The sequence below is a fragment of the Musca domestica genome, unplaced genomic scaffold (genome assembly GCF_030504385.1).
Source record: "Musca domestica strain aabys unplaced genomic scaffold, Musca_domestica.polishedcontigs.V.1.1 5, whole genome shotgun sequence".
Taxonomy (NCBI): domain Eukaryota; kingdom Metazoa; phylum Arthropoda; class Insecta; order Diptera; family Muscidae; genus Musca; species Musca domestica.
The window spans coordinates 26,458,816-26,599,072 of NW_026712346.1; the positions used below are offsets into that span (position 1 = coordinate 26,458,816).

At 37.3% G+C, this 140,257-nt stretch overlaps 1 non-coding gene and 8 pseudogenes across 1 annotated transcript; 7 read left to right on the plus strand and 2 right to left on the minus strand.

Annotated features, from left to right (window-relative positions):
- Nucleotides 1-18,665: 18,665 nt before the first annotated feature.
- Nucleotides 18,666-18,784, plus strand: LOC131805234 (5S ribosomal RNA; annotated as a pseudogene).
- Nucleotides 18,785-34,323: 15,539 nt separating this feature from the next.
- Nucleotides 34,324-34,442, plus strand: LOC131805216 (5S ribosomal RNA; annotated as a pseudogene).
- Nucleotides 34,443-56,022: 21,580 nt separating this feature from the next.
- On the plus strand, nucleotides 56,023-56,139 carry LOC131805248 (5S ribosomal RNA; annotated as a pseudogene).
- Nucleotides 56,140-64,894: 8,755 nt separating this feature from the next.
- On the plus strand, nucleotides 64,895-65,013 carry LOC131805245 (5S ribosomal RNA; annotated as a pseudogene).
- A 3,784-nt stretch (nucleotides 65,014-68,797) lies between these two features.
- Nucleotides 68,798-68,916, plus strand: LOC131805214 (5S ribosomal RNA; annotated as a pseudogene).
- A 2,890-nt stretch (nucleotides 68,917-71,806) lies between these two features.
- Nucleotides 71,807-71,925, plus strand: LOC131805256 (5S ribosomal RNA; annotated as a pseudogene).
- A 526-nt stretch (nucleotides 71,926-72,451) lies between these two features.
- On the plus strand, nucleotides 72,452-72,570 carry LOC131805192 (5S ribosomal RNA). Its single transcript, XR_009343588.1, has one exon. It is a non-coding gene; the product is annotated as a 5S ribosomal RNA (ribosomal RNA).
- A 23,412-nt stretch (nucleotides 72,571-95,982) lies between these two features.
- Nucleotides 95,983-96,101, minus strand: LOC131805227 (5S ribosomal RNA; annotated as a pseudogene).
- Nucleotides 96,102-98,612: 2,511 nt separating this feature from the next.
- On the minus strand, nucleotides 98,613-98,731 carry LOC131805225 (5S ribosomal RNA; annotated as a pseudogene).
- Between the last annotated feature and the right edge of the window lie 41,526 nt (nucleotides 98,732-140,257).

Consider the following 140,257-nt stretch of genomic DNA (forward strand, 5'->3'; position numbering starts at 1 on the left):
ACTGTGAAAGATGTGGGGATAAATGTGGGGAACAAATGTATCATTGTCTCTAATGACAATGAAAATAACATTGAAAGTGAACATATGATTGGACCACAGCGATTAACAATTAAATACATTAATTGCAGCACCGAAGGACATATGGCATATTCCCCAGATTGTCCAATCAGAATAGGATTCCTTCGCAAAAAAACAAGAAGAAAAACAAAAGAGAGTAGACATTGATAAACAAAGATCAGAACGTCTAAAAGAGATTCGTACGGGGGCAACCTTTGCCTCTGTCCTCAGGAAAAATTACCCATTGAGTAAAAATCCAATAAACCCAATTCCAAAAGAGTCCTCCAATGGCCCTTCATCAGCGTAAAATTCTAAGTCGATTTAGCGATGTCCGTCTGTCTGTCTGTCTGTCCGTCTGTCTGTTGTAATCAGGCTATCTTTCGAACGAATTGAGATACAAGGCTAAAATTTTGCACACATGTTTATTTTTACAGTAGGCAGGTTAAGTTCGTAAATGGGCCATATAGGTCCACGTTTTCATATAGCCCCCATATAACGGTACCTCCCGATATTCGGTATTTTGATGATTTTAGCGACGTTATTAATCGGAATTGTTCAAAATTTTGTATTTATTCACCAAAATTGTTTAAAATTACGCATTTAGAGTTCGTAATGGAAACTCCAGTCTGTGACAGAAAATTGTCTATGCAGGTCCGGGTCTTCGTATAGGCCCCATATACCAGTACCTCCCTATATTCGGTATTTTGACGAGTTTAGGCACAATACTCACCGAAGTTGTTTGAAATGTCGTATTTGAAGTTCGTAATGGATGCTACAGAATATGACAAAAATTGTCTACGCAGGTTCAGGTCTTCGCACAGCTCCGATATAACGATACTTCCTATATTCTATACTTTGATGATTTTAGCTACATTATTCGCGTTTATTTCAAGTTCCGAATTTGAATTTGGTAATGACTCATGACAAATAATGCCTGTGTGGGTCCACGTCGTATAGGCACCAATATAACGGCAATATTCAGTATTTTTAAAATTTTACAAACTTTTTTTCAGGATTTTATTTCCAAATTCGTTTCAAATGTTGGAGGGTATTCAAAGTTCGGCTCGGCCGAACTTACTGCTTTTTAACTTGTTATTTCATACTTGTGTAACGTGCTGATTTCATCACGTACATTTATACGGACAAACAACTGCACCTATTACACAATGAGAACAAACAACAGCAGCCACTGTAAGTGCGACGCTGACAGCACCAACCAACCACCACCACCATGCACACACGACTCGGTCATACGCAGTCAACAAGGACACAACAGCACTAGCCAACAAACGCAGCATTCATTGGGCGCGTGGTGAACAAAGTAGTTTTCGGTGGTGTGCTGCTCACAGCGTAAGGCTAAAAATTCGCAATGACTTGGTAGAACCGGTGACATATAGTGTTCGGTTTGAAGTGCGATAAAGGAAGGCTCGCTACTGCTTGCCAAAGGATAGCTAGTGATTTTCTAAAGATCATCGGCCGTCCTCCGACTAATAAAAGCGTTAGTTTGGAATACGTTTTCAAGACTGGCTGTCATTAATTTGAGTAGCTGGTAATTCATTTACAGAGGAGTTTCGGCTCGCTGTTCCACAGGAGCTTCGGCTCGCTGTTCCACAGGTGTTTCGGCTCGCTGTTCCACAGGAGTTTCGGCTCGCTCTTCCACAGGAGTTTCGGCTCGCTGTTCCACAGGAGTTTCGGCTCGCTGTTCCACAGGAGCTTCTTCTCGCTGTTCCACAGGACTTTTGGCTCGCTGTTCTACAGGAGCTTCGGCTCGCTGTTCCACAGGAGTTTCGGCTCGCTGTTCCACAGGAGCTTCGGCTCGCTGTTCCACAGGAGTTTCGGCTCGCTGTTACACAGGAGCTTCGGCTCGCTGCTCCACAGGAGTTTCGGCTCGCTGTTCCACAGGAGTTTCGGCTCGCTGTTCCACAGGAACTTCGGTTCGCTGTTCCGTATTATAGTCAAACGTTGGTAGTGGAGTATACGTAGTTAGAGAATCGTAGCTGGGCTAGTCACCTCGCCCTGTTGCCGACCCGAATAACAAAAATCCGAGCTGCCGAACGAGCCACGATCCATCTGCACAGCGCAACGCATCGGTTGCTGAATCTACCCTCAACGAGCTGCCGAACACGAACGAGCCCCGATCCATCTACACGAGCGAGCCCCGTCCAACGCATCGGTTGCCGAATCTACCCCAAACGAGCTGCCGAACCAGTACTAATGTCAATCCGCTCACGAAGACCTGGACAGCTGTTCCCGATTACCGTCAAATCGTCAACAGAACGCATCACCCGAACACAATCATCGTAATACCTGATCGTCGACAACCGACGACCACAAGTTCCCGATTACCGTCAAATCGTCAACAGAACGCATCACCCGAACACAATCATCGTAATACCTGATCGTCGACAACCGACGAACACAAGTTCCCGATTTCCTTCAAATCGTCAACGTAAGCGTCACCCGAACGCAACCCCGTAATTCCCGATCTTCCCCACATTCAACCTCCTACGGTCATCCCCGTGTATTCGATCGCCTTCAAGTCGTCGACTAATCACACCTAACATCAACCACCCGAGTATTCATTGTGTGCACCCGACATCATCGTTCTCGATTGTCAACGAGTCGTACACCCTCCTGCATACGATACGAGTTAACATCGAATTCCCGATCATCAACTAAGCATCAGTACCTTGAAATCACGAACATCTCCGAAGTCCACTTGCCATCCTATATTCCATATTTATCTTATCGTATTTCAACCCGAGTAGATTGTAATTTAGAATTAAAGATCAATAAAACATCCGATTTTTACCCCCAGGAAAGGGAGAAATCTACTCTTATTATTTCATAAGATTTAGTGGGTTCTTATGGAGACCCTGGATACAGCTGAGCTTACATCAGCCGACGAGAAAACCACGTTACAAATGGCGCCCGAGCAGGGACCTGATTCCAAATCGCACTGCGGCAAAACCGAAACATCCGTCAACGAGGAAGAGTCAAGGCGGAAATACGATAAGAAATTGAGACCCCAATCCTTAGAATGGATTTTTCTTCTGAGAAGGGAACAACTTGTCGAACAGTGCCAGGCGGCAGCTATACCGACTGAAGGATATACTGTCGAGAACCTAAGGAGGCAACTGGCGGCCTTCGTGAAGATAAAGCGACTGAGGAGCTCGACCGAAAATATATTACGCGACTTGGAAAACGAGCTCAAGGCAGAAGAGAAAACAGTCATCACCCAAGAATGTCTGCATGTTCCCGAGCGACTTCCCCGCCGAGAGGTGTGTGATTCCGAAACCATGAGTATAGTACAACGATGGAATTTAACATTTATCGGAGAAGGGGATCCCCTGGAATTTTTGGAACGACTGGAAGAATTGTCCGAGTGTTTCCGAATACCCCAGGACCGACTCGTATTCGCCCTGCCATGTATCCTGGAAGGTAAAGCCCTCCAATGGTACAGAGTTAAGAAAGGGGCTATTACAAACTGGAGTTCCTTTCGGGAGGAGATCGAGACATTTTTCTTATCAAACCGACATTTAACCCAACTAGAACAATCGTTTTATAACAGGCGACGATATAATTGCTGACTACAGCAAAACAACACCCCACCCTTCGACAGATGGACCATCTTGACCGCATTTATGACGGCCTCCGACCGGAATACCGCCATTATGTTCGTCACAAAGATTTCCAGACCTTGGACGAATTATTATCTTTGGTGGACGACTTCGAGCTTTTAAAGAGGCTCGTGTCAAACGGGCACATACCTCCCACATGGTATCCCAGACCTCGGAAGGATATAAAAGGTCAACGCATTGTTGACGATGCAGAAAGAAGGGTCATATACGCTATCAGTGCCAGGAAAGGAGAACATTGTTTTGCTCCCATTGTGGGAAGGATGGTATACTATCCCGAAACCGCGAGTGCCGAGTGAACCCGACCGCCGATACCGACCATCATGGGAGATACTCCATAGAGGCGACAGTACTACCGACGCTTGCCGAACCTGCTGAAGAGAGGTCTTGATATCGTCTTAGACGGGAAGGTCGTTCCCAAGGCAGCGATTAGTGATCGCTCCGGTCTGCATTACTTACACAGCATGTCGGACAGTGCGCTGTCGCCCCGAAAGGAGAAGAATCTACCCGAGAATAATGCACTTCCTCACCGTCAATCCTACGAGAAATACAACGGTTCCCGCACCAGAGCTCAAAGATCCGTCCGATTTCATACTAAATTAGTCAACCACACCGATTTTATGAAGGCTAAGCTTTTGGAAGTTCCCGTCCAATCGCCCCCTAAAACTTGCAAACCCCCGAATTCAAGACACCGAATTACCATAAAAGCGAAATCGGTGTCCCCGCCGACAAGTTTATCGAAGAGACAGAGGGATCCACCAACTAAATCACTTTTTCAGAACTATTCACAACGAAACACGACCGAGGCTGGCCAGCCCGAAGCACCAGCACATTATCATATAACCCGACAAAACCAGCACGACTATCTCCGTAAAGCATCACTTTCCCAAGCAGGGGGGGATGTAACGTGCTGATTTCATCACGTACATTTATACGAACAAACAACCGCATCTATTACACAATGAGAACAACAACAGCGGCCACTGCAAGTGCGACGCTAACAGCACCAACCAACCACCACCACCATGCACACACGACTGGGTCATACGCAGTATTCATTGGGCGCGTGGTGAACAAAGTAGTTTTCGGTGGTGTGCTGCTCACAGCGTAAGGCTAAAAATTCGCAATGACTTGGTAGAACCGGTCAAATATAGTGCTCGGTTTGAAGTGCGATAAAGGAAGGCTCCCTACTGCAGGAGCTTACCAAAGGGTAGCTAGTGATTTTCTAAAGATCATCGGCCGTCCTCCGACTAATAAAAGCGTTAGTCGGGAATACTTTTCAAAGACTGGCTGTCATTAATTTGAGTAGCTGGTAATTCATTTACAGAGGAGTTTCGGCTCGCTGTTCCACAGGAGCTTCGGCTCGCTGTTCCACAGGAGTTTCGGCTCGCTATTCCACAGGAGCTTCGGCTCGCTGTTCCGTATTATAGTCAAACGTTGGTAGTGGAGTAGACGTAGTTAGAGAATCGTAGCTAGGCTAGTCACCTCGCCCCTGTTGCCGACCCGAATAACAAAAACCCGAGCTGCCGAACGAGCCACGATCCATCTACACAGCGTAACGCATCGGTTGCCGAATCTACCCTAAACGAGCTGCCGAACACGAAACAAGCAGCGATCCATCTACACGAACGAGCCCCGATCCATCTACACTAGCGAGCCCCGTCCAACGCATCGGTTGCCGAATCTACCCTCAACGAGCTGTACGAATGTCAATCTGCTCACGAAGACCTGGACAGCTGTTCCCGATTACCGTCAAATCGTCAACAGAACGCATCACCCGAACACAATCATCGCAATTCCTGATCGTCGACAACCGACGACCACAAGTTCCCTATTACCTTCAAATCGTCAACAACAGTCATCACCCGAACACAGTCATCATAATTCCTGATCGTCGACAACCGACGACCATAAGTTCCCGATTATCTTTAAATCGTCAACGACCACAAGTTCCCGATTACCGTCAAATCGTCAACAAAACGCATCACCCGAACACTATCATAGTAATTCCTGGTCGTCGACAACCGACGAACACAAGTTCCCGATTACCTTCAAATCGTCAACGTAAGCGTCATACGAGTTAACATACGATACGAGTTAACATCGAATTCCCGATCATCAACTAAGCATCAGTACCTTGAAGTGACGAACAACTCCGAAGTCCACTTGCCATCCTATATTCCATATTTATCTTATCGTATTTCAACCCGAGTAGATTGTAATTTAGAATTAAAGATCAATAAAACATCCGATTTTTACCCCCAGGAAAGGGAGAAATCTACTTTTATTATTTTATAAGGTTTAGTGGGTCCTTATGGAGACCCTGGATACAGCTGAGCTTAACTCAGATCGAAACGAGCATAAAATCCCTTATTCGTTCGTGTGTATGTTCAACACTCAAAAGACGTTTGTCTTAATATAGCATTCACTGTTAGGCATATGAAGTAAAATAAACTATGCTTCTTTGCCAACGACCATACAACGCTGAGTACATCGGTCCTCGTCCAATCACCGAATTTACATAGCGGTTAGTACTGGATACAGGCCGTAATCCAGTAAAGGCAGGCAAGACGCCGAAGCTGCCTGGGGGGAGAAAAATCATCATTCATTAATGGACCCTCAATAAGCCAATATATTAGATCTAAGTATAGGAAAAAATAATTTTTCCTTTAAGATTATAAGAAACACGGCATTTTCTGTTAGAAAACAGGGTCTTGATAATTTTGAAAATTTAAAATCCCTCCTGCGAGGGAGAAAATATCAATTTAAGACACACACTCCTAAAGAGTTATTACCTTATTCTGTTGTAGTTGAAGGACTCTCAGAAGAGTAAGGAATTTCTCTTGAATTTAGAATTTCCCATTGACATTCTATATATTAAAAATATTTCTCCCAACAAGTGGATAATTAGATTTAGTAGATCAACAGATATCCAGAAATTATATAAAATTAGAAAAATCATAAATTGTGATGTGGTATACAAAAAATATCAGGCGAAAGATATTCCTCAATGTCGTAACTGTCAGGGCTAATTGTGGCATGCCATATCACTGTGAAAGATGTAGGGAATGACAATGAAAATAACATTGAAAGTGAACATATGATTGGACCACAGCGATTACCAATTAAATGCATTAATTGCAAAACCGAAGGACATATGGCAAATTCCCTAGATTGTCCAATCAGAATAGGATTCTTTCGCAAAAAACAAGAAGAAAAACAAAAGAGAGTAGACATTGATAAACAAAGATCAGAACGTCTAAAAGAGATTCGTACGGGGGCAACCTTTGCCTCTGTCCTCAGGAAAAATACCCCATTGAGTAAAAATCCAATAAACCCAACTTCAAAAGAGTCCTCCAATGGCCCTTCTAGTATGGCAAGTACAATTACCAAAGAATGTTTTAATTCATTTGGGAAAAAATTACCAAATATCTTAAAAGATATGGAACAATTTCAAACACAATATCAGGAGATTAATATGGCTGAAGGTAAACCTACTGCCATGCTTAGCCTTTTCTCAATGTAAATTTTATAGTGTCTATCGAGAGAAGACACTAATCAATAGTAGACGTGGTCTTGAACTATATGACTACATACTTAATAGCCCAATTTTAACAGTATGTCCGACTGAGGGTCCCACATGGCCCAATTTAATAAATGATTCATACATTGATTATTTTATTGCAAACCTGGTATTATCTCTGAAAACCAAAATTTGCTTCCTACCTATGATTTTGAGTCTGACCATAAAGCTGTAGAATTTAATATACCCCTTCACAACATACAAGCTTCTGAGAGAAAGATATATTATAACTATAACAAGTAAAAAAGCAGTAACTTCGGCCGGGCCGAACTTTGAATACCCTCCACCATGTGGAACGTATTAGCAAATTTCCAAAAAAAAAAAAATTAAATCCTACAGGGGACTCCTTGTGTGGAATTTCAGACAATTCCATTGAAAAATGTGGATAAAATCATCAAAATACCAAGTATCGGGGGTACAGTTATATGGGGGCTATACGATATATTGGACCTATATAGATAATTCTCTGCCGAGGTATAAAGTACCCACAAGGAACTCCTTGTGTGGATTTTCAGACAATTCCGTTGAAAAATGTGGGTAAAATCAAAATACCGAATATCGGGGGTACCGTTGTATGGGGGATATACGATATCGTGGTCCTGTATAGACAATTCTCTCTCAGTGTGTAAAGTACTCACAAGGAATTATTTGTGTGGATTTTAAGACAATTCCATTGAAAAATGTGGCTAACATCATCAAAATACCGAATATGGGGGGGGGGGGGGGTACAGTTATATGGGGGATATACGATATCGTGGACCTATATACACAATTCCTTTTGGGGATAAAATGCCCACAAGGGACTCCTTTTGTGGAATTTCAGACAATTCCATTGAAAAATGTGGCTAACATCATCAAAATACCGAATATCGGGGGGTACCGTTATATGGAGGCTATACGATATTGTGGACCTATATAGATAATTCTCTGCCGAGGTATAAAGTACCCACAAGGAACTACTTGTGTGGATTTTCAGACAATTGCATTGAAAAATGTGGCTAACATCATTAAAATACCGAATATCGGGGGTACCGTTATATGGGGGCCATGGACCGATATAGCCTATCTTCCAACTTGACCTGCCTGCAGACAAAAGAGGGATCTGTACAAAATGTTAGCTTCCTATTTTAATTCGTTTAGACTGTAGCGTGATTACAACAGACGAACAAAGGAACGGACATGGCTAAATCGTCTTAGAATTTTACGCTGACCACGAATATATATACTTTGTTGGGTGTAAAATGATTATTTCGATGAGTTACAAACGGAATGACGAACTTAATATACCCTCCATACTTTTTTGGTGGAGGGTATAATAAAATGAATATAAATAGATTACAAAGAAAATTGGAATATGGTCTAAGGGAACATGAATTACCTACAGATAGAAATGCTTCTAAGGAGGAAATAGATTCAATCATTAAAGGACTCAATATAGTTTGCAAAGATGCTATAGAGTAATGTGTCAATTAATGTGAATATAGAAATCGTATATTGGGAGAATTGCCAAATAACATACGAAATTTCATTAAAGAAAGAAAAGGGCTTCGTAGAATACTACATAGAACAAGTGACCCAGAGCGATACAATATCCTTAGAGCTCGTAAATTAGAATAGAGTCCAATCTCCCTCTTCGATTGTCAACTCTATCCCTTTTTCTGTGAGAAAAGAAACACGACCGCTTCGTTAGGGTGCTATTTCAATTCTGATTTTATTTAAAAAATATGTTGCTTACGTACTACTGAAACTAATCTAACTTAACCTAGTCGCAGCCACACAATTGTTCTTATCTATTCTAATATTGAATGGAGAACATTGCAGGGCTGCTTGACATATCATTCAAGTGGTCTTGTGCATCTACTGAGCGCATCAATATATGTGCGTGTGGGTCATAACCTTTATTATCTCTCACATTATCGTATGCGTCAGCGCACAAGATCGCCGAATTCTTCACATGTGATATTTTATGGCGGCTGGGAAATATTTAACTTTAGAACATTTATTTTTTATTGCTTCATTTTCCCAGCGCCTCAATCGCACTCAAAAGTATTTACAATGTATTTTGTACATTCTCCCGGGCGGCTTAAATGTGTATGTTAATAGTGGACCGTATTTTTATAAAGTTGAATAAATGTATACTCTAAAATATTTAAATATAAAAATATGAAAAGAAAACTAGCTATATATTCTCAAACGATATAAATATTCAATTAAGTAACTGCTTCCAGGAAACGACTCCATTTCTTGGTCCAGTCCTTCTTGCCAATGCCACCACCTTTATCTGCCGGCTTCATTCTCCATACCGCATTCATAGCCCATCGATGCAGACCGCCATCATTCACGTCGGAAAGGATTACCATTCTTAAGGTTAATGTTGGTTTGTAATTGAGTTCTCTCTGGTAATATACTTCCGGAACCAGAAAAAATTCTTTTACTTTTTCTACTTCATCGATGCATTCTTTTCCTGCTAATTTTCCACATTCGTCGACAATTTTTGGACCTTCTGTGCGTGGCGGCTTTTCTTATTGTTCCTCTTCTGCAATAAGACTATTTATTACTTTTCTTACAGAACGGTCGTCCTCATTGCCATTGCATCGATTGTTTTTTAATAAATTGAAAGATTCCTCCCGAAATGGTTTTCTGTATGTCAGCGCTGACACGACACCAGAATGTTCTTCTTCTTCCCGTTCCTCTAAATGAGGACTTGCCGCGCGGGAATTTATTTAATAATTGATGTGAGGATCTGCATTTCCCAAAATGTTCATCCAAGCATCGAATGGGTTTGAGTTTCACTGAATTATTTTCCTCTTTTACATTTGCCAGTTGTTTTGAGAGGTCATTTGTCTCAGCTTCCAAGACTTGCCGCGTTCTTTCCGAGCTAGCCAATTTTTCCTTTACTTTCTCTAACTTCGTTTTCAGATGTCGCAGGTTTTCTTCAGATTTGGCGAGCAGATATTTTTCGTGGGCCTTCGCATTTCTCAATATCATTTCACTTTTTTCCACCTCGATTATTAGTTGCGAACGCAATTCGATTGCTTGTCCCTGCAGCCATTGTAAATTATGTTCATAGGCTTGCATTTGTTCGTGCAAACCATCTTCTAATTCTCTGTCGTAATCTTCCTTTGTTTCGACATAGCTAAGTTGTCTGTTTTCTTCCACTTGCTCTTCCCAAGATAAATGGTCATATTTCAGCGAGAGTATCCATCGTGATGGAGGTTTCATCGAATCTTCGATTTCTTCATCGATGTCCAAGTCTGTGTAATTGCGACTCCGGGTTGCTAAAAGCTTCATTGCCGATAACATACACATATCCACATCACAGGGTAATGTCTTCATATGGGTTGGAAGATATTTGTGGTGTACCCTCAAGTACCGTCGTAACTGGTAATATGTATGTTATACCAGTACCATCCATGCTGCGACGTGTTTCACCTTTTCAAAGGCTGACGTCGACGTTAACAACCGGAAATAGTCTGCCAAAGTGGTGATATCTTCTTCCATTACTTTTTTCATTTTTAATTTAAATGTTTTAGATGGGACTTTTTGTCCTCTTTTCAAAACTTTTTTATATTGCCTTCTTGGCTTTTTTCGATTTTTTGATTTTTTCAGTTGGGACTTTGATGTCCTCTTTTCCAAAATTGATTTTTATTGGTAGCTATTCTCCTCTTTTTTGAAGAATAGCTACTTCTGCTTGTAGTGAGTCTCTTACCACTGGTGGGGGAAAACTCCTACTATTTTCGTTTTGTGGTCGCTAATTCGTTTCACTTTGACAAAAGTGAAGGCTCGATTGACCAATGTAAATTAGAATAGAGTCCAATCTCTCTCTTCGATTTGCAGTCATAGGCAGTAGTATTCATTACGAACTTCAAATACTAAATTTGAAATAGTTCCGGCAATAGTACCGCATATCGGGGGGTACCGTTATATGGGGGCTATACGAAGACGTGGAACTACATGCCCCATTTTCAATACCAAAAGTCCAACAGACATAATTCACATTTGAGTAAAATTTTATCAATCTACTTCATTTCGTTCGGATGCTAGAGTGATATCTTTAGTATATTTTGAGGAGTTACAAACGGAACTACAAATGTAATATACCCTGCATACTATGGTGTAACCATATAATAGTGTGACTTTACCCTCTTATTTCTACCACAGTTGAAACCTTTAATTTTCCTTTGTCCTTGTTAACATTAATTTATTTAAAAAAAAAATAATTTATTTTACACAATAATTGTCAATTACAATAGAAGCACCCGCACCCGCAGCTGCCAGCTGCCAAACCAAGACATGACTTAAAATAAAACTCCGAAACTAGTGGGAAATTAATCGCTAAAGTTAACTATGTTTAGTCATATAACGAATACTTTATTTTATTTTTTTGACTTGGTTCGCTTTAGCTATGAAACCTTGACATTTTATTCAGAGTAATGATGAACCAAAGTAGATTTTTTTATTTTTGAATATTTTTTTAGTTACATATTTAAATTATTTTTATTTTAAATTAATATCATTAGTTAATTTTGAATATAGACTTTTAGATTTTCTTTTGGTAGACTAAAATATTCCTTCTAGAAATTAATGGCAGTGCATTTACTTTACCTCTAAATATCTTCGAATAATGTTTTTATGACTTAGTTCGGTATAGCTGTGAGCCCTTCATATGTGCGTGTTGGTCATAACCTTTGTTGTCTCTCACATTGTCGTATGCGTCAGCGCACAAGATCGCGTTAACGAATTCTTCACATGTGATATTTAACTTAGGAATCATAATAAAAGAATTAGTGATAAATGTGGATAAAATCATCAAAATACCAAGTATCGGGGGTACCGTTATATGAGGGCTATACGATATCGTGGACCTATATAGATAATTCTCTGCCGAGGTATAAAGTACCCACAAGGAACTCCTAGTGTGGATTTTCAGACAATTCCTTTAAAAAATGTGGGTAAAATCATCAAAATACCGAATATCGGGGGGTACCGCTTTCTGGGGGTTATACGATATTGTGGACCTATATAGACAATTCCGTTTCAGGGGTAAAGTGCTCACAAAGAACTCCGTGTGTGGATTTTCAGACAATACGTCTGGAAAATGTGGCTTAAATCATCAAAATACCGAATATCGGGGGTACCGTTATATGAGGGCTATACGATGTCATGGACCTGTATAGACAATTCTCTCCCAGGGGGTAAAGTACCCACAAGGAACTCCTTGTGTGGATTTTCAGACAATTCCGATGAAAAATGTGGGTAAAATCATAAAAAAACCGAATATCGGGGGTACCGTTATATGGGGGATATACGATATTGTGGACCTGTATAGACAATTCTCTCTCAGGGGGTGAAGTACTTACATGGAACTACTTGTGTGGGTTTTAAGACAATTCCATTGAAAAGTGTGGCTAACATCATCAAAATACCGAATATCGGGGGGACAGTTATATGGGGGATATAGGATATAGTGGACCTATATAGACAATTCTTTTTGAGGGGGTAAAATGCTCACAAGGGACTCCTTTTGTGGAATTTCAGACAATGTCATTGAAAAATGTGGATAAAATCATCAAAATACCAAGTATCGGGGGTACCGTTATATGGGGGCTATACGATATCGTGGACCTATATAGATAACTAGCTGAACCCGGTGCGCTTCGCTACTCCTTTTGATTTTATATGCATTCAAAATTTTATTTACGAATATATGTTGGAAAAAAAAACAAATTTAAAAATTAAAAAAAAAATATTGCACTAATTTAATGCGTTAATAAACAATATCATTACAAAAGCAGTAACATGACATGCATACACGAAGGGTTTGTCCTTTGGATTTATTTATTTCATAGCAAATACCAAGCGTGCAGGAAACTGCAATTTTTTTAAGTAGAGTGGTTTTTCTATTGCAATTAGTGAATTCGAGATAGCAACATACTTCGCCGTAATAAGCGTATTTCAAATAAATTGTTGTGTTGCTTTTTAGTGTTAGCCTAAGGCGTTGTGGGTCAATGGTTCTTATTAAAATCATATCCCAATCTGATACGATTTAAATATAATTTTAAAAAAAATTACTTTTACACCAAACCCCGCCACACCTTTCATAATTCATTGAAATTGGTGCGTCAAATATGTGAAATCGGCCGAGAATATATATAGGAGCTATATCCAAATCTTAACTAATTTCCAATTAATTTATCACATTTATTATTATAACCAAATTCCACCACACATTCTGAATTTCATTGGAATCGGTCATATATATCGTGTTTGGTGCATAATATGTATGAAATCGGCCGAAATATATATGTTAGCTATATCCAAACCTCAACTGATTTCAATACAATTTGGCAATTTTTGCGGGTGCCAGATTTTGGCTCTCTCGCTTTGGGTGCATCAAATATGTGAAATCGGCTGAGTATATATTTGGGAGCTATAATCACATCTGAGCGTATTTGAATATAATTTGTCAAATTTATTTTTTGTACCAAATTTAGCCACTCATGCCGAATTTCGTTGGAATCGGAAATACGTATCGTGTTTTGTGCATCAAATATGTGAAATCGGCGGAAAAAATATATGGGAGCTATATCCAAATCTGAACCGATTTTAATATAATTTGACTAATTTATTTTCTAATCAAAATCTCGTTACATATTCCAAATTTCTTTGCAATCGAACATACATATCGTGTATGGTGCATAAAATACATGAAATCGGTCGAAAATATATATGTTTTATGTGTTTTAATTTCCGCTACACATTCCAAATTTCATTGAAATTAGAGATACATAGCGTGTTTGGTGCATCAAATACATGAAATCGGTCGAAAATATATATGGGAGCTATATCCAAATCTGAACCGATTTCAATTTAATTTGACAAATTCATTTTGGCTCCCAATTCCGTTACTTATTTTAAATTTCACTACAATTGGAAATACATGTCGTGTTTGGTCCACCAAATACATGGAATCGGCCGAAAATGTATATGGGAGCTATATCCAAATCTGAACCGATTTCAATATAATTTGGGAAATCAATTTTTTAGATAAAATCTATCACACGTTTCAAATTTCATTGAAATTGGAGATACATAGCGTCTTTGGTGCATCAAATGCTTGAAATCGGCCGAAAATATATATGGGAGCTATATCCAAATCTGAACCGATTTCAATATAATTTCCAAATTTCATTGGAATCGAACATTCATATTGTGTTTGAGGCATCAAATGAACGAAATCGGTCGAAAATATATATGGGAGCTATATCCAAATCTGAACCGATTACAATATAATTTGGCAAACTTATTTTTGTTCCAAATTCCGTTACGTATTCCAAATTTGGAGACTGTATTTTCATCCAGTTCCAAGTGGAAATTCAAAAATGTATATAGCCTATGTTACTTTCAGGCGATGTTGCAGTATATATGGAAATTTTCAGGAAAATCTATTCAGCGGTTTTCGAGTCCATAAATTACAAACAAACAAACAAACAAACATACAAACATTTTCCTCTTTTATAGATATAGATTCTCTACCGAGGTATAAAGTACCCACAAGGAACTCCTTGTGTAGATTTTCGGACACTTCCGTTGAAAAATGTGAGTAAAATCATCAAAATACCGAATATCGGGGGGTACCGTTGTATGGGGGTAAAGTACTCTCTCAGGGGGTAAAGTACTCACAAGGAACTATTTGTGTGGATTTTAAGACAATTTCATTGAAAATTGTGACTAACATCATCAAAATACCGAATATCGGGGGGTACAGTTATGTGGGGGATATACGATATCGTGGACCTATATAGACAATTCCTTTTGAGGGGGTAAAATGCCCACAAGGGACTCCTTTCGTGGATTTTCAGACAATTCCGTTGAAAAATGTGGGTAAAATCATCAAATTAGCGAATATCGGGGGGTACCGTTATATGAGGGATGTACGATATCGTGGACCTGTATAGACAATTCTCTCCCAGGGGGTAAAGTACTCGCAAGGAACAACTTGTGTGGATTTTCAGACAATTCCATTGGAAAATGTGGCTAACATCATCAAAATAGGGAATATCGGGGGTACCGTTATATGGGGGCTATACGATATCGTGGACCGATATAGCCTATCTTCGAACTAGACATGCCTGCAGACAAAAGAGAGATCTGTGCAAAATTTTAGCTTCCTATCTTAATTCGTTTAGACTGTAGCGTGATTACAACAACCGGACAGACGGACGGACAGGGATAAATCGTCTTAGAATTTTACGCTGATCAAGAATATATATACTTTGTTATACCCTCCACCAAAAAAGTATGGATGGTATATTAAGTTCGTCCTTCCGTTTGTAACTCATCGAAACAATCATTTTAGACCCAACAAAGTATATATATTCTTGATCAGCGTAAAATTCTAAGACGATTTAGCCCTGTCCGTCCGTCTGTCCGCCTGTTGTAATCACTCTACAGTCTAAACGAATTAAGATAGGAAGCCAAAAATTTTGCACATATCTCTCTTTTGTCTGCAGGCATGTCAAGTTCGAAGATAGGCTATATCGGTCCACGATATCGTATAGCCCTCATATAACGGTACCCCCGATATTCGGTATTTTGATGATGTTAGCCACATTTTTCAATGGAATTGTCTGAAAATCCACACAAGTAGTTCCTTGTGGGTACTTTACACCTCGGCAGAGAATTATCTATATAGGTCCACAATATCGTATAGCCCCCATATAACGGTACCCCCCGGTATTCGGCATTTTGATGATTTTAGCCATATTTTCAATGGAATTGTCTGAAATTCCACAAAAGGAGTCCCTTGTGAGCATTTTACCACCTCAAAAAGAATTGTTTATATAGGTCTACGATATCGTATATCCCCCATATAACTGTACCCCCCGATATTCGGTATTTTGATTATGTTAGCCACATTTTTCAATGGAATTGTCTTAAAATCCACACAAGTAGTTCCTTGCGAGTACTTTACCCCCTGGGAGAGAATTGTCTATACAGGTCCACGATATCGTATATCCCCCATATAACGGTACCCCCGATATTCGGTATTTTTATGATTTTACCCACATTTTTCATCGGAATTGTCTGAAAGTCCACACAAGGAGTTCCTTGTGGGTACTTTATACTTCGGCAGAGAATTATCTATATAGGTCCACAATATCGTATAGCCCCCATTTAACGGTACTCCCCTATATTCGTTATTTTGATGATTTTAGCCACTTTTTCCAATGAAATTATCTGAAAATCCATACAAGGAGTTCCTTGTGAGTACTTTACACGCAGACATAGATTTGTATTTTTAGGTCCACAATATCGTATATCCCCCCATATATCGGCACCTTCCTATATTAGATATTTTAAAGATTTTAAAAGAATTTTTAATGGATTTTATTTTTTTGAAAATTTTCTAATACGTTCCAAATGGTGGAGGGTATTCAAAGTTCGGCCCGGCCGAGCTTACTGCTTTTTTACTTGTTGGGTATAAAATGATTATTTCGATGAGTTACAAACGGAATGACGAACTTAATATACCCTCCATACTTTTTTGGTGGAGGGTATAAAAATACGTTAGAAAATATAAGGGTAAATTCGGCCACATATGGTAAGGTTAAAAGGGCTGCTGGTATTGCTGTTAGGGAACCAATAGAGGCTCTTATTGATGCCAGTGGTGAGCAGATAACGAATGATACTGTTAAAGCCGAATTAATTGCGCATCATCTGCAAAATACACACCATATTGAAGATGATACATCTCCTGACTCCTTTTCCAGTCTCATAAATGAGGTAGTTGAAGGGGTTGAAGATAAAGACAGCGGTTAGCAATGCAGCCTGCTGGCATGAAGGTGGTTTTGTTGATCCCTCAAAAGTCGGGACAGCAATAATGAAAAAACCCTCAAAAAAGTCTTGTGGAATCTATGAGATTCCAGATGTGGCACTGAAAAGAGCGGGAAATGCCATGCAAGTATTCATCACAATCTTATTTAACCACAGCCAAAAGCGTGGAAAAATGATTTGGTTATTCCGATTCAGAAACCAAATTCAGACAAAAAACTGTGCGGTATTTATAGACCCATTTCTCTCCTGTCTCCATTTAGTAAATTGTTTGAATATTTTCTTTGGAAAAAATTAAAACTATAATTGAAGACAGAAATATCTTAAACAATTTCCAATTTGGCTTCAGACCAAATCATTCTACTACACATGCTTTAGCAGTACAGGAGAAAAATGGTCACAATGGCTATAGGTCTCAATTTTGCCAAGGCTTTTGACACCGTGTGGCAGAATGGTGTAATATGTAAATATGTAGAATGATTGCGGGTTTTCTGAGGGAAAGGACGTATAGGGTTAAAGTTGGTAACTGTATGTCTGTACAACGATTGGTTCAAGCAGGTGTTCCACAAGGATCACTGCTTGGACCGGTCCTGTACAACATCTTCATCAGTGACATCCCTTCGCCACCTGGAGGAGCTCTGCCTTTGACCTACGCTGATGATGTGTTATTGGTATTGCGAGGGCGTTTTGGACACACGTTAGAGCGAAAATTAAATATTTACATGAACAAATTATGTTCCTATTTTAACAAAAAGTTGTTAAAGTTGGTGACTGTATGTCTGTACAACGATTGGTTCAAGCAGGTGTTCCACAAGGATCACTGCTTGGACCGGTCCTGAACAACATTTTCATCAGTGACATCCCTTCGCCACCTGAAGGAGCTCTGCTATTGACCTACGCTGATGATGTGTTATTGGCATTGCGAGGGCGTTTTGGACACACGTTAGAGCGAATATTAAATATTTACATGAACAAATTATGTTCCTATTTTAACAAATGGGGACTTAAATTAAATGTTCAAAAATGTTTATCCATCGTGTTACATGGAAAACATAGGGCAAGCTATCCTGGACTAAGAAGGTATATACCAGCAATAAAAGTAGGTAACGCAACGAAAATATAGATGTTTTGCTAAGACGAAAACACTTACCACCAGTGGCTCTATTGAAGTTACAAGAGGAAGGCCTTTTATTAGCCAATAATAAACTTATTTATTACCACAGAAAGTATAATCAATATGACCCTGCACTAAATCCAGTATATATAATGGATCAGTAATTATGTAAATATTGTATATAGTTAGTTTTAAGTTTAGATATTAAGTATTTTAGTTGTAAGATAATATAAATTTATAAACACTAGCCCCTTTTTTAATTTATTTGGGCAAAACAAAAACAGATTATTAACTTATACTATACTTAGAGTAAATGGAATATATTACTATCACATACTTTAGCCATTAAGTATTTATGTAAACCAAGGAAATGAATTAAATAAATGGTTATATTAAAACTACTGTTAGGCATGTGAAGCAAAATAAACTATGCTTCTTTGCCAACGACCATACCACGCTGAGCACATCGGTTCTCGTCCGATCAACAAAATTAAGCAGCGTCGGGCGCGGTTAGTGCTTAGATGGGGGACCGCTTGGGAACACCGCGTGTTGTTGGCAATGTCCAACTTCTTTATATTTTTACTTTGAATAGTTAATGAATATAATGTATTGATTTTCATTTAAATAGTATTGAAGATGAACCAAATAAAGAGCTGGATACAGGCCGTAATCCAATCAAGGCAGGCAAGACGCCAAAGCTGCCTGGGGGAGAAAAATCATCATTCATGAATGGACCCTCAAAAAAAACAACAAGCTACAGCAGTAACAACATCTCGTCCGATCACCGAAATTAAGCAGCGTCTGGCGCAGTTAGTACTTAGCGGTTAGTACTGGATACAGGTCGTAATCCAGTAAAGGCAGGGAAGACGCCGAAGCTGCCTGGGGGGAGAAAAATCATCGTTCATGAATGGACCCTCAAAAAACAACAAGCTACAGCTACAGCAGTTACAACATCAACAACATTAGCAGCAACAACATCGCCAGCAAAAACAACAGCAGCTACAACATCAGCAACTGAAACATCAACAGCAGCAATATCATCATAAACAAGAAAGCCAAGGACAGAAACACTCAATAAAAGAAGCCCGATTAAGGGTAAGAAACTCCCGGCTATAATGGTTTATAATACAGGTTTCAGGGAATAAGCCAATATATTAGATCTAAGTATAGAAAAAAATAATTTTTCTATTAAGATTATAAGTAAAACGACATTTTCTGTTAGAATACAGGGTCTTGATAATTTTGAAAATGTAAAATCCCTCCTGCGAGGGAGAAAATATCAATATAAGACACACACTCCTAAGGAGTTATTACCTTATTCTGTTGTAGTTAAAGGACTCTCAGAAGAGTAAAGAATTTCTCTTGAATTTAGAATTTCCCATTGACATTCTATATATTAAATATATTTCTCCCAACAAATGGATAATTAGATTTAGTAGATCAACAGATATCCAGAAATTATATAAAATAAGAAAAATCATAAATTGTGATGTGGTATACAAAAAATATCAGGCGAAAGATATTCCTCAATGTCGTAACTGCCAGGGCTATTGGCATGTTGCAAGTAATTGTGGCATGCCATATCACTGTGAAAGATGTGGGGATAAATGTGGGGAACAAATGTATCATTGTCTCTAATGACAATGAAAATAACATTGAAAGTGAACATATGATTGGACCACAGCGATTACCAATTAAATGCATTAATTGCAAAACCGAAGGACATATGGCAAATTCCCAAATTGTCCAATCAAAATAGGATTCCTTCGCAAAAAAAGACATTGATAAACAAAGATCAGAACGTCTAAAAGAGATGCGTACGGGGGCAACCTTTGCCTCTGTCCTCAGGAAAAATACCCCATTGAGTAAAAATCCTATAAACCCAATTCCAAAAGAGTCCTCCAATGGCCCTTCTAGTATGGCAAGTACAATTACCAAAGAAAAAATTAGAAAAATTTACCAAATCTCTTAAGAGATCTGGAGCAGTTTCAAACACAATATCAGGAGATTAGTATGGCTGAAGGTAAACCTACTGCCATGCTTAGCCTTTTCTCAATGTCAATTTTATAGTGTCTATAGAGAGAAGACACTAATCAATAGTAGACGTGGTCTTGTGTCATGTAGTTGACTACATACTTAATAGCCCAATTTTAACAGTATGTCCGACTGAGGGTCCCACATGGCCGAATTTAATAAATGATTCATACATTGATTATTTTATTGCAACACCTGGTATTATCTCTGAAAACCAAAATTTGCTTCCTACCTATGATTTTGAGTCTGACCATAAAGCTGTAGAATTTAATAAGCCCCTTCACAACCTACAAGCTGCTGAGAGAAAGATATATTATAACTATAACAATTAAAAAGCAGTAAGTTATATGGGGGATATACGATACCGTGGACCTATATAGACAATTCCTTTTAAAGGGGTAAAAGGCCCTTTTGTGGAATTTCAGACAATTCCATTGAAAAATGTTGCTGAAATCATCAAAATACCGAATACCGTGGGGGTACCGTTATATGGGGGCTATACGATATTGTGGACCTACATAGATAATTCTCTGCCGAGGTATAAAGTACCCACAAGGAACTCCTTGTGTGGATTTTCAGATAATTCCGTTGAAAAATGTGGGTAAATTCATCAAAATACCGAATATCGGGGGTACAGTTATATGGGGGATATACAATACGGGGAATACTCAGGGGGTAAAGTACTCGCAAGGAACTACTTGTGTGGATTTTAAGACAATTCCGTTGAAAAATGTGGCTAACATCATCAAAATACCGAATAACGGGGGGTACAGTTATATGGGGTATGTACGATATCGTGGACCTATATTAACAATTCTTTTTGAGGGGGTAAAATGCTCACAAGGGACTCCTTTTGTTGAAGTTCAGACAATTCCATTGAAAAATGTGGCTAAAATCATCAAAATGCCGAATACTAGGGGGTACCGTTATATGAAGGCTATACGATATTGTGGACCTATATAGATAACTAGCTGAACCCGGTGCGCTTCGCTACCCCTTTTGATTTTATATGCATTCAAAATTTTATTTACGAATATATGTTGGATAAAGAAAAAACAATTTAAAAAAAAAATATTGCACTAATTTAATGCGTTAATAAACAAAATCATTACAAAAGCATGACATGCATACACGAAGAGTTTGTCCTTTGGATTTATTTATTTCATAGCAAATACCAAGCGTGCAGGAAACTGCAATTTTTTTAAGTAGAGTGGTTTTTCTATTGCAATTAGTGAATTCGAGATAGCAACATACTTCGCCGTAATAAGCGTATTTCAAATAAATTGTTGTGTTGTTTTTTAGTGTTAGCCTAAGGCGTTGTGGGTCAATGGTTCTTATTAAAATCATATCCCAATCTGATCCGATTTAAATATAATTTTAAATAAATTACTTTTACACCAAACTCCGCCACACCTTTCATAATTCATTGAAATTGGTGCGTCAAATACATGAAATCGGCCGAGAATATATATATGGGAGCTATATCCAAATCTTAACTAATTTCCAAATAATTTATCACATTTATTATTATCACCAAATTCCACCACACATTCTGAATTTCATTGGAATCGGTCATATATATCGTGTTTGGTGCATAATATGTATGAAATCGGCCGAAATATATATGTTAGCTATATCCAAACCTCAACTGATTTCAATATAATTTGGCAATTTTTGCTGGTGCCAGATTTTGTCTCTCTCGCTTTGGGTGCATCAAATATGTGAAATCGGCTGAGTATATATATGGGAGCTATAATCACATCTGAGCGTATTTGAATATAATTTGTCAAATTTATTTTTGTACCACATTTAGCCACTCATGCCGAATTTCGTTGGAATCGGAAATACGTATCGTGTTTTGTGCATCAAATATGTGAAATCGGCGGAAAATATATATGGGAGCTATATCCAAATCTGAACCGATTTTAATATAATTTGACTAATTTATTTTCTAATCAAAATCCCGTTACATATTCTACATTTCTTTGGAATCGAACATACATATCGTGTATGGTGCATAAAATACAAAAATTCGGTCGAAAATATATATGAGAGCTATATCCAAATCTGAACCGATTTTAATATAATTTGACAAATGTATATATGTTTTAATTTCCGCTACACATTCCAAATTTCATTGAAATTTGAGATACATGGCGTGTTTGGTGCATCAAATACATGAAATCGGTCGAAAATATATATGGGAGCTATATCCAAATCTGAACCGATTTCAATATAATTTGACTCATTTATTTTTGGATTAAATCCCGTCACACATTCCAAATTTCATTGGAATTGAACATTCATATTGTGTTTGAGGCATCAAATAACCGAAATCGGTCGAAAATATATATGGGAGCTATATCCAAATCTGAACCGATTACAATATAATTTGGCAAACTTATTTTTGTTCCAAATTCCGTTACGTATTCCAAATTTGGAGACTGTATCTTCAACCAATCAATAGATATGTGCATATAAAATCTAAATTTTTGGGAGGTACCTCCGCTTCTGATGCTATATCTCCAGTTCCAAGTGGAAGTTCAAAAATGTATATAGCCTATGTTACTTTCAGGCGATGTTGCAGTATATATGGAAATTTTCAGGAAAATCTATTCAGCGGTTTTCGAGTCCATAAATTACAAACAAACAAACATTTTCCTCTTTTATAGATATAGATTCTCTGCCGAGGTATAAAGTACTCACAAGGAACTCCTTGTGTGGATTTTCAGACAATTCCATTGAAAAATGTGGCTAACATCATCAAAATACCGAATATCGGGGGTACCATTATTTGGGGGCTATACGATATCGTGGACCGATATAGCCTATCTTCGAACTTGACCTGCCGGCAGACAAAAGAGAGATCTGTGCAAAATGTTAGCTTCCTATCTTAATTTGTTTAGACTGTAGCGTGATTACAACAGACGGACCGACAGGGCTAAATCGTCTTAGAATTTTACGCTGATCAAGAATATATATACTTTCATCAAAATACCGAATATCGGGGGTACCGTTATATGAGGGCTATACGATATCGTGGACCTATATAGATAACTAGCTGAACCCGGTGCGCTTCGCTACCCCTTTTGATTTTATATGCATTCAAAATGTTATTTACGAATATATGTTGGATAAAGAAAAACAAATTTAACAAGTAACAAGTAAAAAAGCTGTAAGTTCGGCCGGGCCGAACTTTTAATACCCTCCACCATTTGGTACAAATTTGGCAATTTCCTAAAAAAATAAAATAAATAAATAAAATAAAAAAAAATCCTTTAAAAATTCTGTTAATATCTTAAAAATACCGAATGTCTATACGACGACGTATACCTGCATAGGCAACTTTTGTCATAAGTTATTACAACATTTAAATGCGAAACATGAAGAAAAATTTGTTTATAATATAGCTAAAATCATCAAAATACCGAATATAGGGGGTACCGTTATATGGGGGCTATACCAAGACGTGGACCTGCACAGACAATTTTCTGGCATGGGCTGAAGTATCCATTACGAACTTCAAATGCGAAATTTAAAACAATCCCGGTAAATAATGTCGCTAAAATCATCAAAATACCGAATATCGGGGGGTACGGTATATAGGGCCTATACGAAGACGTGGACCTACATGGTCCATTTTTTGTTTTCTGCTGCAGTATCTATTACGAACTTCAAATACCAAATTTGGAACGGTTCCGTTAAATAATGTCGCTAAAATCATCAAAATACCGAATATCGGGGGGTACGGTATATGGGGGCTATACGAAGACGTGGACCTACATGGCCCATTTTCTGTTTTCTGCTGCAGTATCTATTACGAACTTCAAATACCAAATTTGGAACGGTTCCGGTGAATAATGTCGCTAAAATCATCAAAATACCGAATATCGAGAGGTACCGTTATATGGGGGCTATATGAAAACTTGGACCTACATGACCCATTTACGAACTTAACCTGCCTACTGGCAAAATATACATGTGTGCAAAATTTTAGCCTTCTATCTCAATTTGTTCGAAAGATAGCGTGATTACAACAGACAGACAGACAGACAGACGGACAGACAGACAGACAGACAGACACACAGACAGACAGACGGACATGGCTAAATCGTCTTAGAATTTTACGCTGATCAAGAATATATATACTTTGTTGGGTCTGACGTGAGTATTTCGAGGAGTTACAAACGGAATGACAAAATTAATATACCCTCCATAGTATGGTGGAGGGTATAACAAGTAAAAAAGCTGTAAGTTCGGCCGGGCCGAACTTTTAATACCTTCCACCATTTGGTACAAATTTGGCAATTTCCAAAAAATAAAACCCGTTAAAAATTCTGTTAAAATCTTAAAAATACCGAATGCTTATACGACGACGTGGGCCTGCATAGGCAACTTCTGTCATAAATTATTACAATATTTAAATGCGAAACTTGAAGAAAAATCTGTTTATAATGTAGCTAAAATCGTCAAAATACCGAATATGGGGGGTACCGTTATATGGGGGCTATACGAAGACGTGGACCTGCACAGACAATTTTCTGGCATGGGCTGAAGTATCCATTACGAACTTCATATACAAAATTTGAAACAATCCCTGTAAATAATGTCGCTAAAATCATTAAAATACCGAATATCGGGGGGTACCGTTATATGGGGGCTATATGAAGACGTGGACCTACATGGCTCATTCTTTGACTTTGGATGAAGTATCCATTACGAACTTCAAATACCAAATTTGAAACGATTCCGGTAAACAATGTCGCTAAAATCATCAAAAAACCGAATATCGGGGGGTACTGTTATATGGGGGCTATATGATAACTTGGACCTACATGGCCCATTTACGAACTTAACCTGCCTACTGGGAAAAAATACATGTGTGCAAAATTTTAGCCTTCTATCACAATTTGTTCGAAAGATAGCGTGATTACAACAGACAGACAGACAGACGGACAGACAGACAGACAGACAGACACACAGACAGACAGACGGACATGGCTGAATCGTCTTAGAATTTTACGCTGATCAAGAATATATATACTTTGTTGGGTCTGACATGAATATTTCGAGGAGTTACAAACGGAATGACAAAATTAATATACCCTCCATAGTATGGTGGAGGGTATAAAAAAGCAATAAGTTCGGCCGGGCCGAACTTTAAATGCCCTCCACCATTTGGAACGAATTAGAAAATTTTCAAAAAAATTAAATCCAATAAAAATTCTTTTAAAATCTTTAAAATATATAATATAGGAAGGTGCCGGTATATGGGGGATATACGATATTGTGGACATATAAAGACAAATCTATGTCTGCTTGTAAAGTAGTCACAACAAACTCCTTGTTTTGGATTTTCCTTGGATTTTCAGATATTTTCATTGGAAAAAGTGGCTAAAATCATCAAAATACCGAATATAGGGGAGTACCGTTATATGGGGGCTATACGATATTGTGGACCTAAATAGATGATTCTTTGCCGAGGTATAGAGTACCCACAAGGAACTCCTTGTGTGGATTGTTAGACAATTCCGTTGAAAAATGTGGGTAAAATCATCAAATACCGAATATCGGGGGGTACCGTTATATGGGGGATATACGATATCGTGGACCTATATAGACAATTCTTTTTGAGGAGGTAAAATGCCCACAAGGGACTCCTTTTGTGGAATTTCAGACAATTCCATAGAAAAATGTGGGTAAAATCATCAAAATGCCGAATACCGGGGGTACCGTTATATGGAGGCTATACGATATTGTGGACCTATATAGATAATTCTCTGCCGAGGTATAAAGTACCCACAAGGAACTACTTGTGTGGATTTTCAGACAATTCCATTGAAAAATGTGGTTAACATCATCAAAATACCGAATATCGGGGGTACCGTTACATGGGGGCTATACGATATCGTGGACCTGTATGAACAATTCTCTGCCGAGGTATAAAGTACCCACAAGGAACTACTTGTGTGGATTTTCAGACAATTCCATAGAAAAATGTGGGTAAAATCATCAAAATGCCGAATACCGTGGGGTACCGTTATATGGAGGCTATACGATATTGTGGACCTATATAGATAATTCTCTGCCGAGGTATAAAGTACCCACAAGGAACTACTTGTGTGGATTTTCAGACAATTCCATTGAAAAATGTGGGTAAAATCATCAAAATACCGAATATCGGGGGGTACCGTTATATGGGGGCTATACGATATTGTGGACCTATATAGCTAATTTGCTGCCGACGTATAAAGTACCCACAAGGTACACCTTGTGTGGATTTTCAGACAATTCCGTTGAAAAATGTGGGTAAAATCATCAAAATACCGAATATCGGGGGGTACCGTTATATGGTTGATGTACGATATCGTGGACCTGTATAGAAAATTCTCTCTCAGGGGGTAAATTACTCGCAAGGAACTACTTGTGTGGATTTTAAGACAATTCCATTGAGAAATATGGCTAAAATCATCAAAATGCCGAATACCGGGGGGTACCGTTGTATGGAGGCTATACGATATTGTGGACCTATATAGATAATTCTCTGCCGAGGTATAAAGTACCCACAAGGAACTACTTGTGTGGATTTTCAGACAATTCCATTGAAAAATGTGGCTAACATCATCAAAATACCGAATATCGGGGATACCGTTATATGGGTCTATACGATATCGTGGACCGATATAGCCCATCTTCGAACTTGACCTGCCTGCAGACAAAAGAGAGATCTGTGCAAAGATTTAGCTTCCTATCGTAATTCGTTTAGACTGTAGCGTGATTACAACAGACGGACAGACGGACGGACAGGGCTAAATCGTCTTAGAATTTTACGCTGATCAAGAATATATATACTTTGTTGGGTCTAAAATTATTATTTCGATGAGTTACAAACGGAATGACGAACTTAATATACCCTCCATACCTTTTTTGGTGGAGGGTATAAAAATTAAAAAAAAAAAAAATATTGCACTAATTTAATTCGTTAATAAACAAAATCATTTCAAAAGCATGACATGCATACACGAAGAGTTTGTCCTTTGGATTTATTTATTTCATAGCAAATACCAAGCGTGCAGGAAACTGCAATTTTTTTAAGTAGAGTGGCATTTCTATTGCTATTAGTGAATTCGAGATAGCAACATATTTCGCCGTAATAAGCGTATTTCAAATAAATTGTTGTGTTGTTTTGTAGTGTTAGCCTAAGGCGTTGTGGGTCAATGGTTCTTATTAAAATCATATCCCAATCTGATCCGATTTAAACATAATTTTAAAAAAATTACTTTCACACCAAACTCCGCCACACCTTTCATATTTCATTGAAATTGGTGCGTCAAATATATGAAATCGGCCGAGAATATATATATATGGGAGCTATATCCAAATCTTAACTAATTTCCAATTAATTTATCACATTTATTATTATAACCAAATTCCGCCACACATTCTGAATTTCATTGGAATCGGTCATATATATCGTGTTTGGTGCATAATATGTATGAAATCGGCCGAAATATATATGTTAGCTATATCCAAACCTCAACTGATTTCAATATAATTTGGCAATTTTTGCTGGTGCCAGATTTTGTCTCTCTCGCTTTGGGTGCATCAAATATGTGAAATCGGCTGAGTATATATATGGGAGCTATAATCACATCTGAGCGTATTTGAATATAATTTGTCAAATTTATTTTTGTACCAAATTTAGCCACTCATGCCGAATTTCGTTGGAATCGGAAATACGTATCGTGTTTTGTGCATCAAATATGTGAAATCGGCGGAAAAAATATATGGGAGCTATATCCAAATCTGAACCGATTTTAATATAATTTGACTAATTTATTTTCTAATCAAAATCCCGTTACATATTCCAAATTTCTTTGGAATCGAACATACATATCGTGTATGGTGCATAAAATACATGAAATCGGTCGAAAATATATATGAGAGCTATATCCAAATCTGAACCGATTTTAATATAATTTGACAAATGTATATTTGTTTTAATTTCCGCTACACATTCCAAATTTCATTGAAATTAGAGATACATGGCGTGTTTGGTGCATCAAATACATGAAATCGGTCGAAAATATATATGGGAGCTATATCCAAATCTGAACCGATTTCAATTTAATTTGACAAATTCATTTTGGCTCCCAATTCCGTTACTTATTTTAAATTTTATTACAATTGGAAATACATGTCGTGTTTGGTCCACCAAATACATGAAATCGGACGAAAATGTATGTGGGAGCTATATCCAAATCTGAACCGATTTCAATATAATTTGGGAAATCAATTTTTTAGATAAAATCTATCACACGTTTCAAATTTCATTGAAATTGGGGATACATAGCGTGTTTGGTGCATCAAATGCTTGAAATCGGCCGAAAATATATATGGGAGCTATATCCAAATCTGAACCGATTTCAATATAATTTGACAAATTTATCTTCGGATTAAATCCCGTCACACATTCCAAATTTCATTGGAATCGAACATTCATATTGTGTTTGAGGCATCAAATGAACGAAATCGGTCGTAAATATATATGGGAGCTATATCCAAATCTGAACCGATTACAATATAATTTGGCAAACTTATTTTTGTTCCAAATTCCGTTACGTATTCCAAATTTTGAGACTGTATCTTCAACCAATCAATAGATATGTGCATATAAATTCTAAATTTTTGGGAGCTACCTCCGCTTCTGATGCTGTATCTCCAGTTCCAAGTGGAAATTCAAACAAGTAAAAAAGCTGTAAGTTCGGCCGGGCCGAACTTTTAATACCCTCCACCATTTGGTACAAATTTGGCAATTTCCTAAAAAAATAAAATAAATAAATAAAATAAAAAAAAATCCTTTAAAAATTCTGTTAATATCTTAAAAATACCGAATGTCTATACGACGACGTATACCTGCATAGGCAACTTTTGTCATAAGTTATTACAACATTTAAATGCGAAACATGAAGAAAAATTTGTTTATAATATAGCTAAAATCATCAAAATACCGAATATAGGGGGTACCGTTATATGGGGGCTATACCAAGACGTGGACCTGCACAGACAATTTTCTGGCATGGGCTGAAGTATCCATTACGAACTTCAAATGCGAAATTTAAAACAATCCCGGTAAATAATGTCGCTAAAATCATCAAAATACCGAATATCGGGGGGTACGGTATATAGGGCCTATACGAAGACGTGGACCTACACGGTCCATTTTTGTTTTCTGCTGCAGTATCTATTACGAACTTCAAATACCAAATTTGGAACGGTTCCGTTAAATAATGTCGCTAAAATCATCAAAATACCGAATATCGGGGGGTACGGTATATGGGGGCTATACGAAGACGTGGACCTACATGGCCCATTTTCTGTTTTCTGCTGCAGTATCTATTACGAACTTCAAATACCAAATTTGGAACGGTTCCGGTGAATAATGTCGCTAAAATCATCAAAATACCGAATATCGAGAGGTACCGTTATATGGGGGCTATATGAAAACTTGGACCTACATGACCCATTTACGAACTTAACCTGCCTACTGGCAAAATATACATGTGTGCAAAATTTTAGCCTTCTATCTCAATTTGTTCGAAAGATAGCGTGATTACAACAGACAGACAGACAGACAGACAGACGGACAGACAGACAGACAGACAGACACACAGACAGACAGACGGACATGGCTAAATCGTCTTAGAATTTTACGCTGATCAAGAATATATATACTTTGTTGGGTCTGACGTGAGTATTTCGAGGAGTTACAAACGGAATGACAAAATTAATATACCCTCCATAGTATGGTGGAGGGTATAAAATGTATATAGCCTATGTTACTTTCAGGCGATGTTGCAGTATATATTGAAATTTTCAGGAAAATCTATTCAGCGGTTTTCGAGTCCATAAATTACAAACAAACATACAAACATTTTCCTCTTTTATAGATATAGATTCTCTGGCGAAGTATAAAGTACCCACAAGGAACTCCTTGTGTGGATTTTTAGACAATTCCGATGAAAAATGTGGGTAAAATCATAAAAATACCGAATATCGGGGGTACCGTTATATGGGGGATATACGATATCGTGGACCTGTATAAACAATTCTCTCCCAGGGGGCGAAGTACTCTCAAGGAACTACTTGTGTGAATTTTAAGACAATTCCATTGAAAAGTGTGGCTAACATCATCAAAATACCGAATATCTGGGGTACCGTTATATGGGGGCTATACGATATCGTGGACCGATATAGCCTATCTTCGTACTTGACCTGCCTGCAGACAAAAGAGAGATCTGTGCAAAATTTTAGCTTCCTATCTTAATTCGTTTAGACTGTAGCGTGATTACAACAGACGGACGGACAGGGATAAATCGTCTTAGAATTTTACGCTGATCAAGAATATATATGCTTTGTTATACCCTCCACCAAAAAAGTATGGAGGGTATATTAAGTTCGTCATTCCGTTTGTAACTTATCGAAATAATCATTTTAGACCCAACAAAGTATATATATTCTTGATCATCGTAAAATTCTAAGACGATTTAGCTCTCTCCGTCCGTCTGTCCGGCTGTTGTAATCACGCCACAGTCTAAACGAATTAAGACAGGAAGCCAAAATTTTGCACAGATCTATCTTTTGTCTGCGGGCAGGTCAAGTTCGAAGATAGGCTATATCGGTCCACGATATCGTATAGCCCCCATATAACGGTACCCCCGATATTCGGAATTTTGATGATGTTAGCCACATTTTTCAATTGAATTGTCTGAAAATCCACACAAGTAGTTCCTTGTGGGTACTTTACACCTCGGCAGAGAATTATCTATATAGGTCCACAATATCGTATAGCCTCCATATAACGGTACCCCCCAGTATTCGGCATTTTGATGATTTTAGCCACATTTTTCAATGGAATTGTCTGAAATTCCACAAAAGGAGTCCCTTGTGGGTACTTTACACCTCGGCAGAGAATTATCTATATAGGTCCACAATATCGTATAGCCTCCATATAACGGTACCCCCCAGTATTCGGCATTTTGATGATTTTAGCCACATTTTTCAATGGAATTGTCTGAAATTCCACAAAAGGAGTCCCTTGTGAGAACTTTACCCCTCAAAAAGAATTATTTATATAGGTCTACGATATCCCCCATATAACTTTACCCCCCGATATTCGGTATTTTGATGATGTTAGCCACATTTTTCAATGGAATTGTCTTAAAATCCACACAAGTAGTTCCTTGCGAGTACTTTACCCCCTGGTAGAGAATTGTCTAGATAGGTCTACGATATCGTACATCCCCCATATAACGGTACCCCCGATATTCGGTATTTTGATGATTTTACCCACATTTTTCAACGGAATTGTCTGAAAATCCACACAAGGAGTTCCTTGTGGGTACTTTACCCCCTCAAAAGGAATTGTCTATATAGGTCCACGATATCGTATATTCGGTATTTTGATGATGTTAGCCACAGTTTTCAATGTAATTGTCTTAAAATCCACACAAATAGTTCCTTGTGAGTGCCTTACCCCCTGAGAGAGAATTGTCTATACAGGTCCACGATATCGTATATCCCCCATATAACGATACCACCGATATTCGGTATTTTGATGATTTTACCCACATTTTTCATCGGAATTGTCTGAAAATCCACACAAGGAGTTCCTAGTTGGTACTTTATACTTCGCCAGAGAATTATCTATATAGGTCCACGATATCGTATAGCCCTCATATAACGGTACCCCCGATATTCGGTATTTTGATGATTTAAGCCACATTTTCCAATCGTATTGTCTGAAAATCCACACACGGAGTTCTTTGTGAGCACTTTACCCCTGAAACGGAATTGTCTATATAGGTCCACAATATCGTATATCCCTCATATAGCGGTACTCCCCTATATTCGGAATTTGATGATTTTAGCCACTTTTTCCAATGGAATTATTTGAAAATCCACACAAAGAGTTCCTTGTGAGTACTTTACGCGCAGACATAGATTTGTCTTTATAGGTCCACAATATCGTATATCCCCCCATATATCGGCACCTTCCTATATTACATATTTTAAAGATTTTAAAAGAATTTTTAATGGATTTTATTTTTTGAAAATTTTCTAATACGTTCCAAATGGTGGAGGGTATTACAGCTTTTTACTTGTTACAAACGGAATGACGAACTTAATATACCCTCCATACTTTTTTGGTGGAGGGTATAAAAATACGTTAGAAAATATGAGGGTAAATTCGGCCACATATGGTAAGGTTAAAAGGGCTGCTGGTATTGCTGTTAGGGAACCAATAGAAGCTCTTATTGATGCCAGTGGTGAGCAGATAACGAATGATACTGCTAAAGCCGAATTAATTGCTCATCATTTCCAAAATGCACACCATATTGAAGATGATACATCTCCTGACTCCTTTTCCAGTCTCATAAATGAGGCAGTTGAAGGGGATGAAGATGCGACGACTTTGGTGGAATTTGGCAATGATTTCGCGGCTGATGGGTCAGCAGTTAGCAATGCAGCCTGCTGGCATGAAGGTGGTTTTGTTGATCCCTCAAAAGTCGGGACAGCAACAATGAAAAGACCCCCAAGAAAGTCTTGTTTAATCGACGAGATTCCAGATGTGGCACTGAAAAGAGCGGGAAATGCCATGCAAGTATTCATCACAATCTTATTTAACCACAGCCTAAATATCGGTTATTTTCCAAAAGAGTGGAAAAATGCTTTGGTTATTCCGATTCAGAAACCAAATTCAGACAAAAAACTGTGCAGTAATTATAGACTCATTTCTCTCCTGTCTCCATTTAGTAAATTGATTGAATATTTTCTTTTGGAAAAAATTAAAACTATAATTGAAGACAGAAATATCTTAAAAAAGTTCCAATTTGGCTTCAGACCAAATCATTCTACTACACATGCTTTAGCAGTACAGGAGAAAAATTAGCACAATGGCTAGGTCTCGATTTTGCCAGACAAAAAACTGTGCGGTAATTATAGACCCATTTCTCTCCTGTCTCCATTTAGTAAATTGTTTGAATATTTTCTTTTGGAAAAAATTAAAACTATAATTGAAGACAGAAATATCTTAAAAAAGTTCCAATTTGGCTTCAGACCAAATCATTCTACTACACATGCTTTAGCAGTACAGGAGAAAAATGAGCACAATGGCTGTAGGTCTCGATTTTGCCAAGGCTTTTGACACCGTGTGGCAGAATGGTGTAATATGTAAATATGTTGAATGATTTTCTGAGGGAAAGGACGTATGGGGTTAAAGTTGTGTGTCTGTACAACGATTGGTTCAAGCAGGTGTTCCACAAGAATCACTGCTTGGACCGGTCCTGTACAACATTTTCATCAGTGACATCCCTTCGCCACCTGAAGGAGCTCTGCTGTTGACCTACGCTGATGATGCGTTATTGGCATTGCGAGGGCGTTATGGACACACGTTAGAGCGAAAATTAAATATTTACATGAACAAATTATGTTCCTATTTTAACAAATGGGGACTTAAATTAAATGTTCAAAAATGTGTATCCATCGTGTTACATGGAAAACATAGGGCAAGCTTTCCTGGACTAAGAAGGTATACACCAGCAGTAAAAGTGGGTAACGCAACGAAAATATAGATGTTTTGCTAAGACGAAAACACTTACCACCAGTGGCTCTATTGAAGTTACAAGAGGAAGGCCTTTTTTTTGCCAATAATAAACTTATTTATTACCACAGAAAGTATAATCAACATGACCCTGCACTAAATCCAGTATATATAATGGATCAGTAATTATGTAAATATTGTATATAGTTAGTTTTAAGTTTAGATATTAAGTATTTTAGTTGTAAGATAATATAAATTTATAAACACTAGCCCCTTTTTTAATTTATTTGGGCAAAACAAACACAGATTATTAACTTATACTATACTTAGAGTAAATGGAATATATTACTATCACATACTTTAGCCATTAAGTATTTATGTAAACCAAGGAAATGAATTAAATAAATGGTTATATTAAAACTACTGTTAGGCATGTGAACCAAATAAACTATGCTTCATTGCCAACGACCATACCACGCTGAGTACATCGGTTCTCGTCCGATCAACGAAATTAAGCAGTGTCGGGCGCGGTTAGTACTTAGATGGGGGACCGCTTGGGAACACCGCGTGTTGTTGGCATTGTCCAACTTCTTTATATTTTTACTTTGAATAGTTAATGAATACAATGTATTGATGAACCAAATAAAGAGCTGGATACAGGCCGTAATCCAATAAAGGCAGGCAAGACGCCAAAGCTGCCTGGGGGAGAAAAATCATCATTCATGAATGTACCCTCAAAAAAAAAAAAAAAAATAAGCTACAGCAGTAACAACATCTCGTCCGATCACCGAAATTAAGCAGCGTCAGGTGCGGTTAGTACTTAGCGGTTAGTACTGGATACAGGTCGTAATCCAGTAAAGGCAGGCAAGACGCCGAAGCTGCCTGGGGGGAGAAAAATCATCATTCATGAATGGACCCTCAAAAAACTACAAGCTACAGCAGTAACAACATCAACAACATTAGCAGCAACAACATCGCCAGCAAAAACAACAGCAGCTACAACATCAGAAACTGAAACATCAACAGCAGCAATATCATCATCAACAAGAAAGCCAAGGACAGAAACACCCAACAAAAGAGGCCCGATTAAGGGTAAGAAACTCCCGGCTATAATGGTTTATAATACAGGTTTCAGGGAATAAGCCAATATATTAGATCTAAGTATAGGAAAACATAATTTTTCTATTAAGATTATAAGAAAAACGGCATTTTCTGTTAGAATACAGGGTCTCGATAATTTTGAAAATGTAAAATCCCTCCTGCGAGGGAAAAATATCAATTTAAGGAGTTATTACCTTATTCTGTTGTAGTTGAAGGACTCTCAGAAGAGTAAAGAATTTCTCTTGAATTTAGAATTTCCCATTGACATTCTATATATTAAAAATATTTCTCCCAACAAATGGATAATTAGATTTAGTAGATCAACAGATATCCAGAAATTATATAAAATAAGAAAAATCATAAATTGTGATGTGGTATACAAAAAATATCAGGCGAAAGATATTCCTCAATGTCGTAACTGTCAGGGCTATTGGCATGTTGCAAGTAATTGTGGCATGCCATATCACTGTGAAAGATGTGGGGAATCTCATGATCGCGACAAATGTATCATTGTCTCTAATGACAATGAAAATAACATTGAAAGTGAACATATGATTGGACCACAGCGATTACCAATTAAATGCATTAATTGCAAAACCGAAGGACATATGGCAAATTCCCCAGATTGTCCAATCAGAATAGGATTCCTTCGCAAAAAACAAGAAGAAAAACAAAAGAGAGTAGACATTGATAAACAAAGTTCAGAACGTCTAAAAGATATTCGTACGGGGGCAACCTTTGCCTCTGTCCTCAGGAAAAATACCCCATTGAGTAAAAATCCAATAAACCCAATTCCAAAAGAGTCCTCCAATGGCCCTTCTAGTATGGCAAGTACAATTACCAAAGAATGTTTTAATTCTTCTGGGATATATTTACCAAATCTCTTAAAAGATCTGGAGCAGTTTCAAACATAATATCAGGAGATTAGTATGGCTGAAGGTAAACCTACTGCCATGCTTAGTCTTTTCTCAATGTCAATTTTATAGTGTCTATCGAGAGAAGACACTATCTTAAAATATTCATACTCAGACACAAGCCTGACGTATTACTACTGGCGGAACATAAACTGTCTCTTAAACATAGAGTTGATTTTGAGGGATATACTCTTCATAAACAATGCCGGAACAGCTATATTGGTAAGAAATAATTTAAAATCAGAGAGAATAATGATAAATACGGGTGAAATTGAGTCTTGTGTTATCAAATTATTCAGATCTGATGGAATATTTATTGTTATTGTGGCCCTGTATCATAGTCCAACCACAGAATTTCGAATCTCTAGTCTTGATAACATCGCTAATTTGGGCGCAACCAATGATGTTGCGAACTGAATGCGAAATTTGGAAAACCAAAATTTGCTTCCTACCTATGATTTTGAGTCTGACCATAAAGATGTAGAATTTAAAATACCCCTTCACAACATACAAGCTGCTGCGAGAAAGATATATTATTACTATAATAAAATGAACATAAACAGATTCCAAAGAAAACTGGAATATGGTCTTAGGGAACATGAATTACCTATAGACAGAAATGCTACTAAGGAGGAAATAGATTCAACCATTGAAGGACTCAATACAGTTTCCAAAGATGCTATAGAGCAATGTGTCAATTAATGTGAATATAGAAATCGTATATTGGGAGAATTGCCAAATAACATACGAAATTTCATTAAAGAAAGAAAAGGGCTTCGTAGAATACTACATAGAACAAGTGACCCAGAGCGATACAACATCCTTAGAGCTTGTAAATTAGAATAGAGTCCAATCTCCCTCTTCGATTGTCAACTCTATCCCTTTTTCTGTGAGAAAACAAACACGACCGCTTCGTTAGGGTGCTATTTCAATTCTGATTTTATTTAAAAAATATGTTCCTTACGTACTACTGAAACTAATCTAACTTAACCTAGTCGCAGCCACACAATTGTTCTTATCTATTCTAATATTGAATGGAGAACATTGCAGGGCTGCTTGACATATCATTCAAGTGGTCTTGTGCATCTACTGAGCGCATCAATATATGTGCGTGTGGGCCATAACCTTTATTATCTCTCACATTATCGTATGCGTCAGCGCACAAGATCGCCGAATTCTTCACATGTGATATTTAACATAGGAATCATAATAAAAGAATTAGTGATAAATGTGGATAAAATCATCAAAATACCAAGTATCGGGGGTACCGTTATATGAGGGCTATACGATATCGTGGACCTATATAGATAATTCTCTGCCGAGGTATAAAGTACCCACAAGGAACTCCTTGTGTGGATTTTCAGACAATTCCGTTGAAAAATGTGGGTAAAATCATCAAAATACCGAATATCGGGGGGTACCGTTTTATGGGGGGTAACGATATCGTGGACCTGTATAGACAATTCAATTTCATTGAAAAATGTGACTAACATCATCAAAATACCATATATAGGGGGTACATCATGATATCGTGGACCTATATACACAATTCCTTTTGAGGGGGTAAAATGCCCACAAGGGACTCCTTTTGTGGAATTACAGACAATTCCATTGAAAAATGTGGCTAAAATCATCAAAATACCGAATAGCGTGGGGGTACCGTTATATTGGGCCTATACGATATTGTGGACCTATATAGATAATTTGCTGCCGACGTATAAAGTACTTACAAGGAACTCCTTGTGTGGATTTTCAGACAATTCCGTTGAAAAATGTAGGTAAAATCATCAAAATACCGAATATCGGGGGGACAATTATATGGGGGATGTACGATATCGTAGACCTGTATAGACAATTCTCTCCCAGTGGGTAAAGTACTCTCAAGGAACTACTTGTGTGGATTTTAAGACAATTCCATTGAAAAATGTGGCTAACATCACCAAAATACCGAATATCGGGGGTACCGTTATATGGGGGTATACGATATCGTAGACCTGTATAGACAATTCTCTCCCAGTGGGTAAAGTACTCTCAAGGAACTACGTGTGTGGATTTTAAGACAATTCCATTGAAAAATGTGGCTAACATCACCAAAATACCGAATATCGGGGGTACCGTTATATGGGGGTATACGATATCGTGAACCGATATAGACTATCTTCGAACTTGACCTGCCTGCAGACAAAAGAGAGGTCTGTGCAAAATTTTAGCTTCCTATCTTAATTCGTTTAGACTGTTGCGTGATTACAACAGACGGATTGATGGACGGACAGGGCTAAATAGTCTTAGAATTTTACGCTGATCAAGAATATATATACTTTGTTGGGTCTAAAATGATTATTTCGATGAGTTACAAACGGAATGACGAACTTAATATACCCCCCATACTTTTTTTGGTGGAGCGACACAACATCCTTAGAGCTGATATAAGAAACTTAGAAATCATAATAAAAGAATTAGTGATAAATGTGGATAAAATCATCAAAATACCAAGTATCGGGGGTACCGATATATGAGGGCTATACGATATCGTAGACCTATATAGATAATTCTCTGCCGAGGTACCCACAAGCTTCCTATCTTAATTCGTTTAGACTGTAGCGTGATTACAACTGACGGACAGACGGACGGACAGGGCTAAATCGTCTTAGAATTTTACGCTGATCAAGAATATATGTACTTTGTTTGGTCTAAAATGATTATTTCGATGAGTTTCAAACGAAATGACGAACTTAATATACCCTCCATACTTTTTTGGTGGAGGGTATAAAAATACATTAGAAAATATAAGGGTAAATTCGGCCACATATGGTAATGTTAAAAGGGCTGCTGGTATTGCTGTTAGGGAACCAATAGAGGTTCTTATTGATGCCAGTGGTGAGCAGATAACGAATGATAAAGCCGAATTGATTCCGCATCATCTGCAAAATGCACACCATATTGAAGATGATACATCTCCTGACTCCTTTTCCAGTCTCATAAATGAGGTAGTTGAAGGGGTTGAAGATAAAGACAGCGGTTAGCAATGCAGCCTGCTGGCATGAAGGTGGTTTTGTTGATCCCTCAAAAGTCGGGACAGCAATAATGAAAAAACCCTCAAAAAAGTCTTGTGGAATCTACGAGATTCCAGATGTGGCACTGAAAAGAGCGGGAAATGGCATGCAAGTATTCATCACAATCCACTGCCTAAATATCGGTTATTTTCTAAAAGCGTGGAAAAATGCTTTGGTTATTCCGATTCAGAAACCAAATTCAGAAAAAAACTGTGCGGTAATTATAGACCCATTTCTCTCCAGTCTCCATTTAGTAAATTGATTGAATATTGTCTTTTGGAAAAAATTAAAACTATTATTGAAGACAGAAATATCTTAAAAATTTTCCAATTTGGCTTCAGACCAAATCATTCTACTACACATGCATTAGCTGCATTTACGAACTACGTTACGGATGGGTACAGGAGAAAAATGGGCACAGTGGCTGTAGGTCTCGATTTTGCAAAGGCTTTTGACACCGTGTGGCAGAATGGTGTAATATGTAAATATGTAGAATGATTGCGGGTTTTCTGAGGGAAAGGATGTATAGGGTTAAAGTTGGTAACTGTATGTCTGTACAACGATTGGTTCAAGCAGGTGTTCCACAAGGATCACTGCTTGGACCGGTCCTGTACAACATCTTCATCAGTGACATCCCTTCGCCACCTGAAGGAGCTCTGCTGTTGACCTACGCAGATGATGTGTTATCGGCATTGCGAGGGCGTTTTGGACACACGTTAGAGCGAAAATTAAATATTTACATGAATAAATTATGTTCCTATTTTAACAAATGGGGACTTAAATTAAATGTTCAAAAATATGTATCCATCGTGTTACATGGAAAACATAGGGCAAGCTTTCCTGGACTAAGAAGGTACACACCAGCAATAAAAGTGGGTAACGACATAATTAGCCCATCAGACAAGATAAAATATTTAGGAGTTGTCTACAACAAAAACTTTGACTTTTGTAGGCACATAGATCACGTCCTTATTCCTTCCCTGCTTGGGCAGATATATCATCTGCACAAATGGAAAGGATAAGACGATTTGAAAGAAAAATTCTCGTTTTGGCGCTGGGCCTAAAACCCATTGTTAATGACAATGGGGAATTTAGACATCCAACCAGTAAATCAATATATGATGCCATAACGTTTCAAAGACGTTTTATGGTCAATCTAGCCATTAAATTTCTAGACAAATGTCAAACGAATCAAAACAGCATTGTAAGAAACTTCATTGATAATGTCGAAAATATAGATGTTTTGCTTAGACGAAAACACTTACCACCAGTGGCCCTATTGAAGTTCCAAGAGGAAAGCCTACTATTAGCCAATGATAAACTTATTTATTACCACAGAAGGTATAATCAACATGACCCTGCACAAAATCCAGTATATATAATGGATTAGTAATTATGTAAATATTGTATATAGTTAGTTTTAAGTTTAGATATTAAGTATTTTTAGTTGTAAGATAATATAAATTTATAAACACAAGCCCCTTTTTTATTTATTTGGGCAAAACAAAAACAGATTATTAACTTAAATGTAAAATAATTGAATTCTAAGCATACGTATGCAGAAACACAAATTATTTATGGTAGACTCTAAAACATAATTAAATACTTAGAGTAAATGGAATATATTACTATCACATACTTTAGCCATTAAGTATTTATGTAAACCAAGGAAATGAATTAAATAAATGGTTATATTAAAACTACTTCACTGTTAGGCATGTGAAGCAAAATAAACTATGCTCCTTTGCCAACGACCATACAACGTTGAGTACATCGGTTCTCGCCCGATTATATGAACGGGTCATATCAGGCCGAATGGCATGGAATTTTGCACATACAACCAGATTAGGCCTGAAAATTATCGAAATCGGTTCAGATATAGCCATAGCTCCCATATATATTGTTCATCCGATTTGTTATTTTTGTCCTTCGCTACCGTAATAACAATATTTGGGGAAATATATCAAATACAACTCAGAAATACATTTGCTAAATTTTATCGAGATCGGTTCAGATTTGGATATAGCTTCCACATATTACTTCGTCCGATTTACTTTTTTTTGTGCACCAAACGAAGCATAAATATGCCGAAGCATTTGTACTATTTAAATTCGGACTTGTATTGCCCATTTGGTGCACAATTAATTTGAAATCGGATAAAAATATATATGGGAGTTATATCCAAATCGGAACCGATCTCGATAAAATTTGGTAAAGATATTTCTGAGCTGTATTTGAAATATTTACCTGAATATCGATGTCACGGAGTGCATATTACGGCTGTGGGTAACAAATACAACAAATCGGATGAAAAGTATATATGGGAGCTAAAGCTATATCTGAACCGATTTTCACCAAATTTGATATACTAGCTTCTAGACCCAATTCGGTCGTAAGTGCCAAATTTCATCCCATTTGGGCGAATATTAGACGTTTGGTGTACAATAAAAGGTAAATTGGACGATGTTATATATGGGAGCTATATCCAAATCTGAACCGATCTCGATAAAATTTAGCAAATGTATTTCTGAGATGCATTTGATATATTTCCCCAAATATTGTTGTCACAGGGTGCATATTACGGCTGCGGAGGACAAAAATAATAAATCGGATGAACAATATATATGGGAATTATAGCTATATCTGAACCGATTTCGATTAAATTTGGCATACTTATTTTCAGGTTCAATCTGATCGTACTTGCAAAATTCCATACTATTCGGACTGATATTACACGTTTGATGCACAATAAAAGCAAATCGGACGAAGATATATATGGGAGCTATATCTAAATTTTGACCGATTACACCACAAGGTGGTCAGGGTATTATGTCTTTGTGCATTTGCTTGTAACAGGCAAAAGGAAACGAGATAGACCCATAGTTCCTTTTGATGATCTGCATAGAATCACATTCTGAGTCGATTTATGCATGTCCGTCCGTCCGTCTGTCCATGTATTTTTGTAAACGAAGTACATTCGCATTTATTGTCCTATCCAAATGAAATTTTGCACAAATTATTTGTTTGGCCCAAGGACGAACCCTATTGAAATTGGAGATAATCGGTCAAAATATAGATATAGCTCCCATATATATCTTCGTCCGATTTGCCTTTTATTGTGCACCAAACGTGTCATATCAGGCCGAATGGTATGGAATTGTGACATACAACCAGATTAGGCCTGAAAATAACTATGCCAAATTTTATCGAAATCGGTTCAGATATAGCCATAGCTCCCATATATATTGCTCATCCGATTTGTTATTTTTGTCCTTCGCAGCGGTAATATGCACACTGTGACAACAATATTTGGGGAAATATATCAAATACAACTCAGAAATACATTTGCTAAATTTTATCGAGATCGGTTCAGATTTGAAAATAGCTCCCATACATTACTTCGTCCGATTTATTTTTTTGTGCACCAAACGTCTAATATGTGTCCAAATGGGATGGAATTTGGCACTTACGACCGAATTGAGTCTAGAAGCTAGTACGTTAAATTTGGTGAAGATCGGTTCAGATATAGCTATAGCTTCCATATATATTATTCATCCGATTTGTTATATTTGTTCCCGCAGCTGTAAAATAAATTTTCTTTACTGGTTTATATATTTTTTTTAATTTAAAACATATTTTTTAAATTTAAAAAATTATTTTTTATTTTTTCGTAAAAAAATATTTTAAATAACTTTTATATTATTTAAAAAAAAAAAATAAAATAAAAAAATTAACGTTATTTTGAATAGCTAATGAATATAATGTATTGATTTTCAGCGTTTTTTTTGAACGTTGTAAAATATTATTCCTTTTATGGTTTAAAAATAATAATATAAGATTTGTTTTCTCTATTTTGAAAAATAAAGTATAAAACATACTTATTTGCATCTAATATTTGCTTTAAAGTTGTTTTAAAAATCATTTTAAGGTTCATCTTTGAAATATTTTTATTTCATACTTGTAAGAAAACTGTTTACTTCCCTTAATCGAAACAAGCATACAATCCCTTATTCGTTCGTGTGTATGTTGAACACTCAAAAGACGTTGTCTTAATATAGCATTCACTGTTAGGCATGTGAAGCAAAATAAACTATGCTTCTTTGCCAACGACCATACCACGCTGAGTACATCGGTTCTCGTCCGATCACCGAAATTAAGCAGCGTCGGGCGCGGTTAGTACGCGTGTTGTTAGCATTGTCCAACTTTTTCGACCGTCCGTCTGTCCCTCTGTTGTAATTACACTACAGTCTAAACAAATTAAGATAGGGAGTTAAAATTTTGCACAGATCTCTCTTTGGGCTGCAGGCAGGTCAAGCTCGAAGATGGGCTATATCGGTCCACGATATCGTATAGCCCCCATATAACGGTACCCTCCGATATTCGATATTTTGATGTTTTTAGCCATATTTTTCAATAGAAGTGTCTGAAATTCCACTCCTCCCTTACCACCGATATTCGGTATTTTGATGATTTTACCCACATTTTCAACGGAATTGTCTGAAAATCCACACAAGGAGTTCCTTGCGGGTACTTCATATCTCGGCAGAGAATTATCTATATAGGTCCACGATATCGTATATTCCCCATATTACTGTACCCACCGATATTCGGTATTTTGATGATATTACCCACATGTTTCAACGGAATGGTCTGAAAATCCACACAAGGTGTTCCTTGTGGGTACTTTATATCTCGGCAGAGAATTATCTATATAGGTACACGATATCGTATAGCTCCATATAAAGGTATCCTGGATATTCGGTATTTTGATGATTTTAGCCACATTTTTCAACGGAAATTATACACAAAGGGTTTTTTGTGAGAACTTTTCCCCCGACAGAGAATTCTCTACAATTTCAGACAATTCCGTTGAAAAATGTGGGTAAAATCATCAAAATACCGAATATCGGGGGGGACCGTTATATGGGAACTCCTTGTGTGAATTTTCAGACAATTACGTTGAAAAATGTTTGTAAAATCATCAAAATACCGAATATCGGGGGGACCGTTATATGGGAACTACTTGTGTGGATTTTCAGACAATTCCATGGAAAATGTGGCTAACATCATCAAAATACCGAATATCGGGGGGTACCGTTATATGGGGGATGTACGATATCGTGGACCTGTATAGACAATTCTCTCCCAGGGGGTAAAGTACTCGCAAGGAACTACGTGTGTGGATTTTAAGACAATTCCATTGAAAAATGTGGATAACATTTAAAAATACCGAATATCTGGGGTACCGTTATATGGGGGCTATACGATATCGTAAATAAGTTTATCATTGGCTAATAGTAGGATTTCCTCTTGGAACTTCAATAGGGCCACTGGTGGTAAGTGTTTTCGTCTAAGCAAAACATCTATATTTTCGACATTATCAATGAAGTTTCTTATAATGCTGTTTTGATTCGTTTGACATTTGTCTAGAAATTTAATGGCTAGATTGACCATAAAACGTCTTTGAAACGTTATGGCATCATATATTGATTTACTGGTTGGATGTCTAAATTCCCCATTGTCATTAACAATGGGTTTTAGGCCCAGCGCCAAAACGAGAATTTTTCTTTCAAATCGTCTTATCCTTTCCATTTGTGCAGATGATATATCTGCCCAAGCAGGGAAGGAATAAGGACGTGATCTATGTGCCTACAAAAGTCAAAGTTTTTGTTGTAGACAACTCCTAAATATTTTATCTTGTCTGATGGGCTAATTATGTCGTTACCCACTTTTATTGCTGGTGTGTACCTTCTTAGTCCAGGAAAGCTTGCCCTATGTTTTCCATGTAACACGATGGATACATATTTTTGAACATTTAATTTAAGTCCCCATTTGTTAAAATAGGAACATAATTTATTCATGTAAATATTTAATTTTCGCTCTAACGTGTGTCCAAAACGCCCTCGCAATGCCGATAACACATCATCTGCGTAGGTCAACAGCAGAGCTCCTTCAGGTGGCGAAGGGATGTCACTGATGAAGATGTTGTACAGGACCGGTCCAAGCAGTGATCCTTGTGGAACACCTGCTTGAACCAATCGTTGTACAGACATACAGTTACCAACTTTAACCCTATACGTCCTTTCCCTCAGAAAACCCGCAATCATTCTACATATTTACATATTATACCATTCTGCCACACGGTGTCAAAAGCCTTTGCAAAATCGAGACCTACAGCCACTGTGCCCATTTTTCTCCTGTACCCATCCGTAACGTAGTTCGTAAATGCAGCTAATGCATGTGTAGTAGAATGATTTGGTCTGAAGCCAAATTGGAAAATTTTTAAGATATTTCTGTCTTCAATAATAGTTTTAATTTTTTCCAAAAGACAATATTCAATCAATTTACTAAATGGAGACTGGAGAGAAATGGGTCTATAATTACCGCACAGTTTTTTTTCTGAATTTGGTTTCTGAATCGGAATAACCAAAGCATTTTTCCACGCTTTTAGAAAATAACCGATATTTAGGCAGTGGATTGTGATGAATACTTGCATGGCATTTCCCGCTCTTTTCAGTGCTACATTTGGAATCTCGTCGATTCCACAAGACTTTTTTGAGGGTCTTTTCATTATTGCTGTCCCGACTTTTGAGGGATCAACAAAACCACCTTCATGCCAGCAGGCTGCATTGCTAACCGCTGACCCATCAGCCGCGAAATCATTGCCAAATTCCACCAAAGGCGTCGCATATTCAACCCCTTCAACTGCCTCATTTATGAGACTTGAAAAGGAGCCAGGAGATGTATCATCTTCAATATGGTGTGCATTTTGCAGATGATGCGGAATCAATTCGGCTTTATCATTCGTTATCTGCTCACCACTGGCATCAATAAGAACCTCTATTGGTTCCCTAACAGCAATACCAGCAGCCCTTTTAACATTACCATATGTGGCCGAATTTACCCTTATATTTTATACCCTCCACCATACTATGGAGGGTATATTAATTTTGTCATTCCGTTTGTAACTCCTCGAAATACTCACGTCAGACCCAACAAAGTATATATATTCTTGATCAGCGTAAAATTCTAAGACGATTTAGCCATGTCCGTCTGTCTGTCTGTGTGTCTGTCTGTCTGTCCGTCTGTCTGTCTGTCTGTCTGTTGTAATCACGCTATCTTTCGAACAAATTGAGATAGAAGGCTAAAATTTTGCACACATGTATATTTTGCCAGTAGGCAGGTTAAGTTCGTAAATGGGTCATGTAGGTCCAAGTTTTCATATAGCCCCCATATAACGGTACCTCTCGATATTCGGTATTTTGATGATTTTAGCGACATTATTCACCGGAACCGTTCCAAATTTGGTATTTGAAGTTCGTAATAGATACTGCAGCAGAAAACAGAAAATGGGCCATGTAGGTCCACGTCTTCGTATAGCCCCCATATACCGTACCCCCCGATATTCGGTATTTTGATGATTTTAGCGACATTATTTAACGGAACCGTTCCAAATTTGGTATTTGAAGTTCGTAATAGATACTGCAGCAGAAAACAGAAAATGGACCATGTAGGTCCACGTCTTCGTATAGGCCCTATATACCGTACCCCCCGATATTCGGTATTTTGATGATTTTAGCGACATTATTTACCGGGATTGTTTTAAATTTCGCATTTGAAGTTCGTAATGGATACTTCAGCCCATGCCAGAAAATTGTCTGTGCAGGTCCACGTCTTGGTATAGCCCCCATATAACGGTACCCCCTATATTCGGTATTTTGATGATTTTAGCTATATTATAAACAAATTTTTCTTCATGTTTCGCATTTAAATGTTGTAATAACTTATGACAAAAGTTGCCTATGCAGGTATACGTCGTCGTATAGACATTCGGTATTTTTAAGATATTAACAGAATTTTTAAAGGATTTTTTTTTATTTTATTTATTTATTTTATTTTTTTAGGAAATTGCCAAATTTGTACCAAATGGTGGAGGGTATTAAAAGTTCGGCCCGGCCGAACTTACAGCTTTTTTACTTGTTCTAATTTATTTTTATACCCTCCACCAAAAAAGTATGGAGGGTATATTAAGTTCGTCATTTCGTTTGAAACTCATCGAAATAATCATTTTAGACCAAACAAAGTACATATATTCTTGATCAGCGTAAAATTCTAAGACGATTTAGCCCTGTCCGTCCGTCTGTCCGTCAGTTGTAATCACGCTACAGTCTAAACGAATTAAGATAGGAAGCTAAAATTTTGCACAAATCTCTCTTTTGTCTGCAGGCAGGTCAAGTTCGAAGATAGGCAATATCGGTCCACGATATCGTATAGCCCCCATATAACGGTACCCCAGATATTCGGTATTTTTAAATGTTATCCACATTTTTCAATGGAATTGTCTTAAAATCCACACACGTAGTTCCTTGCGAGTACTGTACCCCCTGGGAGAGAATTGTCTATACAGGTCCACGATATCGTACATCCCCCATATAACGGTACCCCCCGATATTCGGTATTTTGATGATGTTAGCCACATTTTCCATGGAATTGTCTGAAAATCCACACAAGTAGTTCCCATATAACGGTCCCCCCGATATTCGGTATTTTGATGATTTTACAAACATTTTTCAACGTAATTGTCTGAAAATTCACACAAGGAGTTCCCATATAACGGTCCCCCCCGATATTCGGTATTTTGATGATTTTAGCCACATTTTTCAACGGAAATTATACACAAAGGGTTTTTTGTGAGAACTTTTCCCCCGACAGAGAATTCTCTACAATTTCAGACAATTCCGTTGAAAAATGTGGGTAAAATCATCAAAATACCGAATATCGGGGGGGACCGTTATATGGGAACTCCTTGTGTGAATTTTCAGACAATTACGTTGAAAAATGTTTGTAAAATCATCAAAATACCGAATATCGGGGGGACCGTTATATGGGAACTACTTGTGTGGATTTTCAGACAATTCCATGGAAAATGTGGCTAACATCATCAAAATACCGAATATCGGGGGGTACCGTTATATGGGGGATGTACGATATCGTGGACCTGTATAGACAATTCTCTCCCAGGGGGTAAAGTACTCGCAAGGAACTACGTGTGTGGATTTTAAGACAATTCCATTGAAAAATGTGGATAACATTTAAAAATACCGAATATCTGGGGTACCGTTATATGGGGGCTATACGATATCGTGGACCGATATTGCCTATCTTCGAACTTGACCTGCCTGCAGACAAAAGAGAGATTTGTGCAAAATTTTAGCTTCCTATCTTAATTCGTTTAGACTGTAGCGTGATTACAACTGACGGACAGACGGACGGACAGGGCTAAATCGTCTTATAATTTTACGCTGATCAAGAATATATGTACTTTGTTTGGTCTAAAATGATTATTTCGATGAGTTTCAAACGAAATGACGAACTTAATATACCCTCCATACTTTTTTGGTGGAGGGTATAAAAATACATTAGAAAATATAAGGGTAAATTCGGCCACATATGGTAATGTTAAAAGGGCTGCTGGTATTGCTGTTAGGGAACCAATAGAGGTTCTTATTGATGCCAGTGGTGAGCAGATAACGAATGATAAAGCCGAATTGATTCCGCATCATCTGCAAAATGCACACCATATTGAAGATGATACATCTCCTGGCTCCTTTTCAAGTCTCATAAATGAGGCAGTTGAAGGGGTTGAATATGCGACGCCTTTGGTGGAATTTGGCAATGATTTCGCGGCTGATGGGTCAGCGGTTAGCAATGCAGCCTGCTGGCATGAAGGTGGTTTTGTTGATCCCTCAAAAGTCGGGACAGCAATAATGAAAAGACCCTCAAAAAAGTCTTGTGGAATCGACGAGATTCCAAATGTAGCACTGAAAAGAGCGGGAAATGCCATGCAAGTATTCATCACAATCCACTGCCTAAATATCGGTTATTTTCTAAAAGCGTGGAAAAATGCTTTGGTTATTCCGATTCAGAAACCAAATTCAGAAAAAAAACTGTGCGGTAATTATAGACCCATTTCTCTCCAGTCTCCATTTAGTAAATTGATTGAATATTGTCTTTTGGAAAAAATTAAAACTATTATTGAAGACAGAAATATCTTAAAAATTTTCCAATTTGGCTTCAGACCAAATCATTCTACTACACATGCATTAGCTGCATTTACGAACTACGTTACGGATGGGTACAGGAGAAAAATGGGCACAGTGGCTGTAGGTCTCGATTTTGCAAAGGCTTTTGACACCGTGTGGCAGAATGGTGTAATATGTAAATATGTAGAATGATTGCGGGTTTTCTGAGGGAAAGGACGTATAGGGTTAAAGTTGGTAACTGTATGTCTGTACAACGATTGGTTCAAGCAGGTGTTCCACAAGGATCACTGCTTGGACCGGTCCTGTACAACATCTTCATCAGTGACATCCCTTCGCCACCTGAAGGAGCTCTGCTGTTGACCTACGCAGATGATGTGTTATCGGCATTGCGAGGGCGTTTTGGACACACGTTAGAGCGAAAATTAAATATTTACATGAATAAATTATGTTCCTATTTTAACAAATGGGGACTTAAATTAAATGTTCAAAAATATGTATCCATCGTGTTACATGGAAAACATAGGGCAAGCTTTCCTGGACTAAGAAGGTACACACCAGCAATAAAAGTGGGTAACGACATAATTAGCCCATCAGACAAGATAAAATATTTAGGAGTTGTCTACAACAAAAACTTTGACTTTTGTAGGCACATAGATCACGTCCTTATTCCTTCCCTGCTTGGGCAGATATATCATCTGCACAAATGGAAAGGATAAGACGATTTGAAAGAAAAATTCTCGTTTTGGCGCTGGGCCTAAAACCCATTGTTAATGACAATGGGGAATTTAGACATCCAACCAGTAAATCAATATATGATGCCATAACGTTTCAAAGACGTTTTATGGTCAATCTAGCCATTAAATTTCTAGACAAATGTCAAACGAATCAAAACAGCATTATAAGAAACTTCATTGATAATGTCGAAAATATAGATGTTTTGCTTAGACGAAAACACTTACCACCAGTGGCCCTATTGAAGTTCCAAGAGGAAATCCTACTATTAGCCAATGATAAACTTATTTATTACCACAGAAGGTATAATCAACATGACCCTGCACAAAATCCAGTATATATAATGGATTAGTAATTATGTAAATATTGTATATAGTTAGTTTTAAGTTTAGATATTAAGTATTTTTAGTTGTAAGATAATATAAATTTATAAACACAAGCCCCTTTTTTATTTATTTGGGCAAAACAAAAACAGATTATTAACTTAAATGTAAAATAATTGAATTCTAAGCATACGTATGCAGAAACACAAATTATTTATGGTAGACTCTAAAACATAATTAAATACTTAGAGTAAATGGAATATATTACTATCACATACTTTAGCCATTAAGTATTTATGTAAACCAAGGAAATGAATTAAATAAATGGTTATATTAAAACTACTTCACTGTTAGGCATGTGAAGCAAAATAAACTATGCTCCTTTGCCAACGACCATACAACGTTGAGTACATCGGTTCTCGCCCGATTATATGAACGGGTCATATCAGGCCGAATGGCATGGAATTTTGCACATACAACCAGATTAGGCCTGAAAATTATCGAAATCGGTTCAGATATAGCCATAGCTCCCATATATATTGTTCATCCGATTTGTTATTTTTGTCCTTCGCTACAGTAATATGCACACTGTAATAACAATATTTGGGGAAATATATCAAATACAACTCAGAAATACATTTGCTAAATTTTATCGAGATCGGTTCAGATTTGGATATAGCTTCCACATATTACTTCGTCCGATTTACTTTTTTTTTGTGCACCAAACGAAGCATAAATATGCCGAAGCATTTGTACCATTTAAATTCGGACTTGTATTGCCCATTTGGTGCACAATTAATTTGAAATCGGATAAAAATATATATGGGAGTTATATCCAAATCGGATACAATCTCGATAAAATTTGGTAAAGATATTTCTGAGCTGTATTTGATATATTTACCTGAATATCGATGTCACGGAGTGCATATTACGGCTGTGGGTAACAAATACAACAAATCGGATGAAAAGTATATATGGGAGCTAAAGCTATATCTGAACCGATTTTCACCAAATTTGATATACTAGCTTCTAGACCCAATTCGATCGTAAGTGCCAAATTTCATCCCATTTGGGCGAATATTAAACGTTTGGTGTACAATAAAAGGTAAATTGGACGAAGTTATATATGGGAGCTATATCCAAATCTGAACCGATCTCGATAAAATTTAGCAAATGTATTTCTGAGATGCATTTAATATATTTCCCCAAATATTGTTGTCACAGGGTGCATATTACGGCTGCGGAGGACAAAAATAACAAATCGGATGAACAATATATATGGGAATTATAGCTATATCTGAACCGATTTCGATTAAATTTGGCATACTTATTTTCAGGTTCAATCTGATCGTACTTGCAAAATTCCATACTATTCGGACTGATATTACACGTTTGGTGCACAATAAAAGCAAATCGGACGAAGATATATATGGGAGCTATATCTAAATTTTGACCGATTACACCACAAGGTGGTCAGGGTATTATGTCTTTGTGCATTTGCTTGTAACAGGCAAAAGGAAACGAGATAGACCCATAGTTCCTTTTGATGATCTGCATAGAATCACATTCTGAGTCGATTTATGCATGTCCGTCCGTCCGTCTGTCCATGTATTTTGTAAACGAAGTACATTCGCATTTATTGTCCTATCCAGATGAAATTTTGCACAAATTATTTGTTTGGCCCAAGGACGAACCCTATTGAAATTGGAGATAATCGGTCAAAATATAGATATAGCTCCCATATATATCTTCGTCCGATTTGCCTTTTATTGTGCACCAAACGTGTCATATCAGGCCGAATGGTATGGAATTGTGACATACAACCAGATTAGGCCTGAAAATAACTATGCCAAATTTTATCGAAATCGGTTCAGATATAGCCATAGCTCCCATATATATTGCTCATCCGATTTGTTATTTTTGTCCTTCGCAGCGGTAATATGCACACTGTGACAACAATATTTGGGGAAATATATCAAATACAACTCAGAAATACATTTGCTAAATTTTATCGAGATCGGTTCAGATTTGAAAATAGCTCCCATACATTACTTCGTCCGATTTATTTTTTGGTGCACCAAACGTCTAATATGTGTCCAAATGGGATGGAATTTGGCACTTACGACCGAATTGAGTCTAGAAGCTAGTACGTTAAATTTGGTGAAGATCGGTTCAGATATAGCTATAGCTTCCATATATATTATTCATCCGATTTGTTATATTTGTTCCCGCAGCTGTAAAATAAACTCCGTAATGGCGATATTCAGGGAAATATATCAAATACAACTCAGAAATGTCTTTGCCAAATTTTATCTAGATCGGTTCCGATTTGGATATAGCTCCCAAATGGGTAATACAAGTCCAAATTTAAAAGATACAAATGCTTCGGCATATTCAATCCTTTGAACTTTAAGTTATAATCATAGCGTGTATGAACTTTTAATTGTTATGCGGAGCTCTATTAAATTAGTGCAAAGTGGTGTAGGGTATCAAAAAGTCGGCCCAGCCCGACTTTAATATTTTCTTTACTGGTTTATATATTTTTTTTAATTTAAAACATATTTTTTAAATTTAAAAAATTATTTTTTATTTTTTCGTAAAAAAATATTTTAAATAACTTTTATATTATTTAAAAAAAAAAAAATAAAATAAAAAAATTAACGTTATTTTGAATAGCTAATGAATATAATGTATTGATTTTCAGCGTTTTTTTTGAACGTTGTAAAATATTATTCCTTTTATGGTTTAAAAATAATAATATAAGATTTGTTTTCTCTATTTTGAAAAATAAAGTATAAAACATACTTATTTGCATCTAATATTTGCTTTAAAGTTGTTTTAAAAATCATTTTAAGGTTCATCTTTGAAATATTTTTATTTCATACTTGTAAGAAAACTGTTTACTTCCCTTAATCGAAACAAGCATACAATCCCTTATTCGTTCGTGTGTATGTTGAACACTCAAAAGACGTTGTCTTAATATAGCATTCACTGTTAGGCATGTGAAGCAAAATAAACTATGCTTCTTTGCCAACGACCATACCACGCTGAGTACATCGGTTCTCGTCCGATCACCGAAATTAAGCAGCGTCGGGCGCGGTTAGTACGCGTGTTGTTAGCATTGTCCAACTTTTTCGACCGTCCGTCTGTCCCTCTGTTGTAATTACACTACAGTCTAAACAAATTAAGATAGGGAGTTAAAATTTTGCACAGATCTCTCTTTGGGCTGCAGGCAGGTCAAGCTCGAAGATGGGCTATATCGGTCCACGATATCGTATAGCCCCCATATAACGGTACCCTCCGATATTCGATATTTTGATGTTTTTAGCCATATTTTTCAATAGAAGTGTCTGAAATTCCACTCCTCCCTTACCACCGATATTCGGTATTTTGATGATTTTACCCACATTTTCAACGGAATTGTCTGAAAATCCACACAAGGAGTTCCTTGCGGGTACTTCATATCTCGGCAGAGAATTATCTATATAGGTCCACGATATCGTATATTCCCCATATTACTGTACCCACCGATATTCGGTATTTTGATGATATTACCCACATGTTTCAACGGAATGGTCTGAAAATCCACACAAGGTGTTCCTTGTGGGTACTTTATATCTCGGCAGAGAATTATCTATATAGGTACACGATATCGTATAGCTCCATATAAAGGTATCCTGGATATTCGGTATTTTGATGATTTTAGCCACATTTTTCAACGGAAATTATACACAAAGGGTTTTTTGTGAGAACTTTTCCCCGACAGAGAATTTTCTATATAGGTTAATGATATCGTATAGCATCCATATAACGGTACCCCCGATATTCGGTATTTTGATGATTTTAAGCACATTTTTAAATCGTATTGTCGAAAAATCCAAATTAAAATTAATTTTTATTTTTATTTTTTTTTTTTTGTAAAAAAATCTTTTAAATAGCTCTTATTTTACGTTTTTCATTCAAAAACAAGTAAAAGAGCTGTAAGTTCGGCCGGGCCGAACTTTTAATACCCTCCACCATTTGGTACAAAAAAAAAAAAATAAATAAATAAAATCCGTTTAAAATTCTGTTAAAATCTTAAAAATACTGAATGCCTATACGACGATGTAGACCTGCATAGGCAACTTTTGTCATAAGTTATTGCAATATTTAAATGCGAAACTTGAAGAAAAATCTGTTTATAATGTAGCTAAAATCATCAAAATACCGAATATAGGGGGTACCGTTATATGGGGGCTTTACGAAGGCGTGGACCTGCACAGAAAATTTTCTGGCATGGGCTGAAGGATCCATTACGAACTTCACATGCGAAATTTGAAACAATCCCGGTAAATAATGTCGTTAAAATCATCAAAATACCGAATATCGGGGTGTACGGTATATGGGGGCTATACGAAGACTTGGACCTACATTGCTCATTTTCTGTTTTATGCTGCAGTATCTATTGCGAACTTCAAATACCAAATTTGGAACGATTCCGTTAAATAATGTCGCTAAAATCATCAAAATACCGAATATCGGAGGTACCGTTATCGGGGCTATATGAAGACGTAGACATCTATGGCTCATTTTTGAACTTAGGATGTAGCATCCATTACGAACTTCAAATACCAAATTATGGGGTCTAGATCCAAAATTTGAAAGGGACCAACAGGGCGCTGGTAACCAGAAGCGAAGGCTATGGAGGACCCATCTTCCCTTCAGACCCTAGTGACACAAGATTCTATATCCCCTGAGGAAATGGCAATTTTTTCTGAGCGCAAGCTATCTTTGAGTAAGACTGCAGTGCCCCCTCTTGGGCCTGTCAGCCTATCCTGCCTATATGTTTTGAATCCTTGGCAGTAAAACTTTTGGCTGGGAGAGATCCAGGTTTCTGCCAGCAGAATAATGTCCGGCTGATGCTCTAGGACAAAATTCCGGAAGAAGTGCCTCCTAGTTTTAGAAACTATGGAGCTAACGTTTAGAAAAACGTACTTCAACATCCCTAATCTAAGGCTACGTGGACCATGAGAGCCCACCAAGCTTCCCTTTCTGCGCGGATGCGTCTAAAGCTAGGACCAAACGACCTAAACTTAGCCAATGTTGTCAAGTCTCCGAACTCCTTCGGCATGTTGCTCATCAGTCCTCCAATGTCTTGGGTGGGTCCAGATGGGCGAGCAGCAGCAGGAGCTTTGGGGGTGGTAGCTGTCCCTGTGGGTAACTGGGGCTGTGCAGTTTTTCCTCCAGCAACGGCAGCATAGTCTTACTTCTTCTTCTCCGCGGAGATGCGGCCAGACCTGGCGTTTTGTTTCGCCTCGGCTTCCTTCCTCCTTTGGATCCGGGTCGCAAGTATTGCCTTCCGTTTAGGGCAGGAAGGGGAGCCGGCAGAGTGGCCTTCCACTTTGCAGTTGACGCACTTAGGGATTGCGTCCGTCTCCTTGCGCGCTTCAAACGTGGGTCACAGATGGGTGGGGTGTCCTTCGCTGCACTTCTCGCAGTTTGGCGGCATCCCACCGTTTGCGGCGATGTGTCCATGACGCTGGCATTTGTAGCACCGCGTTGACTTTACCGCCCTATCCTTTCGGATCAATACACTAAGGCTGAACAACCTATTGACCTTATATAGCTTGTATATATTTTGTTTAATTAAAAAAATATGTTTTCTAATTTAAAAAATATTTTTTATGTTTAAAAAAATATTTTTTATCTTATCGTAATAAATCTTTTAAATAGCTTTTATTTTGTTTTATTTTTTTAATTCACAAAAAAAAAAACGTTACTTATACTTATTTGAATCTAATATTTGCTTTAAAGTTGTTTTAAAAATAATTTTAAGGTTCATCTTTGAAATATTTTTATTTATTTCATACATGTAAGAAAACTGTTTATTTCCCTTAATCGAAACAAGCATACAATTCCTTATTCGTTCGTGTGTATGTTCAACACTCAAAAGATGTTGTCTTAATATAGCATTCACTGTTAGGCATGTGAAGCAAAATAAATTATGCTTCTTTGCCAACGACCATACCACGCTGAGTACATCGGTTCTCGTCCGATCACCGAAATTAAGCAGCGTCGCGCGGTTAGTACTTAGATGGGGGACCGCTTGGGAACACCGCGTGTTGTTAGCATTGTCCAACTTTTTTATATATTTTTTTAATTGAAAAAATATTTTTTTCTAATTTAAAAAATTATTTTTTCGTAAAAAAAAATCTTTTAAATAGCTTTTATTTTATTTTTTTTAATTCAAAAAAAAAAAAAAAATAACGTTACTTTGAATAGCTAATGAATATAATGTATTGATTTTCAGCTAAACATATTTTTGAACGTTGTAAAATATCTTTTCTTTTATGGTGTAAAAATAATATTATAAGATTTATTTTCTCTATTTTGAAAAATAAAGTATAAAACATACTTATTTGCATCTAATCCCTTTTTCGTTCGTGTGTATGTTCAACACTCTTTGTTTGTTTTTTTTTTTTTTTGGCATAGCCACATTTATTTGTTCTAAAACTTACATGCGATTATGATTTATCTCTACAATTTTATAAATCATACGATTTCTGCCTACATAATGGCTAAAAGGCTTACAAATTCAATTTAAATATTAGCTGAGCATTAGCTTCGACAGAAAACTTCTTTATAAATTCATACTAGATTACATTCATTATAAATATTGAATAATTGAATAATTAAAAATAGGAAAATCATTTTATGTTAACTTAAAATACAACTAAAACTACTATTTACAACTTAAAACTACAACTTACAAACTAAACTATATACATATATTTTTGGGCCGTGATTTTACCAAAATCAATCCGAAGTAAATTATATAATTGTGTAGTTATATATACAGTATCTTCTAGATTAAATGTATTATACCTCCAATGGTAAAATAATAGTTCACTAGTTTCTAAGAATTTAAGACCTCCTTTGACTAAAAACAGATCATCTTACAATCACCAGACAATCTTCTCCAGATGGATACTTATATGTGCCATCATCCAATTTAGTTATATTGAGTACAAGACATGATTTTATAACCCTTCTCTCCCACATTATAATTCTATTCATTTTGCTAGATGATATTCCAAACCATGCTGGAAAAACATATGCTAATACAGGCCTAATAATTTGTCTATAAATCAAAAATTTAACTTCTGTGGAGAGACCTTTTTTTGATCTTAGTAAATACTGATAGCCAAAGAAAATACCCTTTTCTTTCCTCAAAATATAATCCACGTGCCTACAATAATCAAATCTACTGTGGAAAATCACACATAAATATTTAATTCTATCAGAATTTCCAATAAGAGTATCTCCAATTTTAATAGTAGGCACATAAGATTTAAAATTGGGATATGTAACCTTTGGTTTACGTTTAATAGTATGGCAGTACATTTGTCAGTATTTAGCCTAAGTCCCCATTTTTTTAAATACAGGCAGAGTTCAGCAAGGTATTGATTGATTTTGTTACTGAGGAGGCTGGCTTTAGGACCCCGTAGCGCAATCAGCACATCATCCGCATATGATAGCAATAATCCTCATTGTGGTGGCTCGGGCATATCGCTCACGAAAATATTGTAAAGCATGGGTCCTAACAAAGAGCCCTGAGGGACACCTGCTTTAACTGCTCTTGGAGTGGTAAGTTGATCACCAACCTTAACTCGAAATGAGCGATCTTTTAAAGAACTGTAAACAAGTCTACTAAATCAAGTAGTTGCATTTTGTGCAGTATGCCACCATGCCAGACCGTGTCAAATGCTTTGGAGAAATCCAATGCAACAGCAATGCTACCTTTTCTTTTATTCAAACCATCACTCACGTAATCTGCAAATGCAGTTAAAGCATGGGAGGTTGAATGTTGGGACTTAAAACCAAATTGGCTGTCTTTCAGAATCTGTTTCAATCTAACATGCTGCTAAGAATAAAGAATTTAAGAAGCTTACCAAATGGAGATAACATCGAAATAGGTCGATAGCTTAAACATAGAGTAGAGTCTGATCCAGGCTTCAGTATAGGGACGATAACTGCGGCCCTCCAATATTTATGGAAATATCCCAGATTTAAGCAGTGATTGAAAAAAATCAATAGAAAGTTAAATATAGTATCACCCGCGGTCAGGGTCCCCAGTTCTTCTTAGCGTGCGCATCAGTCTACGTCTCTCTTGGATAAAACGCTGTATGTGTCGAGATAAGTTGCCGAGGATGCAATTTCTAGCCTGATATTTGGGAACGGATGTGTCTGTTGCCTCAGATTCATAATCTAAGGTCTTAAGTGACCCATTAGCTGATTCCAAAAGAATTCCAGGTGTTATTAGAAAGAAATCCATATATGGTTCTTTCAAAGCGTTAGGTCTTGTTGGCTGGTCTGCGCGATAAGGTTTGAAATTCGAGTGATAGAGAAGATGGTTTTCCAGTGATATACCTCTGCTGTCGGATTACCACCCCAAGATTGGTGTTTAGCATTAAGGTCCATACCAATAATTACTTCGTTATCACTACCCAGATTAAAAAGAGAATCAAGATTACTGGATTGAAAAACTTCATGACGGCGCAAATAGAGGGATGCAAATACAATAGGGACTCCATCCTCTCTACATACCCTAAAACAACAGCTTTCTACTGTCCCAGTATCAACCATAATTCTTTCACAGTTATATCCATCTTTCACTAAAATGGCAGTGTCTCCCCCACCATTTGTTCTGTTTTCTTAAAAGTTTTAAAACCTCGATAAAAATTATGTTTATCAGCAAGTTTATGCTCAGCAATCAAAAATATTTCAGGTTTATGTTGATTTATGAAATTCTGTAAATAGTGTCTGCGAGTGATGGAAACTAGCGAGTTAATATTAATGAAAACACATTTAATGTTGTAAGACATTGTGCCTAATTAGTTGTAGCAAAATTCATTTCATTTAACAGAAAATCTTTAATTGACTCACTGGAAAATTCATTAGATAATTTATCTATTACCAAAGTGTAGGGTAAGATCTCTTTTGGCGTGTGGGTATAAAAATGATATCCCTTATTTTGTAGTAATAGTCTAACATTTTCAAAATTATCTAAACCTGATATACGAGCGGATAATACATTTTTTCTTAACATCTGCAGAATAAACTAACCACGACCCAAATTACGATCAAGTAGGCAGTTTAACTTCTTTTTTCGGTGGAGTTGTCTTCGCAGGATTTGAAACTGGAGGTTTTGTAGTAGGAGTTGCTGCTTTTTTACTAGTTACCGCCTTGGTGCTCTGCCACAAGTCACCCTCGTCCTTCTTAGGAGCTTGTTGTTGGACCTTTGCACCAATCTTCTTTTGAGTGTTACCCTCTTCAGGTTTGCTGCCAGATGATGTGGCCTCATTTATTTTATTGTTGGATACTACTGGCTTTGCATAGTCTTCTTTCATCAACGCAGTGCTGAAGTTTTCGGCTACTTCAGCCGCCCAGTCATCAAGACTGTTATTAATCTCAGTTTCCATAACATCAGTAACTATGGATGGATCATTACTTTTTGATTTATGAATAATGTCCAATAGAACAGAATTTTCCGCCTGCAGGGATCTTACAGTCTCTTCAAGACCAGCAATTACTTTGGTGAGCTGTTCAATTTTAGCTCCCAACTTCATGATTTTGTACGAATCATCATCACTACAACGTGAGCTCTTCTTCTTCTTTCTTTTTCGAGTTTCCGATGAATGAATATTATCGGTGGTACAAGCATCAGATACTAAAACAGCTCCAGGCTCACAAATTATTGAGCTATTTCTTTCATTGCTTTGTAATTTTTGAATTAGGTCAGTTTTTCGTTTTAACTCCACCTCAAGTGAGTGAAAAAATTAGCATCGTTTTTGTTGTTTTGCATTTGGAAAACACCACCAGCGCTGTCAGAGTTAATGTTAACTACTTTGGGGTTGCTTAGGAGGTATAGAGCATTAATGCTGTCTCCTATGCGGTTCTCAGCTTTTTGAAGACTAACGTTCACTTCGGTAAATTTTTGCACCTAGTCTGTCTTAAGCTCTTGGAGTGAACAGACCGTCTGCGGACAAGTGCCAGTGTTGTGTGAAGTGAAAAATAAAAGTGAAAAGTGATAGTGTGCTGAACTAGGAAGGGTTTTGTTTCAAACTTCTTCGTTTCAAACTTAGAAGAGATTTTTCCAAGCTTCAGTAAAATCCCGTCGGCAAATTGAATTTGTGCCTGTCGTCGGGAAGTGTGTTTAGTGACTCTCCTGCGGCAATCTTGGAAAGGATTGCCGCTGGTAGTAGCTCCCTTTATGGAAGGAGCAGTCGGCGCCCGATGGAGGTGGCCGATGGTAATGTCGTACCGGGGCCGTCGGTCGGTAATGCAGTATCGCTAGTCCGTAATGTAGTACCAATGACCGGTCATGTCGGTAATGCAGTACCTTATGGTAATGTGGTGCAGGACGGTAATGCAGTGCTATTTTCCACTCGAACTGTCGATAATACAGTTCGACGCGGTACTACCGACGATTTCACCGGCCGGAGGTTTTCAGCGGTCGGTAATACAGTACCCCAACAACTGGTAACTGCAGTTCCCGCGGGCAAAGCCGTGCCCATTGTTTGTGTCTCGGCTAGTATGGAGGACACAACAGACGAAACGACCACAGATGGCGCCGCTGTTTAAAAGCAGCGGAAGCGAAAGAAAAAACGTGGTTCTAAAGAGGGCGACTCGCCCTATGAATCGTTAAAGCTGGAGGCTAAAATCCGCCAGCTGGAAACCTCGTTATCACTTCTTGCGAAGGATAACAAAACCTTGTCGGCAGAGTTGGCTGTCGTCAAGACGCGCCAAGAAGAGACGGCTAGACAGCTTAATGCTGAGTTCCAGCGCGTCTCCAGCTGCAAGCGCATTATTGCAGCGTATGAGAAGAAATTCTCAGTTAAGGCCGGTGAGATCATGGAGAGCTCACCCACACTTAATGATGATGCCTCAATGGAGGTCGAACTGCTCACGCCGCCAGTGAGGCAGTCTGCGTGCACACCGCCGGTGGCGCAGTTTCAGGTGGAAGCAAGCCGGGCTCCACTACAGGCAGTCAAGAAGCCCATCCTGCCTGGGAAGAAGGACGTCGTGGTCGCTGGAAAACCGACCAAACAACACGACGCAAGGTAAAAAAGGTCCAGATCATGAATGGACCCAACAACGGATCAGCAGCAGCAACATCAGCAGCAGCAACAACATCAGTAGCAGCAGCAGCAGTAGTGGTTAAGCCAAAAATGGATGCTACTCCCGGAAAAAATGGTAAGTCGATACCACCCTTATCGACAGTTGACATTAACGTAAAGGGGGTGACTGACAATTTAATTAAATTGCTCGGACACGACAAATTTACAGTTAGACTAGTCAACCGTAAAGTTAGTGCCTTTCACCTTACCTCATTGGAAGACCATGAAAAGGTGAAAGAATATTTTGTTAAAGAGGGTATACACTTCTATACCCACGCTCCAAAAGGCCAAACCCCGTACTCCGTAGTCTAGGAGGGCCTGTCGAACACCTACGACACTACACATGTTGAGGATGGGCTCAAAGCTTTGAACCTAAACCTCGACATTAAACGTGTCACTAAACTGGGGGGAAACAAATTCCTGATCCACTTGGGCAAAGGATCGGATATTAACGGCCTATACAAAGTACGCCGTGTCCTCACAGGCAATGTCCTTTTCCGAAAGGACAAGAAAAAAGGTCTCACGCAATGCCACAATTGCCAAAGACACTATCATGTGTCGGTAAATTGTGGCATGCCATATTGTTGCGTTAAATGCGCAGGTGACCATTGCCCAGAGAAAAGCAAAATGGTTAGGTCAACTACATTTATATTTGCCAACATCAACTCAGTAATATCGAGGCACAGGAGGCACTACCTCCGGTTATTCCTCGATGAGCATCGGCCGGAGGTCATGATGTTGGCTGAACATAAACTATCTCAAAACCACAGATTTGAGATAGGCGGGTACGTTAGTCACTTACAATATAGGCCAGAACTTAGGGGTGGGGGTACCGCTATATTAGTAAGGGAAAACATAAAATGTGAAAAAGTACCACTTCATTTGGGACCCATCGAGTGTACTTGTATTAGGATCTTTAGGGCCGGCGGGTCACCACTGTACGCAGTGGCTATATACTGCAGGCCTCATGAAAGATTTGACATTAATAGCTTAGAACCTCTTAGGGCTAGATCTGGGGAGGTTATAATAGGGGCCGACCTTAATGCTAAACATACTAGCTGGGGGAATGTTTCAACTTGTACCAGAGGGAAAACAGTTTTAGATTTTTTAACTAGCTGTCCTGATCTAAATGTTATACACACAGATGGACCAACCAGAGTCACCATAGGTTCACAAACCTTCATTGACATCTGTTGGGCTTCATCTGGTATACATATAGACGATAATGGTGTGCGAGGAATTACAACTTTAGATTGTAGATCTGACCACAGGGCTATAAAAATGACTGTTTACGGGAACGAACCGGAAAGTAGACCAAGACGGACTTTCTTTGATTATAGAAGAATGGACAGAAGACAATTTAACAGGATTTTGGCAGAAGAGCTTCCCAACTGCCAACTTCCCATAAATCGGAATGTTACTCATTCGGAAATCGATGCTTGCATCGATGCCACGAGCGAGGTTTTCCCGAATCGCCATGGAGTCCAGTATTCCTAGAATTTATTTTGGGAATAGAGGACCCCGTAGACTTTCGCCAGATATACTAGACCTAATCAGGCAGAAGAAAGTTCTACGGAGAAGTTTACATCGTACAGGAAACCCTGAAAGGTATTCAACTCTCAGGGCGGAAATTCGCAACGCCGATAGAATTATCCAAGGCGCGATTGCGGAATACGAGTCAGTTCAATGGGTACGATACCTCAACGAAATCCAGGTGAACGATCGTATGTACGGTAGGGTTAAGGCTGCAGCGGGTATTAGACGCTATGCCAAAATCCCAGATCTCATCGGTAACGATGGGGTTACGGCAGTCGTGTCTAGTCAAAAGGCTGACATGTTAGCGGACGTTGTCCAAGGACACTCCGATGCCGACGATACTTCCTCTTTCAGTAATACTGTTAGAAATGAGGTATCGATATATAATGATACGTCCCCTTTGGTAACATTTGCAGATCACCTCACTGCAGATGGAACCACAATAAGTGAGGACAATATATGGCGACAACATAAATTCCTCAAAGCACCAAATATTGGGGCAGGTTTAAGAAGAAGATCAAATCCGCGGGGCCGGATGGAATCCCTGACATTGTGTTAAGGAGGACATTAAATAATCGGCAGATCACAATCGCGATTAGTTTAGATTTTGCCAAAGCATTTGACAATGTTTGGCAAAACGCCATCATATATAAAATCAGAAGGCTAGGCTTCGATTTTAATATATGTAGATTAGTGACTAGTTTCCTAGCAACTCGTAGTTTTAGGGTTAAAGTTGATGAGGACCTTTCTTCAGAAAGGGCAGTAAATGCCGGGGTACCACAAGCATCTCTCCTTGGCCCTGTCCTTTTCAAAATTTTTACTAGTGATGTACCACATGCGCCCGAAGAGCATTTGCTCCTGGCATATGCAGATGAGAAACACTAACTCACGTTTAAAGGCATATTTGGAGCAACTCTCCAAATACTTCCATACCTGGAAAATGCGATTAAACGTAGACAAATGTGCTCAAGGGCAAGAAAAAATACTTATACCGCAGCGCCAGGCAGTATGAGCCAATTCTTGTGATTGGAGGGCAACAAATTCGCAATTCGGACCAGATCAAATATCTGGTCGTTATTTTACATAGCAACTTTGAGTTTGTTAGGCATATTGACTACATACTTAGAAAAGTCAAGTGTATATATTGGGCCTACCAGCGTGCTTTAAGTGCTACTGGAGGGCTTACTGTTAAGGCTAGATTACTTATCTACAAACAGATAATAAGGTCTCTCATTGCCTTTCCTATTTTGTTTGGAATATCTTCCAGCCAAATGGAAAGACTGCGCTTTTGGGAAAGGCGAACTTTAAGGTCCTGTTGAGAATTAAGGCGAACCCAGGGTGAAGATGGAACCTGGCGTTTACCTCCCAACAGGATAATTTACGAATCGATCGACTTTAGCCGTATAGATTAATTTGTTATGGCTAGCGCTCTAAAGTGCCTAGACAGAGCCGCATCAGTCGATAGCAGGTTAGTAAGAGAAAGCCTTGAACATGAAACAGACATGGACAGGCTAGCTCGGGCCAATTATAGGCCACCGAGCAGTTTACTAACGATGAATGAAGAGGGTCTTCTCTACTATCATCGAAGGAATGGGACGCTCGCGTTAAAAAACCCCGTATATAAGGTATCGCAATAGCCGGTGTGGCATCCATTGTACATATTGTAAATAGTAGATTAGTAATTAGATTAAGTAGTTATAAGTAGATTTAACCTTAAAAATTAAGTATATTTAAAAGTAGATTTAAGAATTTAAATATTAAAATGTTAGCGACTTCATTTTTTTAAACATCATTTTTTAGGAGAACATTATAATTATAAGCGTAATTATAAGTATAATTGTAATTAAAATAGTTTAGAGACTGGCTATAGCTTCACTAAGATAAGTATTATATAGATAAACATAGAAAAATAAGATTTATGTTAAGTATAGATATAAGGAAATATTGTTAGCCGTAAGGTGTTTACAAATTGTTTAAAGAAACTGATGGAAAATAAATTGAATTGAATTGTTGATTTTCCACAATAATCATATACAGTTCACTTATAATTATCACTTCACAACAACTTTTCACAACAAGAGCACAACACTGAACCATGTTCAACACTGAAAAGACGTTGTCTTAATATAGCATTCACGGTTAGGTGAAGCAAAATAAACTATGCTTCTTTGCCAACGACCATACCAGGCTGAGTACATCGATTCTCGTCCGATCACCGAAATTAAGCAGCGTCGGGCGCGGTAAGTACTTAGATGGGGGACCGCTTGGGAACACCGCGTGTTGATGGCATTGTCCAACTATTTTATATATTTTTTTATACCCTCCACCATACTATGGAGGGTATATTAATTTTGTCATTCCGTTTGTAACTCCTCGAAATACTCACGTCAGACCCAACAAAGTATATATATTCTTGATCAGCGTAAAATTCTAAGACGATTTAGCCATGTCCGTCTGTCTGTCTGTGTGTCTGTCTGTCCGTCTGTCTGTCTGTCTGTCTGTCTGTCTGTCTGTTGTAATCACGCTATCTTTCGAACAAATTGAGATAGAAGGCTAAAATTTTGCACACATGTATATTTTGCCAGTAGGCAGGTTAAGTTCGTAAATGGGTCATGTAGGTCCAAGTTTTCATATAGCCCCCATATAACGGTACCTCTCGATATTCGGTATTTTGATGATTTTAGCGACATTATTCACCGGAACCGTTCCAAATTTGGTATTTGAAGTTCGTAATAGATACTGCAGCAGAAAACAGAAAATGGGCCATGTAGGTCCACGTCTTCGTATAGCCCCCATATACCGTACCCCCCGATATTCGGTATTTTGATGATTTTAGCGACATTATTTAACGGAACCGTTCCAAATTTGGTATTTGAAGTTCGTAATAGATACTGCAGCAGAAAACAGAAAATGGACCATGTAGGTCCACGTCTTCGTATAGGCCCTATATACCGTACCCCCCGATATTCGGTATTTTGATGATTTTAGCGACATTATTTACCGGGATTGTTTTAAATTTCGCATTTGAAGTTCGTAATGGATACTTCAGCCCATGCCAGAAAATTGTCTGTGCAGGTCCACGTCTTGGTATAGCCCCCATATAACGGTACCCCCTATATTCGGTATTTTGATGATTTTAGCTATATTATAAACAAATTTTTCTTCATGTTTCGCATTTAAATGTTGTAATAACTTATGACAAAAGTTGCCTATGCAGGTATACGTCGTCGTATAGACATTCGGTATTTTTAAGATATTAACAGAATTTTTAAAGGATTTTTTTTTATTTTATTTATTTATTTTATTTTTTTAGGAAATTGCCAAATTTGTACCAAATGGTGGAGGGTATTAAAAGTTCGGCCCGGCCGAACTTACAGCTTTTTTACTTGTTTCATTTAAATAAATATTTTTATACCCTCCACCATACTATGGAGGGTATATTAATTTTGTCATTCCGTTTGTAACTCCTCGAAATACTCACGTCAGACCCAACAAAGTATATATATTCTTGATCAGCGTAAAATTCTAAGACGATTTAGCCATGTCCGTCTGTCTGTCTGTGTGTCTGTCTGTCTGTCTGTCTGTCCGTCTGTCTGTCTGTCTGTCTGTCTGTCTGTCTGTTGTAATCACGCTATCTTTCGAACAAATTGAGATAGAAGGCTAAAATTTTGCACACATGTATATTTTGCCAGTAGGCAGGTTAAGTTCGTAAATGGGTCATGTAGGTCCAAGTTTTCATATAGCCCCCATATAACGGTACCTCTCGATATTCGGTATTTTGATGATTTTAGCGACATTATTCACCGGAACCGTTCCAAATTTGGTATTTGAAGTTCGTAATAGATACTGCAGCAGAAAACAGAAAATGGGCCATGTAGGTCCACGTCTTCGTATAGCCCCCATATACCGTACCCCCCGATATTCGGTATTTTGATGATTTTAGCGACATTATTTAACGGAACCGTTCCAAATTTGGTATTTGAAGTTCGTAATAGATACTGCAGCAGAAAACAAAAATTGGACCATGTAGGTCCACGTCTTCGTATAGGCCCTATATACCGTACCCCCCGATATTCGGTATTTTGATGATTTTAGCGACATTATTTACCGGGATTGTTTTAAATTTCGCATTTGAAGTTCGTAATGGATACTTCAGCCCATGCCAGAAAATTGTCTGTGCAGGTCCACGTCTTGGTATAGCCCCCATATAACGGTACCCCCTATATTCGGTATTTTGATGATTTTAGCTATATTATAAACAAATTTTTCTTCATGTTTCGCATTTAAATGTTGTAATAACTTATGACAAAAGTTGCCTATGCAGGTATACGTCGTCGTATAGACATTCGGTATTTTTAAGATATTAACAGAATTTTTAAAGGATTTTTTTTTATTTTATTTATTTATTTTATTTTTTTAGGAAATTGCCAAATTTGTACCAAATGGTGGAGGGTATTAAAAGTTCGGCCCGGCCGAACTTACAGCTTTTTTACTTGTTTCATTTAAATAAATATTTTTATACCCTCCACCATACTATGGAGGGTATATTAATTTTGTCATTCCGTTTGTAACTCCTCGAAATACTCACGTCAGACCCAACAAAGTATATATTCTTGATCAGCGTAAAATTCTAAGACGATTTAGCCATGTCCGTCTGTCTGTCTGTGTGTCTGTCTGTCTGTCTGTCTGTCCGTCTGTCTGTCTGTCTGTCTGTCTGTCTGTCTGTTGTAATCACGCTATCTTTCGAACAAATTGAGATAGAAGGCTAAAATTTTGCACACATGTATATTTTGCCAGTAGGCAGGTTAAGTTCGTAAATGGGTCATGTAGGTCCAAGTTTTCATATAGCCCCCATATAACGGTACCTCTCGATATTCGGTATTTTGATGATTTTAGCGACATTATTCACCGGAACCGTTCCAAATTTGGTATTTGAAGTTCGTAATAGATACTGCAGCAGAAAACAGAAAATGGGCCATGTAGGTCCACGTCTTCGTATAGCCCCCATATACCGTACCCCCCGATATTCGGTATTTTGATGATTTTAGCGACATTATTTAACGGAACCGTTCCAAATTTGGTATTTGAAGTTCGTAATAGATACTGCAGCAGAAAACAAAAATTGGACCATGTAGGTCCACGTCTTCGTATAGGCCCTATATACCGTACCCCCCGATATTCGGTATTTTGATGATTTTAGCGACATTATTTACCGGGATTGTTTTAAATTTCGCATTTGAAGTTCGTAATGGATACTTCAGCCCATGCCAGAAAATTGTCTGTGCAGGTCCACGTCTTGGTATAGCCCCCATATAACGGTACCCCCTATATTCGGTATTTTGATGATTTTAGCTATATTATAAACAAATTTTTCTTCATGTTTCGCATTTAAATGTTGTAATAACTTATGACAAAAGTTGCCTATGCAGGTATACGTCGTCGTATAGACATTCGGTATTTTTAAGATATTAACAGAATTTTTAAAGGATTTTTTTTTATTTTATTTATTTATTTTATTTTTTAGGAAATTGCCAAATTTTTACCAAATGGTGGAGGGTATTAAAAGTTCGGCCCGGCCGAACTTACAGCTTTTTTACTTGTTTATATTTAAAAAATAATTTTTTATTTTTTCCGTAAAAAGATTTTCTAAATAGCTTTTGTTTTATTTTTTTAATTCAAAAAAAAAAAAAAAAAATGAATAAAATTATTTTGAATAGCTAATGAAAATAATAATTTATTTTTAGCTAAACATATTTTTGAACGTTGTAAAATATCTTTTCTTTTATGGTTTAAAAATAATAATATAAGATTTATTTTCTCTTTTTTGAAAAATTAAGTATAAAACATACTTATTTGCATCTAATATTTGCTTTAAAGTTTTTTTAAAAATTATTTTAAGGTTCATCTTTGAAATATTTTTATTTCATACTTGTAAGAAAACTGTTTATTTCCCTTAACCAAAACAAGCATACGATCCCTTATTCGTTCGTGTGTATGCTCAACACTCAAAAGACGTTGTCTTAATATAGCATTCACTGTTAGGCATATGAAGCAAAATAAACTATGCTTCTTTGCCAACGACCATACCAAGCTGAGTACATCGGTTCTCGTCCGATCACCGAAATTAAGCAGCGTCGGGCGCGGTTAGTACTTAGATGGGGGATCGCTTGGGAACACCGCGTGTTGTTGGCAATGTCCAACTTTTTATACCCTCCACCAAAAAAAGTATGGAGTGTATATTAAGTTTGTCATTCCGTTTGTAACTCATCGAAATAATCATTTTAGACCCAACAAAGTATATATATTCTTGATCAGCGTAAAATTCTAAGACGATTTAGCCCTGTCCGTCCGTCTGTTGTAATCACGCTACAGTCTAAACGAATTATGATAGGAAGCTAAAATTTTGCACAGATCTCTCTTTTGTCTGCAGGCAGGTCAAGTTCGAAGATGGGGTATATCGGTCCACAATATCGTATAGCCTCCATATAACGGTAGCCCTTGGTATTCGGCATTTTGATGATATTAGCCACATTTTTCAACGGAATTGTCTCAAAATCCACACAAGGAGTTCCTTGTGGGTACTTTATACCTCGGCAGAAAATTATCTATATAGGTCCACGATATCGTATAGCCCCCATATAACGGTACCCCCGCTATTTGGTATTTTGATGATTTTATCCACATTTTTCAACGGAATTGTCTGAAATTCGACAAAAGGTGTCCCTTGTGGGCATTTTACCCCCTCAAAGAGAATTGTCTATATAGGTCCACGATATCGTATATCCCCCTATATTCGGTATTTTGATGATGTTAGCCACGCTTTATAATGGTATTGTCTTAAAATCCACACAAGTAGTTCCTTGTGAGTACATCACCTCCTGAGAGAGAATTGTCTATACAAGTCCACGATATCGTATATCCCCCATATTACGGTACCCCCCATTATTCGGTATTTTTATGATTTTACCCACAATTTTTATCGGAATTGTCTGAAAATCCACACAAGGATTTCCTTTTGGGTACTTTTTACCTCGACAGAGGTCCACGATATCGTATAGCCCTTATATAACGGTACCCCCGATATTCGGTATTTTGATGCTTTTAGCCATATTTTTCAACGGAATGGTCACAAGGGGTTCTTTGTGAGCACTTTACCCCCTGACATAGAGTTCTCTATATATGATTTTAGCTATATATTCCGATGGTATTCTCTGAAAATCCATACAAGGATTTCTTTGTGAGCACTTTACCCCTGAAAGGTATTTTTCTATATAGGTCCACAATATCGTATATCCCTCATATAACGGTACCCCGCGATATTCGGTATTTTGATAATTTTAGCCACATTTTCCAATCGTATTGTGTGAAAATCTACACACGGAATTCTTTGCGAGCACTTTACCCCTGAAACGGAATTCTCTACATTGGTCCACAATATCGTATATCCCTCATATAACGGTACCCCCGATATTCGGTATTTTGACGATTTTAGCCACATTTTCCAATAGTATTGTGTGAAAATCCACACACGGAATTCTTTGTGAGCACTCTACCCCCCGACAGAGAATTCTCTATATAGGTTAACGATAACGTATAGCCCCCATATAACGGTACCCCGCGATATTCGGTATTTTGATGATTTTAGCCACATTTTTCAACGGAATTGTCTGATAATCCACACAAGAAGTTCTTTCTGAGTACTTTACTCCCTGAAAGAGAGATGTTTGTATAGGTCCACGATATCGCAAATATCCCCCATATAACGGTACCCTCTGATATTCGGTATTTTGATGATTTCAGCCACATTTTTTAACGGAATTGTCTGAAATTCCACACAAGGGGTTCTTTGTGAGCACTTTACCCCCTGACATAGAGTTCTCTATATAGGTAAACGATATCGTATAGCCCCCATATAACGGTACCCCCGTTATTCGGTATTTTGATGTTTTTAGCTATATATTCCAATGGTATTCTCTGAAAATCCACACAAGGATTTCTTTGTGAGCACTTTACCCCTGAAAGGTATTTTTCTATATAGGTCCAAAATATCGTATATCCCCCATATAACGGTACACCCGATATTCGGGATTTTGGTGATTTTAGCCATATTTCCCAATGGAATTATCTGAAAATCCACACAAGGAGTTCCTTGTGAGTACTTTACCCCCAGACATAGTTTTGTCTATATAGGTCCACAATAGCGTATATCCCCCCATATATCGACACCTTCCGATATTGGGTATTTTTAAGATTTTAACAGAATTTTCAATGGATTTTATTTATTTATTTTTTTTTTTTTGAATTCGTTCCTAATGGTAAAGGGTATTCAAAGTTCCGCCCGGCCGAACTTACTGCTTTTTATGCCCTCCACCGTACTATGGAGGGTATATTAATTTTGTCATTCCGTTTGTAACTCCTCGAAATACTCATGTCAGACCCAACAAAGTATATATATTCTTGATCAGCGTAAAATTCTAAGACGATTTAGCCATGTCCGTCTGTTTGTCTGTCTGTCCGTCTGTCTGTCTGTTGTAATCACGCTATATTTCGAACAAATTAAGATAGAAGACTAAAACTTTGCACACATGTATATTATGCCAGTAGGCAGGTTAAGTTCGTAAATGGACCATGTAGGTCCAATTTATCATATAGCGCCCATATAACGATACCTCTTGGTATTTTGATGATTTTAGCGACATTATTCGCCGGAATTGTTTCCAATTTGGCATTTGAAGTAGAGACTGGCTACATCTTCACTTTAGAGACTGGCTACAGCTTCACTGTAGCCTAAGATAAGTATTATATAGATAAACTTAGAAAAATAAGATTTATGTTAAGTATAGATATAAGGAAATATTGTTAGCCGTAAGGTGTTTACAAATTGTTTAAAGAAACTGATGGAAAATAAATTGAATTGAATTGATCATTTTCCACAATAATCATATACAGTTCACTTATAATTATCACTTCACGACAACTTTTCACAACAAGAGCACAACACTGAATCATGTTCAACAATGAAAAGACGTTGTCTTAATATAGCATTCACGGTTAGGTGAAGCAAAATAAACTATGCTTCTTTGCCAACGACCATACCAGGCTGAGTACATCGATTCTCGTCCGATCACCGAAATTAAGCAGCGTCGGGCGCGGTAAGTACTTAGATGTGGGACCGCTTGGGAACACCGCGTGTTGATGGCATTGTCCAACTATTTTATATATTTTTTTTAATTTAAATAAATATTTTTTTATATTTAAAAAATAATTTTTTATTTTTTCCGTAAAAAGATTTTCTAAATAGCTTTTGTTTTATTTTTTTTAATTCAAAAAAAAAAAAAAAAATAAAATAATAAATAAAATTATTTTGAATAGCTAATGAATATAATAATTTATTTTTAGCTAAACATATTTTTGAACGTTGTAAAATATCTTTTCTTTTATGGTTTAAAAATAATAATATAAGATTTATTTTCTCTTTTTGAAAAATTAAGTATAAAACATACTTATTTGCATCTAATATTTGCTTTAAAGTTTTTTTAAAAATTATTTTAAGGTTCATCTTTGAAATATTTTTATTTCATACTTGTAAGAAAACTGTTTATTTCCCTTAACCGAAACAAGCATACGATCCCTTATTCGTTCGTGTGTATGCTCAACACTCAAAAGACGTTGTCTTAATATAGCATTCACTGTTAGGCATATGAAGCAAAATAAACTATGCTTCTTTGCCAACGACCATACCAAGCTGAGTACATCGGTTCTCGTCCGATCACCGAAATTAAGCAGCGTCGGGCGCGGTTAGTACTTAGATGGGGGACCGCTTGGGAACACCGCGTGTTGTTGGCAATGTCCAACTTTTTATACCCTCCACCAAAAAAAGTATGGAGTGTATATTAAGTTTGTCATTCCGTTTGTAACTCATCGAAATAATCATTTTAGACCCAACAAAGTATATATATTCTTGATCAGCGTAAAATTCTAAGACGATTTAGCCCTGTCCGTCCGTCTGTTGTAATCACGCTACAGTCTAAACGAATTATGATAGGAAGCTAAAATTTTGCACAGATCTCTCTTTTGTCTGCAGGCAGGTCAAGTTCGAAGATGGGGTATATCGGTCCACAATATCGTATAGCCTCCATATAACGGTAGCCCTTGGTATTCGGCATTTTGATGATATTAGCCACATTTTTCAACGGAATTGTCTCAAAATCCACACAAGGAGTTCCTTGTGGGTACTTTATACCTCGGCAGAAAATTATCTATATAGGTCCACGATATCGTATAGCCCCCATATAACGGTACCCCCGCTATTTGGTATTTTGATGATTTTATCCACATTTTTCAACGGAATTGTCTGAAATTCGACAAAAGGTGTCCCTTGTGGGCATTTTACCCCCTCAAAGAGAATTGTCTATATAGGTCCACGATATCGTATATCCCCCTATATTCGGTATTTTGATGATGTTAGCCACGCTTTATAATGGTATTGTCTTAAAATCCACACAAGTAGTTCCTTGTGAGTACATCACCTCCTGAGAGAGAATTGTCTATACAAGTCCACGATATCGTATATCCCTCATATAACGGTACCCCCCAATATTCGGTATTTTTATGATTTTACCCACAATTTTTATCGGAATTGTCTGAAAATCCACACTAGGATTTCCTTGTGGGTACTTTTTACCTCGACAGAGGTCCACGATATCGTATAGCCCTTATATAACGGTACCCCCGATATTCGGTATTTTGATGCTTTTAGCCATATTTTTCAACGGAATGGTCACAAGGGGTTCTTTGTGAGCACTTTACCCCCTGACATAGAATTCTCTATATATGATTTTAGCTATATATTCCGATGGTATTCTCTGAAAATCCATACAAGGATTTCTTTGTGAGCACTTTACCCCTGAAAGGTATTTTTCTATATAGGTCCACAATATCGTATATCCCTCATATAACGGTACCCCCGATATTCGGTATTTTGATAATTTTAGCCACATTTTCCAATCGTATTGTGTGAAAATCCACACACGGAATTCTTTGCGAGCACTTTACCCTGAAACGGAATTCCCTACATTGGTCCATAATATCGTATATCCCTCATATAACGGTACCCCCGATATTCGGTATTTTGATGATTTTAGCCACATTTTCCAACAGTATTGTGTGAAAATCCACACACGGAATTCTTTGTGAGCACTCTACCCCCCGACAGAGAATTCTCTATATAGGTTAACGATAACGTATAGCCCCCATATAACGGTACCCCGCGATATTCGGTATTTTGATGATTTTAGCCACATTTTGCAATCGTATTTTGTGAAAATCCACACACGGAATTCTTTGTGAGCACTATACCCCTGAAAAGGAATTGTCTATATAGGTCCACAATATCGTATATCCCCCATATAACTGTACTCCCCGATATTCGGTATTTTGATGATTTTAGCCACATTTTCCAACAGTATTGTGTGTAAATCCACACACGGAATTCTTTGTGAGCACTCTACCCCCCGACAGAGAATTCTCTATATAGGTTAACGATAACGTATAGCCCCCATATAACGGTACCCCGCGATATTCGGTATTTTGATGATTTTAGCCACATTTTGCAATCGTATTTTGTGAAAATCCACACACGGAATTCTTTGTGAGCACTATACCCCTGAAACGGAATTGTCTATATAGGTCCACAATATCGTATATCCCCCATATAACTGTACTCCCCGATATTCGGTATTTTGATGATTTTAGCCACATTTTCCAACAGTATTGTGTGAAAATCCACACACGGAATTCTTTGTGAGCACTCTACCCCCCGACAGAGAATTCTCTATATAGGTTAACGATAACGTATAGCCCCCATATAACTGTACCCCGCGATATTCGGTATTTTGATGTTTTTAGCTATATATTACAATGGTATTCTCTGAAAATCCACACAAGGATTTCTTTGTGAGCACTTTACCCCTGAAAGGTATTTTTCTATATAGGTCCAAAATATCGTATATCCCCCATATAACGGTACACCCGATATTCGGGATTTTGATGATTTTAGCCATATTTCCCAATGGAATTATCTGAAAATCCACACAAGGAGTTCCTTGTGAGTACTTTACCCCCAGACATAGTTTTGTCTATATAGGTCCACAATAGCGTATATCCCCCCATATATCGGCACCTTCCGATATTGGGTATTTTTAAGATTTTAACAGAATTTTCAATGGATTTTATTTATTTTTTTTGAATTCGTTCCTAATGGTAAAGGGTATTCAAAGTTCCGCCCGGCCGAACTTACTGCTTTTTATGCCCTCCACCGTACTATGGAGGGTATATTAATTTTGTCATTCCGTTTGTAACTCCTCGAAATACTCATGTCAGACCCAACAAAGTATATATATTCTTGATCAGCGTAAAATTCTAAGACGATTTAGCCATTTCTGTCTGTCTGTCTGTCTGTCTGTTGTAATCACGCTATATTTCCAACAAATTGAGATAGAAGACTAAAACTTTGCACACATGTATATTTTGCCAGTAGGCAGGTTAAGTTCGTAAATGGGCCATGTAGGTCCAAGTTATCATATAGCCCCCATAAAACGGTACCTCCCGATATTCGGTATTTTGATGATTTTAGCGACATTATTCGCCGAAATTGTTTCCAATTTGGCAGTTGAAGTATGTTATTGATACTACAACCTAAGACAGAAAATTATCTGTACAGGTCCACGTCTTCGTAGAGACCCCATATAACGGTACCCCCGATATTCGGTATTTTGATGATTTTAACGACACCATTTACCGAAATCGTTTCAAATTTGGTATTTGAAGTTCGTAATGGATGCTACATCCTAAGTCAAAAAATGAGCCATGTAGGTCTACGTCTTCATATAGCCCAGATATAACGGTACCCCCGATATTCGGTATTTTGATGTTTTTAACGACATTATTTAACGGAATCGTTCCAAATTTGGTATTTGAAGTTCGTAATAGATACTGCAGCATAAAACAGAAAATGGGCCATGTAGGTCCACGTCTTCGTACCCCCCGATATTCGGTATTTTGATGATTTTAACGACATTATTTACCGGGATTGTTTCAAATTTCGCATGTGAAGTTCGTAATGGATACTTCAGCCCATGCCAGAAAATTTTCTGTGCAGGTCCACGCATTCGTAAAGCCCCCATATAACGGTACCCCCTATATTCGGTATTTTGATGATTTTAGCTACATTATAAACAGATTTTTCTTCAAGTTTCGCATTAAAATATTGCAATAACTTATGACAAAAGTTGCCTATGCAGGTCTACGTCGTCGTATAGCCATTCGGTATGTTTAAGATTTTAACAGAATTTCAAACGGATTTTATTTATTTTTTTTGTATCAAATGGTGGAGGGTATTAAAAGTTCGGCCCGGCCGAACTTATAGCTTTTTTACTTGTTTATATTCTTATACCCTCCACCAAAAAAGTATGGAGGGTATATTAATTTCGTCATTCCATTTGTAACTCATCGAAATAATCATTTTAGACCCAACAAAGTATATATATTCTTGATCAGCGTAAAATTCTATAACGATTTAGCCCCGTCCGTCTGTCCGTCTGTTGTAATCACGCTACAGTCTAAACGAATAAAGATAGGAAGCTAAAATTTTGCACAGATCTCTCTTTTGTCTGCAGGCAGGTAAAGTTCGAAGATAGGCTATATCGGTCCACGATATCGTATAGCCCCCATATAACTGTACCCACCGATATTCGGTATTTTGATGATGTTAGCAACATTTTTCAATGGAATTGTCTGAAGATCCACACAAGTAGTTCCTTGTGTGTACTTTATACCTCGGTAGAGAATTTTTTATATAGGTCCACAATATCGTATAGCCTCCATATAACGGTACCCCCGGTATTCGGCATTTTGATGATTTTAGCCACATTTTTCAATGAAATTGTCTGAAATTCCACAAAAGGAGTTCCTTGTGAGCATTTTACCCCCTCAATAGGAATTGTCTATACAGGTCCACGATATCGTATATCCCCCATATAACGGTACCCCCCGATATTCGGTATTTTGATGATTTTACCCACATTTTTCAACGGAATTGTCTGGAAATCCACACAAGGAGTTCTTTGTGGGTACTTTATACCTCGGCAGAGAATTATCTATATAGGTCCACGATATCGTATAGCCCCCATATAAAGGTACCCCGATATTCGGTATTTTGATGATTTAAGCCACATTTTCCAATCGTATTGTCTGAAAATCCACACACGGAGTTCTGTGTGAGCACTTTACCCCTGAAACGGAATTGTCTATATAGGTCCACAATATCGTATAACGGTACTCCCCTATATTCCGTGTTTTGATGATTTTACCCACATTTTTCAACGGAATCATCTGAAAATCCACGCAAGGAGTTCCTTGTGAGTACTTTACACGCAGACATAGATTTGTCTTTATAGGTCCACAATATCGTATATCCCCCCATATATCGGCACCTTCCTATATTAGATATTTTAAGGATTTTAAAAGAATTTTTAATGGATTTTATTTTTTTCAAAATTTTCTAATACGTTCCAAATGGTGGAGAGTATTCAAAGTTCGGCCCGGCCGAACTTACTGCATTTTTACTTGTTTTAGTTTAAAAAATATTTTTTCTAATTTAAAAAATATTTTTTTATATTTAAAAAATCATTTTTAATTTTTTCCGTAAAAAAATCTTTTAAATAACCTTTATTTTATTTTTTTAATTCAAAAAAAAAAAAAAACAAGTAAAAAAGCTGTAAGTTCGGCCGGGCCGAACTTTTAATACCCTCCACCATTTGGTACAAATTTGGCAATTTCCAAAAAATAAAACCCGTTAAAAATTCTGTTAAAATCTTAAAAATACCGAATGCTTATACGACGACGTGGGCCTGCATAGGCAACTTTTGTCATAAATCATTACAATATTTAAATGCGAAACTTGAAGAAAAATCTGTTTATAATGTAGCTAAAATCGTCAAAATACCGAATATGGGGGGGTACCGTTATATGGGGGCTATACGAAGACGTGGAAATGCACAGACAATTTTCTGGCATGGGCTGAAGTATCCATTACGAACTTCATATACAAAATTTGAAACAATCCCTGTAAATAATGTCGCTAAAATCATTAAAATACCGAATATCGGGGGGTACCGTTATATGGGGGCTATATGAAGACGTGGACCTACATGGCTCATTCTTTGACTTTGGATGAAGTATCCATTACGAACTTCAAATACCAAATTTGAAACGATTCCGGTAAACAATGTCGCTAAAATCATCAAAATACCGAATATCGGGGGGTACCGTTATATGGGGGCTATATGAAGACGTGGACCTACATGGCTCATCTTTTGATTTAGGCTGTAGTATCCCTTACGAACTTCAAATACCAAATTTGAAACGATTTCGGTAAACAATGTCGCTAAAATCATCAAAAAACCGAATATCGGGGGGTACCGTTATATGGGGGCTACAGGAAGACGTCGACCTGCACAGATAATTTTCTGTCTTAGGCTGTAGCATCCATTACAAACTTCAAATGCCAAATTTGAAATAATTCCGGTGAATAATGTCGCTAAAATCATCAAAATACCGAATATCGGGAGGTACCGTTATATGGGGGCTATATGATAACTTGGACCTACATGGCCCATTTACGAACTTAACCTGCCTACTGGGAAAAAATACATGTGTGCAAAATTTTAGCCTTCTATCTCAATTTGTTCGAAAGAAAGCGTGATTACAACAGACAGACAGACAGACGGACAGACAGACAGACAGACACACAGACAGACAGACGGACATGGCTAAATCGTCTTAGAATTTTACGCTGATCAAGAATATATATACTTTGTTGGGTCTGACATGAATATTTCGAGGAGTTACAAACGGAATGACAAAATTAATATACCCTCCATAGAATGGTGGAGGGTATAAAAAAATTAACGTTACTTTGAATAGCTAATGAATATAATGTATTGATTTTCAGCTAAACATATTTTTGAACGTTGTAAAATATGTTTTCTTTTATTGTTTAAAAATAATATAAGATTTATTTTCTTTATTTTGAAAAATAAAGTATAAAACATACTTATTTGCATCTAATATTTGCTTTAGCATTAGCTTCAACAGAAAACTTCTTTATAAATTCATACTAGATTACATTCATTACAAATCCCCAATAAAAATTTAACAATTAAAAATAGGAAAATCATTTAATGTTAACTTAAAATACAACTAAAGCTACTATTTACAACTTATAAACTAAACTATATACATATACTTAAATTAAGTTATTGTGTAGTTATATATACAGTATCTTCTAGATTAAATGTATTATACCTCCTATGGTGAAATAATAGTTTATCGTTTCTATAAAGCATGTTCATGGCAAATGTTTCCAGGTAGTAATTGTTTCAATATTTTCATTACAAATCAACATTTCTTTAATTATAGTATTATTAATTTCTTCACTAGTTTCTAAGAATTTAAGACCTCCTTTGACTAAAAACAGATCAACTCTACTGAAGTTACAATAATCATACAATCTTCTGCAAGATGGATACTTATATGTGCCATCGTCCAATTTAGTTATATTGAGTCCCAGACATGATTTCATAACCCTTCTCTCCCACATTATAATTCTATTCATTTGGCTAGATGATATTCCAAACCATGCTGGAAAAACATATGCTAAGACAGGCCTAATAATTTGTCTATAAATCAAAAATTTAACTTCTTTGGAGAGATCCTTTTTTGATCTTAGTAAATACTGATAGCCAAAGAAAATACCCTTTGCTTTCCTCAAAATATAATCCACGTGCCTACAATAATCAAACCTTGAATGTTGGGACTTAAAACCAAATTGGCTGTCTTTCAGAATCTGTTTCAATCTAACATGCTGCTAAGAATAAAGAATTTAAGAAGCTTACCAAATGGAGATAACATCGAAATAGGTCGATAGCTTGGACATAGAGTAGAGTCTGATCCAGGCTTCAGTATAGGGACGATAACTGCGGCCCTCCAAGATTTTGGGAAATATCCCAGATTTAAGCAGTGATTGAAAAAAATCAATAGAAAGTTAAATATAGTATCACCCGCGGTCAGGGTCCCCAGTTCTTCTTAGCGTGCGCATCAGTCTACGTCTCTCTTGGATAAAACGCTGTATGTGTCGAGGTAAGTTGCCGAGGATGCAATTTCTAGCCTGATATTTGGGAACGGATGTGTCTGTTCCCTCAGGTTCATAATCTAAGGTCTTAAGTGGCCCATTAGCTGATTCCAAAAGAATTCCAGGTGTTATTAGAAAGAAATCCATATATGGTTTTGTCAAAGCGTTAGGTCTTGTTGGCTGGTCTGCGCGATAAGGTTTGAAATTCGATTGATAGAGAAGATGGTTTTCCAGTGATCTACCTCTGCTGTCGGATTACCACCCCAAGATTGGCATTTAGCATTAAGGTCCATACCAATAATTACTTCGTTATCACTACCCAGATTAAAAAGAGAATCAAGATTACTGGATTGAAAAACTTCATGACGGCGCAAATAGAGGGATGCAAATACAATAGGGACTCCATCCTCTCTACATACCCTAAAACAACAGCTTTCTACTGTCCCAGTATCAACCATAATTCTTTCACAGTTATATCCATCTTTCACTAAAATGGCAGTGTATCCCCCACCATTTGTTCTGTTTTCTTAAAAGTTTTAAAACCTCGATAAAAATTATGTTTATCAGCAAGTTTATGCTCAGCAATCAACAATATTTCAGGTTTATGTTGATTTATGAAATTTTGTAAATAGTGTCTGCGAGTGATGGAAACTAGCGAGTTAATATTAATGAAAACACATTTAATGTTGTAAGACATTGTGCCTAATTAGTTGTAGCAAAATTCATTTCATTTAACAGAAAATCTTTAATTGACTCACTGGAAAATTCATTAGATAATTTATCTATTATCAAAGTGTAGGGTAAGATCTCTTTTGGCGTGTGGGTATAAAAATGATATCCCTTATTTTGTAGTAATAGTCTAACATTTTCAAAATTATCTAAACCTGATATACGAGCGGATAATACATTTTTTCTTAACATCTGCAGAATAAACTAACCACGACCCAAATTACGATCAAGTAGGCAGTTTAACTTCTTTTTTCGGTGGAGTTGTCTTCGCAGGATTTGAAACTGGAGGTTTTGTAGTAGGAGTTGCTGCTTTTTTACTAGTTACCGCCTTGGTGCTCTGCCACAAGTCACCCTCGTCCTTCTTAGGAGCTTGTTGTTGGACCTTTGCACCAATCTTCTTTTGAGTGTTACCCTCTTCAGGTTTGCTGCCAGATGATGTGGCCTCATTTATTTTATTGTTGGATACTACTGGCTTTGCACAGTCTTCTTTCATCAACGCAGTGCTGAAGTTTTCGGCTACTTCAGCCGCCCAGTCATCAAGACTGTTATTAATCTCAGTTTCCATAACATCAGTAACTATGGATGGATCATTACTTTTTGATTTATGAATAATGTCCAATAGAACAGAATTTTCCGCCTGCAGGGATCTTACAGTCTCTTCAAGACCAGCAATTACTTTGGTGAGCTGTTCAATTTTAGCTCGCAACTTCATGATTTTGTACGAATCATCATCACTACAACGTGAGCTCTTCTTCTTCTTTCTTTTTCGAGTTTCCGATGAATGAATATTATCGGTGGTACAAGCATCAGATACTAAAACAGCTCCAGGCTCACAAATTATTGAGCTATTTCTTTCATTGCTTTGTAATTTTTGAATTAGGTCAGTTTTTCGTTTTAACTCCACCCCAAGTGAGTGAAAAAATTAGCATCGTTTTGGTTGTTTTGCATTTGGAAAACACCACCAGCGCTGTCAGAGTTAATGTTAACTACTTTGGGGTTGCTTAGGAGGTATAGAGCATTAATGCTGTCTCCTATGCGGTTCTCAGCTTTTTGAAGACTAACGTTCACTTTGGTAGATTTTCCAAATTCTGTGTTGAGCTCTTGGAGTGAACAGACCATCTGCGGATAAGTGAAAAGTGCAAAGTGAAATAAAAAGTGCTAAGTGAAGTTAACTTGGAAGGGTTTTGTTTCAAACTTAGAAGAGATAATTTTCAAGTTCGCTAAAAATCCCGTCGGCAAATTGAAGTAGTGCCTGCCGTTAGCAAATGTAGTGTGTGTCTCTCCTGCGGCAATCTTGGAAAGGTAGTAGCTCCCTCGGTGGTAGAAGTAGTCGGACCCGGATGATAATGCCGTACCGGGACCGTCGGTCAGTAGTGCAGTACAGCAAGTCGGTAATGTAGTACAAATGACCGATAGTGTCGCTAATACAGTTTCTACCGGTAGTTCGGTATCATGTGGTAATGCAGTGTGATCGGTAATGATGTAAAGATGGTATTGCCGTCACCTTTGGTCGGTAATGCTGTACCAATGACTATTGTTGTCGGTAATGCAGTGATTGTCGGTAATCCAGGGTTATACATGCTTGAACTGTCGATAATACAGTTCAAGACGACACTACCGACAATCTCACCGGCCGGAGGTTTCCAGCGGTCGGTAACGCAGTACCTCAACAATTGGTAACTACAGTTCCCACGGGCAAAGCCGTGCCCCTAGTTTGTGTCTCGGCTACCAGAGAAGACACAACAGACGATGCGACAACAGATGGCACCGCTGTTGAAAAGTAGCGGAATCGTAAAAAGAAGCGTAATTCGCAAGAGGGCGACTCGCCCTGTGAATCGCTTAAGTTGGAGGCAAAGATCCGCCAGCTGGAAACCGCGTTATCTCTTTTCGCCAAGGATAACCAGACCTTGTCGGCGGAGTTGTCTGCCGTCAAGGCTCGGCAAGACGAGACCGCAAGGCAGCACAACGCTAAATTCCTGCCTGTCAACAGCTGCAAACGTATAATATCAGCTTATGAGAAGAAATTCTCAGTTAAGTCCGGTGAGATCCTGGAGAGCTCACCTACACCTAACGATGATGCCTCGATGGAGGTCGAACTGCTCACGCCGCCAGTGAGGCAGTCTGTGTGCACACCGCCAGTGGCGCAGTTTCAGGTGGAAGCAAGCCGAGCTCCACTACAGGCAGTCAAGAAGCCCATCCTGCCTGGGAAGATGAACGTTGAGGTCGCTGGAAAACCGACCAAATCAGCAAGACGAAAAGTTAAGAAGGTCCAAGTCATCAACGGACACAAAAAAGAGCCAACAACAGCAGCAACAACATCAGCAGCAGTGCCAGAAGCAGTAGCAGTTAAGGCAAAAGTGGATGCTACACGCGGTAAAAATGGTAAGTCGATACCACCCTTGTCGACAGTTGACATTACGGTAAAGGGGGTGACTGACAATTTAATACAATTGCTCGGACACGACTAATTTACAGTTAGACTAGTCAACCGTAAAGTTAGTGCCTTTTAGCTTACCTCATTGGACGACCATGAGAAGGTAAAAGAATATTTCGTTAAAGAGGGTATACACTTTTATATCCACGCTCCCAAAGGCCAAACACCGTACTCCGTAGTCACGGAGGGTCTATCGGATACCAAGCGAAAGCCATGGTCCCGCTAGTAGGTATGTTAGGTAAAAATGGTTAGGTCAACTGCATTTATATTTGCCAACATAAACTCCGTAATATCGAGGCACAAGAGGCACTACCTCGGGTTATTCCTCGATGAGCATCGGCCGGAGGTCATGATGTTGGCTGAACATAAACTATCTCAAAACCACAGATTTAAGATAGGCGGGTACGTTAGTTACTTACAATATAGGAAAGAACACAGGGGTGGGGGCACTAGGGCCGGCGGGTCACCAATGTACGCAGTGGCTGTGTACTGCAGGCCTTCTGATAGTGTTGACATTAATAGCTTAGAACCTCTTAGGGACTAAGTTGGGGGAATGTTTCAACTTGTTACAGGGGGAGGATAGTTTTAGATTTTTTAATTAGCTGTCCAGATCTAAATGTTATACCCACAGATGGTCCAACTAGAATCGCTATAGGTTCACAAACCTTTATTGACATCTGCTTGGCTACACCTGGTATAATGATGGGCGATGAATTACAACCGTAATTCTGACCATAGTGATGTACCACATGCGCCCTAAGGGCATTTGCTCCTGGCATATGCAGATGATATCTTCGTCGCTGCGGCCGGAGAACACTAACTGCGGGGAACACTAACTCACGTTTAAACGCATATTTGAAGCAACTCTCCGAATGTTTCCATACCTGGAAAATGCGATTAAGCGTAGACAAATGTGAAGCAATTACCTTCAAGGGCAAGAAAAAGTACTTATACCGCAGCGCCAGGCAGTATGAGCCAAATATTGTGGTTGGAGGGCAGCAAATTCAAAAGTCGAACCAGATTAAATATCTGGGCGTTATTTTACATAGCAACTTTGAGTTTGTTAGGCATATTGACTACATACTTAGAAAAGTCAAGTGTATATATTGGGCCTATCAGCGTGCTATAAATGCTACTGGAGGGCTTACTGTTAAGGTTATATTACTTATCTACAAACAGATAATAAGGCCTCTCATTGCCTTTTCTATTTGATTTGGAATATCTTCCAGCCAAATGGAAAGACTGCACGTTTGGGAAAGGCGAATTTTAAGGTCCTGTTTAGACTTAAGGCGAACCCAGGGTGAAGATGGAACCTGGCGTTTACCTCCCAACAGGATAATTTACGAATCGATCGACTTTAGCCGTATAGATACATTTGTTATGGCTAGCGCTCTAAAGTGCCTAGACAGAGCCGCATCAGTCGATAACAGGTTAGTAAGAGAAAGCCTTGAACATGAAACAGACATGGACAGGCTAGCTCAGGCCAAATATAGGCCAACGAGCAGTTTACTAACGATGAATGAAGAGGGTCTTCTCTACAAAGAAGGCCATCTCCTCTTCTATCATCAAAGGTTTGGGACGCTCGCGTTAGAAAACCCCGTCTATAAGGTATCGCAATAGCCGGGGTGGCATCCATTGTACATATTGTAAATAGTGGATTAGTAATTAGATTAAGTAGTTATAAGTAGATTTGACCTTGGAAATTAAGTATATTTAAAAGTAGATTTAGGAATTTAAATATTAAAATGTTAGGGACTCCAGTTTTTTAAACATCATTTTTTTAGGAGAACATTATAATTACAAGCGTAATTATAAGTATATTTGTAATTAATATAGTTTAGAGACGGTGTAAGATAAGTGTTATATAGATAAACTTAAAAAGGTAAGATTTATGTTAAGTAAAGATATAAGCAAATATTGTTAGCCGTAAGGTATTTACAAATTGAATTCTAGATTTTCCACAATAATCATAAACAGTTCACTTATAATTATCACTTCACAACAAGAGCACAACACTGAATCATGTTCAACACTCAAAAGACGTTGTCTTAATATAGCATTCACTGTTAGGCATGTAAAGCAAAATAAACTATGCTTCTTTGCCAACGACCATACCACGCAGAGTACATCGATTCTCGTCCGATCACCGAAATTAAGTAGCGTCGGGCATTGTCCATCTTTTTATATATTTTCTTAATTTAAAAAACATTTTTTCTAATTTAAAGATTATTTTTTTATATTTAAAAGATTATTTTTTCGTAAAAAAATATTTTAAATAGCTTTTATTTTATTTTATTTTTTTAATTCAAAAAAAAAAAAAAAATATATAAACGTTACTTTGAATAGCTAATGAATATAACGTTTTGATTTTCAGCTAAACATATTTTTGAACGTAGTAAAATATCTACTTTTTTTGGTTTAAAAATAATAATATAAGATTTATTTTCTCTATTTTGAAAAATAATATATAAAACATACTTATTTGCATGTAATATTTCCTTTAAAGTTGTTTTAAAAATCATTTTAAGGTTCATCTTTGAAATATTTTTATTTCATACTTGTAAGAAAACTGTTTATTTCCCTTAATCGAAACAAACATACAATCCCTTATTCGTTCGTGTGTATGTTCAACACTCAAAAGACGTTGTCTTAATGTAGCATTCACTGTTAGGCATGTGAAGCAAAGGTGTTGTGCTGTGGTCGTGTAAATACATATATCGGAAGATTAAGGTTAAGAAAAGTGAAAAGTGCTCAGTGGAAAATAAATTAAAAGTGTTTGGTGGCCATTACTGAGATAAAATTTGTTTCAAACTACTTTGTTTCAAACTTTGGCCATAAGAATGCAAAGAAGCGTGAATTGCGTTTTGCCGTCGGCATTTGATTTTCATTTGCCGTCGGAGAAGCAAAACTCTTTTCGAGTTGGCAGTTGGATTTGAATTGCTGACTGAATGGCTGGTGTTGGCAGTGCTGTAGTTGGTGACAGCGACGTGGAATCTACCAACGAGGGGTTGATTTGTGCCGTCGCTTAGAAAATTATGGATGGTGCCTTGGATATTGCGCCAAACACAAAGCTGCTAATTCAGAATTGAAAAAGGCTCTCTCTACTATTGGGCAGAAATACATAGCCTTCCCGTCAGACTTCAATGCTCTAAGGAGAGGCAAGAGTAAAATGCCCGGGAATTCCAGGCAATGCTAAAGAGGGAAACTTCATATAAACGTGAAGTGTAACGATTGTAGAAGAAGAAGTCCTAAAAAATCAGTTATGCCAATTTGAAATCACAAACAATTGTTGAAGAGGCCACCATGGAGGTGGATACTGCTCCTACGCTGCTAGCGGGGCAGTCCGTGACCACACTGCCGTGCGCCATCACGGGTAGGTAAGAAGCCATACTACCTGGGGGAAGGAAGAAAGTTGCTGCGGCTTCATCAAAGACGGCAAAGACCACTAAGAGAGAAAGCAGCAAAGGAGAAGGCAGTGATGCTGGTTCCCGTAGAGAAAAGGGCGCTACACCTAAAGGGCCAGGTAAGTCAAAACTACCACCAGCTATTTCTGTGTACAGCGCCAAAGTTAAGGCACTGAATGACCTAGTGATTTCCAAACTAGGTCATGACAAGTTTACTATCTCATTAGTAAACAGAAAAATTTCCAACTTTCAAGTCCTGACCTTGGAAGAACATAAGTCCGTCCGTGAACTAATGCTGGAACAAGGTATACATTTCTATACTTTTACACCAAAAGGACAATCGATATACTCGGTTGTCATTGAAAAGTTGCCCGACACGTATGACGTAAAGGACGTAGAGGCAGGGCTTAAAGCTTTACCTATATACCTAGAGGTAAAGCGTGTAGTAAAGTTGGGTGGTAACAAGTGGCTAGTGCACCTGGACAAAGGTTCGGGCATCAACGGACTTTATCACGAACGGACTTTTCACGAACGGCATTGTCGTTCGTAAAGACAAAAAGAAGGGATTGACACAGTGCCATAACTACCAACGGCACTTAATGTGTCAACTAATTGTGGTATGCCTTACTGCTGCGTTAAGTGCGCAGGAGACCATGGTCCTGCTAAGTGCAAAATCCCCACAATGATACTTGTAACTGACCCAGTTACAGGTAAGGTAACAATGCGGCCAGATTACGTATTCAAATGCGTAAACTGCAACCGCACGGGACACGCTGCGAATGCTTGCGACTGTCCAACACGTCTAAAGCTTTTGGCAAAAATAGCTGAAATCAAGGCTGCTAAGGCAGTGGAGGCTGTGCCGAAGGCAGCCTAATGTATCATTTGCTGCTGCAACATCGGCCAAGACTGCTCCTAAACCCAATCTAACTCTGGGACAGCAGCCAAAAGCCAATGTGGTTATAGCTCAACCTAAAGCTAATACAACTTTGGGTCTAACCAAAACCAACATGGCTCTGGGCGAGCAATCGCTAGGTTAAGTAGTCAGTGGCTTCACGCTTTTTGACGAACTATGTAACGAAATCTTCGGTAAATATTTCTTGACATCTGTCATGCAGGTTCGTCAACTTTCGGAAGAACTGAAAATTAAGGACAAGGCAAGCCAGGCTAAAGCCATGGTCTCCTTGGTAGGTATGCTAGGTATAAATGGCTAGTTCTTCTACATTTATATTTGCCAACATCAACTCCGTTGTATCGAGACATAGGAGGCACCACCTCCGGTTATTTCTCGATGAGCATCAGTCGGATGTCATGATATTGGCTGCACACAAACTATCTCAAAACCACAGATTTGAGATAGGAGGATATGTTAGTTTCTTACAGTATAGTGGAAATTTAAGTGGAGGGGGTACTGCTATACTAGTTAGGGAAAATTTAAAATGTGAAAGAGTACCACTTGATCTGGGACCCATCGAGTGTACTTGCATTAGGATCTCTAGGACCGGCGGGCACCATTCTACGCAGTGGCTATGTACTGTAGGCCAAGTGAGAGATTCGACATAAATAGCTTAGAACCACTTGGGGACTTAGCTAGATCTGGGGAAGTTATAGTGGGAGCAAACCTTAATGCTAGACACACGATCTGGGGGGATGTACAAACATGTACAAGAGGGAGGACAGTTTTAGATTTCCTAATTAGCTGTCCAGATTTAAATGTAATACCCACAGACGGGCCAACCAGAGTAGATATTAGATCACAATCTTTTATCGACATCTGTTTGGCTTCGTCTGGTATCCATGTTGATGACAATGGGGGCGAGGTATTGCAACTGTAGACGAGTCAGCTCAGTGGATTCAATTTCTCAGTGAAACTCAGGTGTACGGTAAAGTTAAGGCTGCAGCGGGTATTAGCCTCCATGCCAAAATCCCAGAGCTCATGGGCAGCGATGGGACCACGGCAGTCATGTCTAGCCAAAAGGCTAACATGTTAGCGGATGTTGTTCAAGGGCAATCCGATGCCGACGATGCCACTCCTTTTAGCAACACTGTTAGAAGTGAAGTATCAATTTTTAATAATAATTCCCCACTGGTGACATTTGAAGATAACTTAGCTGCATATGGATCTACAATAAGTGAGGAAAATACATGGCGTAGAAATAAATTCCTAAATGCTCCCAATATTGGAGCAGGACTGAAACGAAGATCTAATCGCAAATCCGCACCGGACCGGATGGAATCCCTGACATTGTGTTAAAGAGGACTGGCGGTGCAGCTTGGAAACACATTGCGATCGTCTTCAATCATTGAATAAACTTGGGCTACTTCCCGGACTCATGGAAAAGCGCAATCACTATTCCCATCCTAAAGCCTGGAAAAGACCCAATTAGCTTACTTTCTGCATTCTGTAAGCTATTTGAGTATTTCATACTCTCCGTTATAAGAGCTTCTTCTAACTTCTCTCTTATATCGGAGAGTATGAAATATGAATACTAGCAATCCTATCTGATAGTCAATATGTCTTCAGGCAGGGTCATTCAACATCACATGCCCTGATGGTCTTAGGGGACTATGTGACTAAAGCTCTAAATAACAGGTACATAACTATGGCTGTTAGTTTAGATTTTGCCAGGTCGTTTGACAATGTCTGGCAAAATGCTATAATATATAAAATGAGAAGACTAGGCTTCGACTTTAATATATGTAGATTAATAATTAGCTTCCTAGCAAATAGAAGCTTTAAAGTGAAAATTGAAGATGACCTTTCATCTGAAAGGGCAGTAACTGGCGGAGTTCTACAAGGTTCACTCCTTGGACCCTTCAACATATTTATTAGCGATATACCACGTGCGCCTAACGGGCATTTGCTCCTGATTTATGCAGACGACATATAGACTAAATGCATATTTGGTGCAACTCTCCGAATCCTTCCAAACTTGGAAAATGCACTTGAATGTCGACAAGTGTGAGGCTATTACCTTCAAAGGCAAAAAGAAATACTTGTACCGTAGCGCCAGACAGTACGAGGCTTCGCGTGCAATTGGAGGGGAAACTATTAGAAATTCAGACCAAGTCAAATACTTGGGTGTAATCTTTCACAGTAAATTTGAATTTTATAGACTTTGTACTAAGAAAAGTCAAAGGTATATTTTGGGCCTATCAACGTGCTATCGGCACAAGAGGTGGGCTGACCGTTAAAGTTAGACTATTTATCTATAAACAATGATCTGTTTATAGATTAATAGTACCATTAATTACGTACGCCTTTCCTGTCTGGTTTGGGATACTTAAGTCCTGCTTGGGCTTAAGACCAACGCAGGGTGAAGATGGAATATGGCGCTTACCACCCAACAGGGTAGTATATAGTTCCATAGACTTTAACCGAATAAATAAGTTTCTAACGACCAGTGCCCTTAAATTCCTGGAGCGGGCAGCTACGTTAGACAATAGTCTAGTTAGGGAAAGCCTTCTGCACGAAACTGATGTGCAAAGGCTAATTCGGGCCAATTACAGGCCGCCGAGTACCCTAGCTAGTGTGAAGAAGGTCTTCTATATAGAGGTCTTCTATCATCGCAGGTTCGGCTCGTTAGACATTGACGACACTGTCTGCCAAACAGCCCTGTAACTGGTATAACGCCCTTTCCTTGTATATCTATATCTATAAAAGAGGAAAATGTTTGTATGTTTGTTTGTAATTTATGGACTCGAAAACCGCTGAATAGATTTTCCTGAAAATTTCCATAAATACTGCAACATCGCCTGAAAGTAACATAGGCTATATACATTTTTGAATTTCCACTTGGAACTGGAGATACAGCATCAGAAGCGGAGGTACCTACCAAAAATTTAGATTTTATATGCACATATCTATTGATTGGTTGAAGATACAGTCTCCAAATTTGGAATACGTAACGGAATTTGGAACAAAAATAAGTTTGCCAAATTATATTGTAATCGGTTCAGATTTGGATATAGCTCCCAGACCGATTTCGTTCATTTGATGCCTCAAACACAATATGAATGTACAATTCCAATGAAATTTGGAATGTGTGACGGGATTTAATCCGAAAATAAATTTGTCAAACTATATTGAAATCGGTTCAGATTTGGATATAGCTCCCATATATATTTTCGGCCGATTTCAAGCATTTGATGCACCAAAGACGCTATGTATCCCCAATTTCAATGAAATTTGAAACGTGTGATAGATTTTATCTAAAAAATTGATTTCCCAAATTATATTGAAATCGGTTCAGATTTGGATATAGCTCTCATATACATTTTCGGCCGATTTCATGTATTTGGTGGACCAAACACGACATGTATTTCCAATTGTAATAAAACTTAAAATAAGTAACGGAATTGGGAGCCAAAATGAATTTGTCAAATTAAATTGAAATCGGTTCAGATTTGGATATAGCTCCCATATATACTTTCGACCGATTTCATGTATTTGATGCACCAAACACGCCATGTATCTCTAATTTTAATGAAATTTGGAATGTGTAGCGGAAATTAAAACATATATACATTTGTCAAATTATATTAAAATCGGTTCAGATTTGGATATAGCTCTCATATATATTTTCGACCGATTTCATGTATTTTATGCACCATACACGATATGTATGTTCGATTCCAAAGAAATTTGGAATATGTAACGGGATTTTGATTAGAAAATAAATTAGTCAAATTATATTAAAATCGGTTCAGATTTGTATATAGCTCCCATATATATTTTCCGCCGATTTCACATATTTGATGCACAAAAAACCATACGTATTTCCGATTCCAACGAAATTCGGCATGAGTGGCTAAATTTGGTACAAAAATAAATTTGACAAACTATATTCAAATACGCTCAGATGTGATTATAGCTCCCATATATATACTCAGCCGATTTCACATATTTGATGCACCCAAAGCGAGAGAGACAAAATCTGGCACCAGCAAAAATTGCCAAATTATATTGAATTCAGTTGAGGTTTGGATATAGCTAACATATATATTTCGGCCGATTTCATACATATTATGTACCAAACACGATGTATATGACCGATTCCAATGAAATTCAGAATGTGTGGCGGAATTTGGTTATAATAATAAATGTGACAAATTAATTGGAAATTAGTTAAGATTTGGATATAGCACCCATATATATTCTCGGCCGATTTCATATATTTGACGCACCAATTTCAATGAAATATGAAAGGTGTGGAGGAGTTTGGTGTAAAAGTAATTTTTTTAAAATTATGTTTAAATCGAATCAGATTGGGATATGATTTTAATAAGAACCATTGACCCACAACGCTTTAGGCTAACACTAAAAAACAACACAACAATTTATTTGAAATACGCTTATTACGGCGAAGTATGTTGCTATCTCGAATTCACTAATTGCAATAGAAATGCCACTCTACTTAAAAAAATTGCAGTTTCCTGCACGCTTGGTATTTGCTATGAAATAAATAAATCCAAAGGACAAACTCTTCGTGTATGCATGTCATGCTTTTGTAATGATTTTGTTTATTAACGCATTAAATTAGTGCAATATTTTTTTTTAAATTTTTTTTTCTTTATCCAACATATATTCGTAAATAAAATTTTGAATGCATATAAAATCAAAAGGGGTAGCGAAGCGTACCGGCTTCAGCTAGTTATCTATATAGGTCCACGATATCGTATAGCCCTCATATAACGGTACCCCCGATATTCGGTATTTTGATGAAAGTATATATCTTCTTGATCAGCGTAAAATTCTAAGACGATTTAGCCCTGTCGGTCCGTCTGTTTTAATCACGCTACAGTCTAAACGAATTAAGATAGGAAGCTAACATTTTGCACAGATCTCTCTTTTGTCTGCAGGCAAGTCAAGTTCGAAGATAGGCTATATCGGTCCACGATATCGTATAGCCCCCACATAACGGTACCCCCGATATTCGGTATTTTGATGATGTTAGCCACATTTTTCAATGGAATTGTCTGAAAATCCACTTTTACTTTATACCTCGGCAGAGAATCTATATCTATAAAAGAGGAAAATGTTTGTATGTTTGTTTGTTTGTATTTTACGGACTAGAAAACCGCTGAATAGATTTTCCTGAAAATTTCCATATATACTGCAACATCGCCTGAAAGTAACATAGGCTATATACATTTTTGAATTTCCACTTGGAACTGGAGATATAGCATCAGAATAGGAGGTACCTCCCAAAAATTTAGATTTTATATGCACATATTTATTGATTTGTTGAAGATACAGTCTCCAAATTTGTAATACGTAACGGAATTTGGAACAAGTTTGCCAAATTATATTGTAATCGGTTCAGATTTGGATATAGCTCCCATATATATTTTCGACCGATTTCGTTCATTTGATGCCTCAAACACAATATGAATGTTCGATTCCAATGAAATTTGGAATGTGTGACGGGATTTAATCCGAAAATAAATTTGTAAAATTATATTGAAATCGGTTCAAATTTGGATATAGCTCCCATATATATTTTCGGCCGATTTCAAGCATTTGATGCACCAAAGACGCTATGTATCCCCAATTTCAATGAAATTTGAAACGTGTGATAGATTTTATCTAAAAAATTGATTTCCTAAATTATATTGAAATCGGTTCAGATTTGGATATAGCTCCCATATACATTTTCGGCCGATTCCATGTATTTGGTGGACCAAACACGACATGTATTTCCAATTGTAATGAAATTTAAAATAAGTAACGGAATTGGGAGCCAAAATGAATTTGTCAAATTAAATTGAAATCGGTTCAGATTTGGATATAGCTCCCATATATATTTTCGACCGATTTCATGTATTTGATGCACCAAACACGCTATGTATCTCTAATTTCAATGAAATTTGGAATGTGTAGCGGAAATTAAAACAAATATACATTTGTCAAATTATATTAAAATCGGTTCAGATTTGGATATAGCTCTCATATATATTTTCGACCGATTTCATGTATTTTATGCACCATACACGATATGTATGTTCGATTGCAAAGAAATTTGGAATATGTAACGGTATTTTGATTAGAAAATAAATTAGTCAAATTATATTAAAATCGGTTCAGATTTGGATATAGCTCCCATATATATTTTCCGCCGATTTCACATATTTGATGCACAAAACACGATACGTATTTCCGATTCCAACGAAATTCGGCATGAGTGGCTAAATTTGGTACAAAAATAAATTTGACAAATTATATTCAAACACGTTCAGATGTGATTAGAGCTCCCAAATATATACTCAGCCGATTTCACATATTTGATGCACCCAAAGCGAGAGAGACAAAATCTGGCACCAGCAAAAATTGCCAAATTATATTGAAATCAGTTGAGGTTTGGATATAGCTAACATATATATTTCGGCCGATTTCATACATGTTATGCACCAAACACGATATATATGACCGATTCCAATGAAATTCAGAATGTGTGGTGGAATTTGTTTATAATAATAAATGTGATAAATTAATTGGAAATTAGTTAAGATTTGGATATAGCTCCCATATATATATCCTCGGCCGATTTCACATATTTGACGCACCAATTTCAATGAATTATGAAAGGTGTGGCGGGGTTTGGTGTAAAAGTAATTTTTTTAAAATTATATTTAAATCGGATCAGATTGGGATATGATTTTAATAAGAATCATTGACCCACAACGCCTTAGGCTAACACTAGAAGACAACACAACAATTTATTTGAAATACGCTTATTACGGCGAAGTATGTTGCTATCTCGAATTCACTAATTGCAATAGAAAAACCACTCTACTTAAAAAAATTGCAGTTTCCTGCACGCTTGGTATTTGCTATAAAATAAATAAATCCAAAGGACAAACCCTTCGTGTATGCATGTCATGTTACTGCTTTTGTAATGATTTTGTTTATTAACGCATTAAATTAGTGCAATATTTTTATTTTAATTTTTAAATTTGTTTTTTTTTTCCAACATATATTCGTAAATAAAATTTTGAATGCATATAAAATCAAAAGGGGTAGCGAAGCGCACCGGGTTCAGCTAGTTATCTATATAGGTCCACGATATCGTATAGCCCCCATATAACGGTACCCCCGATATTTGGTATTTTGATGATTTTATCCACATTTTTCAACGGAATTGTCTGAAATTCCACAAAAGGCGTCCCTTGTGGGCATTTTACCCCCTCAAAAAGAATTGTCTATATAGGTCCACGATATCGTATATCCCCCATATAACTGTACCCCCCGATATGCGGTATTTTGATGATTTTATCCACATTTTTCAACGGAATTGTCAGAAAATCCACACAAGGAGTTCCTTGTGGGTACTTTATACCTCGGCAGAGAATTATCTATATTGGTCCACAATATCGTATAGCCCCCATATAACGGTACCCCCGATACTTGGTATTTTGATGAATTATCCACATTTTTCAATGGAATTGTCTGAAATTCCACAAAAGGAGTCCCTTGTGGGCATTTTACCCCATCAAAAAGAATTGTCTATATGGGTCCACGATATCGTATATCCCCCATATAACTGTACCCCCCTATATTCGGTATTTTGATGATGTTAGCCACGCTTTTCAATGGAATTGTCTTAAGATCCACACAAGTAGTTCCTTGTGAGTACATCACCTCCTGAGAGAGAATTGTCTATACAGGTCCACGATATCGTATATCCCCCATATAACTGTACCCCCCGATATTCGGTATTTTTACGATTTTACCCACAATTTTTATCGGAATTGTCTGAAAATCCACACCAGGATTTCCTTGTGGGTACTTTATACCTCGACAGAGAATTATCTGTAAAGGTCCACGATATCGTATAGCCCTTATATAACGGTACCCCCAATATTCGGTATTTTGATGTTTTTAGCCATATTTTTCAACGGAATGGTCACAAGGGGTTCTTTGTGAGCACTTTACCCCCCGACAGAGAATTCTCTATATAGGTTAACGATAACGTATAGCCCCCATATAACGGTACCCTCTGATATTCGGTATTTCAGCCACATTTTTCAACGGAATTGTCTGAATTTCCACATAAGGGGTTCTTTGTGAGCACTTTACCCCCTGACATAGAGTTCTCTATATAGGTTAACGATAACGTATAGCCCCCATATAACGGTACCCCCGATATTCGGGATTTTGATGATTTTAGCCACATTTCCCAATGGAGATATCTGAAAATCCACACAAGGAGTTCCTAGATTTGTCTATATAGGTCCACAATAGCGTATATCCCCCCATATATCGGCACCTTCCGATATTAGGTATTTTAAAGATTTTAACAGAATTTTCAATGGATTTTATTTTTTTGAATATTTTCTAATTTGTTCCAAATGGTGGAGGGTATTCAAAGTTCGGCCCGGCCGAACTTACTGCTTTTTTACTTGTGGGGTCTAAAATGATTATTTCGATGAGTTACAAACGGAATGACGAAATTAATATACCCTCCATACTTTTTTGGTGGAGGTTATAAAAAGTTGGACAATGCCAACAACACACGGTGTTCCCAAGCGGTCCCCCATCTAAGTACTAACCGCGCCCGATGCTGCTTAATTTCGGTGATCGGACGAGAACCGATGTAATCAGCGTGGTGTGGTCGGTGGCAAAGAAGCATAGTTTATTTTGCTTCATATGCCTAACAGTGAATGCTATATTAAGACAACGACTTTTAACTGTTAAACATACACACGAATGAATAAGGGATTGTATGCTTGTTTCGATTAAGGGAAATAAACAGTTCTTTTACAAGTATGAAATAAAAATATTTCAAAGATGGTGATTTTTAAAACAACTTTAAAGCAAATATTATGCAAATAAGTATGATTTATACATTATTTTTCAAAATAGAGAACATAAATCTTATATTATTATTTTTAAACCATAAAAGAAATGATATTTTACAACGTTCAAAAATATGTTTAGCTGAAAATCAATACATTATATTCATTAGCTATTCAAAGTAACGTTATTTTTATACCCTCCACCAAAAAAGTATGGAGGGTATATTAAGTTCGACATTCCGTTTGTAACTCATCGAAATAATCATTTTAGACCCAACAAAGTATATATATTCTTGATCAGCGTAAAATTCTACGACGATTAAACCCAGTCCGTCCGTCCGTCTCTCCGTCTGTTGTAATCACTCAACAGTCTAAACGAATTAAGATAGGAAGCTAAAATTTTGCACAAATCTCTCTTTTGTTTGCAGGCAGGTCAAGTTCGAAGATAGGCTATATCGGTCCACAATATCGTATAGCCCCCATATAACGGTACACCCGATATTCGGTATTTTGATGATGTTAGCCACATTTTTCAATGGAATTGTCTGAAAATCCACACAAGTAGTTTACTTTATACCTCGGCAGAGAATTATCTATATAGGTCCACAATATCGTTTATCCTCCATATAACGGTACCCCCCGGTACTCGGCATTTTGTTTCGTAAATAAAATTTTAAATGCATATAAAATCAAAAGGGGTAGCGAAGCGCACCGGGTTCAGCTAGTTATCTATATAGGTCCACGATATCGTATAGCCCCCATATAACGGTACCCCCGATATTTGGTATTTTGATGATTTTATCCACATTTTTCAACGGAATTGTCTGAAATTCCACAAAAGGCGTCCCTTGTGGGCATTTTACCCCCTCAAAAAGAATTGTCTATATAGGTCCACGATATCGTATATCCCCCATATAACTGTACCCCCCGATATGCGGTATTTTGATGATTTTATCCACATTTTTCAACGGAATTGTCAGAAAATCCACACAAGGAGTTCCTTGTGGGTACTTTATACCTCGGCAGAGAATTATCTATATTGGTCCACGATATCGTATAGCCCCCATATAACGGTACCCCCGATACTTGGTATTTTGATGATTTTATCCACATTTTTCAATGGAATTGTCTGAAATTCCACAAAAGGAGTCCCTTGTGTGCATTTTAGCCCATCAAAAAGAATTGTCTATATGGGTCCACGATATCGTATATCCCCCATATAACTGTACCCCCCCTATATTCGGTATTTTGATGATGTTAGCCACGCTTTTCAATGGAAATGTCTTAAAATCCACACAAGTAGTTCCTTGTGAGTACATCACCTCCTGGGAGAGAATTGTCTATACAGGTCCACGATATCGTATATCCCCCATATAACTGTACCCCCCGATATTCGGTATTTTTACGATTTTACCCACAATTTTTATCGGAATTGTCTGAAAATCCACACAAGGATTTCCTTGTGGGTACTTTATACCTCGACAGAGAATTATCTGTAAAGGTCCACGATATCGTATAGCCCTTATATAACGGTACCCCCAATATTCGGTATTTTGATGTTTTTAGCCATATTTTTCAACGGAATGGTCACAAGGGGTTCTTTGTGAGCACTTTACCCCCCGACAGAGAATTCTCTATATAGGTAAACGATAACGTATAGCCCCCATATAACGGTACCCTCTGATATTCGGTATTTCAGCTACATTTTTCAACGGAATTGTCTGAATTTCCACATAAGGGGTTCTTTGTGAGCACTTTACCCCCTGACATAGAGTTCTCTATATAGGTTAACGATATCGTATAGCCTCATATAACGGTACCCCCGTTATTCGGTATTTTGATGATTTTAGCTATATATTCCAATGGTATTCTCTGAAAATCCACACAAGGATTTCTTTGTGAGCACTTTACCCCCTGACATAGAGTTCTCTATATAGGTTAACGATAACGTATAGCCCCCATATAACGGTACCCCCAATATTCGGGATTTTGATGATTTTAGCCACATTTCCCAATGGAGATATCTGAAAATCCACACAAGGAGTTCCTAGATTTGTCTATATAGGTCCACAATAGCGTATATCCCCCCATATATCGGCACCTTCCGATATTAGGTATTTTAAAGATTTTAACAGAATTTTCAATGGATTTTATTTTTTTGAATATTTTCTAATTTGTTCCAAATGGTGGAGGGTATTCAAAGTTCGGCCCGGCCGAACTTACTGCTTTTTTACTTGTGGGGTCTAAAATGATTATTTCGATGAGTTACAAACGGAATGACGAAATTAATATACCCTCCATACTTTTTTGGTGGAGGTTATAAAAAGTTGGACAATGCCAACAACACACGGTGTTCCCAAGCGGTCCCCCATCTAAGTACTAACCGCGCCCGATGCTGCTTAATTTCGGTGATCGGACGAGAACCGATGTAATCAGCGTGGTATGGTCGGTGGCAAAGAAGCATAGTTTATTTTGCTTCATATGCCTAACAGTGAATGCTATATTAAGACAACGACTTTTAACTGTTAAACATACACACGAACGAATAAGGGATTGTATGCTTGTTTCGATTAAGGGAAATAAACAGTTTTCTTACAAGTATGAAATAAAAATATTTCAAAGATGAACCCTAATGGTGATTTTTAAAACAACTTTAAAGCAAATATTATGCAAATAAGTATGATTTATACATTATTTTTCAAATTAGAGAACATAAATCTTATATTATTATTTTTAAACCATAAAAGAAATGATATTTTACAACGTTCAAAAATATGTTTAGCTGAAAATCAATACATTATATTCATTAGCTATTCAAAGTAACGTTATTTTTATACCCTCCACCAAAAAAGTATGGAGGGTATATTAAGTTCGACATTCCGTTTGTAACTCATCGAAATAATCATTTTAGACCCAACAAAGTATATATATTCTTGATCAGCGTAAAATTCTACGACGATTAAACCCAGTCCGTCCGTCCGTCTCTCCGTCTGTTGTAATCACTCAACAGTCTAAACGAATTAAGATAGGAAGCTAAAATTTTGCACAAATCTCTCTTTTGTTTGCAGGCAGGTCAAGTTCGAAGATAGGCTATATCGGTCCAAAATATCGTATAGCCCCCATATAACGGTACACCCGATATTCGGTATTTTGATGATGTTAGCCACATTTTTCAATGGAATTGTCTGAAAATCCACACAAGTAGTTTACTTTATACCTCGGCAGAGAATTATCTATATAGGTCCACAATATCGTTTATCCTCCATATAACGGTACCCCCCGGTATTCGGCATTTTGATGATTTTAGCCACACTTTTCAATGGAATTGTCTGAAATTCCACACAAGGAGTTCTTTGTGGGTACTTTATACCTCGCAGAGAATCTATATCTATAAAAGAGGAGAATGTTTGTATGTTTGAATGTTTGTTTGTATGTTTGTAATTTATAGACTCGAAAACCGCTGAATAGATTTTCCTGAAAATTTCCATATATACTGCAACATCGCCTGAAAGTAATATAGGCTATATACATTTTTGAATTTCCACTTGGAACTGGAGATACAGCATCAGAAGCGGAGGTACCTCCCAAAAATTTAGATTTTATATGCACATATCTATTGATTGGTTGAAGATACAGTCTCCAAATTTGGAATACGTAACGGAATTTGGAACAAAAATAAGTTTGCCAAAATATATTGTAATCGGTTCAGATTTGCATATAGCTCCCATATATATTTTCGACCGATTTCGTTCATTTGATGCCTCAAACACAATATGAATGTTCGATTCCAATGAAATTTGGAATGTGTGACGGGATTTAATCCAAAAATAAATGAGTCAAATTATATTGAAATCGGTTCAGATTTGGATATAGCTCCCATATATATTTTCGACCGATTTCATGTATTTGATGCACCAAACACGCCATGTATCTCTAATTTCAATGAAATTTGGAATGTGTAGCGGAAATTAAAACATATATACATTTGTCAAATTATATTAAAATCGGTTCAGATTTGGATATAGCTCCCATATATATTTTCCGCCGATTTCACATATTTGATGCACAAAACACGATACGTATTTCCAATTCCAACGAAATTCGGCACGAGTGGCTAAATTTGGTACAAAAATAAATTTGACAAATTATATTCAAATACGCTCAGATGTGATTATAGCTCCCATATATATACTCAGCCGATTTCACATATTTGATGCACCCAAAGCGAGAGAGACAAAATCTGGCACCAGCAAAAATTGCCAAATTACATTGAATTCAGTTGAGGTTTGGATATAGCTAACATATATATTTTGGCCGATTTCATACATATTATGCACCAAACACGATATATATGACCGATTCCTATGAAATTCAGAATGTGTGGTGGAATTTGGTTATAATAATAAATGTGATAAATTAATTGGAAATTAGTTAAGATTTGGATATAGCTCCCATATATATATTCTCGGCCGATTTCATATATTTGACCACTAATTTCAGTGAATTATGAAAGGTGTGGCGGGGTTTGGTGTAAAAGTAATTTTTTTAAAATTATATTTAAATCGGATCAGATTGGGATATGATTTTAATAAGAACCATTGACCCACAACGCCTTAGGCTAACACTAAAAAGCAACACAACAATTTATTTGAAATATGTTGCTATCTCGAATTCACTAATTGCAATAGAAAAACCACTCTACTTAAAAAAATTGCAGTTTCCTGCACGCTTGGTATTTGCTATGAAATAAATAAATCCAAAGGACAAACTCTTCGTGTATGCATGTCATGCTTTTGTAATGATTTTGTTTATTAACGCATTAAATTAGTGCAATATTTTTTTTTTAAATTGTTTTTTCTTTATCCAACATATATTCGTAAATAAAATTTTGAATGCATATAAAATCAAAAGGGGTAGCGAAGCGCACCGGGTTCAGCTAGTTATCTATATAGGTCCACAATATCGTATATCCCCAATATAACGGTACCCCCCCGATATTCGGTATTTTGATGATTTTACCCACATTTTTCAACGGAATTGTCTGAAAATCTACACAAGGAGTTCCTTGTGGGTACTTTATACCTCGGCAGAGAATTATCTATATAGGTCCACAATATCGTATATCCCCTATATAACGGTACCCCCACGGTATTCGGTATTTTGATGATTTTAGCCACATTATTCAATGGAATTGTCTGAAATTCCACAAAAGGGGTCCCTTGTGGGCATTTTACCCCCTCAAAAAGAATTGTCTTTATAGGTCCACGATATCGTATATCCCCCATATAACTGTCCCCCCGATATTCGGTATTTTGATGATGTTAGCCACACTTTTCAATGGAATCATCTTAAAATCCACACAAGTAGTTCCTTGTGAGTACTTCACCCCCTGAGAGAGAATTATCTATGCAGATCGACGATATCGTATATCCCCCATATAACGGTACCCCCGATATTCGGTATTTTTATGATTTTACCCACATTTTTCATCGCAATTGTCTGAAAATCCACACAAGGAGTTCCTTGTGGGTACTTTATACTTCGGCAGAGAATTATCTATATAGGTTCACGATATCTTATAGCCCTCATATAACGGTACCCCCGATATTCGGTATTTAAGCCACATTTTCCAATCGTATTGTCTGAAAATCCACACACGGAGTTCTTTGTGAGCACTTTACCCCTGAAACGGAATTGTCTATATAGGTCCACAATATGGTATATCCCCCATATAACGGTACTCCCTTATATTCGGTATTTTGATGATTTTAGCCACTTTTTCCAATGGAATTATCTGAAAATCCACAAAAGGAGTTCCTTGCGAGTACTTTACACGCAGACATATATTTGTCTTTATAGGTCCACAATATCGTATATTCCCCCATATATCGGCACCTTACTATATTAGATATTTTAAAGATTTTAAAAGAATTTTTAATGGATTTTATTTTTTTTTGAAGATTTTCTAATACGTTCCAAGGGTGGAGGGCATTCAAAGTTCGGCCCGGCCGAACATACTGCTTTTTTACTTGTTTTATATTAAAAAATATTTTTTCCGCATCTGCCATGGTGTCCGCAATTCCTAAAACTTATTCTGGGAATAGAGGACCTCGTAGACTTTCGCCAGAGATACTAGACCTAATCCGGCAAAAGAAAGTCTTACGCAGAAGATTATACCATACACAAAACCCTTAAAGGTACATAACTCTCAGGGCCAAAATTCGCAACGCGGATAGAAGGAGCAATTTCGGAATACGAATCAGCTCAGTGGGTTCAATTCCTCAGTGAAACCCATGTGAACGATCGTATTTATGGTAGGGTAAAGGCGGCCGCTGGTATTAACCGCTACGCCAAAATCCTAGATTTCATCAGCAATGATGGGACCACGGCAGTCATGTCTAGCCAAAAGGCCAACATGTTAGCGGATGTTGTTCAAGGGCAATCCGATGCCGATGATACCACTCCTTTTAGCAACACTGTTAGAAGTGACGTATCAATTTTTTATAATAATTGCAGATAACTTACCTGCAGATGGATCCACAGTAAGTGAGGAAAATACATGGCGTAGGAATAAATTCCTAAAAGCTCCCAATATCGGAGCAGGACTGAAACGAAGATCTTATCACAAATCCGCAGGACCGAATGGGATCCCTGACATTGTGTTAAGGAGGACCGATTGTGCAGCCTGGAAACACATTGCGATTATCTTCAATCACTGCATAAATTTGGGCTAATTCCCGGATTCATGGAAAAGGGCAATCACTATTCCCATCCTGTTTATGGGGAAACGCCGAATGGACAACACTAAAATGATCCCCATAAACGTCGCCCGCACCTCTATTTCCAACGGCGGCCACTGGCAATGACACGGACATAGAACACTCATATTGTGTTCTCTTTTGTTTTATTTTCGTTTTTTTTTTTGTTTTTTTCGTTTGATCGGCCATTAACAGTGCAACCGCCAAAGTAGTTAAAAAAATAGAGAAATAATTTGTGAAATTGAAATATTGAATAAAAGGAAGAAAAAATAAGTGAAAGTTGTGCCTTACTTTGTGACCAAGTTCCAGCAGACATATAGTTTCCAGCAGATTCCCCGTAGGCAGAGAACGCGTAAAGTGATTGGCGACAGAGTAAGTAGTCCTGCGTTATAGAGAGGGAACCAGGTTGGCCAGGGATAAGTGGTCCGTGGTGGTCAACCCTAGAAAGGTTGAGGAGTGTCCCCAACATATGGTCCTTTGTGAACCGGTGAGAAAAATAATTTGATTTAGTGAAAAAAGAGACCGTGACAACATATTACACATCTTGCCCATGTTGTTATGATTTAATATACAACAACAACTTGCCCGACGGTTTTTAATATAAATTTGCGAAAAATTGAATGTTAAGCCAGTTGGTGATTTTGGGGTACCGTTACAAGAATTTGGCGTTTCGACCTCTTGTTGTTCATTTGCTGTGTCGGTGTTGTTGGACTGGACCGGCACTTTTTCTTTCCCTTCAATTTCGCTGTTCCCGTTGGCACTTTAGTTGACTACACATTGTTGTTGTTATATGCTGACTTGTCTGTGGGTTGCTTACTCTTGCGCTGGCAGTGCTGCTTGTATGCAGTTGGGTTGCTGCTGCGTTTTCTCAGTGGCTATGAGTTTGCTTGCTCTTTTGTGAAATAATTATAATTATGTGGTTCTCTTACTCGCTCTTACTGATGATGGTGGATGTTTTACTGAGATAGATTGTTGTTTGTGTGACTGGTTGCTCGGCTGGTGTTAATATCTCATGAGAAAATAGATGCGAGTAAATATAGCAAATAAATCCATATTGTTATTGTTGTTGGTTTGCCTGTACTGTTGGTGGTTTGCAAATCTGACCAGTTCTCTTTCTCAACATAGAAAACTGACTCATGTTAAAACGTAATGACGTTCTAGGGATCATTTGGATCTTTGGTAATTGATATGTCAACGCTACAGATGCGTCGGGGTACAATGAATCGGCAATTGAAGCAGAGCGGGCAGAGATCCAAAGTTTATGGGCCGACTGGAAGGAATCCAACAAACATTGTACTGCTGATCCGGAATGCAGTAAAAAGAATAAGGAAGTCCTTAAAACAAAAAAGAAACTTGCTCATGAAAGCTATATTCGATGTGTGAATATCTTGGGGGATTGGAAGGAGAAAATTAAGGTGGTACCGAGCTCGTTTACTCAAAAGTCTTCTTCTTCAATTGCTGTACCACCTTGCGATACGGAAATTTTTCAAGGAGACTACATATCATGGCCCAGTTTTCGTGATTTATTCACAGCCATATATATTAATAACAAAAAACTTAGCTCTGTTGAGAAATTATACCATCTTTTTCAAAAGACGAGCGGTGAAGCAAGGGAGATAAATCGTCACATTCCCCTAACTGCCGAAGGTTTTATGATTGCATGGGACAATCTGAAAAACCAATATGAAAATAAGAGAATATTGGTAAATACACAGTTGAGAAATTTATTTAATTTGGCTCATTGTGGGCAAGAATCGGCTAGGAGCCTAAAGAGGTTACAACGGGATGTCACAAATTGCATTTCTGTGCTTGAGTTATACAAAATCGATGTGAAGTCATGGGACCCAGTTTTTGTATATCAATGCTCCTCTAAACTACCGAAGCTTACTCTTTCTCTTTGGGAACAGTCCATAGTGAATAAAACTGAAATGCCTCATTGGGAGGACTTGAATAAATTTTTGACGGACAGATTTCAAGCTTTGGAAAGTGTCTCCGACATAACTTGCTCAAATGGGAACCAGTCCAATCAAAACGCTCGCCCCAAATTTAACCAGTATGATAAATCAAAACAATTTAGAGTTCATCATACTAAAACAAATGGTAATAAATGCAATCTGTGCAAAGGAACTCATTCTTTGCAATATTGTCCTAAATTTCTGAGCATGGATTTTAGGAATAGACTGAATGCTGTAAAAAGAGAAAACCGGTGCATAAATTGTTTAGCTCAAGGTCACAGAGCAGCAGACTGTAGATCAGTGTGTTGTTCAAAATGCAAGTCAATGCATAATATTCTTCTTCATAAGGAGAGAATGCCTCCGAATAATGGGAATAATGTCAATGAACCCACTGAACTAATTCGACTACAAACTTACCCTCGGATGAACAAACGACTTCTTCAAATGCACGTATATTTCATACAAAGGTCTATAATAGGACAATACTTGCTACAGCTTGGGTAAACATTATGAAAAATGGAGTTTCATATAGAATTCGATCGTTGGTGGACCCTTGCTCAGACGATACATTTATTTCTTCTCGTATTCAGAAGATGTTAAAATTGCCAACATGTTCTGTGTCTGCCGATATTTCTGGACTCGGTGGAGAGCATTTAACAAAATGTTCAAAAATTGCATCTGTCACAATTGGATCAATTAAGAACCGATCATTCTCAATGCCTATTACTATTGCAAGATGTGGGGTCTTTTCCCAGTTTCAGGATGTGTTGGGGACACTCCTCAACCTTTCTAGGGTTGACCACCACGGACCACTTATCCCTGGCCAACCTGGTTCCCTCTCTATAACGCAGGACTACTTACTCTGTCGCCAATCACTTTACGCGTTCTCTGCCTACGGGGAATCTGCTGGGCACTATATGTCTGCTGGAACTTGGTCACAAAGTAAGGCACAACTTTCACTTATTTTTTCTTCCTTTTATTCAATATTTCAATTTCACAAATTATTTCTCTATTTTTTTAAGGCTTCAGGTTTAACTACTTTGGCGGTTGCACTATTAATGGCCGATCAAACAAAAAAAAAAAAACAAAAAAAAAACGAAAACAAAACAAAAGAGAACACAATATGAGTGTTCTATGTCCGTGTCATTGCCAGTGGCCGCCGTTAGAAATAGAGGTGTGGGCGACGTTTATGGGGATCATTTTAGTGTTGCCCATTCGGCGTTTCCCCATAAACATCCTCCCCCTGTTGGGATCTTTCCTAACTTAAAAAAAAAAATCAATTTTAAAATAGGTTAATTCAATAATATTATGTAACTCAAGGATGAATTCATCAGGTTCCAGCCTGAACGGTAAATTAAAGTCCTTCTGCTAGCCTCGGGTAAGTTAGCACCGCTTGGGAATTTCTCCAAAAAACGTCCAACCAAAAGTCGTGTTTTGGACGTATTGCATACTTGGCTCCAAAATAGGCAGTCCCATATATATGCCATCAGTGGCATCCCTTCCAAAAATGACGCTAATTGGACCAGGTCGGTAAAAGTGCGTGTCGGCTACAACCTGTTTCGGGTAAATATATGATATACGACGGACGTCGAGATAATGCCAGTGTTCCATGATGCGGTCCGATTGACATATCCGTAGTGTGGCTGTATACGTCCTCACGTTGTTGTTCGTTGAGGTCAACACTACCTTGAGGAAGGAGCCAAGTTGGGGGTCATATGCCGGCAGAGGATGACCAAAATAAATACAGCTATCCTGGGCCATAGGGTTAAGCAGTACCCTAACTTTCACAGCGGGCTCTATTTTGCCAGAACTGTGTAGAAATGCCTCCGCGGTCATTTTCACCCAAATCGAGAAAGTGCGGCCATGAAGGCAGGGGTGGATAGATCGCTCACAGGTTCCAGATGGATAGCCTTTGTGGAAAAACATACGAACAAACAAATGTAACCCTTCGAAATGCGATAACCTCTACCATTAAACGTTTTTATTTCAAAAGGGCCGGCGAAATCTACTCCAGATGTGGAAAATGGTCTACCAAAGGTGATCCTTTCGTGAGGAAGTGCCGCCATCAGCTGAGTTTGTCGTTTTCTTTGAGCCAAGACACACTTGGTACATGATCTATAATGGTTCTTCACCAAATTTCTCCCTCTGATGATCCAACATTCGAGTCTAATAGTGGCAAGAGTAAGGTGAATGCCGCCGTGATTAGTCTGCCTATGAACGTGATCGACATACAGCTTGGCAAATCGACTTCGATAAGCTAAAATTATTGAATGCCTTTCATTATACGAGAGTGTAAGAGAGGAACTTAAACGCCCGTTTGCCCGAATGAGTCGATCCTTGTCTAAAAAGGGGTTTAGAGAAAGTAAAGGGCTGCAAGATTCCAGTCGTTTATTTTTGGTGAGACAGTCGTACTCTGAGGGAAAGTGAATTCTTTGAGACAAAGACATCAAACGATTACGGGCAAAGCTAATTTCTTTGGACGAAAGCTTTATACTTTTAAAGTGAGCTAACTTTTTACGGTCTGGGTGGGTTCTTCGGACAAACCGAAAAGCGTAAGCAATAGCGTGAACAGCTGTTGATAGTCGAGAAAATCTTTCTAAAACATCCTCTTCCACGGCAGATCGAGCAAGGTTAACTTTGATTGCTTTCGATTCAAGACTGGTCTCCTGAATCACCACAGCGGAGGGCCATTTGTTATTATCTTGTTTAAGCCAATGGGGTCCATGTCACCACAAATCAGACTCCTTAAGCTCCAAGGGAGCCCGCCCCCGGGTTGCTAGATCTGCAGGGTTTTCATTAGTTGGCACATGACGCCATTCATTTCCAACTTTTTCCTGAATAATCGAAACTCTATTCGCTACAAAGGTTGTCCAAGTAAACGACGGTTATTTGAGCCATGCTAATACTATGGTTGAATCAGACCACGCAAACAGCGGAGCCTTTGGTAGTTCTAATTGCGAATTAATCGAATCTATTAATTCTGCTAGAAGAAGTGCTCCACATAGCTCCAAACGAGGCAATGACATTTTCTTTAAAGGAGCAACTTTTGACTTAGCTACGAGTAAGTTTGAAAAAATAGAGCCATCAAGTTCCACCCTCAAGTAAATAGCTGCCGCATATGCTAACTCCGAGGAGTCGCAAAAACCATGTATTTCAATCCTACAATTCGGTGAATATTTTACCCAACGTGGTATGCTTAGTTCCTCTATTCCTCTAGAATTGGAGACAAAAGATTTCCAATTTAAAAGGGTAAGGGATTTCAGTGGATCGTCCCAACCAATATCATCCAGCCAAAGCTGCTGCAATAAAAGTTTTGCCGTCACGACAATTGGAGCAAGCCATCCGAGAGGGTCGAAAATCTTTGCAATTGTCGATAAAACTTGTCTCTTTGTGTATGAAGTTATTTCCTCTATTTTCTCAATTACGAAGTAAAAACTATCCGCAGAGGCATTCCATCTAATGCCCAACGTCTTCGCAGAACACTTGTCCTCGAGTTCAAGAAATTCTGCATGCAAGAGATGCTCACGAGCCTGACCATTCAAAATTTCTTTTGAGTTAGCTATCCACTTTCTTAGCTCAAATCCAGCTGATTTTAAAATACCTGTAAGCTGGTCACGAGCTGTTAGTCCTTCTGAGACCTTATGGACTCCCACCAAGGCGTCATCGACATACAAAATTTTCGAGCCAATAGGAAACTTATCTTCCTCGTCATCTGCTAATTTTAAAAGCGTTCTAAGGGCCAGATAGAGTGCGCATTTAACACCAAAAGTGACTGTCTTCAACTGATAGTCAACTATTTCTTCCTCTGGGGAAGTTCTAAACAATAATCGCTGATACTTTGCGTGTTTTGGATTTATCCAGATTTGGCGATACATCTTTGAAATATCCGCATTAAATACATATTTGTATATGCGCCAATTTAACACCAAGGATATAATATCCTTTTGCAATGTCGGACCAACGTATAACGCATCGTTTAAACTTTTCCCATGAACTGAGGGACACGAGGCATTAAAAACCACCCTCAACTTTGTCCTTGTGCTTTCAGGCTTAAACACCCCATGGTGGGGTAAATAAAAACAATCCTGGTAGTTTACAAGTCCTTCAACCTTCTCCATATGTCCCAGAGCTAAATATTCTAAAAGGACCTCCTCGTAATCAGATTTGCGACTCGGATTTCGCAATAATGAGGTTTCGTTACGCAAAAATTGAGTAAGGGCTATATACCGACTAGATTTGGACGACAGAGAGTAAGATAAATCAGAACGGAAGGGCAAGTCTACTACATATCTTCCATCGGGACATCGCAACGTAGTAGATCGAAATATTTCCTCGCACCTCTGGTCGTCCGATGATACAATAGGGGCCTTAGGTACTTCCTCAATTTCCCAAAATTTAGCCAATTGATTTTGTACCGAAACTCTAGTGCAGTGTGAGACATGAACTGAATGTTGTTTGACCAAATTCGTAGCTGGTCCGGTCAATATCCATCCAAAAACAGTTTCTTGGGCTACTAGAGATCCGAGTATATTTTTCCTAACTCCACTGAGCAATATATTTGGATATACATTTCCACCGAGTAAGATGTCAACTGGACCACTTTCATAAAATTTGGGATCCGCATAATCTAAGTCCGGAAGTTCCTCAACACTAACTTTATCTAATGGCTGTGTGGGAATTTCCCCAGTTATTTCTGGCACCACAAACGCCTCTAAGTCCATTGAGAGTGATCGGTTCTTAATTGATCCAATTGTGACAGATGCAATTTTTGAACATTTTGTTAAATGCTCTCCACCGAGTCCAGAAATATCGGCAGACACAGAACATGTTGGCAATTTTAACATCTTCTGAATACGAGAAGAAATAAATGTATCGTCTGAGCAAGGGTCCACCAACGATCGAATTCTATATGAAACTCCATTTTTCATAATGTTTACCCAAGCTGTAGAAAGTATTGTCCTATTAGAGACCTTTGTATGAAATATACGTGCATTTGAAGAAGTCGTTTGTTCATCCGAGGGTAAGTTTGTAGTCGAATTAGAATAGTTAGTGGGTTCATTGACATTATTCCCATTATTCGGAGGTATTCTCTCCTTATGAAGAAGAATATTATGCATTGACTTGCATTTTGAACAACACACTGATCTACAGTCTGCTGCTCTGTGACCTTGAGCTAAACAATTTATGCACCGGTTTTCTCTTTTTACAGCATTCAGTCTATTCCTAAAATCCATGCTCAGAAATTTAGGACAATATTGCAAAGAATGAGTTCCTTTGCACAGATTGCATTTATTACCATTTGTTTTAGTATGATGAACTCTAAATTGTTTTGATTTATCATACTGGTTAAATTTGGGGCGAGCGTTTTGATTGGACTGGTTCCCATTTGAGCAAGTTATGTCGGAGACACTTTCCAAAGCTTGAAATCTGTCCGTCAAAAATTTATTCAAGTCCTCCCAATGAGGCATTTCAGTTTTATTCACTATGGACTGTTCCCAAAGAGAAAGAGTAAGCTTCGGTAGTTTAGAGGAGCATTGATATACAAAAACTGGGTCCCATGACTTCACATCGATTTTGTATAACTCAAGCACAGAAATGCAATTTGTGACATCCCGTTGTAACCTCTTTAGGCTCCTAGCCGATTCTTGCCCACAATGAGCCAAATTAAATAAATTTCTCAACTGTGTATTTACCAATATTCTCTTATTTTCATATTGGTTTTTCAGATTGTCCCATGCAATCATAAAACCTTCGGCAGTTAGGGGAATGTGACGATTTATCTCCCTTGCTTCACCGCTCGTCTTTTGAAAAAGATGGTATAATTTCTCAACAGAGCTAAGTTTTTTGTTATTAATATATATGGCTGTGAATAAATCACGAAAACTGGGCCATGATATGTAGTCTCCTTGAAAAATTTCCGTATCGCAAGGTGGTACAGCAATTGAAGAAGAAGACTTTTGAGTAAACGAGCTCGGTACCACCTTAATTTTCTCCTTCCAATCCCCCAAGATATTCACACATCGAATATAGCTTTCATGAGCAAGTTTCTTTTTTGTTTTAAGGACTTCCTTATTCTTTTTACTGCATTCCGGATCAGCAGTACAATGTTTGTTGGATTCCTTCCAGTCGGCCCATTGGATCTCTTTGGATCTCTGCCCGCTCTGCTTCAATTGCCGATTCATTGTACCCCGACGCATCTGTAGCGTTGACATATCAATTACCAAAGATCCAAATGATCCCTAGAACGTCATTACGTTTTAACATGAGTCAGTTTTCTATGTTGAGAAAGAGAACTGGTCAGATTTGCAAACCACCAACAGTACAGGCAAACCAACAACAATAACAATATGGATTTATTTGCTATATTTACTCGCATCTATTTTCTCATGAGATATTAACACCAGCCGAGCAACCAGTCACACAAACAACAATCTATCTCAGTAAAACATCCACCATCATCAGTAAGAGCGAGTAAGAGAACCACATAATTATAATTATTTCACAAAAGAGCAAGCAAACTCATAGCCACTGAGAAAACGCAGCAGCAACCCAACTGCATACAAGCAGCACTGCCAGCGCAAGAGTAAGCAACCCACAGACAAGTCAGCATATAACAACAACAATGTGTAGTCAACTAAAGTGCCAACGGGAACAGCGAAATTGAAGGGAAAGAAAAAGTGCCGGTCCAGTCCAACAACACCAACACAGCAACTGAACAACAAGAGGTCGAAACGCCAAATTCTTGTAACGGTACCCCAAAATCACCAACTGGGTTAACATTCAATTTTTCGCAAAATTATATTAAAAACCGTCGGGCAAGTTGTTGTTGTATATTAAATCATAACAACATGGGCAAGATGTGTAATATGTTGTCACGGTCTCTTTTTTCACTAAATCAAATTATTTTTCTCACCGGTTCACAAAGGACCATATGTTGGGGACACTCCTCAACCTTTCTAGGGTTGACCACCACGGACCACTTATCCCTGGCCAACCTGGTTCCCTCTCTATAACGCAGGACTACTTACTCTGTCGCCAATCACTTTACGCGTTCTCTGCCTACGGGGAATCTGCTGGGAACTATATGTCTGCTGGAACTTGGTCACAAAGTAAGGCACAACTTTCACTTATTTTTTCTTCCTTTTATTCAATATTTCAATTTCACAAATTATTTCTCTATTTTTTTAAGGCTTCAGGTTTAACTACTTTGGCGGTTGCACTGTTAATGGCCGATCAAACGAAAAAAACAAAAATAAAACAAAAGAGAACACAATATGAGTGTTCTATGTCCGTGTCATTGCCAGTGGCCGCCGTTGGAAATAGAGGTGCGGGCGACGTTTATGGGGATCATTTTAGTGTTGTCCATTCGGCGTTTCCCCATAAACAGGATGGGAATAGTGATTGCCCTTTTCCATGAATCCGGGAATTAGCCCAAATTTATGCAGTGATTGAAGATAATCGCAATGTGTTTCCAGGCTGCACAATCGGTCCTCCTTAACACAATGTCAGGGATCCCATTCGGTCCTGCGGATTTGTGATAAGATCTTCGTTTCAGTCCTGCTCCGATATTGGGAGCTTTTAGGAATTTATTCCTACGCCATGTATTTTCCTCACTTACTGTGGATCCATCTGCAGGTAAGTTATCTGCAATTATTATAAAAAATTGATACGTCACTTCTAACAGTGTTGCTAAAAGGAGTGGTATCATCGGCATCGGATTGCCCTTGAACAACATCCGCTAACATGTTGGCCTTTTGGCTAGACATGACTGCCGTGGTCCCATCATTGCTGATGAAATCTAGGATTTTGGCGTAGCGGTTAATACCAGCGGCCGCCTTTACCCTACCATAAATACGATCGTTCACATGGGTTTCACTGAGGAATTGAACCCACTGAGCTGATTCGTATTCCGAAATTGCTCCTTCTATCCGCGTTGCGAATTTTGGCCCTGAGAGTTATGTACCTTTAAGGGTTTTGTGTATGGTATAATCTTCTGCGTAAGACTTTCTTTTGCCGGATTAGGTCTAGTATCTCTGGCGAAAGTCTACGAGGTCCTCTATTCCCAGAATAAGTTTTAGGAATTGCGGACACCATGGCAGATGCGGAAAAAATATTTTTTAATATAAAACAAGTAAAAAAGCAGTATGTTCGGCCGGGCCGAACTTTGAATGCCCTCCACCCTTGGAACGTATTAGAAAATCTTCAAAAAAAAAATAAAATCCATTAAAAATTCTTTTAAAATCTTTAAAATATCTAATATAGTAAGGTGCCGATATATGGGGGAATATACGATATTGTGGACCTATAAAGACAAATATATGTCTGCGTGTAAAGTACTCGCAAGGAACTCCTTTTGTGGATTTTCAGATAATTCCATTGGAAAAAGTGGCTAAAATCATCAAAATACCGAATATAAGGGAGTACCGTTATATGGGGGATATACCATATTGTGGACCTATATAGACAATTCCGTTTCAGGGGTAAAGTGCTCACAAAGAACTCCGTGTGTGGATTTTCAGACAATACGATTGGAAAATGTGGCTTAAATACCGAATATCGGGGGTACCGTTATATGAGGGCTATAAGATATCGTGAACCTATATAGACAATTCTCTGCCGAAGTATAAAGTAAACACAAGGAACTCCTTGTGTGGATTTTCAGACAATTGCGATGAAAAATGTGGGTAAAATCATAAAAATACCGAATATCGGGGGTACCGTTATATGGGGGATATACGATGTCGTCGATCTGCATAGACAATTCTCTCTCAGGGGGTGAAGTACTCACAAGGAACTACTTGTGTGGATTTTAAGATGATTCCATTGAAAAGTGTGGCTAACATCATCAAAATACCGAATATCGGGGGGACAGTTATATGGGGGATATACTATATCGTGGACCTATAAAGACAATTCTTTTTGAGGGGGTAAAATGCCCACAAGGGACCCCTTTTGTGGAATTTCAGACAATTCCATTGAATAATGTGGCTAAAATCATTAAAATACCGAATACCGTGGGGGTACCGTTATATAGGGGATATACGATATTGTGGACCTATATAAATAATTCTCTGCCGAGGTATAAAGTACCCACAAGGAACTCCTTGTGTAGATTTTCAGACAATTCCGTTGAAAAATGTGGGTAAAATCATCAAAATACCGAATATCGGGGGGTACCGTTATATGTGGGATGTACGATATCGTGGACCTGTATAGACAATTCTCTCCCAGGGAGTAAACTACTCGCAAGGAACTACTTGTGTGGATTTTAAGACAATTCCATTGTAAAATGTGGCTAACATCATCAAAATACCGAATATCGGGGGTACAGTTATATGCGGGACATACGATATCGCGGACCTATATAAACAATTCTTTTTGAGGGGGTAAAATGCTCACAAGGGACTCCTTTTGTGGAATTTCAGACAATTCCATTGAAAAATGTGGCTAAAATCATCAAAGTGCCGAATACCGGGGGGTACCGTTACATGGAGGCTATGCGATATTGTGGACCTATATAGATAATTGTCTGCAAAGGTATAAAGTACCCACAAGGAACTACTTGTGTGGATTTCAGACAATTCCATTGAAAAATGGGGTACCGTTATATGGAGGCTATACGATATCGTGGACCGATATAGCCTATCTTCGAACTTGACCTGCCTGCAGACAAAAGAGAGATCTGTGCAAAATTTTAGCTTCCTATCTTAGCTCGTTTAGACTGTAGCGTGATTACAACAGACGGACAGACGGACGGACAGGACAGGGTTTTACGCTGATCAAGAATATATATACTTTGTGGGGTATCAAATGATTATTTCGATGAGTTACAAACGGAATGACGAACTTAATATACCCTCCTTACTTTTTTGGTGGAGGGTATAAAAAATATACAAGTAAAAAAGCAGTAAGTTCGGCCGGGCTGAACTTTGAAAACCCTCCACCATTTGGAACGAATTAGAAAATATATAAAAAAAAATAAAATCCATTGAAAATTCTGTTAAAATCTTTAAAATACCTAATATCGGGAGGTACCGATATATGGCGGGATATACGCTATTGTGGACCTATATAGACAAAATCTATGAACTCCTTGTGTGGATTTTCAGATAATTCCATTGGGGAATGTGGCTAAAATCATCAAAATCCCGAATTTTGGGGGTACCGTTATATGATGGATATACGATATTGTGGACCTATATAGACAAATACCTATCAGGGGTAAAGTGCTCACACAGAAATCCTTGTGTGGATTTTCAGAGAATACCATCGGAATATATAGCTAAAATCATCAAAATACCGAATAACGGGGGTACCGTTATATGGGGGCTATACGATATCGTTAACCTATATAGAGAACTCTATGTCAGGGGGTAAAGTGCTCACAAAAAACCCCTTGTGTGGAATTTCAGACAATTCCGTTGAAAAATGTGGCTGAAATCATCAAAATACCGAATATCAGAGGGTTCCGTTATATGGGGGACATACGCTATCGTGGACCTATACAGACAACTCTCTTTCAGGGAGTAAAGTACTCACAAAGAACTCCTTGTGTGGATTATCAGACAATTCCGTTGAAAAGTGTGGGTAAAATCGTCAAAAGACCGAATATAGGGGAGTACCGCTATATGGGGGATATACGATATTGTGGATCTATATAGACAATTCTGTTTCAGGGGTAAAGTGCTCACAAAGAATTCCGTGTGTGGATTTTCACACAATACAATTGGAAAATGTGGCTAAAATCATCAAAATACCGAATATCGCTTGGTACCGTTATATGGGGGCTATACGTTATCGTTAACCTATATAGAGAGTTCTCTGTCGGGGGGTAAAGTGCTCACAAAGAACCCCTTTTGACCATTCCGTTGAAAAATATGGCTAAAAACATCAAAATACCGAATATCGGGGGTACCGTTATATAAGGGCTATACGATATCGTGGAGCTATATAGATAATTCTCTGTCGAGGTATAAAGTACCCACAAGGAAATCCTTGTGTGTATTTTCAGACAATTCCGATAAAAATTGTGGGTAAAATCATAAAAATACCGTTATATGGGGGATATACGATATCGTGGACCTGTATATACAATTCTCTCTCAGGAGATGAAGTACTCACAAGGAACTACTTGTGTGGATTTTACGACAATTCCATTGAAAAGCGTGGCTATCGTCATCAAAATAACGAATTTACGGGGGTACAATTATATGGGGGATATACGATAACGTGGACCTATATCGACAATTTTTTTGAGGGGGTAAAATGCCCACAAGGGACTCCTTTTGTGGAATTTCTGACAATTCCCTTGAAAAATGTGGATAAAATCATCAAAATACCAAATATCGGGGTACCGTTATATGGGGGCTATACGATATCGTGGGCCTATATAGATAATTCTCTGTCGGGCTATAAATTACCCACAAGGAAATCCTTGTGTGGATTTTCAGACAATTCCGATACAAATTGTGGGTAAAATCATAAAAATACTGAATATCGGGGGGTACCGTTATATGGGGGATATACGATATCCTGGACCTGTATAGAAAATTCTCTCCCAGGGCGTAAAGTACTCGCAAGGAACTACTTGTGTGGATTTTAAGACAATTCCATTGAAAAATGTGGCTAACATCATCAAAATACCGAATATATCGTGGACCTATATAAACAGTTCTTTTTGGGGTGTAAAATGCCCACAAGGGACTCCTTTTGCGTAATTTCAGACAATTCCATTGAAAAATGTGGATAAAATCATCAAAATACCAAATATCGGGGGTACCGTTATATGGGGGCTATACGATATCGTGGACCTATATAGATAATTCTCTGCCGAGGTATAAAGTACCTACAAGGAACTCCTTGTGTGGATTTTCTGACAATTCCGTTGAAAAATGTGGCTAAAATCATCAAAATACCGCATATCGGGGGGTACAGTTATATGGGGGATATACGATATCGTGGACCTATATAGATAATTCTTTTTGAGGGTTTAAAATGCCCACAATATAATGATACCATTTTGTGATCGTTCTGATCGATTTGAAGTTAACTATTCTGCAATAGAAACTATTAAGGGGCTATATGATATCGTGGACCTATGGGGGCTATACGATATCGTGGACCTATATAGATAATTCTCTGCCGAGGTATAACGTACCCACAAGGAATTACTTGTTTGGATTTTTTGACAATTCCGTTGAAAAATGTGGCTAACATTATCAAAATACCGAATATCGGGGATACCGTCATATGGGGGCTATACGATATCGTGGACCGATACACCCATCTTCGAACTTGACCTGCCTGCAGACAAAAGAGAGATCTGTGCAAAATTTTATCTTCCTATGTTAATTCGTTTAGACTGTAGCGTGATTACAACAGACGGACAGACAGACGGACGGACGGACAGACGGACGGACAGGGCTAAATCATCTTAGAATTTTACGCTGATCAAAAATATATATACTTTGTTGGGTCTAAAATGATTATTTCGATGAGTTACAAATGGAATGACGAACTTAATATACCCTCCATACTTTTTTTTTGAGGGTATAATAAACAAGTAAAAAAGCAGTAAGTTCGGCCGGGCCGAACTTTGAATACCCTCCACCATTTGGAACGAATTAGAAAATTTTCAAGAAAATAAAATCCACTAAAAATTCTTTTAAAATCTTTAAAATATCTAATATAGGAAGGTGCCGATATATGGGGGGATGTACGATATTGTGGACCTATAAAGACAAATCGATGTCTGCGTGTAAAGTACCTACAAGGAACTCCTTGTGTGGATTTTCTGACAATTCCATTGGAAAAAGTGGCTAAAATCATCAAAATACCGAGTATCAGGGGGTACAGTTATATGGGGGATATATGATATCGTGGACCTATATAGACAATTCTTTTTGAGGGGTTAAAATGCCTACAATGTAATGATACCATTTTGTGATCGATTTGAAGTTAACTATTTTGCAATAGAAACTATTAAGGCTAACCTAAAAGAAGACGGCGGGAGCCTTTGATGAGCTAACTCTCAGTCGGGATATTGGGGGGTTCGTGTCTCCTATTCTGTAACCTCACTTTAATTACAAAATTTGTTTTTATAGACTCCCTAAAATTTACAAAGATTTAGTTTGTAAAGTATTCTAAGTGGCAAAGATAACCATAGCTTAAAAAAAAAATCAAACAAAGCCCCTCTATGGTTAATGAATGAATGAGCAGTAATAATATGCAGAAATAATATTGATCACACTCTAGGATTTTGGATCTAAAAGATGGGCATAGATCCACGCCTCATAACTCGCACCTTCCATATTCCTAGTGGTGAAAAAAAATTATTTCTAGGAACCCACATTTGATTACCCTATCACAACCAATCACACAGGAAACACTAGGGTGGATTTAAAGATTCATATTAATTACTTTAATATTATTCATAGGTTTCAACTCATGATTACAGATATTTTGGAATAATAATGATTATAGTAGAAACATAATTTGAAAAAATTTCACAGTTTAATGATAATAATTATTTCTTACCATTTGATGTACTTTTTTGATATTAACTACTTTTGATATTAATTCTTTAAAAATTCATTATGCTTTACTTTTCTACTCTTATGGATTTGATATTTTTCAGTAAATTTACTAATCACTAATTTATTTGGCTTATTAATTTTCTTTTCTCACTTCGTATCGTTTAACATTAATCTTCATATGTAATAATCTCCAATTTATGTTTTGTATTTTACTTTGGCAGATTTGATTTTCTTTAATATTATTAATTTTCGTTGCAATTTTTTTTTTAGTCGAAACACTAGTTAATTCAATTTTTTTCCATTAGTATTTTATATGTCCGTTTATGAATGACGACGCAATGAACTGATTCACATTTTTGTCCATGAACAAAAGGAGAAGTAAAAAAAAAAACAGTACCGATAGTGTGTATGTGCGAATGTGCTATTTTGTTTTTTGCTTATAATCTTAAGCGTTTGATCACTTACATTCTATCATAGAAAAAAAAATGCGATAAAAACCAGTTGAGAAGCAACAACAAACATTCGATCCCATTCCAATCCATTCCTCATGTAATGGAAAGGGTTATTAAATCACTCTTTGCGTACTCATTCATAAACTGCAAATCATGATACATACATATTGATACACTACATACTTACGATTTACATTTTTATCACTCACCAGACCAAATGACGTCGAACGATGAGGCCTCAGCGATCTGCCTGGTTATGATGTGCAATAATGATGCTAAATAATGATATTTTTTCTGTTAAATAAAAAGGATTTTTATGGTAGTAATTATCATTATGAAGATCATGATTATGTTACCAATACCAATATAGTAAACCAATGTTGCGACTCAGAAATGGCGTTCATTAAATTAACATATGGGTTCCAAACTATTACTAATTAAGTTATTTGGATTTTAAATGTTTCCTAAGGGCAATTCTTCATTAATGTTGTGGTTTTTAATGATTAATTGAGAATTTTGATGATTTTCAAGTCTTATATATATTACAGCAGTGACTGTAATTTTTTTAATGTAATAAGCTTTTCTGCAATTTTAAAACCGGGTGACAGTAATACCGCTACTGATGTGTACAGGTGTACCCATTTATGTTGTTTTAGGCAGCAAAAAAAAAAATATTTTAGTGACAATCAACGAGATATTGTTTTTTTTTTTAACTTGTTAATTTGGTCATGTGGCATATATCTTCAGGTTAATTAGTAGACGATTTTCCTAGTATGTTTATTCCAGAGAATCGGGGATTAAGATGCAAGAATCCCAAAGCTGGCTGCTTGTGTCATTTAGAATTCTTGGTTTTATGACGCGTTGCGGGCATAGGCTATTCACTGAGTTTGAGAAGTACTCAAGATTCAGTGAGTACAGTTTATGCTTTCGACAGCAATTTCCTTGTTTTGGAATTTATTAACATGCCAGGTTTTTGGTGGCTTTGCTTGGGCCTTTAGGCTTGTTCCTTTACGGAATGTTTAAAGACGACGTGGTACTGGGTCTCGGATGAACTATGCAGATGAAATAACTGCAAACTCCACCGGACCTAAGAAACGTAATCCTTGAGTTAAAAAAAGGCACTTTTAAACGTTTAAATTGTGTTCTTACCCATTATGAATGTTTTTATTTGGGGTAATTTCTTCACTTGATTAATTGCAAATTGAGAAAGAGTTGTTGCAAGATTCTTGCGGATCACGTGTGAGTTTTAGGCACGTTTGCCAGTACTATTTATTTACTAATGGAATTCTATGTCAAGAAACACTTTATTTTCAGCTTTTTCCACCAATTTTTATTGGATATTTTGTTTGGCATACTTACCTAACCCACTTCGGGAAGCACTTTTTGTCGTTTATAAGATTAAATTGTTTAAAAATGTTTATTAGATCTGAAGATATTTTTGGATATATCAATTTTAATATATTAACTTGTCACTGGATCTGTACTCGTTGACAGATTATTGAAAAAGGAAGTATAATTTTCTTCATGTGACCGATGTAAGTTGGGCTTGTAAGTTAACATTTAAGTCGATAATAAGAAATAAATCGTTTTTACTGTGTACGATAAAAAGTACTTTTTTAGGCTAACTAATTTGTTCGATAGATGTTCGTGATACTGTACAGATATACCTTTAAAGCATTCATAAAAACGTTACAGATAATGAATATTAAGAAGTATATTAAAACCAGTTTATTATATATGGGTATTATATAGGGTAATGAAATTGCCTTGATCTTCATGCGCACAAATTAGTGCAAATTTGCTTCATTACAAAACTGAATAATATGGGCGCTATGCGAAAACATATTTGTCAGAATAAAAATAAAACGGAAGAGTGTTGGCAAGTGATAATTAATATGTTGCAGCGTTTATAGAATCTTGAGTTCATGTTCGCAAGTCCTTTTCATGGAATGTGCCGATATTTTTGCCTGACATATCTTCTAATATGTAATAATGATTTCCCACTTTCTCCTTTATACAGGCTTTAAGATACAGAGGGGCTAACTTTGCATTGAAATGTTTATCTGCGCTACTTTGGGCGAAATTACGACGCAGAACTTCTTGGCCAATTTTAAAAATTGTCTTTCTTGTTCGTAAGTCATATCGACATTTATTAGCTTTATAAGCATCTTTGATGTGTATTTGTATGTCTTTTCGTATAACCTGTAGATTGTCATCCCTTGATAACTTATAACTTGGTTCCTCTATCAAACAAAGTTTCTTAAGAAGATAATATGTTGACCCATGCGTGATCATGTCAAACCCGTAAAGAGCGTGATAGGGTGACATTTGTATTGCCTGATGGATGGAATTTCTCAAGGCGCAACTGATAGCAGTGATATTTTCATCCCATCTATTATGATCTCCCTTTAAATAGGCCCGTATGCCGGCTATCAGAGATCTATTCACACGCTCTGAAGCGTTTGCTTGTGGAGAATAAATAGCTGTATACATGTGTTGAATCCCTAAGGAAGTAAAGAAGGCATTGAGGTCGTTGGCCTTAAACTGGGACCCATTATCACTAATGATTACCTCTGGTACCCCATAACAATGAAATATCTGCTTCTCTAGGAAGTCTTTAATGATAGTAGATGTAAATTTTCGCATGGGGTGCAACCAGTGAAATTTACTATAGTGATCAAGAACAATAAGTAGACCGATATTACCCGATTTACTTCTTGGGTAGGGCCCAAGCAAATCGATATAGAGCCGTTGAAATGGTCTTTTTGAGACAGCCTGTTTTCCCATTTCTGGCTTCGTAATGAAGTTTGGGGCTTTTGTTGATTTGCAAATATCACATTGTCCTACAAACTCACGTACATCGTTTACCATTTTAGGCCAAAAAAAGCACAGACGGAGCAAATTTAAGGTCTTGGAGACACCTCCATGTGCTGCTGTAGTTGCGTTGTGGAATCTAGCCATCAAATCTTTTCTTAAATGTAATGGAACCCATAGTTTCCACGAGTTTTGTTCTTCTTCCTCAACCCCATTGTAATGCTGTGTACGAATATACACAAATCTGTCTACTACTTTAATATCAGGGAATTTGCTTGTTTCATGTTGAGCTTTTTCTATCAAGTTTTTATACTCAGAACTGTTACCGTTACATTCAAGAGAACCAATTTCTAGAGCATCTGGAACGGTATGATCTTTTCCCTTGCGATGACTAATGGAAAATTTAAAAGCCTGAAGTTTAAGCACCCATCGAGCTAGTCTGTCGCTTAGATTTGGCTGTCTCATCAACCATACAAGGCTTGAGTGATCGGTGATCACTTCAAACTCTTGTAGTTCTAAGTAACACCGGAACTTTTGAATAGCTTCCAACGCAGGTAGACATTCGCGCTCGGTGACGCTATAGTTCCTTTGTGATGTATTCAACTTTTTGGTTGTTTGGTTGGGTTTGTTAATATAGGTGAGGAGCTCAGCAAGTCCTTGATTTTCTCGAAAGCAGTGTTAGCTTCGGATGTCCAGACAAACTTTTTCTTACTTGAAAGAGTTTCTGTGATAGGAAATACAATGGTAGAAAAATTCTCAATGAATCTCCTATACCATCCTGCTATTCCGAGAAAACCACGGACCTGCTTCAGATTTTTCGGTATGGGCCAATTTTTAATGGCGCTAACCTTCTCTGGATCGGTCTTAATTCCACCATCACCTATAACATATCCTATCTCTAAACCTCTCAGCTATTCTAACCAGAATAGATATGTGTTTTTGAAAATCTTCTGAAACTATGACCAAGTCATCTAGATAACCAAAAACAGAATACTTTAAGTCAGGAGCAATAATGTCATCAATTAGGCGACACATGGTTTGTGGGGCATTACACAGCCCAAATGGCATGACCACAAACTGATATAAGGGTCTGCCTGGGACTGTGAATGCCGTAATTGGTTTAGATTCCTCTATTCTATTTGCCAGTATGCGTCTTTTATACCCTCCACCATACTATGGAGGGTATATTAATTTTGTCATTCCGTTTGTAACTCCTCGAAATACTCATGTCAGACCCAACAAAGTATATATATTCTTGATCAGCGTAAAATTCTAAGACGATTTAGCCATGTCCGTCTATCTGTCTGTCTGTCTGTCTGTCCGTCTGTTGTAATCACGCTATCTTTCGAACAAATTGAGATAGAAGGCTAAAATTTTGCACACATGTATATTTTGCCAGTAGGCAGGTTAAGTTCGTAAATGGGCCATGTAGGTCCAAGTTATCATATAGCCCCCATATAATGGTACCTCCCGATATTCGGTATTTTGATGATTTTAGCGACATTATTCACCCGAATTGTTTCAAATTTGGCATTTGAAGTTCCTAAGGGATACTACAGCGTAAGACAGAAAATTATCTGTGCAGGTCTACGTCTTCGTGTAGCCCCCATATAACGGTACCCCCCGATATTCGGTTTTTTGATGATTTTAGCGACATTGTTTACCGAAATCGTTTCAAATTTGGTATTTGAAGTTCGTAATGGATACTACATCCTAAATCAAAAAATGAGCCATGTAGGTCCACGTCTTCATATAGCCCCCCTATACCGTACCCCCCAATATTCGGCATTTTGATGATTTTAGCGACACTATTTACCGGGATTGTTTCAAATTTCGCATGTGAAGTTCGTAATGGATATTTCAGCCCATGCTAGAAAATTGTCTGTGCAGGTCCACGTCTACGTATAGCCCCCATATAACGGTACCCCCCATATTCGGAATTTTGATGATTTTAGCTACATTATAAACAGATTTTTCTTCAAGTTTCGCATGTAAATATTGTAATAACTTATGAAAAAAGTTGCCTATGCAGGTCCACGTCGTCGTATAAGCATTCGGTATTTTTAAGGTTTTAACAGAATTCTTAACGGATATTATTATTGTTTTTTTTTGGAAATTGCCAAAATTGTACCAAATGGTGGAGGGTATTAAAAGTTCGGCCCGGCCGAACTTACAGCTTTTTTACCTGTTAGGTCTAACTTCGTGATGATGTTAGCCTTTGGCAATCTAGAGAAAATGCCCTCTATTGAAGGCAAAGGATATGCATCATTTTTGGTCACGGTATTAATCTTTCTGGCATCTAGACATAATCTTACTTTGTTTGGTTTTACAACCATCCTCATGGGGGAACTCCAGGGCGAGTTTGACAATTCAATCACCCCTAAAGATAACATTCTATCAATTTCCGTATACATAAGCTTATCAACAGCAGATGACCTGCTGAGTTATGGACTTCAATACTATGGAAATAAGGATATTACAGTATCTAACTGCTGTTTTGGCTTAAAGAGAGGGGATAATAATGGTCCTCAGAATTTTTTAACTCTATTTCATCTTTTGAATTTGACATTGCTGATTGAAAAATCGAAGATTTTGGCAAAAGAACAGTAGTTTTTGAGGTTGATAAAATGAAAACGGACTCATCAACCACGTCTACATACTCAATAATGTTGGGAATTAGGCCAATCTTTTTCCAAAAATCGATTCTCAATATAGGGCGTTGAAATATAGAGGGTATTACAAATAGATTTAGCTCTTGCGTTTTGTTTTTAAAAGTTACTGTGCAGTTGAGCCAACCTATAAAAGTTTGGGAATTACCGTCTGGGGTTTTAACTGAAGATTTGCATTTGGTAAAGTTTGGAAATTTGGAGAAATCTTCCAGGGCCAGATCAGAACCAAGGCAACTAATACTAGCACCTGTGTCTAGTAATCCATACTCAGAAAAATGTAAGAATGATACTTTTGCATAATAGCGTTTATCTTTGGGAACAGTCATAATTGCAGAAATTAATAATTTGGAGCATATTTTCCGTTTTCGAAAGAAATTCTTCAAACGTTTTGTTGAACGCTTGGGTTGTACTGAAGTTATTTGAGCCACGCTATCTGCTAGAAAAATTTTATTACGTTTTGCTATATAGTTTTCCCATCTCTGATGATATGGTAGTTTCGGGTAGATTTTAGGCTCATTGCCAACATATCCGCATCCGTATTGGAGTTTCATCGTGATTTGCATCCGCTTGAGAGGAGTCTGTGTTGGGAATATTTGTCAAGTCCGTGTGTTTTATGTTTAGGCAATTTTTGTTTTTATAGGTTAAAATGAGGGATTCAGCTAATTTTATGTTAGGTCCTTGGATACCATTTGAACTTATAAGTTTTTTGGTCTACGAGTTTGACATTTTTGGGATTGCGGCTTGTAGGTGTTCTTTTCACCACAACCGTAGCAGAAAATAGATCGATCTGCCAAACAATTTTCCCAATGATGTCCTTCTTGGTCGCAGTTCCAACATCGGAAAATTAAGTCAGACTTTTGAATAGCTTCTATAGAAGTTTCACAAAATTCTGGGTTATCATTAGGGAGTTTGTCATTATTTAGATCGATTTCAGGTAGTTGCCTCCTCGGATACGCGTTGTTTTTAGTGATAATATTGCGTTTGATATATTCGTCATTTAGGAAGCTTTCACGCATTTGGACAAGTTTTCTCAAATGCGAAATTGTATTGACGGGTACATATAGGAGTTCATGTCTGATCCCGGGTCTTAAATTTCGTGTAAGTATTTCGATTAATTCAATTTCAGATAAAGGTGAAGGAAGTCGGTCAGCAATAGCAGAGACAGATTCATAGAAGCTATCGAATGTTTCTCCCGGACGTTGCTTCCTGTTGCGTACTTCTTCACGAATATCAAAAGTAGATTTATAGTCTTTGTATTGGAATCTGATTGCGTCACAAAAATCATCCCATTCTATAACATCAACCTGTTTCCTGTATCCCCATAGCCATGCACCTGCTTTACCGGAGAGTAAAATGTGCAAATTTTTGCATATTACGGAGAAGTCTCCATTGAAATTATCTTTGGTTAGAGTAGACAATCGATAAAGAAATTCTTCGACATGAATTGTGTTCGGAGAACCATCAAATTTAAGTCCCCAATTTTGTATAATTGAGGTTACTTTGTCGTTATGAAAATTAACAGAATTGGAAGAAAATTGGCTTTGATGTGAAGTATTTGATGACTGAAATTTATGGGCATTATTTGAACGATTTTGGATATTATTTGAACAAGAATTTTGTTCATTTCTCGGTGGACTTGTAATAGCATTGGATGTTGGAGGAACTGGCCGATTTTGGTCTAGATTAAGATTGGATAACATATTCTGGATACTGGTTTCAATTATTCGGTTGTTAATCTTGTAATCAACTCCATGATTAGTGGACAAATTTTGAGGTCGACTTTCTTGTATTCTATTGTTAGGAGTGTTAGGTTGAATAAGTTGTGGACCAGGTGTTTCATGAATACATGTGCATATTGACAATGAATTTTGTTGATCAGTATTCTCTGAGAACAAAGCCTTGCTAAAGCTTCTCGTGTGATATTGTTTAGCCATAGCACCACGAGGTTTATTACTGGTTTTAACATATTTCTTTTGGAAAATTAATTTTTGCAAATCAGATAAGTCGCATGATTGTTGACAAACTGGACACACTTTTTCATTAGTCAAATAAGTCTCGATACAGGTTCTATAAAAAGCGTGGTGACATTTAATTATAATAAGACACTCTATCTTTTCTGTCATAACACTATTGCCAATGGTACAAACTGAAAATCCCGGTTGGGTTGCCTGCCCTGAATGAATGGAGTTTGTATAACCCGAAGCTTCACTCGTTTCTGTTGGAAGAGTTTGTTGGCTATTGGAATTTTGATTTGGGGTTTCAGACTGTGGTCTGCTATGCGCTGAAGGAGGTGTAGGTACCAAAGACATTTTGATTTATTTTTATACCCTCCACCAAAAAAGGTATGGAGGGTATATTAAGTTCGTCATTCCGTTTGTAACTCATCGAAATAATCACTTTAGACCCAACAAAGTATATATATTCTTGATCAGCGTAAAATTCTAAGACGATTTAGCCCTGTCCGTCCTTCTGTCCGTCTGTTGTAATCACGCTACAGTCTAAACGAATTAAGATAGGAAGCTAAAACTTTGCACAGATCTCTCTTTTGCCTGCAGGCAGGTCAAGTTCGAAGATGGGCTATATCGGTCCACAATATCGTATAGCCTCCATATAACGGTAGCCCTTGGTATTCGGCATTTTGATGATATTAGCCACATTTTCAACGGAATTGTCTCAAAATCCACACAAGGAGTTCCTTGTGGGTACTTTACACCTCGTCAGAGAATTATCTATATAGGTCCACAATATCGTATAGCCTCCATATAACGGTACCCCCCGGTATTCGGCATTTGTCTTAAAATCCACACAAGTAGTTCCTTGCGAGTAATTTACCCCCTGAGAGAGAATTTTCTATACAGGTCCACGATATCGTTTATCCCCCATATAACGGTACCCCCCGATATTCGGTATTTTGATGATTTTACCCACATTTTTCAACGGAATTGTCTAAAAATCCACACAAGGAGTTCCTTGTGGGTACTTTATACCTCGGCAGAGAATTATCTGTATAGGTCCACAATATCGTATACCCCCCGATATTCGGTATTTTGATGATTTTACCCACATTTTTCAACGGAATTGTCTAACAATCCACACAAGGAGTTCCTTGTGGGTACTTTATACCTCGGCAGAGAATCATCTATATAGGTCCACAATATCGTATAGCCCCCATATAACGGTACTCCCCTATATTGGGTATTTTAATGATTTTAGCCACTTTTTCCAATGGAATTATCTGAAAATCCATACAAGGAGTTCCTTGTGAGTACTTTACACGCAGACATAGATTTGTCTTTATATGTCCACAATATCGTATATCCCCCCATATACCGGCACCTTCCTATATTAGATATTTTAAAAATTTTAAAAGAATTTTTATTGGATTTAATTTTTTTGAAAATTTTCTAATTCGTTCCAAATGGTGGAGGGTATTCAAAGTTCAACCCGGCAGAACTTATTGCTTTTTTACTTATTTTATTTATTATTATTATTATTTATTTATTTAGTTATTAACTTTTTTTTGAAAATAAAAAATTTGGGTTTTAAAAGAGTTTTCATATAAAATGTAACTGTTCCTGTGTGAGGATGTAGCGTAGGGTTAAACATTTTCCTCTAGTGATGATCAAAAAGAAAAGAAACAAGTAAAAAAGCTGTAAGTTCGGCCGGGCCGAACTTTTAATACCCTCCACCATTAAGTACAAATTTGGCAATTTCCAAAAAATAAAACCCGTTAAAAATTCTGTTAAAATCTTAAAAATACCGAATGCTTATACGACGACGTGGGCCTGCATAGGCAACTTTTGTCATAAATTATTACAATATTTAAATGCGAAACTTGAAGAAAAATCTGTTTATAATGTAGCTAAAATCGTCAAAATACCGAATATGGGGGGTACCGTTATATGGGGGCTATACGAAGACGTGGACCTGCACAGACAATTTTCTGGCATGGGCTGAAGTATCCATTACGAACTTCATATACAAAATTTGAAACAATCCCTGTAAATAATGTCTCTAAAATCATTAAAATACCGAATATCGGGGGGTACCGTTATATGGGGGCTATATGAAGACGTGGACCTACATGGCTCATTCTTTGACTTTGGATGAAGTATCCATTACGAACTTCAAATACCAAATTTGAAACGATTCCGGTAAACAATGTCGCTAAAATCATCAAAATACCGAATATCGGGGGGTACCGTTATATGGGGGCTATCTGAAGACGTGGACCTACATGGCTCATTTTTTGATTTAGGATGTAGTATCCATTACGAACTTCAAATACCAAATTTGAAACGATTTCGGTAAACAATGTCGCTAAAATCATCAAAAAACCGAATATCGGGGGGTACCGTTATATGGGGGCTATATGATAACTTGGACCTACATGGCCTATTTACGAACTTAACCTGCCTACTGGGAAAAAATACATGTGTGCAAAATTTTAGCCTTCTATCTCAATTTGTTCGAAAGATAGCGTGATTACAACAGACAGACAGACAGACAGACGGACAGACAGACACACAGACAGACAGACGGACATGGCTAAATCGTCTTAGAATTTTACGCTGATCAAGAATATATATACTTTGTTGGGTCTGACATGAATATTTCGAGGAGTTACAAACGGAATGACAAAATTAATATACCCTCCATAGTATGGTGGAGGGTATAAAAATAACTGGATTATTGAATTTAAGATAGTATTATTTTATAGACAGGTAGACAAACCAATCTAATTCTACATACCTTTAAAATAACTTCTACCTTTTATCGGATAGATATTTGCAACCAGCCACATATCTATAATCCATTATAAAAGATAGGTCTGATATCTAAGTCATACCTGCGTTTAAAAAAATAACCCAAAACAAAATCCAATAGGGTTCATAGTTTTGTTTGTCAGTGTCTGATCCACCAAAAGAAAATGAAGAGGCTAATCGGTTAGATTCCTCGAAAGCATCAAGTATCCAAAAGTCCATAAAAGCGTTCAAATTTGTTGCTAAGAAAGACACAGGCAGACGAAACTACAAACACCATGGATATATATGACCTCTAAATTATTCTATCAGGAATTCAGAAATGAAAGATACCAAATATTGGACACTTCCAGCCCCACGTTGGGCGCCATTTTATTTGTAATGATACCATTTTGTGATCGTTCTGATCGATTTGAAGTTAACTATTTTGCAATAGAAACTATTAAGGCTAACTGAAAAGAAGACGGCGGGAACCTTTGATGAGCTAACTCGCAGTCGGGATATTGGGGGGTTCGTATCTCCTATTCTGTAACCTCACTTTAATTACAAAATTTGTTTTTATAGACTCCCTAAAATTTATAAAGATATAGTTTATAAAGTATTCTAAGTGGCAAAGATAACCATAGCTTAAAAAAATCAAACAAAGCTCCTCTATGGTTAATGAATGAATGAGCAGTAATAATATGCAGAAATAATATTGATCACACTCTAGGATTTTGGATCTAAAAGATGGGCATAGATCCACGCCTCATAACCCGCACCTTCCATATTCCTAGTGGCGAAAAAAATTATCTCTAGGAACCCACATTTGATTACCCTATCACAACCAATCACGCATGAAACACTAGGGTGGATTTAAAGATTCGTATTAATTACTTTAATATTATTCATAGGTTTCAACTCATGATTACAGATATTTTGGAATAATGATGATTATAGTAGAAACATAATTTGAAAAAATTTCACAGTTTAATGATAATAATTATTTCTTACCATTTGATGTACTTTTTTGATATTAACTACTTTTGATATTAATTCTTTAAAAATTCATTATGCTTTACTTTTCTACTCTTATGGATTTGATATTTTTCAGTAAATTTACTAATCACTAATTTATTTGGCTTATTAATTTTCTTTTCTCACTTCGTATCGTTTAACATTAATCTTCATATGTAATAATCTCCAATTTATGTTTTGTATTTTACTTTGGCAGATTTGATTTTCTTTAATATTATTAATTGTCGTTGCAATTTTTTTTAGTCGAAACACTAGTTAATTAAATTTTGTTCCATTAGTATTTTATATGTCCGTTTATGAATGACGACGCAATGAACTGATTCACATTTTTGTCCATGAACAAAAGGAGAAGTAAAAAAAAAAACAGTACCGATAGTGTGTATGTGCGAATGTGCTATTTTGTCCTTTTTGCTTATAATCTTAAGAGTTTGATCACTTACATTCTATCATAGAAAAACAAACATTCGGTCCTATTCCAATCCATTCCTCATGTAATGAGAAGGGTTATTAAATCACTCTTTGCGTACTCATTCATAAACTGCAAATCATGATACATACATATTAATACACTACATACTTACGATTTAGATTTTTATCACTCACCAGACCAAATGACGTCGAACGATGAGGCCTCAGCGATCTGCCTGGTTATGATGTGCAATAATGATGTTTAATAATGATATTTTTTTTCTTCTGTTAAATAAAGAAGATTTTTATGGTGGTAATTATCATTATGAAGATCATGATTACGTTACCAATACCAATATAATAAACCAATGTTGCGACTCAGAAATGGCGTTCATTAAATTAACATATGGGTGGTTCCATACTATTACTAATTAAGTTATTTGGGTTTTAAATGTTTCCTAAGGGCAATTCTTCATTAATGTTGTGGTTTTTAATGATTAATTGAGAATTTTGATGATTTTCAAGTCTTATATATATTACAGCAGTGACTGTAATTTTTTTTTAATGTAATAAGCTTTTCTGCAATTTTAAAACCGGGTGACAGTAATACCGCTACTGATGTGTACAGGTGTACCCATTTATGTTGTTTTAGGCAGCAAAAAAAAATATTTTAGTGACAATCAACGAGATATTGTTTTTTTTTAACTTGTTAATTTGGTCATGTGGCATATATCTTCAGGTTAATTAGTAGACGATTTTCCTAGTATGTTTATTCCAGAGAATCGGGGATTAAGATGTAAGAATCCCAAAGCTGGCTGCTTGTGTCATTTAGAATTCTTGGTTTTATGACGCGTTGCGGGCATAGGCTATTCACTGAGTTTGAGAAGTACTCAAGATTCAGTGAGTACAGTTTATGCTTTCGACAGCAATTTCCTTGTTTTGGAATTTATTAACATGCCAGGTTTTTGGTGGCTTTGCTTGGGCCTTTATGCTTGTTCCTTTACGGAATGTTTAAAGACGACGTGGTACTGGGTCTCGGATGAACTATGCAGATGAAATAACTGCAAACTCCACCGGACCTAAGAAACGTAATCCTTGAGTTAAAAAAGGCACTTTTAAACGTTTAAATTGTGTTCTTACCCATTTTGAATGTTTTTATTTGGGGTAATTTCTTGACTTGATTAATTGCAAATTGAGGAAGAGTTGTTGCAAGATTCTTGCGGATCACGTGTGAGTTTTAGGCACGTTTGCCAGTACTATTTATTCACTAATGGAATTTTATGTAAAGAAACACTTTATTTTCAGCCTTTTCCACCAATTTTTATTGGATATTTTGTTTGGCTACTTACCTAACTCACTTCGGGAAGCACTTTTTGTCGTTTATAAGATTAAATTGTTTAAAAATGTTTATTAGATCTGAAGATATTTTTGGTTATATCAATTTTAATATATTAACTTGTCACTGGATCTGTACTCGTTGACAGATTATTGAAAAAGGAAGTATAATTTTCTTCATGTGACCGATGTAAGTTGGGCTTGTAAGTTAACATTTAAGTCGATAATAAGAAATAAACCTTTTTTACTGTGTACGATAAAAAGTACTTGTTTAGGCGAACTAATTTGTTCGATAGATGTTCGTGATACTGTACAGACAAATACCTTTAAAGCATTCATAAAAACGTTACAGATAATGAATATTAAGAAGTATATTAAAACCAGTTTATTATATATGACGAAATAAACGTTTTAGTCTAGCTGATAGTATAAAATGGGTAATGAAATTGCCTTGAAATTAATGCAAATTTGCTTCATTACAACAAGGGACTCCTTTTGTGGAATTTCAGACAATTCCGTTGAAAATGTGGATAAAATCATCAAAATACCGAATATCGGGGCTACCGTTATATGGGGGATATACGATATTGTGGACCCATATAGATAATTCTCTGCCACGGTATAAAGTACCCACATGGAACTCCTTGTGCAGATTTTCAGACAATTTCGTTGAAAAATGTGGATAAAATCATCAAAATACCGAATATCGGGGGGTACCGTTATATGGGGGCTATACGATATTGTGGACCTATATAGATAATTCTATGCCGAGGTATAAGGTACCCACAAGGAACTCCTTGTGTGGATTTTCAGGCAATTCCGTTAAAAAATGTGGGTAAAATCATAAAAATACCGAATATCGGGGGGTACCGTTATATGGGGGATATACGATATCGTGGACCTATATAAATAATTCTCTGCCGAGGTATTAAGTACCCACAAGGAACTCGTTATGTGGATTTTCAGACAATTCCGTAGAAAAATGTGGGTAAAATCATCAAAATGCCGAATATCGGGGGTACCGTTATATGGGGGATATACGATATTGTGGACCCATATAGATAATTCTCTGCCAAGGTATAAAGTACCCACAGGAACTCTTTGTGTGAATTTTCAGACAATTCCGTTCAAAAATGTGGGTAAAATCATCAAAATACCGAATACCGGGGGGTACTGTTATATGGGGGCTATACGATATTGTGGACCTATATAGATAATTCTATGCTGAGGTATAAGGTACCCACAAGGAACTCCTTGTGTGGATTTTCAGGCAATTCCGTTAAAAAATGTGGGTAAAATCATAAAAATACCGAATATCGGGGGGTACCGTTATATGGGGGCTATACGATATCGTGGACCTATATAAATAATTCTCTGCCGAGGTATTAAGTACCCACAAGGAACTCCTTATGTGGATTTTCAGACAATTCCGTAGAAAAATGTGGGTAAAATCATCAAAATGCCGAATATCGGAGGTACCGTTATATGGGGGATATACGATATTGTGGACCCATATAGATAATTCTCTGCCAAGGTATAAAGTACCCACAGGAACTCTTTGTGTGGATTTTCAGACAATTCCGTTCAAAAATGTGGGTAAAATCATCAAAATACCGAATATCGGTGGGTACTGTTATATGGGGGCTATACGATATTGTGGACCTATATAGATAATTCTATGCCGAGGTATAAGGTACCCACAAGGAACTCCTTGTGTGGATTTTCAGGCAATTCCGTTAAAAAATGTGGGTAAAATCATAAAAATACCGAATATCGGGGCGTACCGTTATATGGGGGATATACGATATTGTGGACCCATATAGATAATTCTCTGCCAAGGTATAAAGTACCCACAGGAACTCTTTGTGTGGATTTTCAGACAATTCCGTTCAAAAATGTGGGTAAAATCATCAAAATACCGAATATCGGGGGTACCGTTATATGGGGCTATACGATATCGTGGACCGATATAGCCCATCTTCGAACTTGATCTGCCTGCAGATAAAAGAGAGATCTGTGCAAAATTTTAGCTTCCTATCTTAATTCGTTTAGACTGTAGCGTGATTATATAGACAATTCCGTTTCAGCGGTAAAGTGCTCACAAAGAATTTCGTGTGTGGATTTTCACACAATACGATTGGAAAATGTGGCTAAAATCATCAAAATACCGAATATCGCGGACTCCTTTTGTGGAATTTCAGACAATTCCATTGAAAAATGTGGATAAAATCATCAAAATACCAAATATCGGGGGTACCGTTAAATGGGGGCTATACGATATCGTGGACCTATATAGATAATTCTCTGCCGAGGTATAAAGTACCCACAAGGAATTACTTGTGTGGATTTTCAGACAATTCCGTTGAAAAATGTGGGTAAAATCATCAAAATACCGAATATCAGGGCTAGCGTTATATGGGGGATATACGATATTGTGGACCCATTTTCAAAATTCTCCGCCACAGTATAAAGTACCCACAAGGAACTCCTTGTGTGGATTTTCAGACAATTCCGTTGAAAAATGTGGTAAAATCATCAAAATACCGAATATCGGGGGGTACCGTTATATGGGAGCTATACGATATTGTGGACCTATATAGATAATTCTATGCCGAGGTATAAGGTACCCACAAGGAACTCCTTGTGTTGATTTTCAGACAATTCCGTTGAAAAATGTGGGTAAAATCATCAAAACACCGAATACCGGGGGGTACCGTTATATGGGGGCTATACGATATCGTGGACCGATATAGCCCATCTTCGAACTTGATCTGCCTGCAAATAAAAGAGAGATCTGTGCAAAATTTTAGCTTCCTATTTTAATTCGTTTAGACTGTAGCGTGATTACAACAGACGGACGGACAGGGCTAAATCGTCTTAGAATTTTACGCTGATCAAGAATATATATATACTTTGTTGGGTTTAAAATGATTATTTCGATGAGTTACAAACGGAATAACGAACTTAATATACCCTCCATACTTTTTTTGGTGGAGGGTATAAAAAGCAGTAAGTTCGGCCGGGCCGAACTTTGAATACCCTCCACCATTTGGAACGAATTAGAAAATATTCAAAAAAATAAAATCCATTGAAAATTCTGCTAAAATCTTTAAAATACTAATATCGGAAGGTGCCGATATATGGGGGTATATACGCTATTGTGGACCTATATAGACAAATCTAGGAACTCCTTGTGTTACTTTTCAGATAATTCCATTGGAATATATAGCTAAAATCATCAAAATACCGAATAACGGGAGTACCGTTATATGGGGGATATACGATATTGTGGACCTATATAGACAATTCCGATTCAGCGGTAAAGTGCTTACAAAGAATTCCGTGTGTGGATTTTCACACAATACGATTGGAAAATGTGGCTAAAATCATCAAAATACCGAATATCGCGGACTCCTTTTGTGGAATTTCAGACAATTCCATTGAAAAATGTGGATAAAATCATCAAAATACCAAATATCGGGGGTACCGTTAAATGGGGGCTATACGATATCGTGGACCTATATAGATAATTCTCTGCCGAGGTATAAAGTACCCACAAGGAACACCTTGTATGGATTTTCTGACAATTCCGTTGAAAAATGTGGCTAAATACCGAATATCGGGGGGTACAGTTATATGGGGGCTATACGATATTGTGGACCTATATAGATAATTCTATGCCGAGGTATAAGGTACCCACAAGGAACTCCTTGTGTGGATTTTCAGGCAATTCCGTTAAAAAATGTGGGTAAAATCATAAAAATACCGAATATCGGGGGTACCGTTATATGGGGGCTATACGATATCGTGGACCTATATAAATAATTCTCTGCCGAGGTATTAAGTACCCACAAGGAACTCCTTATGTGGATTTTCAGACAATTCCGTAGAAAAATGTGGGTAAAATCATCAAAATGCCGAATATCGGGGGTACCGTTATATGGGGGATATACGATATTGTGGACCCATATAGATAATTCTCTGCCAAGGTATAAAGTACCCACAGGAACACAGGTATACGATATCGTGGACCTATATAGACGATTCTTTTTGAGGGGGTAAAATGCCCGCAAGGGACCCCTTTTGTGGAATTTCAGACAATTCCGTTGAAAAATGTGGGTAAAATCATCAAAATACCGAATATCGGGGGTACCGTTATTAGGGGCTATACGATATCGTGGATCTATATAGATAATTCTCTGCCGAGGTATAAAGTACCAACTAGGAACTCCTTGTGTGGATTTTCAGACAATTCCATTGAAAAATGTTGCTAACATCATCAAAATACCGAATATCGGTGGGTACAGTTATATGGGGGCTATACGATATCGTGGACCGATATAGCCCATTTTCGAACTTGACCTGCCTGCAGACAAAAGAGAGATCTGTGCAAAGTTTTAGCTTCCTATCTTAATTCGTTTAGACTGTAGCGTGATTACAACAGGCGGACAGTCGGAAGGACGGACGGACGGACAGGGCTAAATCGTCTTAGAATTTTACGCTGATCAAGAATATATATACTTTGTTGGGTCTAAAATGATTATTTCGATGAGTTACAAACGGAATGACGAACTTAATATACCCTCCATACCTTTTTTGGTGGAGGGTATAAAAATATAAAACTGTTAAAGTCCTCTTTTTTAAACATCTTTTTTTAGGGGAATTATTGATGTAAATTTATTTTGCATTTATGTTTATTGTTTAATTGATTGTTAGGTAACATTTATTATGTGACCCTCTTTGTTGTATTAATTAGATAAACTTAGAAAAATAAGAATTATGCTAAGCAATTTTAAGCCATAGAATTAAGAACTATTGTTAGATAATAAGTTATTCAATAACTATGTTTAGAGATCGACGGAAAAAATAAACTTGAAACATGTGAAGCAAAATAAGCTATGCTTCTTTGCCCACGACTATACCACGCTGAGTACATCGGTTCTCGTCCGATCACCGAAATTAGGCAGCGTCGGCCGCGGTAGTACTTAAATGGGGGACCGCTTAGGAACACCTCGTCTTGTTGACATAGTCCACCTTTTTTATACTTTTTTTAATTTAAAAAATATTATTTCTAATTTAAAAAATATTTTTTTTAAATTTAAAATTTATTTTTTGTAGAAAAATCTTTTAAATAGCCTTTATTTTTTAATTCAAAAAAACAAAAAAATTAACGTTACTTTGAATGAATACTATGTTTCGATTTTAAGCTAAACATATTTTTGAACGTTGTAAAATATCTTTTCTTTTATGGTTTAAAAATAATAATATAAGATTTATTTTCTCTATTTTGAAAAATAAAGTATAAAACATACTTATTTGCATCTAATATTTGCTTTAAAGTTGTTTTAAAAAGCATTTTAAGGTTCATCTTTGAAATATTTTTATTTCATACTTGTAAGAAAACTGTTTATTTCCTTTAATCGAAACAAGCATACAATACATTATTTATACTTAAACTAATTTACATGCTACTATATACAGTACTAGCTGAACCGGGTGCGCTTCGCTACCCCTTTTGATTTTATATGCATTCAAAATTTTATTTACGAATATATGTTGGAAAAAAAAAAACAAATTTAAAAATTAAAAAAAAGTGGGATTTGAACCGCGGACCTCGGTGTGCAGCCAACTAGAAGTTGCCGTCTCTACGTTCAGAGCCATTAACCCGTCTTCCTAAAACAGCACTAAAACAAGTGTATGCATTGGAAGCAATGTAGTTGTTGTGGACAAAAAATCCATCACTACAAAAACAAAAACTTTGCTGTGAAAAAAGATCTGCCAATAGAACTTGAGTCGAACCTGGAGAGTTTCTAGTGTATAATTCGCATATGCTAATTTGCAATAAGTTCGAAATATATACTACTTTCCAGAGAACGGCCCTTGTAAGCCATCATCCACACCAAATATGCCTGATGAGCCGCTTAACCAACGGCGAAACGCGTCGCATAGTGGTGAGTGTGTGATAGTGTCTATCTGGCTTTCCTTTTCACTGCAAATTTCAGATAATTAAGCTCGTCTCGAAAGAGAAAACAAACACATAACAAAAAAAAAAAAAAAAATATTGCACTAATTTAATGCGTTAATAAACAAAATCATTACAAAAGCAGTAACATGACATGCATACACGAAGGGTTTGTCCTTTGGATTTATTTATTTCATAGCAAATACCAAGCGTGCAGGAAACTGCAATTTTTTTAAGTAGAGTGGTTTTTCTATTGCAATTAGTGAATTCGAGATAGCAACATACTTCGCCGTAATAAGCGTATTTCAAATAAATTGTTGTGTTGTTTTTTAGTGTTAGCCTAAGGCGTTGTGGGTCAATGGTTCTTATTAAAATCATATCCCAATCTGATCCGATTTAAATATAATTTTAAAAAATTACTTTTACACCAAACCCCGCCACACCTTTCATAATTCATTGAAATTGGTGCGTCAAATTTGTGAAATCGGCCGAGGATATATATATATATGGGAGCTATATCCAAATCTTAACTAATTTCCAATTAACTTATCACATTTATTATTATAACCAAATTCCACCACACATTCTGAATTTCATTGGAATCGGTCATATATATCGTGTTTGGTGCATAACATGTATGAAATCGGCCGAAATATATATGTTAGCTATATCCAAACCTCAACTGATTTCAATATAATTTGGCAATTTTTGCTGGTGCCAGATTTTGTCTCTCTCGCTTTGGGTGCATCAAATATGTGAAATCGGCTGAGTATATATTTGGGAGCTCTAATCACATCTGAACGTGTTTGAATATAATTTGTCAAATTTATTTTTGTACCAAATTTAGCCACTCATGCCGAATTTCGTTGGAATCGGAAATACGTATCGTGTTTTGTGCATCAAATATGTGAAATCGGCGGAAAATATATATGGGAGCTATATCCAAATCTGAACCGATTTTAATATAATTTGACTAATTTATTTTCTAATCAAAATACCGTTACATATTCCAAATTTCTTTGCAATCGAACATACATATCGTGTATGGTGCATAAAATACATGAAATCGGTCGAAAATATATATGAGAGCTATATCCAAATCTGAACCGATTTTAATATAATTTGACAAATGTATATTTGTTTTAATTTCCGCTACACATTCCAAATTTCATTGAAATTAGAGATACATAGCGTGTTTGGTGCATCAAATACATGAAATCGGTCGAAAATATATATGGGAGCTATATCCAAATCTGAACCGATTTCAATTTAATTTGACAAATTCATTTTGGCTCCCAATTCCGTTACTTATTTTAAATTTCATTACAATTGGAAATACATGTCGTGTTTGGTCCACCAAATACATGGAATCGGCCGAAAATGTATATGGGAGCTATATCCAAATCTGAACCGATTTCAATATAATTTAGGAAATCAATTTTTTAGATAAAATCTATCACACGTTTCAAATTTCATTGAAATTGGGGATACATAGCGTCTTTGGTGCATCAAATGCTTGAAATCGGCCGAAAATATATATGGGAGCTATATCCAAATTTGAACCGATTTCAATATAATTTTACAAATTTATTTTCGGATTAAATCCCGTCACACATTCCAAATTTCATTGGAATCGAACATTCATATTGTGTTTGAGGCATCAAATGAACGAAATCGGTCGAAAATATATATGGGAGCTATATCCAAATCTGAACCGATTACAATATAATTTGGCAAACTTATTTTTGTTCCAAATTCCGTTACGTATTACAAATTTGGAGACTGTATCTTCAACAAATCAATAAATATGTGCATATAAAATCTAAATTTTTGGGAGGTACCTCCTATTCTGATGCTATATCTCCAGTTCCAAGTGGAAATTCAAAATGTATATAGCCTATGTTACTTTCAGGCGATGTTGCAGTATATATGGAAATTTTCAGGAAAATCTATTCAGCGGTTTTCTAGTCCGTAAAATACAAACAAACAAACATACAAACATTTTCCTCTTTTATAGATATAGATTCTCTGCCGAGGTATAAAGTACCTACAAGGAACTCCTTGCGTGGATTTCAGACAATTCCGTTGAAAAATGTGGGTAATATCATCAAAATGCCGAATACCGGGGGGGGGGGGGTACTGTTATATGGAGGCTATACGATACTGTGGACCTCTTTAGATAATTCTCTGCCGAGGTATAACGTACCCACAAGGAATTACTTGTGTTGATTTTCAGACAATTCCCATCTTCGAACTTGACCTGCCTGCAGACAAAAGAGAGATCTGTGCAAAATTTTAGCTTCCTATCTTAA